Below are 144,179 nucleotides of genomic sequence, written 5' to 3'. Positions count from 1 at the left end.
TCTGAGGTGCAGTTAACTCTAATGAACTTATCCTCTGCAGCAGAGGTAACTCTGGGTCTTCCTTTCCTGTGGCGGTTCTCATGAGAGCCAGTTTCATCATAGTGCTTGATGATTTTTGCGACTGTACTTGAAGAAACGTTCAAAGTTCTTGAAATGTTCTGCATTGACTGACCTTCACGACTGAAAGTAATGATGGACTGTCGTTTCTCTTGGTTAGAGCGTTGGACTAGTAACCGAACGGTTGCAAGATCGAATCCCTGAGCTGACAAGGTAAAAATCTGTCGTTCTGTCCCTGAACAAGGCAGTTTACCCACTGTTCCTAGGCCGTCATTGAAAATAAGAATTTGTTCTTAACTGACTTGCCTAGTAAAATAAAAATGAATAAATAAAAAAGTTGAGCTGTTCTTGCCATAATATGGACTTAGTTGTTAACCTAATAGGGCTATCTTCTGTATACCACACCTACCTTGTCACAACACAACTGATTGGCTCAAACACATTATGTAGGAAAGAAATTCCACAAATGAACTTTTAACAAGGCACACCTGTTAACTTCTTTGGGATAGGGGGCAGTATTTTGAAATCTGGATGAAAAGCGTGCCCAAAGTTAACTGCCTGCTACTCAGGCCCAGAAGCTAGGATATGCATATAAGTTTCTAAAACTGTTAAAATAATGTCTGTGAGTATAACAGAACTGAAATGGCAGGCGAAACAGCGAGGACAAACCATCCCCAAAAAAAAGAAAATCATCCTACCACCAATTTCAATGACTGGCACTTTTATAATAGGGCGAAATCGTGCCCGATTGCAGTTCCTAGGGCTTCCACTAGATGTCAACAGTCTTTAGAAAGAGTTTCAGGCTGGTTTTTGGAAAAATGAGCCAGAAATTGTAGTTTTTCTAGGTGGCTCCCATTTTGGCTGTAGTGTTTCCAAGCGCGTGAATGAGAGCATGTTCTTTGGTATTTTTCTCCGGTAAAGACAATAACGATTCTCCGTCTTAAATTCGATCGTTTATTTGCGTATTAGGGTACCTAAGGTTTGATTATAAACATTGACTGACTTGTTTGGATAAGTTTATTGGCAACGTTTGGGATTCATTTTGTATGCATTTTGATGGAGGGAAACCGAGTGGATTATTGACTGAAGCACGCCAGCTAAACTGAGTTTTATGGATATAAAAAAGGACCATCGAACAAAAGGACCATTTGTAATGTAACTGGGACCTTTTGGAGTGCCAACAGAAGAATATCTTCAAAGGTAAGGCATATATTATATCGCTATTTCTGACTTTCGTGTCACAACTCCCTGGTTGAAAATGATTTGTTATGCATTTGTGTGCTGGGCGCTGTCCTCTGATAATCGCATGGTTTGCTTTCGCCGTAAAGCCTTTTTGAAATCTGACATGGCGGCTGGATTAACAACAAGTTAAGCTTTATTTTGATGTATTGCACTTGTGATTTCATGAAAGTTTAAAATTTATAGTAATTTAATTTGAATTTGGCGCTCTGCAATTTCATGTCGAAATTGGACACTAGCGTCCCACTGATCCGCAAGAAGTTAATTGAAATACATTCCAGGTGACCACCTCATGAAGCTGGTTGAGAGAATGCCAAGAGTGTGCAATAGCTGTCATCAAGGCAAAGGGTTGCTACTTTGAAGAATCTCAAATATAAAATATATTTTGATTTGTTTAACACTTTTTTGGTTACTACATGATTCCATATGTGTTATTTCATAGCTTTGATGTCTTCTCTATTATTCTACAATGTAGAAAATAGTAAAAATAAAGATAAACCCTTGAATGAGTAAGGTGTGTCCACACTTTTGACTGGTATTGTATGCAGCCCTAAAAGTTGTGCGAGGCTGATAGAATATTTTTCTAAATGATTCACAGCTGTAATTGCTGTCAAAGGTGCTTTCACCAAGCATTACCTCTGGGCTGTGAAGACATACACAATCAAAACATCTGTCACGTCCTGACCAGTAAAGGGGTTATTTGTTATTGTAGTTTGGTCAGGACGTGGCGGTGGTGTTTGTTTTATGTGGTTTGGGGTTTGTTGGGCTATGTACTTATGTAAGAGGGGTGTTTGTTTTATGTGTTCCGGGGTTTTTTGGTCTATGTTAGTGTATTTCTATGTTCAATCTAGTCTATCTATTTCTATGTTTAGTTCATTGGATTGACCTTCAATTGGAGGAAGCTGTTCCTCGTTGTCTCTGATTGAAGGTCCTCTGTACAGGGGTGTTTTTGTAATGGGATTTGTGGGTAGTTGTTTCCTGTTTTGTGTCTGTGCACCTGACAGGACTGTTTAGTGTCGTTCGTTGTTTTGTATATGTGATTTGTTTGTTTTTCCTTCTTTTGATTTAATAAAGAAGATGAGTATACACGTTCCTGCTGCACCTTGGTCCAATCCTTACGACGCCCGTTACAACATCTTCATTTATTTCTCTTTTGAAGATTTTCTGTAAATATTTCTTTCACTTTGAAAATGTAGAGTAGGTTGTGTTCATCGGTAGGAAAACAATCTTTTTTAAATAAAATTTTTAGGCAGCAAAATGTGGAGATTGTGCAAGGGGTGTGTGTAGACTTTCACTAGTGACTGTTAATTGTTTTTGATCTTATGCTACACAATGATATGTAATGTGCATTTTCTAAAATAATCTAACCTGTAAATGGTTGGATTTATTGTAACCGTTAGTGAGAAGGCTGTTCCAGTTAACATATTGTAGGTAGTCTAACAACAGTACTCTCCTCACTGCTCTGACAGGCATTCTGAATGTAAGTTGTGGGTAAAATGGTGTTGAGTTTGACTCCATAGGAGTTGAATTAACTATTGTGATTATATTGTGAGAGTAAACATTATTCCAAATAATTTGCTGTAGAATACTGAAAACTGCATCGAGTTAAAATAGTAACAGATATTGTTAATTAATACTGACAGAGTGAAACGCAATGACGCAGAGTTAAATATCAACACTAAATTGAGCATGTTCAACTGTGAAAAAAATAACTCTGTTGCCAGAGTACGTTTTACCCTTCTTAGACTGGCACCAAATGTTATCTGTGGCAGAGTAAAATATTCTTCAATTAGAGTCAAATGTACTCTGTCATTTTGACTCTGTAAAACCTGAAGCTCTATCTAAATATACCAGGACATCTATACCAGGCGGTGTCAGAGGAAGGCACTAAAAATTGTCAGACTCTAGGCACCAAAGTCATCGACTGTTCTCTCTGCTACTGCACGACAAGCTGTACCGATGCACCAAGTCTGGAACCAACAGGACCCTGAACAGCTTCTACCCCTAAGCCATAAGGCTGCTAAATAGTTAGTCCAGTAGCTATTTGGTAAACTATTTAACTATCTGCACTGACCCTTTTTGGACTAACTTTTTTGACTCATCACAAACGCTGCTGCTACTATTTGTTATCTGTCACTTTATTCATAGTTATATGTACATATCTACCTCAATTACCTCGTACCCCTGCACATTGACTCCGTACTGGTACCATGTGTATATAGCCAAGATATCCTCCATTACTCATTATGTATTTAGTATTATTATCACGTGTTTTACTTTTAATTTTTTCTCTACTTTCTTTCTCTCTGCATTGTTGGGAAGGACCCGTAAGTAAGCATTTCACTGATAGTCTACACCTGTTGTTTACGAAGCATGTGACAAATAAAATGTGATTTTATTTGATTTAAAGCTTGTGGCTCTCCAGGACCAGGAACAGGTCTAGAACTAAAGTAGCTCTAACTAAAGCGTTTTGCACTCCAAGACCAGGGGTTTAAACAGTAACGGGGAGAGTAGCACAACTGCTGCGGCCCCATCTAACCTTGTGTGTGTGTGTGTGTGTGTGTGTGTGTGTGTGTGTGTGTGTGTGTGTGTGTGTGTGTGTGTGTGTGTGTAGGGCAGCTCTCTAATCCCCTCTAAGATGCTGTTATTGTCTCTGGCTCTCCACTCCACAGTTAATTTACAGGGTATTAAGGCTGGGCCACAGGTAAAATGGAAGTGTGTGTGTGTGTGTGTGTGTGTGTGTGTGTGTGTGTGTGTGTGTGTGTGTGTGTGTGTGTGTGTGTGTGTGTATGGGTGTGTGTGACACACATTATGTCAGATTCTAAAGAGCATTAAGTCAAAACTGCAGGTGAAATGACAGAGCAGGCTATTGTGGTCTGACTCTGTGACTAATGGCATAAACACACACATACACACACATACACAGAGAGACAAACACACACACACACACACACAGAGAGATACACACAGACACAGAGACACACGCAGAGACAGACACACACAAACTGTGATTTCCACTGCAGTTATTCCCTCCATATTCAGCGGTGTTAGCTGCTGTGTTATTGCATAACACTTCATTATGTGTGTTGTTGGTCTGCTCTGGGAAATGTGTTGCTTTTACACTGTACATGTTATAATACACTGCCATTTGTTTCACTCAAAATGTGCTGTCTTCAACACTGTACATGTTATAACACATGCACACACACACACACACACATACACACATACACACACACACATGCACGCACGGAGGCACACACGCACAGAGTTACAGGATGTCTGGTATTGATCCTTTCTCAGGAGTAACCTGGGTACACAGCACGCCTGGAACACTCGGCGTCTACCAATCAGAGCCAGGCGTTATCTACACTGATAAGAGCAGAACCCATTTAAAATCACACGAGAGTGAGATACACACACACCGCGCACACACATACAAGTACACACAAACTCTCACACACACACAGAAACACACACTTGTTATTTTTCCTCATAAAAAGACCAACTATACAGATACATTTAATGGTTGTTTGGTTGGTTGATTTCCTGTCCTACCAAGGTCCATGAACTGAGGTGAGACAGACACAGCCACTCCTGGAGGACAATATGCTGGATAATAATTGAAAAGTATTCTGTGTCTCTGCCTTACAGCCTTTACCAGAGTTCTGCTGACAGACAAACCTGTCCTGATTCTTTATTTGATATCAAATTTAGCTACAATCATATAGGCCAGGGGTTCCCAAACTTTTTCACACAAGGCCCCCCTTCTAGCATTGAGGAACCTCCCCCTTCCCCGTGCATGTGAGCGCCACATCTATTTCTATGGGTACAAGCATGACTGTTCATGACACAAACTGTTCACATCCCTCTTGTTGGTGGAGAGAATTTTCCAGGTTTAAAGCTTCTTTCCTGCAATTCTACACATTTTGTCATGTAGGTGCAAAGGCAATTTTTCTGTTTTAAAGCACATTTTATTGAAATTCTATACATTTTACCATGTCTAATGTGTATTCATGTTATATTTGAGTGACAAAAAAAATACAACAATATCTATGGGCTAAAAAAAAACGAAATAAAAAATGTTAGCTGACATGGGCTAGTTGACCTGGACAGTTCTGAACAGTTATAAATAGCTCTCTCTAAGGTATACAATGACTAACATGACAAGAGGAACTGATGATGCACTTCCCAATTTTGAAAAGGCACCTTGTGCATTCTACTATTACAACTAGTAATACTAAGTTTAAAGCCAGACTGAGTTCCTTTTTTGACCCCCTGCCAACCCCTCGCCCTAGGGAACACGCCCCAGAGTTTTGGAACCACTGATATAGGCTACAATAGCTTAGGCCTTCTGTAGCCTGCCTAAATTCTCGTAGGCTAACTACACTGCATAAGGTTAAATTATAAACGTTTTAAATTCATTAAACTGACAACAATCGAGAACTAAACAGATCACACTGAACAAACATTTTGCTACACTCGCATTATCATCTGCTAACAATGTGTATGTGACCAATACAATTTGATTTTCAAACAATTACCAATGATTTTCAAACTGTCAAATGGCTTCACAACAGAAAGGAGAGAAAGGAGAAAGAGCCCCCCCTCCTCTCTCGCTGTGTCTCTCTCTCCCTCCCTCCCTCACACACACACACACACACACACACACACACACACACACACACACATACACACACACACACACACAGCCGGTAATTCATCTTCCTTAGCGTTTGGTCATCGGTAAACCAGATCGCTGCATGCGATTGACGAATATCCAAGTTTTACTGGAGTCAATAGGGTTCCCTCGCGCTGAAACATCTCTTTAACCCACACTGAATGATTAATTAACAGCATTTAAAAAAACACAATATTTCAAGACAACAACTAGAATACTGAATAAACGGTAACATAACTGTATTCCCTCACTTTCTCTCTCCCTCACTTTCTCTCTCCTTCAGTCTGTCTCCTACATATTTATGGAATTGTTTTTTTAAAAATACGCGTAAAAGCAGAGGGACAATATCGGAGCACCAGAGCTAGACAATAAACATATTGAAGAATGAAGTCAAATGTCTGAGTGAGAGTGAGAGTAAATTTACCTTATGTTTATCTCTAAATGCTCAGCCAGTCACCTGCTGTATGTAGCCACGCGGACAGAACAGATGCGCGATCTCTCGTGTGAGATGTGTTGGTGCGTCTCTCTGCCGCCTCTGGGCTGTTCTGTGTGGAGGGACTCACAGCGCGGAAACGCAGCTTTATAACGAGAGGGGCATGGGGAGAAGCAGGGAGGGGAGAGACAGTCGACGGCGCGTCTTATCGAGAGAGAGAGAGAGAGAGAGAGAGAGAGAGAGAGAGAGAGAGAGAGAGAGAAGAGAGAGAGAGACGGGGGGGGACGTCATTTGCGAAATAACCCACTGGTTGAATTGACATTGTTTCCACCAAAAAATGTAATGTGAAAACGTTGAATCTTTTTTGGGAAGAAAGTCATCAATGTAAGGGAATTTCGTTTTTTTTAAACCCAACTTTAAACATAAATCCATTGATTATGTGACATTTTTGTTGATTTCACGTTGAATTCAGTTAGATGACAACTAGAACATTTAACGTATATTTAACATTCAATGATGGCTTCCTGCCATGTATGTATCTAATAATCTCAGACATACAGACTGTAAAAAGACATGATGGCATGAGTCATCATATTTGTGCCCATTCTTCTCTTATCCAGAATAGACATCAAAAGAGGTTAACACAATAAGACGAGCCTTAAAGACATTTTCCAGAACTCTGGCAACTACACTGGGTGAAAAGGGTCATATCAGGGGATATCTTTATCTATATACAGTATTTCCGGATGTCTGACATTTTAGATATAAGGACTAGATATGCTCCAGATACGCATGTCCTTCATTTCATATACGGAGCTAGGATATTCTCCGTAATGGGATAGTTTCTTCATGGATTCAAACTGGACATCCGAAATCTCCCTGCTAACATGAGTCTGGGGTGATATCTGGGGCGAGATACGTTGAAGACACGCACTTGATATGCGTGAACCTGCTTAACGTTACATATTTGTAGAATATTCTAACTCCGGAAAGGGTATGTGCCAACATGCTGACATATCTAAGCCTTTATCTGTAGTCATTACATGATCATATATGTATCCGCATATAAAAATATGCATCATTTCAAAAGATATCCTTACATGACTTCATTGAATCATAGATATTTCAATGTCTCATCCTCTTATTTCCGATTGAAAATGGGCTAAATGTCCAATGTCCTAAAATGGGCTAAATGTCCAATGTCCAATGTTCCAAAGCACATCTCTGCTATTTCTGCTTTAAGGAAATGCAGCTTAGCTCCAATCACAACACATGTTTTCTGTAAAGAAGCAAACATATGCCAATCTTTGCGAAACATTTATTTAATTTATTTGACAGAAAATAAAAGTTGCACACCCTCAATCCTCCCGGCTGCCCTGTTTGTTATTATGGACGATGCGATGGGTGCAGATTGGGTCATCAGCGGCGGTCCCTCGCAGTCCAGACCCAATGTGGTGGTAGAGTGTTGGTCTGTGATCCACTCCAAAGCTGTCAATGCTTAAATCATTAATCCAAATTGGGTCGATATTGCAAGACAATATTGTAATTTCACATATTCATTCCACAAGGTAACTTCTCTAGATGCTTCTTTCATGATGAGAAAACAGACTGTAAAAAGCTAACGTTACAGTGCCTTGCGAAAGTCTTCGGCCCCCTTGAACTTTTCGACCTTTTGCCACATTTCAGGCTTCAAACATAAAGATATAAAACTGTAATTTTTTTGTGAAGAATCAACAACAAGTGGGACACAATTATGAAGTGGAACGAAATTTATTGGATATTTCAAACTTTTTTAACAAATAAAAAACTGAAAAATTGGCCGTGCAAAATTATTCAGGCCCTTTACTTTCAGTGCAGCAAACTCTCTCCAGAAGTTCAGTGAGGATCTCTGAATGATCCAATGATGACCTAAATGACTAATGATGATAAATAGAATCCACCTGTGTGTAATCAAGTCTTCGTATAAATGCACCTGCTCTGTGATAGTCTCAGAGGTCCGTTTAAAGCGCAGAGAGCATCATGAAGAACAAGGAACACACCAGGCAGGTCCGAGATACTGTTGTGGAGAAGTTTAAAGCCGGATATGGATACAAAAATATTTCCCAAGCTTTAAACATCCCAAGGAGCACTGTGCAAGCGATAATATTGAAATAGAAGGAGTATCAGACCACTGCAAATCTACGAAGACCCGGCCGTCCCTCTAAACTTTCAGCTCATACAAGGAGAAGATTGATCAGAGATGCAGCCAAGAGGCCCATGATCACTCTGGATGAACTGCAGAGATCTACAGCTGAGGTGGGAGACTCTGTCCATAGGACAACAATCAGTCGTATACTGCACAAATCTGGCCTTTATGGAAGAGTGGCAAGAAGAAAGCCATTTCTTAAAGATATCCATAAAAAGTGTCGTTTAAAGTTTGCCACTAGCCACCTGGGAGACACACCAAACATGTGGAAGAAGGTGCTCTGGTCAGATGAAACCAAAATCGAACTTTTTGGCAACAATGCAAAACGTTATGTTTGGCGTAAAAGCAACACAGCTCATCACCCTGAACACATCATCCCCACTGTCAAACATGGTGGTGGCAGCATCATGGTTTGGGCCTGCTTTTCTTCAGCAGGGGCAGGGAAGATGGTTAAAATTGATGGGAAGATGGATGGAGCCAAATACAGGACCATTCTGGAAGAAAACCTGATGGAGTCTGCAAAAGACCTGAGACTGGGACGGAGATTTGTCTTCCAACAAGACAATGATCCAAAACATGAAGCAAAATCTACAATGGAATGGTTCACAAATAAACTTATCCAGGTGTTAGAATGGCCAAGTCAAAGTCCAGACCTGAATCCAATCGAGAATCTGTGGAAAGAACTGAAAACTGCTGTTCACAAACGCTCTCCATCCAACCTCACTGAGCTCGAGCTGTTTTGCAAGGAGGAATGGGCAAAAATTTCAGTCTCTCGATGTGCAAAACTGATAGAGACATACCCCAAGCGACTTACAGCTGTAATCGCAGCAAAAGGTGGCGCTACAAAGTATTAACTTAAGTGGGCTGAATAATTTTGCACGCCCAATTTTTCAGTTTTTTATTTGTTAAAAAAGTTAGAAATATCCAATAAATTTCGTTCCACTTCATGATTGTGTCCCACTTGTTGTTGATTCTTCACAAAAAAATACAGTTTTATATCTTTATGTTTGAAGCCTGAAATGTGGCAAAAGGTTGAAAAGTTCAAGGGGGCCGAATACTTTCGCAAGGCACTGTAGCTAACCAAGTTGCTAGTTAGTTAGCTAGATAACTAGTTAGCTTAAATTAACCAGTAATAGGGGAGAACGGGGACAGAAGTAAGACATTTTGTTTTTTTCCAAATTTCTATGAGATCGATAGAGCTAGAGACGCCATAATATTGTATGCCAAACAATGTATATGTCCTCTACCATTAGCAATTGTATTTTAATATCTAGGGTAAATGGTTTAAATGAAATAGTCTAAGAACAGAACTACTGAAATGTTACTTTTGTACCTGCCCGGCGGGGCGGGATTAACACAGCCTAGGGACAGCTGGCAAGAAGTGCACAATATCTGTCTTACATCCATGTTTCTAGTTTGTAATGCTCATTACTTTCAACAAATGTACTATCAGCCATAATTTGATGTTTGTGTCTGATTGAATAATTAATGGTTCGCAATTTATGAAAATGAACCATGCGTCAACATTGCAATGTTGCGCAACCACAATATTTTGTTTTACAGTATTAATCAGACTACAATGGATGACATAATAGCTATATTAACCATAATCTTCTCATCTCACTTTAATGGGAATAGAGTAGATGTTTTTTCACAATTTTTTATGACTATTCATGCTTAGCCCTACCAATCAGGTGCGCTCCAGCTGTCATTGTAATGCTTGCTGCTCGTGAGTAGTTATTGTAGGGTGGTTTCTGTTAAACAATTTTTTACACTGTAAGGGTGTGTGCTGGTGGCAGGGAAGTCAGGCGCAGGATATCGAACTTGGTATAAAACGGAGCAGTTTAATAAGTGCTCAAAAACTCTGAAAACCAAAATATACAAAATAATACAAGTGGGTACAAAACCCGTCGCAAACCAGAACATATCTTGCACATAGCTTACAAACAAACAATCACCGACAAGGACAATAAGGGGGAACAGAGGGTTAAATACACAACATCTAATGAATGGGATTGGAACCAGTTGCGATACAAGACAAGACAAAACCAAAGGAAAATGAAAAGAGGTTCAGCGATGGCTAGAAGGTTGGCGACTTTGACCGCCGAACGCCGCCCGAACAAGGAGAGGGACCAACTTTGGCGGAAGTAGTGACAGTACCCCCACCCCCCGAGCCGCGCGTCGACACCGGTCTAAGGAATGACCCGGGGGGCGAGGCGCAGGGCGATCCGGACAAAGACGGTGGAACTCCTGCAGCATAGATGGGTCCAACACGTCCTCGACCGGAACCCAGCACCTCTCCTCCGGACCTTACCCCTCCCACTACACGAGATGCTGAAGGCCCCTCGCCCGGCACCTCCCGCACCTCAGACTCCTGGAGCGGGCCAGCCACCCCCGGCCTGAGGAGAGACACATGGAATGAGGGGTTAATACGGTAATCGAGTGGAAGCTGTAACCAAAAACAAACCTTGTTCACTCTCCTCAGGACTTTAAATCGCCCCACAAACCGCAGACCCAACTTCCAGCAGGGCAGGCGGCGGGGCAGGTTTCGGGTCGAGAGCCAAACTCGGTCCCCCGGTGCGAACACCGGGGTCTCACTGTGGTGGCGATCTGCATTAACCTTCTGGCGTGTCACGGCCTGCTGAAGGTGGACACGGACGGCTTCTCATGTCTCCTCCACGCGCCTGAACCAGTCGTCCACCGCAGGAACCTCGGTCTGACCCTGATGCCAAGGCGCCAGAACCGGCTGGTACCCCAGTACGCACTGGAAGGGAGAGATGTTAGTGGAGGAGTGGCGGAGCGAGTTCTGTGCCATCTTGGCCCAGGGCACGAACTCCGCCCACTCCCCCGGCCAGTCCTGGCAATAGGACCGCAGAAACCTGCCCACATCCTGGTTCACTCTCTCCACCTGCGCATTACTCTCGGGGTGAAACCTTGAAGTAAGGCTGATCGAAACTCCCAGACGTTCCATGAATGCCGTCCAGACCCTAGACATGAACTGGGGTCCCCGATCAGAGACTATGTCCTCAGGCACCCCGTAGTGCCGGAAGATGTGTGTAAACAAGGCCTCCGCAGTCTGTAGGGCTGTAGGGAGACCGGGCAGAGGGAGGAGACGACAGGACTTAGAGAAACGATCCACAACGACCAGGATCGTGGTGTTACCCTGTGAGAGTGGAAGATCAGTAAGAAAATCCACCGACGGTGCGACCAAGGCCGCTGTGGAACGGGTAAGGGTTGTAGCTTACCTCTGGGCAGGTGCCTAGGAGCCTTACACTGGGCCCACACCGAGCAGGAGGAAACATAAACCCTCACGTCCTTAGCCAAGGTAGGCCACCAGTACCTCCCGCTCAAACAGCACACTGTCCGACCAATCCCAGGATGACCAGAGGAGGGTGACATGTGGGCCAAATAGATCAACCGGTCACGGACAGCAGACGGGATGTACAGACACCCAGCGGGACACTGGACGGGAGCGGGCTCTGCACGTAACGCCTGCTCAATGTCCGTGTCCAGCTCCCACACTACCGGTGCCACCAGGCAGGAGGCAGGGAGTATGGGAGTGGGATCCATGGGCCGCTCCTCTGTGTCATACAGCCGGGACAATGCGTCTGCCTTTGCGATCTGGGAGCCTGGTCTGTAAGAAAGGGTAAAAACAAAACGGGGGAAAAACATGGCCCACCTTGCCTGGCGAGGGTTCAGTCTCCTCGCTGCCCGGATGTACTCCAGATTGTGGTGGTCAGTCCAGATGAGAAAAGGGTGTCTCTCAAGCCAATGTCCCCCCCTCAAGCCAATGTCTCCACACCTTCAAAGCCTTGACGACAGCCAACAACTCACGGTCCCCCACGTCATAGTTTCACTCCGCCGGGCTGAGCTTCTTCGAGAAGAAGGCACAGGGACGGAGCTTTGGTGGCGTTCCCGAGCACTGAGAGAGCACAGCTCCTATCCCAGCCTCGGACGCGTCCACCTCCACTATGAATACCAAAGAGGGATCTGGATGAGCCAGCACGGGAGCCAAGGTAAACAGAGCCCTCAGGTGACTAAAAGCCCTGTCTGCCTCAGCTGTCCACTGCAAGCGCACCGGGTAATGGGAGCCGCTACCTGACCAAAACCCAGGATAAACATCCGGTAGTAGTTGGCAAACCCTAAGAACCGCTGCACCTCCTTTACCGTGGTGGGAGTCGGCCAATTACGCACGGTTGCAATGCGGTCACTCTCCATCTCCACCCCTGAGGTGGAAATGCGATACCCTAGGAAGGAGATGGACTGTTGGAAGAACAGGCATTTCTAAGCCTTGACGTACTGGTCATGCTCAAACAGGCGACCAATTACTCTGCGCACCAGGGACACATGCTCGGCGCATGTAGCGGAGTATATCAAAATGTCATCAATATACACCACTACACCCTGCCCATGCAGGTCCCCGAAAATCTCGCCTACAAAGGCTTGGAAGACTGATGGCACATTCATCAACCCGTACGGCATGACGAGGTACTCATAGTGCCCAGAGGTGGTTCTGAAAGCCGTCTCCCTCTCGGATACGCACCAGGTTGTAAGCACTCCTGAGATCTAATTTGGTGAAGAAGCGCGCCCCATGCATTGACTCTATCGCTGTGGATATGAGCGGTAGCGGGTAACTATACCTCACAGTGATCTGATTCAGACTCTGATAGTCAATACATGGGCGCAGACCTCCCCCCTTCTTCACAAAAAAGAAACTCGAGGAGGCGGGTGAAGTGGAGGACTGAATGTACCCCTGACGCAAGGATTCGGAGACATATGTTTCCATAGCCTCCGTCTCCGCTTGTGAAAGAGGATACACGTGACTCCTGGGAAGTGCAGCGACTACCAGGAGATCTATCGCACAATCACCCCGTCGATAGGTGGTAATTGAGTCGCCTTCTTTTTGGAGAAGGCGAGAGCCAAATCGGCATATTCAGGGGTATGCGCACGGTGGAGACCTGGTCTGGACTCTCCACCGTAGTAGAATCAATGGAAACCCCTAAACACCTACCTGAGCACTCTCGTGACCATCCCGTGAAAGCCCTCTGTGGCCAAGAAACAGTGGGGTTATGACAAGCTAACCAGGGTAGGCCCAGCACCACGGGAAATGCAGGAGAGTCAATAAGGAAGAGACTAATTCTCTCCTTATGACCCCCCTGCATCACCATGCCCAAAGGAGTGGAGACCTCCCTAATCAACCCGGACCCTAATGGTCGACTAGCTAAGGCGTGAACGGGGAAAGGCACATCCACGGGAACGATGGGGATCCCTAAACTATGGGCTAAAGCGCTGTCAATAAAATTCCCAGCCCGCCTGAATCGACGAGTGCCTTATTCTGGGAATGCGGGGAAAACTCAGGGAAAATGACAAACACAAACATCTGTGCAACAGAGGGCGCCCTGCCTGCTGCCTCGATCCCCAGAGGAACCAACCCGACACCGACCTGCAGTGTGACCTCTGCGGCCACAGATGGTGCACGAGCGGGAACCCCCTCCGGTCTCCCTGCGCACCGCCCCTCCCAGCTCCATGGGTATCGGAGAGGGGGTGCGGGAGGATGGAACCACCAGACCCCGATCAGAACGTCCGCGGGTAACCAGCAGGTTGTCCAGCCGGATGGACAAGTCCACCAGCTGGTCGAACGTGAGGGTGGTGTCTCTGCAGGCCAACTCCCGACGGACGTCCTCACGCAGACTGCAGCGATAATGGTCGATCAGGGACCTGTCGCTCCATCCCGCGCCGGCAGCCAGGGTCCTAAACTCCAGGGCGAACTCCTGGGTGCTCCTCGTCTCCTGCCTCAGATGGAAGAGGTGCTCACCAGCCCCTCTACCCTCGGGCAGGTGGTTGAAGACTGCCTGGAAACGGCGGGTGAACTCCTCAAACTGGTCCAACGCCGCATGGAGCCGGGTGGACGGTGGAGCCGGGTGGACGGTGGCCAGGTATAGCTCCATGGAGCCGGGTGGACGGCTCCATGGAGACGGTGGCCAGGTATAGCTCCAGTTGAAGCAGGAACCCCTGGCAGTTCGCAGCCTCTCCGTGGTACTCCTGGGGCCGAGAGAGACGAATCCCACTGGAACCAGGTGGAAAAGGGGAGCTCAGAGAAGACCCCGGTTGGGCTGGTGGAGACGCTAGAAGAACTCCCTGTCTCTCCCAGTGGTCCATAGTCCGGACAACACGGTCCAAGGTGGTGCCAAGATGGTGAAGCATCCTCCACCCCTATAACCGGGGTACCTGCTCCTGCTGACTCCCTGCTCCTGCTGACTCTCCTGCTGACTCCGGTGATTCTGTAAGGGTGCATGTTGGTGGCAGGGAAGTCAGGCGCAGGAGATCGAACTTGGTATAAAACGGAGCAGTTTAATAAGTGCTCAAAAACTCTGAAAACCAAAATATACAAAATAATACAAGTGGGTACAAAACCCGTCGCAAACCAGAACATATCTTGCACATAGCTTACAAACAAACAATCACCGACAAGGACAATGAGGGGAAACAGAGGGTTAAATACACAACATCTAATGAATGGGATTGGAACTAAGTGTGATACAAGACAAGACAAAACCAAAGGAAAATGAAAAGAGGATCAGCGATGGCTAGAAGGTCGGAGACTTCGACGGCCGAACGCTGCCCAAACAAGGAGAGGGACCAACTTCGGCGGAAGTAGTGACATACACCTCGTTGATTTATGATTGGGACGGGACTTCTGCCTAGGATTTGAATATCACACCTATGTATGACTTCACACCAGGATGTAAATACTGTTTCACACCCATTGTTCTGATTTTATTTTATTTTTTACATTTTATTTCACCTTTATTTAACCAGGTAGGCCAGTTGAGAAAAGGTTCTCATTTACAACTGTGACCTGGCCAAGATAAAGCAATGCAGTGCGACAAAAACAACAACACGGAGTTACACATGGGATAAACAAACGTACAGTCAATAACACAATAGAAAAATCTGTATACAGTGTGTGCAAATGAAGTAAGGAGGTAAGGCAATAAATAGGCCATAGTGGCGAAGTAAGTATAATTTAGCAATTAACACTAGAGTGATAGATGTGCAGATGAGGATGTGCAAGTATAAATACTGGTGTGCAAAAGAGCAGAAAAACAAAACAAATATGGGATGAGGTAGGTAGTTGGTTGGATGGGCTATTTACAGATGGGCCGTGTACAGCTGCAGCGATCGGTAAGCTGCTCTGACAGCTGATGCTTAAAGTTAGTGAGGGAGATATAACACTCCAGCTTCAATGATTTTTGCAATTCGTTCCAGTCATTGGCAGCAGAGAACTGGAAGGAAAGGCGGCCAAAGGAGGTGTTGGCTTTTGGGGTGACCAGTGAAATATACCTGCTGGAGCGCGTGCTGGAGCGGGTGAGTGTTGCTATGGTGACCATTAAGCTGAGATAAGGAGGAGATATACCTAGCAAAGACTTATAGATGACCTGGAGCCAGTGGGTTTGGCGACAAATATGTAGCGAGGACCAGCTAACGAGAGCATACAGGTCGCAGTGGTGGGTAGTATATGGGGCTTTGGTGACTAAATGGATGGCACTGTGATAGCAAATTGGATGCAGTCTGAGTAGAGTGTTGGAGGCTAATTTGTAAATGATATCGCCGAAGTCAAGGATCAGTAGGATAGTCAGTTCTACGAGGGTATGTTTGGCAGCATGAGTGAGGGGGGCTTTGTTGCGAAATAGGCAGCCGATTCTAGATTTAATTTTGGATTGGAGATGCTTAATATGAGTCTGGAAGGAGAGTTTACAGTCTAGCCAGACACCTAGGTATTTATAGTTGTCCACATATTCTAAGTCAGAACCGTCCAGAGTAGTGATGCTAGTCGGGCGGGCGGGTGCGGGCAGTGATCGGTTGAAGAGCATGCATTTCGTTTTACTAGCATTTAAGAGCAGTTGGAGGCCACGGAAGGAGTGTTATATGGCATTGAAGCTCGTTTGAAGGTTTGTTAACCCTTTTACGCGTGAGTTCCAAATATCTCTAACGTTCGCCCCAGCGTGAGTTTTTTTATGCACGTGATGTGAGAACATTCTCTCCATTCCAGAATGTGATTGTTATGTAACAGTACATTTAATCCGCGCTGCCCTCAAACCAAAGCACGCAGACTGTTTTAATTTATCGTCTGTTTTCAACTTGTATATTTTAAATTATTTTCTAACAAGTTTTTTATTTTCTAATAACAGTTTGAATTGAGGTGTGTTCCGCCTCATTCATTCACATAAATGTAGTCATTTTTACTTTTGCCAACCAATTCATTATTTTGACATTTCTGACCCGGACAAAATTCCCCAAACACTTCCCAATTGTTTGTGCAGTTCAAGTCTGCAGACATTTGCTCATCTCCCGTCCTGCATACACGTGTTCACATTTTCTGTCTGTTGCCTGCATCGCAATCAAAGTTGTTTTCGTTACCAATAATAACTTTGGAAATGTGTGCGTTTCTATCAAAGTAAGTGCCTTATTACGTTATAATAGTTTCTGCATGTCGTGTTTTGTCATTTCTACTGTAGCATAATGTTTTTGTGTATATTCCTTATAACCGCGGACACACGATGTAACGTTACTCATTTCATAACCTTTATGGTGTTACACTCAATGCTTAGGTAGCTAGCTACATTCTTCTATTAGCTCTGGAAAACAATGCTAATTGCGTCAGAGAAGACTGAAGCATGGTGGTGGCAGCATCATGCTGTGGGGATGTTTTCCATCAGCAGGGACTGGGAAACTGGTCAGAATTGAAGGAATGATGGATGGCGCTAAATACAGGGAAATTCTTGAAGGAAACTTGTTTCAGTCTTCCAGAGATTTGAGACTGGGACGGAGGTTCACCTTCCAGCAGGACAATGACCCTAAGCATACTGTTAAAGCAACACTCAAGTGGTTTAAGGGGAAACATTTAAATGTCTTGGAATGGCCTAATCAAAGCCCAGACCTAAATCCAATTGAGAATCTGTGGTATGACTTAAAGATTTCTGTACACCAGCGGAACCCATCCAACTTGTTGGTGCTGGAGCAGTATTGCCTTGTAGAATGGGCAAAAATCTCAGTTTCTAGATGTGCCAAGCTTATAGAGACATACCCCAAGAGACTTGCAGCTGTAATTGCTGCAAAAGGTGGCTCTACAGAGTATTGACTTTGGGTGGTGAATAGTTATGCATGCTCAAGTTTTCAGTTTTGTCTTATTTCTTGTTTGTTTCACAATAAAAAATATTTTGAATCTTCAAAGTGGTAGGCATGTTGTGTAAATCAATTTTAATTCCAGGTTGTAAGGCAACAAAATAGGAAAAATGTCTAGGGGGGTGAATACTTTCACAAGCCACTGTATAGTTTGATAACTGCTGAACAAAAAAATTATATATTGTGTACCATTTATGTTTTCAACTTACATTTTAGTCATTCAGCAGATGCTCGAATCCAGAGTGATTTATAGAAGGAATTAGGTTTAAGTGCCATGCTCAAGTGATCCAAGTCATATATGGACGTGGCTGCACTACATTATAATTATCCATTTATAGTGTAATGTACAATGCGTTGCTGCAATATCTGGTTTATACAGTGCCTTCGGAAAATATTCAGACCTCTTGACTTAACATTTTGTTACGTTACAGCCTTATTGTAATATATATATATATATATATATATATATATATATATATTTCATTCTCAGCAATCTACACACAATACCCCATAATGACACTGTGAAAACAGGTTTTGAGAAAAAGAAAAAAAAACTGAAATACCTCATTGACATCAGGGTGTTATGTAGATATCTATTTTGTTTGTAGCATGTGTTACAGTTGCATTTTTTAAAGACTTGTTTTGAGCATGCTTTCATTTACAGTATACAGTACCAATCAAAAGTTTGGACGCACCTACTCATTCAAAGGTTTTTCTTTATTTTTACTATTTTCTACATTTAGAATAATAGTGAAGACATCTAAACTATGAAATAACACATACGGAATCACGTAGTAATCAAAAACGTGTTAAGCAAATCAAAACATTTTATATTTGAGATTCTTTAAATTAGCCACCCTTTGCCTTGATGACAACTTTGCACACTCTTGCCATTCTCTCAACCAGCTTCATAAGGTAGTCTCCGGGAATGCATTTCAATTAACAAGGTGTGACTTGTTAAAAGTAAATTTTTTGAATTTCTTTCCTTCTTAATGCGTTTGAGCCAGTCAGTTGTGTTGTGACAAGGTAAGGGTGGTATACAGAAGATAGCCCTATTTGGTAAACGACCAAGTCTATAGTATCGCAAGAACAACTCAAATAATCAAAAAGAAACCACTACTAAAGGACACCGATAAGAAGAAGAGACTTGCTTCGGGCCAAGAAACAAGAGCAATGGAAATTAGACCTGTAGAAATCTGTCCTTTGGTCTGATGAGTCCAAATTTGAGATTGTTGGTTCCAGCCGCAGTGTCTTTGTGAGACGCAGAGTCGGTGAACGGATGATCTCCGCATGTGTGGTTCCCACCGTGAAGCATGGAGGAGGTGGTGTGATGGTGTGGGGGTGCTTTGCTGGTGACAAGGTCAGTGTTTTATTTAGAATTCAAGACACACTTAACCAGCATGGCTACCACAGCATTCTGCAGCAATACGCCATCCCATCTGGTTTGCGCTTAGTGGGACTATCATTTGTTTTTCAACAGGAAAATCACCCAAAACAGCCTCTTGTTTGTGTAAGGACTATTTGACCAATAATGAGAGTGATGGAGAGCTGCATCAGATGACCTGGCCTCCACAATCACCCAACCTCAACCCAGTTGAAATGGTTTGGGATGAGTTGGACCACAGAGGGAAGGGAAAGCAGCAAGTGCTCAGCATATGTGGGAACTCCTTCAGGACTGTTGGAAAAGCATTCCTCAAGCTGGTTGAGAGAATGCCAAGAGTGTGCTGTTGTCAAGGTAAAGGGTGGCTACTTTGACTGCAATGGTGGAAGAGTCAGTGGAAGGGTCGGTGGGATATCTCTGTTTTTTGCTTAAATGTATTACTCATTTCGGCCACGGAGAACGAAAGCCCACAGTCCTCGGGAGCGGCCTGCATCGTCTTGTGTCTGAGCCGTTGAATTGAGACCCATTTTCCGGATTGACTGACCTTCATGTCTTAAAGTAATGATGGACTGTCATTTCTCTTTGCTTATTTGAGCTGTTCTTGCCATTAAATGGACTTGGTCTTTTACCAAATAGGCCTATCTTCTGTATACTACCCCTACCTTGTCACAACACAACTGATTGGCTCAAACGCATTAAGAAGGAAAGAAATTCCAAAAATGTACTTTTAACAAGGCACAACTGTTCATTGAAATGCATTCTTGGTAACTACCTCATGAATCAGGTTGAGAGAATGCCAAGAGTGTGCAAAGCTGTAATCAAGGTGAAGGGTGGCTACTTTGAAGAATCTCAAATATAAAATATATTTTGATTTGTTTAAAACTTTTTTGGCTACTACATAATTCCATATGTGTTATTTCAGAGTTTTGATGTTTTCACTATTATTCTACAATGTAGAAAATAGTACAAATAAAGAAAAACCCTGGAATGAGTAGGTGTGGTCAAACCTTTGACTAGTACTGTACCTAAAAAAAATGTTTTCACAGGTTGAATGTCTGTCTATAAGAAGTAATATAATTGTGTGGCATCTTGGGAATAATTTTGACCCACCCTTGGTTTTTGATGTACATGACTTGATAATTCATTGGCTATTTTAGCAGCCCCATTTCACATGTTAATACTCAGAAAATATGTTTTTACAGGAAACTGAAATATTGTTTAAATGTTAAACTGTTGTGAAAAAGACCCTATGGTGAAACAGGGAGACACTGACGTTTTATATTCTACACATATCCAGATAGCTTGTTCTGACAATAAACAAGTAGCTTTATACTTTTAAAGGATGTTACAATATATATTTTAATTGTCAAGATAACATACTACCACTGTACTACTATCCGAGGTGGTAACCCTTTACACTCGGGTCAAAAATGGCAGAGATTGGCACTGGTAAGCACCTAAACTGGAATGCAGTGGCTGTACAGTAGTATGATATAAATGACATCAGAGCTCAGGCTTGTCTTTGTGGGGGAAATGCTGTAAATTAAGAGGACTCAATGTATTTTGAAAGATATGACATTGAGGATTATAATAAATAACGCTTTGATGTCACACGATCAAGCCAAACACCCAAATGTGCACTTATGCCATATACAATGTCAACGTTTTTATCACGATGTTTGATGTACAGTTACAAGATCACGTGGTGTCATGCCCTGGGTTGTTCTGAACAGAATGACATATGTCTATTGTGAAGAAATTAGTCGCAGAACAAGCACCTGAATCATGAATGTTTTCTATGCGCACCAAAATTACAATTTGTTTCTCTGAATTTCCTTGTGAAAGCCTAACACTGTGTAACGGCGTTGGTAGTCGTGTTGTTAGGAATGAGGCGCAGGAAGCAACGAACACAGGGAGTGTTGTTTTTTAATAACACTTTGAAGGAAGAAAACAAAGTTCCCAAACACAGGGGAATAAATACAAGGTGCGACAATGCCAAGCCGACACGAACAAGACAGTCGATAACAACAATTAATCCCGCACGACAAGGAGCGGGCCAGCTAAACGAAATAGCCCCTCTAATGGCTAATTGACCACAGGTCTCTAAAATAAAAAAAGGTAAAAGCAAAAGGGAATCGGTGGCAGCTAATATGCCGGTGACGACGACCACCGAGCGCCACCCGAGCAGGAGGGGGCGCCACCGTCGGTGGGAATCGTGACACACTGTAAAATCACATTTCATAATTTCGCTAGTCATGTTGACAATAGAACAGGCTTTCAAATGGTGCCCATTTGACCCAGATTATAATTTATAACAGGCCATTTTTGGATTGCATAAACAACAACAGTAATTGTGTGATGGCGGGGATGCAGAGTTGTGTTCCAAACAAAACTACTACAAGGTTGTGTTCCTCAACAGCCCAGCTTGAAGAACTAAAAAAAACAACTTAAAGTTGAAGAATCTTCTTTGAGTCATAAAAGTGCATTGAATTTACTTAGGAACTGTGAGAGGTGTGTGGCCTCTCAATACCTTTGTCATTTTTTGTTTTATGTTGCACCTACTTTCCAGGAATATTATTATCATGTTACTAAATGTATCCAGAGTATTTTCAGATTTCGTTAGCAACAAATGCAGGAAAAATACAGTAAATGTAAAATGCACATAAAATGTGCAATGTTTGCATTCAGTGTAATGTCTGAATTCAGTCTTGTATCAGGTAAACTGTTGTGTCCTCAACTTTGGCCTAATAATTTTCCCATAATCGCTAAACTTCTCCCTTTCAATTGCTACAATGCTATGAAACACCAGGTTAAGCAGAGTGTAATGATATAATCTTTGTTATTTTTTTTATTATGTTTTGATAGTTTAATACATTTATAAAAAGTCTGTTAGCATAGAAGCAGACATCGGCTAAAGTTAGCTCCAGTCAAGCTAGCCTGTTGAAGACATGGCAACAGGACCAACGAATGTTAACACAGTGTAAACAGAGGGAAACATTCTTACTTGCTGTTTTTAGGGATATGTTGAGAATTACATGATGAATATGTATCTATGAGATAAAATGATAATGTGTACCTTTTTACACATAGTTTTTTAGTATGTTGACTATTTAGAATTGTACATGAGTAGCCAAGTCAGTTGAATGAAAGAGAGCCAACTGAAAACTGTGTTGAAGAGAGAAGCACCAGATAAACAATTTTAAATCTTCAAGGTTTTCAGACTCCCTTCATTCTTCTTACCCTAACCTATCCATTTCCCAAGGTTTAAAAGGGTACATTACACTACTAGACCATGTGTGTTGTGGTTTTTCACTATGAGCTAAAGGGGTTTAAGATAAGGTGACCAGATTTCTGAAATTAAAACCGGGGACATTTCCAGTTCGGAGGTCAATATATCATTAAAATATCCAATGTTATTATCTATGAAATAAAAAATGGGGATAATTCCGGTTTCATGTATTTAGTCTAACAGGCACACTGTGATAGAGAAAACAACTATATTACAGAAACACTACAGACAAGACAGAACTGTCCAATCTGAACAGCCATTCAGTGGTCCTGGTAGTCTGGGTAGAATAAGAGCAGAAGAGAACATGAGCAAAATTGAAAAACAGACAATAGTATATGTGAAATACTTAACAACATAATAAAGAAATAAGACGATGATGAGGTTGGTACCTACATCGTATACTTATACCAACCTAATCTGTATATTTCTCAGAAGAATGTATCTTCTTCAGGATTGCTCTGTCTTTGGCCAGCTTCTCCATGAACTCCTGGCAGGGGAGGTTGAAGTTTGTCTTCACAATAAGCATGGCCTTGATGGTAGGAACAGTGAACAATTACTTGCTGCTGTCCATAGATCATTCATTTGGGAGAACACTCTCTCGACTGGTGCATTACTTCCAGGTAAGCACATGACAACAGACGCTAATCTAGCCAGGTTAGTGTGTTGGATGTCGTTCTCTTTGAAGTGGGTAACCACCATGCTCCATCTCTGACTAAGCAGTGTCTCAGATGTTTTCCATTCTTCAAGCTATCCCCCCTTTAGGAACTCTTGCAGGCCAGTAACCTCGTCAAACAATGCATCCTCATTGATGGTCACATTGGGGCATTTTTCCTGCAGTGAGCCTGCTGCCTTCTGGATCTCTTCACGCTGAGGTTGCCTTTTTAAAAGGAGACAATGTAAATATTTTAGATTATCTTGTGCTTTCCCCATGCTTGCAAGTAGTTCACAGCCAGAGTGAAGAATGATTGTGATGTTTTGAGAAAGCCCTCTTTAGACATTGCTCCATTTTCCTCTAGCTCTCTCAGAAGTCCTCTGACCAAAACTGGAATGAAGTTGTCATTATGTCTTGCAGTCAATTTTGCCTCAGTGTTTCTCAGAATTGCAGCGGACTCCACAGCACAGCGGTCCTGGTCTTCAAGCATCTTGATCGTGTCACTGAATACGGTCAGGTTTCCATGGACAAAGGCCAGCCAAAGTTCAGTCAGTGGATCTTCGAACATTGTTCGCAGGACAACAGGGCATTTGTCTTCAGAAAGAAAAAAGGATTTCAACGGCACATACATTTTCAGCACTCTTTCTAGAGCAAGGAGCATGGACATCCAGCAAACATGGCTGTGTCCTAAAATGTTATGGTACTCTTGGCCAACAAAATCACAAAAGCTCTTGTCTTTCTACTCTGATGGTGAAAATATGAAAATATCCAAATATCTTCGTGAGCAGGTACTCAACATCAAGGGGAATCATATCCAAAGCTGTTCTGGCCGTGTTATGAATGATGTGGGCAGGACAACCTAAGCCAATCACCTCCCGCTGCAGAGCATTTTTAACTTTGGTATGGACATTGACCCTCCCCAGCCTATTCAATCCACCAAAGTTGGTATTTGTGTTGTCGGCAGAGAATGCCACGACTTTGTTTTCCAGGTTACATTTTTGGATGACCACCAGGGCCTCAGTTGCAATTTTCTCCTTTCAATTCAACAAAATCAAGCAGTTTTGTTTCCACAGATGTGCTGCCATCATATATCTTACAATATCTGACTACTATTGGCAGCAGCTTTACATGTCCATGATTGGACGCATCAATGGACAGGGACACAAATTCAACCTGGTCTAGGTCCTGTGTTACCAAAGTAGTTGCCCATGTTGCTAACACGTTACTCACTATGGCTTCACATTTTGTCCTAGCACATCTAAACTTCGGCTCATACAGCTTCCGTGTGAGTTGTGCTGTGCAGTCCATAGATCTGTAACTATGATTGTGTCGCATAGTGTGGTATACAAAGACACCCTCCTGCAGAGCTAAATCATATTCTTCTTGGGAAGGCTCTACCTTCTTGAAGAATGTGGTGACAGAGGGCATACCAACACGGGCAATCAGAGAGGCTTTATGCTTTTTCATCTGTTGATGTTCTACCACTGCCGTTCTTCCCCGCTGTCAATTGAAAAAGAGGAATTACAACGGGTGCAGTTAACCATTCTATCATCTTGACCTGAGCGTATAAATGGAAATTCTCTCATCATGTTGTCATTAAAATGGCATTTCCGTTTCTTGGAAAGAGCCATTGTACCTCCTCTGTCTGCTCTTCTTCACTCTCCTTGTGTCACTCTTCTTACTCTCTTAACTTTTTCTTCTCCTCCAATCTTTCTCCTCCTTTTTCTTCACTCATCTTCCTGCTCTTTCTTCCTTTCCTTCTCTTCACCTTTCCACCTCACTCTTCCACACTCTCATCGCTTCACTCTTTTTACTCCCTTAATTTTTCCTTCTCTTTCCTCTCCAATCTTTAATAATAAATAGTACACTATTAGATAAAATACTTTGGTTAACAGATTCCCATTGCTTGCCTCATTTTTGTATTTTATCTTAAAAACATTGTTTGGAATAACAAATTGGCAGGTTTTCACACTACTTATAATGCCAAACCATTACAATTGTAATCTACAAAGAAATATTCTCAGAATTGCGCATTAATTTAATATAATCATATTTCCAAAATAGCCCGTCCACTGCATGTTTACATGTGAACGTTTTTTAACCTAGCTACCATGGAAGTAGCTAGCTAACCTAGCTAGATAATGTTAACTTAGTTGACATAGGTTATGCTAGCTAACATTAGCTATTTAAAACCTTATAAAGCAGATCATCTATCTATATAATAAATTGTGACATAACATTATTAGCTAGTATCTTAAACAATTGTAACTTACCTGGCTTGAAAAGACATTTGTGGTGATGTTGTGGATTCACTTGACACTTGCTAGCTTCTAGTCGAAGCAGTTTTCTCTAAAACTAGCACGAGCAAGTAGTTAGTAGAAGAACTGTGAATGAAGCTGATATAGTGAGCAGCCCACCTCTGCTGGACAAAACAAGCACAACGCGATTGAGACGTCAACCGGTAAGCTCTGCTGCCCCGTCTTTCTTGCCACGTAAAATATTATTTCACTTTGCAGTCTGTTTTTAACGCACAGTTAAAAACGGGGACATTTCCGGGGACAGCTCCAGCCGGGGACAGGCCACCAAAAACGGGGACTGTCCCCGGAAAACGGGGACGTCTGGTCACCCTAGTTTAAGAGCGTACTAGGCAGTGGAGGCTCCTCAGAGGAGGAAGGGGAGGACCATCCTCCTAAGTGAATTTCATGAAAATAAAAATGGTAAAACATTGAAAAAGTTATCCTTTTTAGATAAATCTATACTAAATATATTCACGTCACCAAATAATTGATTAAAAGAAACTGTTTTGCAATGAAGGTCTACAGTAGCCTCAACAGCACTCTGTAGGGTAGAACCATGGTGTAGCCGGAGGACAGCTAGCTTCCGTCCTCCTCTTGGTACATTGACTTCAATACAAACCCTAGGAGGATCTTGGTTCTCACCCTCTTCCATAGACTTACACAGTAAATATGACAACTTCCGAAGGACATCCTCCAACCTATCAGAGCTCTTGCAGCATGAACTGACATGTTGTCCACTCAATCAAAGGATTGGAGAATGAATCTAGTACTGAAAGCTAAAACTACAGCTAGCTAGCACTGCAGTTCATAAAATGTGGTGAGTAGTTGACTCAAAGAGAGAGAAAGACAATAGTTGAACAGTTTTCAACAAATGAATTTCTTCAAAAATGAAGGAGAAGCGAGAGTGAGAGAGAAAGAGAGAGAGATTGTCATTTTTTTCCAGTTTCACTTACTTAGCTAGCAAATGCAGCTGTCTAGTTTAGTTACTCAAACACCTGGCTCAAACAGAGCTAGCTAGCTGGCTATGACTATCCAACACAACACTGGAACTCTTCCAAGTCAAGGTAAGCTTTTGGTTTTATTCATTTATTGCCAGCGGTGTAACTGCTTACTGACTATACACTGTAACGTTACTGCGTGATTGTAGCGGGTTTACTAATTTGTTAGTTCTATTAGCTATGTTGACTAGAACGTTACTTTAGCTAATATGGGGACAACTATGTGTTGGGGACAGACGATGTGTTGTTCATTTGAAGTCCACAAACGAAGGGAAAAGGTGAAAGGAGGAGAGTGCATAGAGGCTAGAATGAATACAACGTGGCTGCTATGTTCAGGGGTGTATTCATTCTGCCGATTCTGTTGAAAAACGTTTCTTAAACGGAAGCAAACGAAACGGGGATACAAATACCAGAATTTGTACAATAGAAACTTTTGTTTGCAACTGTTGGACTAATGATTACACCCTAGATAAGGTTGATGCAGGCAAGAGTGTGCAAGGTGCTATTGGATGTGTCAGTGTCTGTCATCTCAAATATTTCTCTCGACCTGTGCGCGCCTACGTTGTAAACTTTCATTCATAGGCTAGGTTGTAGGAACCTCATGATGGGTATTGGGAAAATTTGAGTATCATGTAATAGCCTAAACCTATCGATGTTACATTGAACTGGGTGAATGGAATATGAATGACAGTCATCCAACATGCTGTAATAGAAATAAGGCCATGCTCATGGAAGAAAAAAAATCGTCCTCCCTCATCTTAAACGGCACTGACCGCCACTGGTACTACTTTGCCATTGCAGAGAGAGTAGTCAATGTTGCATTATGTGAGTACCATAAATTGCAACGTTTTTGGTCACTTTACCCCCAAAATGGTGGGACACAGACCATCATAATACATTGTAAACAATGACCATGCTTTCATGTCTCACTGCATACTGCTAGTACAAAACCATGGTATTTTTTTGCACCATGGAAGCTAGTACTATTAAAATGGCAGGAAAAAAACATGGTACTGGTGCAAATACCATGGTATTGTCCTGCCATGGTAATACAATAAAAAAACGACCATGTATGTGCTGAGAAAATATACTATGTAGGCCTACTGTCAATATTTGTCAACATATAGAAAAAATAGGATGTCCACATAGGCCAATCTGAGGATATGTAATTAGTCCATGTCCGGCCATACCATGTATGATATCTCGAGGGACCTCAGCCAAGAAATATCTGCTCCTATTATAGCTTCCTATCGTGAATGTGCTGAGAAAACACAGATATGCTATGTATGCCGTTAGTATTTGTCAACATGAAGAGAGAAAAATAGGATGTCACATATCTCAGGATATCAAATGAGCAGTGGTGGAAAAAGTACCAATTGTCATACTTGAGTAAAAGTATAGATACCTTAACAGAAAGTCACCCAGTAAAATACTACTTGAGTAAAAGTCTAAAAGTATTCAGTTCTAAATAAACTTAAGTATCAAAAGTAAATGAAATTGCTAAAATATGCTTAAGTATCAAAAGCAAAAGTATAAATCATTATAATTCCTTATAATTAGCAAACAGATGCAAACAGATGGCACCATTTACTTGTTTATAAAATGTACGGATAGCCAGGGGTACACTCCAACACTCAGACATAATTTACAAATGATGCATTTGTATTGATGACAAAGTGTTCTCTTGATAAGTGCGTGAATTGGATGATGTACCCCAAAAAACGACTTAAGTAGTACTTTATAGTATTTTTACTAAAGTACTTTTCACCACTGCGAATGAATGAGTAAATATCTGGCCATAGGAAATGTCCATGTGTGTAATCCCAATATCATACAGTGCCTTCAGAAAGTATTCACACCCCTTGACTATTTCCACGTTTTGTTGTGTTACAGCCTGGATTTAAAATGTATTACATTTAGATTTTTTTGTCACTGGCCTACTCACAATACCCCATAATGCCAAAGTGGAAGTATGTTTTTAGAAATGTTTACAAATGAATAAAAAAATGAAAAGCTGAAAGGTCTTAAGTCAATAAGTATTCAACCTCTTTGTTGTGGCAAGCCTAAATAAGTTCACAAGTAAACATTTGCTTAACAAGTCATATTAATAAGTTGCATGGACTCACTCTGTGTGCTATAACATGTTGACCAGACCGGAAACGTCGTGTGCGTGAGCGTCGCAAAATAAATGTTGAAATCAATGTTATTCCATTATTGCTCGCGCGCCAACGAGCGTCTGTGTTGCCAAGGGCTAAAATAGAAATCCTTTCTATTTCTGACGCAGATCGCGCTGCAAGTCCTGCCTCTCCCATCTCCTCATTGGTTTATAGAAGCAGGTACCCATGTGCCATCTCCTCATTGGTTATACCCACGTGGGAGATTGAAAGACGAACTGTTTTGCCGGTCATGGTAGTAATACTATGAAAGTGTAGATGCCAATCACCATATAAGTTCAAAGATGAAAAAGCCTGGAAGGAGGAGAGATGACTAGAAACGATTCGGTTGGCAGTTTTATGTGTGGATTAATTGTCGGAGTAGAGGGCCTTGTGCATTTCAGGTAAAATAACAACACAATGTTTATATCCCAAGACAAATTAGCTAGCAACAGCAAGCTAGCTAAATAGGACAAATTAGCTAGCAAGCTAACTAGCTAAATTGCGTACATGTTTAATGCTTTTCGACCTGTCCCCAAATGAATGTCATTGGTTCAGAGTTTGTTTTGATATTTTAACCTGCGTGTCGTGATCGCATTTGGTGTAGGGGGACAAAATGCATTTATGCATGATAACGCACGATGGCGCACCCGCGCAGCCGGTTTGGGTTCTGTGTAATAGTGTTTAACATAAAAAAATGTATGACTACCTCATTTCTGTACGCCACACATACAATTATCTGTAAGGTCCTCAGTCGAGCAGTGAATTTTTAAACACCGATTCAACCACAAAGACCAGGAAGGTTTTCCAATGCCTTGCAAAGAAGGGCACCTATTGGTTGATGAGTAAAAAATAAAAAAAAGCAGACATTTAATATCCCTTTGAGCATGGTGAAGTTTTTAATTACACTTTGGATATTGTATCAATACACCCGGTAACTACAAAGATAAAGGTGTACTTCCTAACTCACTTGCCGGAGAGGAAATAAACCACTCAGGGATTTCACCATGAAGCCAATGGTGACTTTAAAACGGTTACAGAGTTTAATGGCTGTGATAGGAGAAAACTGAGGATGGATCCACAATATTGTTGTTACTCCATAATACTAACCTAATTGACAGAGCAAGAAGAAGGAACCCTGTGGCTCAGTTGGTAGAGCATGGTGCTTGCAACACCATGGTTGTGGGTTTGATTCCCATGGGGGACCTGTACTGGGGGGGGGTGAGTATGAAAATGAATGCAATCACTACTGTAAGTTGCTGTGGATAAGAGTGTTTGATAAATGACTAAAAGGTATTCTCTAGAGTATCAACCATGTGTGATGTAAAGCTATCCCCTGATATGGACCCTTTTTGCACAGTAACTTTGAATAAAGGATTGCAGCGGTCTAAGGCACTGCATCGCAGTGCTAGAGGTGTCACAACCGGATGTGATTGGGAGTCCCATAGGGCAGGGCACAATTGTCCCAGCGTCATCCGGGTTTGGCTGGGGTAGGCCGTCATTGTAAATAAGAATTTGTTCTTAACTGACTTGCCTAGTTAAATGAAGGTTAAAAATAAAAAATTAAATAAATACAGACCATTTCTAGTGTATATTTAGAGTTTGACCATTTCCAATCAATATCCTGACAATTTCTGAATTGAGATGTGTTTTTAGACATATACACTGGCTTCAGAAAGTATTCACACCCTTTGACTTATTCCATGTGTTGTTGTTACAGCCTGAATTCAAAATGGATTAAATTGATTTTTTTTCTCACCCATCTATCTACACACAATACCCCATAATGACAAAATGAAAACATGTTTTAATACATTTTTGCACATTTATTGAAAATGAAATACAGAAATATCTCAATTACATAAGTATTCACACCCCTGAGGCAATACTTTGTGTAAGCACCCTTGGCAGCGATTACATCTGTGAGTCTCTCTGGGTAAGTCTCTAAGAGCTGTCCACATCTGGATTGTCCAACATTTCCCCATTATTATTTTCTAAATCCTTCAAGGTCTGTCAAATTGGTTGTTGATCATTGCTTGACAACCATTTTCAAGTCTTGACATAGATTTTCAAGTAGATTTAATTCAAAACTGTAACTCTGCCTCTCAGGAACATTCACTGTCTTCTTGGTAAGCAACTCCAGTGTAGATTTGGGCTGGATGTGTCAATGTGTAGTTCGTACATTCATAATCTATAAGCAGAATTACTATCTTACCTCAATTAGCCAAGAAATGCCTAGTTTGAAAGCTACAGTTTTTCTGGAAGCTGTGCTGTGCCATTTTCCCTATATTTTCCCCTATGTGGGCCAGTCCACTAGCAATTTGTGTTCAACCAATGAGCTTCAGCCCCTCGCCATTTGAGTGACAGCTAGCAAGATGCACACACAGCAGAGTGGGAGAGAGAGTAATGACGGGGTGCACATATCTGCACATATGTGACCTACTACGATATTTTCTGGGATAACTTCTGTCTCTTGAGAAATACTGGCTAAAAAAAGTCAACAAAAGTACCAGATAATCTCTTTAAGGCTATTGCCATTGGATAACCTTAGAGTTGACAAATACAGGCCTAGAATCAGGGAAAATAGACAGTTTGGGGGGAAAAGTCCACACCGGAGAATGTCGTAAAATAGAATGGTATTTTTTTTCTGGTTGAATTCTTTGGTTTTAATCTGATAGGCTACCATATAGATAGTCTAAACCCTTGTTTATAGGGTAATGTGGGGTAACTAGCCCACTCTAAGAACAATGTCCAACTGCTGACACAAAAAAGCAACGTTTAAAAATGTGCTATGTGGATGATGGTTATGCTTAGGCAAACAAACTATGAAGGGAAATAAGTGGCTACAGTTTACACTTTTTTAGTTATTTAATAAAATTTTGTTTTTTAAAAAGGGGCATTTTTACCAAGTCCCGGGGTTACTTTGTCCTGGTCATGCACACATTCTGATTGTGCCCACATTTTCTATACTAAAATGTGCCACTTATCTGTCAACTGTGTCCGCATTGTGACCAGATTTCCTGGTCCGTCCCTGTATGTAAATTATTTGAAAGATATTCTTTCAAAATAATATCTATTTATTTATTTTAAGACACATATTGATGACATAAGTCAATGATTTTAGAAGGCAGGATAATGATGATTTAAATGGTTTCACTGTCCAGATCTGTACACACTTGTAAGATATCCAGACACAATGCGTGTCTGACTACCTCCGGAGGTGGGCAGGATGATCTGATCACAATGTCTCTTTTAATAATCTACACCTGTCTACAAATGTGGGCACAGTCAGAGCGAACAAGATTAGAACAGAAGATGCATGTTAGCACCAGGTAGAAACAGGGCTTAGAAAGAGTCCTGTCATTGCCTCCTTTCCTTCAACACTGCACTGATGTGAAATAACTATGCAGGTGAATCTAAATTTTAGGATGGGTGGAAGTCAATAACTTAGCATATTGCTTTCTCCTCTCCTATGTTTTTAGATCAGTGCTGAGGATCGACAAGAGAGGAAGGAAAGAAGACATGAAAATGAAGGAGTGGAGACGAGGAGAGGAGAAGACGAAGCCAGCCAAGACTATGGAGATGAAGAGGAGACAGGAGGTAGGAGAGGTAAAGGTAAATAAGATTAACCAATACTGTATGAGAGCATTAAGATCAAGGAGAGGAGATGAGGAGTTGAAGCCAAAATTAGATCATTGAGGTGCACCCCTCATGTTTCCTGTCAGCAGGTCAAAGGACCAGGTACTGTAAGTGTAAAAGGACAGGACATCTCTCTCCTCTCAGATCGATCACCTTCTGTGGGATGCATTCGATTGGTATCATGGCAACCTGATAGATAGCCACTCTCTCACCTAGTGTGTGTGTTTGTAGGCATGTGTGTGCGTGTGTTAGTGCACAACTAAACAGGCCTCCACTCCCTCTTTAAGATGTCTGTATTGACATGATGTCACCCGTCTCTATGATTTAGGGAAGAAAATAATTGCTAATGTTATTTAGAAGTTTCAGTGAAGTTGGATTCCCTGTGTAATCTGAGTTCACACATTGTTCAGAATCAGTACTGCCGAAGGTGACAAAAAGCCACTTTGGGAGAAATAAAACAAGCAGATTGCAGGCTGCCTTTATTCACAACTGAGTCACCGCAATTCACTTTGATAATGAGTTTCTGAATCTCGGAGATGGATTGTATACTCAGATAGAAATACAGAGAGATGGAGGGAGGAGGTATAAAGGGGAACAGGGAGGGAGAGAAAGATACAATGAGGAAGGGAGGACGAGAAGATCAAAAAGCGGGGAGAAAGTTATACAACGAGAATCGGAGAGGGAGAAAATACAGAGAGAGGGAACAGAGAGAGAACACACACAGCGCACCCTTATACCCTGTTATTTCCAGATTTATCTTGACTCTCTCTGTCTCTCTGTCTCTCTCTCTCTGTGTGTGTGTGTGTGTGTGTGTGAGAGAGCTGAATGAATAGTGTATGAGGAATTGGAGATTCATTTGTTTTTAATGTGCTGTGTCCATATTGGAGCAGAGCGAGGGGCCGTTACAGTAACAGCTGCTGTAAGACTTTGGATTACAGAGTAATAATACTACAATGTTTCTGGGCTAGCCTGACGTAGGGTCCTTTGGTTAATTATGTCACATGACCTGGATTTTAGGATTTTACCCTTCATATATATTTTGTTAATAATCAAACTGTCCCCTTTTCTTTTTTTTGACCAAGTTTTTATTTGTTTTGTCATTTTTTGTTGGGGGGTTTACAGGTACAATTTCAATTCATATATTTTGCGATATATTCATGTTGACAATAGATATTCTGCCGGTTAAAGCAGCTGAGATATTAGTCCATCTACTGAAGGCAGATTGAATTGATTTGAGCATTCTGTTAACATTTCTGGCAATGATTTTATCTAAGGAAAGAAATCTATCTTTTCCCAAATATTTAGAATTGGAAACAATTGGGATTACGTAAGTAGAGATGGAGTCCTCCATTGGGGGTTTGAGAGGCAGTAGGGCTGATTTGGTTATATTTATTTTATAACTGGAGATGGAACTGAAGGGATTGAGATACTTCATCTATATTCTAGACAATGTAAGATATCATTGGCTTATAATGAAATGACGTGATCTGTAGAATTAAGAGATATTGGTGTAATTTCTTTCGATTGTCGAATTGCCTGGGCCAGGGGCTCCATAGACAATAAGAATAGTAGAGATGAGATCGGCTCACCTTTCCTGCTACTTCTAGTTATTCTGAACTGAACAGAGCAGGTATTGCCTGTTATTACTATGGCTACTAGGGATGGAATATCATATTTTAATCATATTAATGAAATTGGAGTCAAGTCCCATATCTTCCAAAACAGACCAAAGACATGGCCATTCTAATCTATCAAAACCTTTTTCTATGTCTGTCACACCTTGATCTGTTCCACCTGTCTTGTGCTTGTCTCTACCCCGCTCCAGGTGTCGCCCATTTTCCTCTTTATCCCCTGTGCATTTATACCTGTGTTTTCTGTTTGTCTGTTGCCAGTTCATCTTGTCTCGTCAAGCCTACCAGCATGTTTTTTCCGTACTCCGGTTCTCTTTAGTCCCTGTTTTCTAGTGCTTCCTGTTTTGACAATTTCTGCCTGCCCTGACCCTGAGCCTGCCTGCCTGCCTGCCGTTTTGTACCTTTTGACACTGCCCTGGATTACTGACCTCTGTCTGCCCTGACCCTGAGCCTGTCTTCCGATCTGTACATTACGGACTCTGTCTTGGATTACTGACCTCTGCCTGCCCTGACCCTGAGCCTGTCTTCCGATATGTACGTTACGTACTCTGTCTTGGATTACCGACCTCTGTCTGCCCTTGACCTGTTGTTTGCCTGCCCCCTGTTTTGTAAATAAACTTCTGTGATTTGAACTGTCTCCATATGGGTCTGATAGCATCGAGAGCTGCCCAAGAAGCTTTGGATTCTGATGAAGCATGTAAGATATGTAATAGACAACAGAGGTTATATGAGGATAAAAAATGTTTTATAACAAACCCAGCTTTGGTCCGGATGTACCAAATAAGACGACATCATTTTTGAAAATAGTTTTATATCTGTTTATCAAAGATAGGGGGCGATAGAGAGAACACTCGGTGGCATCCTTATTTTTTTTTTTTATAAATCAGTGCTGTATTGACATCCCTTCCAAATGAACCTTTGTGAACGGCTGTTTTAATCATTTCAAGTAACAGTGGACCTAATTGGTTCCAACCAGGTGATTTGCCTTTATTTATGTTATGCCCGTTTGAGTTAATGGAGAGAGATTTGGGCTCCCAGCAAGCTGGCTTCCACAGTTGAGAGAAGAGGAATTATTTTATAATTTAAAAAGGACTCAGTCTGGCTTGGTGTGGGTTTACAATCAGAGGTGTACAATTATTTATAGAAACGGGATAATCTTTGGTTGATTAATTTAGGTTCTGATAGTTATTAACCTGATTCAGATTCAATAGCTGTAATATCCGCTATATTACTGTGAAGCTTGTTAGCCAGTAGACGACTGGGTCGATTGCCATGGAATTAATGGTAGAATCTAACTCGATGGGTGGCAAATTCTGCTCTCTGTCTTACCAATAAATGTAGTTCTATCTTGACTTTGGAGAAAGAAGTCGCTACCTGGTCTGAAAAAAGTGTATGTTGAGAACGCTCTAACGTCGTTAACAACTTTTCCAATTCTGATATCTTCTTTAATTGTGATTTATTCAAGTTTTAAGTTTTCTTGTTTTTCAATCAACCAACAAAACACATTCCACATTCACAGATGTGACAGACTTAAAAAATAATAATAACTAACAATAATAATAAAAATTTGAAAAAAACGAAGAAAAAAACCCTGATAATAACCAATAATTATAAAAAAAAGATATATATTATAACTTGCAACAGCACTATCAAGGTTCTTATTAGCTATTTCCAGCCTTAGCTGAGATAGTTCCATTGTTTTTAATAAAAGCTTTGATGGGGTCCCATAAAACCAGAGGATCATCGACTGAATTTTCGTTAATAATTTTGAATTCATTAAATTCAGTTTCAAAATGTTGATATAAAATAGGATTTTGTACTAAGGAAGCAATAAAGCGCCATCTTGTGGCTATATTACGAGATTCTGATGTTTGCTTTTTGGTCGTAAGCATGATGATCAGATAGGCTCAAATGTCGAATTTCAATTTTCTTGAATAAAGAAAATAGAGGAGTAGATAATAGTATGAGATCGATTCGGAAGAATGTTTTGTCTCTGTTTGAATAGAAAGTGTACTATTTTGCTTTAGGGTTATGAGCTCGCCAGGCATCAATGAGGTTGTAATCAGAGAGTGAGTATATGTTGCGGAGCCTTGGTTGCGTGTGGATTGTAGTTGGGCTTATTAGCTTTGTGCCGGATATCCAGAATTGCATTCATGTCAGTCCCAATAACCAATTGGAATTCAATTAATTCTAACAACATGCTGTTCAGAGAATCAAAACAACTTTGGATCATATGAATTTGAGGCATACACATCAAAACCTCTTAGATGTAAAGTCCCCTGTTTAGGGAAACTGTGGGGTTCTGGTACCAGTTCCGACAGACATTGTAGCTTATTAATTGATCTGTGGACACGATAGTATGTTTTCTGAGTTTGTGTGATGTAGGATCTGAAATCTGAAACCATTTCAAGCTGGGATATCCCTCCTACTATTTAATTTGCTCTTCCGACTGTCCATCAACTCCTGGCTGAACCCTATGTCACAGCAACGGACAAAGCACATGCCTGCAATCCTTACAGAGATTGCAGGCATAATGGTTTCATAACTGTAGCACACTGTAGCACATTCAGAGATCAATTTATATTAATCTACAATAATTGTGTGCCGCACTATTGGACTCCCAATCACGTCCGGTTGTGACACAGCCTGGAATCAAACCAGGGTCTGTTGTGACACCTCTAGCACTGAGATGCAGTGGTTTAGACCGCTGCACCACTCGGGAGCCCTTAGCCTACTGTTCTGACTTGGTGGTGCACATGTAGTCTATAGCCTGTTTTAGAGAAACGTTATCATTGAATATTGTAAGAGCTTTTATTGTCTGCTTATATGCCCCCTTTATTTATCCTACGGTTCTGACTTGGTGTACAGGGAGAATACTGTAAGAACGGCCTATGTTCTGAATTCTGTCACTTTGCATTTCAAAAGTGCTGAACAAATAGTTATATATTTCATTCTTTAGCAAGCACTCTTATCCAAAGTAGTTAGTATATACATTTTAAAAAAAAATTTCGTACTGGTCCCCTGTGGGAATCGAACCCACAACCCTGTCGCTGCAAGTGCCATGCACTACCAACTGATCAGTTGATTGGTAATATTGACTACGTCCGTCCTAGCTCGCTCATTGTCTTAATAGAAATTACAGATTGCATCTTATCCGCTCATTGTCCCCTTAAGCCGTAGTTTGTACATCTCAATTGTCAGTAGAAGCCACATTTGTTTAAGCAAGTTAGCCATATCAGCTATGTTTTTTTAAGGCATTAAATGAGCCTGAATGAACTGTTTCGCTGCCAGCCAAGGCTCCGCTGATAGCCAGGTATAGCTGTGCTAAGGTGTTGGGACTTCTGTTGGGACAGTTTTATGTAGGCCCTAACAGTTTTGTGGCACCGTTTGTCACTGTTATAGTGCAATTAATGTATTGTTTAGTGTTGTGTTGTGTGGTGGCTTTGCTGGCATGCATGAAAAAATTATAATTTAACTTGCCCCACCAAGATTTACATGCGAAAATGTAGAAAGCATGTAAGTCATTTCAAGCCTTATTCATCCAGTTTTGTTGAATAGGAAATACATCATATAAAATATTTCATATTCTCATGTTTGTATCATATTTGTACTGTGAACTTCAGCTTGTGTCCTGAAAACTGACCACACCTCAGCAATTTATAACTATTTTTCCCAGAAAGGTGAGATTTTAACCTCTCGTGGAGTATGCAGCATTACTGGCTATTGTTTATGGGGATTAAGCAGATTACATTTTCGATTACATTTAGTTACATTTAACTGGTTTAATAAAGGCAATTTTCTTTCCATTATGGATACATATAATTAATGAAAGTGATTCTGCCTTCTTGTTCTTCACCTTTAACAAGGATGGTGATTTTGAGTTTCTTATGTAACATTATGATTTTACCCTTAGTGGGTAATGAAGAAAAAATAATGAATATGAGAGAGAGCAGGTCCGGAGCGAGCAGTCGCACTTCGCTTCGCTCCACAGGTAATATTACACTTCTTTACATTACAACGGTTTGGTTTGTTTGATCTGAGCAATTTTTTCTTAGCTATCAAAGATAATTGTGTAGTTTAGAGTAATTAGAGTAATTATCGAGGCCAGCTATTTTTTCGTCCTCCTAACGTAGTCAACACTGCTAGCTGCTAGCTGCTAGCTGCTAGCTAGTCAACACCGCTAGCTAGCCAACCGTTACCGACTAGCAGCGCTGTAGATACTAATACATTACAACGGAACGATTTGACTAGTGCAGTGTTAGCTAGCTAGCTACATAGCTGTCTTTGTCATAGCTTGATAATTGTGTAGTTTAGTAATTATCGAGGTTAGCTAGGTTAGCTAGCCAGCTATTTCCGTCCCCCGCGACGCCATTGTTCCATACCTAGCCAACTATTACTGACGAGCAGCATTGTAGAAACTAAATACATTACAAAGGAACGTCTTGATTAGTGTTATGTTATGTTAGCTAGCTACAAAGTTGCTTTTGTATAATAGCCAACCTCTACCGACTAGCAGCACTGTAGAAACTATTACATTACAACGGAACGACTTGATTAGTGTAGTGTTGTGTTAGTTAGCTAGCATTTTCGTCATTTTAGTCAATAAGATTTTCGCAACGTAAGCTTAACTTTCTGAACATTCGAGATGTGTAGCCCTCTTGTCATTCCAATCTCCTTTGCATTAGCGTAGCCTCTTCTGTAGCTTGTCAACTATGTGTCTGTCTATCCCTGTTCTCTCCCCTCTGCACAGGCCATACAAACGCTTCACACCGCGTGGCCGCTGCCACTCTAACCTGGTGGTCCCAGCGCGCACGACCCACGTAGAGTTCCAGGTCTCCGGCAGCCTCTGGAACTGCCGGTCTGCGGCCAACAAGGCTGAGTTCATCTCAGCCTATGCTACCCTCCAGTCCCTAGACTTCCTGGCGCTGATGGAAACATGGATTACCACAGATAACACTGCTACTCCTACTGCTCTCTCCTCGTCTGCCTACGTGTTCTCGCATACCCCTAGAGCATCGAGCCAGCGGGGTGGTGGCACTGGAATCCTCATCTCTCCCAAGTGGACATTCTCTCTTTCTCCCCTGACCCATCTGTCTATCTCCTCATTTGAATTCCATGCTGTCACAGTTACCAGCCCTTTCAAGCTTAACATCCTTATCATTTATCGCCCTCCAGGTTCCCTTGGAGAGTTCATCAATGAGCTTGATGCCTTGATAAGTTCCTTTCCTGAGGATGGCTCACCTCTCACAGTTCTGGGTGACTTTAACCTCCCCACGTCTACCTTTGACTCATTCCTCTCTGCCTCCTTCTTTCCACTCCTCTCCTCTTTTGACCTCACCCTCTCACCTTCCCCCCTACTCACAAGGCAGGCAATACGCTTGACCTCATCTTTACTAGATGCTGTTCTTCCACGAATCTCATTGCAACTCCCCTCCAAGTCTCCGACCACTACCTTGTATCCTTTTCCCTCTCGCTCTCATCCAACACTTCTCACTCTGCCCCTACTCGGATGGTATTGCGCCGTCCCAACCTTCGCTCTCTCTCTCCCGCTACTCTCTCCTCTTCCATCCTATCATCTCTTCCCTCTGCTCAAACCTTCTCCAACCTATCTCCTGGTTCTGCCTCCTCAACCCTCCTCTCCTCCCTTTCTGCATCCTTTGATTTTCTCTGTCCCCTATCCTCCAGGCCGGCTCGGTCCTCCACTCCTGCGCCGTGGCTCGACGACTCACTGCGAGCTCACAGAACAGGGCTCCGGGCAGCCGAGCGGAAATGGAGGAAAACTCGCCTCCCTGCGGACCTGGCATCCTTTCACGCCCTCCTCTCTACATTTTCCTCTTCTGTCTCTGCTGCTAAAGCCACTTTCTACCACTCTAAATTCCAAGCATCTGCCTCTAACCCTAGGAAGCTCTTTGCTACCTTCTCCTCCCTCCTGAATCCTCCTCCCCCTCCCCCCTCCTCTCTCTCTGCGGATGACTTCGTCAACCATTTTGAAAAGAAGGCTGATGACATCCGATCCTCGTTTGCTAAGCCAAACGACACCGCTGGTCCTGCTCACACTGCCCTACCCTGTGCTTTGACCTCTTTCTCCCCTTTCTCCAGATGAAATCTCGCGTCTCGTGACGGCCGGCCGCCCAACAACCTGCCCACTTGATCCTATCCCCTCCTCTCTTCTCCAGACCATTTCCGGAGACCTTCTCCCCTACCTCACCTCGCTCATTAACTCATCCTTGACCGCTGGCTACGTCCCTTCCGTCTTCAAGAGAGCGAGAGTTGCACCCCTTCTGAAAAAACCTACACTCGATCCCTCCGATATCAACAACTACAGACCAGTATCCCTTCTTTCTTTTCTCTCCAAAACTCTTGAACGTGCCGTCCTTGGCCAGCTCTCCTGCTATCTCTCTCAGAATGACCTTCTTGATCCTAATCAGTCAGGTTTCAAGACTGGGCATTCAACTGAGACTGCTCTTCTCTGTGTCACGGAGGCTCTCCGCACTGCTAAAGCTAACTCTCTCTCCTCTGCTCTCATCCTTCTAGACCTATCTGCTGCCTTTGATACTGTGAACCATCAGATCCTCCTCTCCACCCTCTCCGAGCTGGGCATCTCCGGCGCGGCCCACGCTTGGATTGCGTCCTACCTGACAGGTCGCTTCTACCAGGTGGCGTGGCGAGAATCTGTCTCCGCACCACGTGCTCTCACCACTGGTGTCCCCCAGGGCTCTGTTCTAGGCCCTCTCCTATTCTCACTATACACCAAGTCACTTGGCTCGGTCATATCCTCACATGGTCTCTCCTATCATTGCTACGCAGACGACACACAATTAATCTTCTCCTTTCCCCCTTCTGATAACCAGGTGGCGAATCGCATCTCTGCATGTCTGGCAGACATATCAGTGTGGATGACGGCTCACCACCTCAAGCTGAACCTCGGCAAGACGGAGCTGCTCTTCCTCCCGGGGAAGGATTTCCCGTTCCATGATCTCACCATCACGGTTGACAACTCCCTTGTGTCCTCCTCCCAGAGTGCTAAGAACCTTGGCGTGACCCTGGACAACACCCTGTCGTTCTCCACTAACATCAAGGCGGTGACCCGATCCTGTAGGTTCATGCTCTACAACATTCGCAGAGTACGACCCTGCCTCACACAGGAAGCAGCGCAGGTCCTAGTCCAGGCACTTGTCATCTCCCGTCTGGATTACTGCAACTCGCTGTTGGCTGGGCTCCCTGCCTGTGCCATTAAACCCCTACAACTCATCCAGAACGCCGCAGCCCGTCTGGTGTTCAACCTTCCCAAGTTCTCTCACGTCACCCCGCTCCTCCGCTCTCTCCACTGGCTTCCAGTTGAAGCTCGCATCCGCTACAAGTCCATGGTGCTTGCCTACGGAGCTGTGAGGGGAACAGCACCTCCGTACCTTCAGGCTCTGATCAGGCCCTACACCCAAACAAGGGCACTGCGTTCATCCACCTCTGGCCTGCTCGCCTCCCTACCTCTGAGGAAGCACAGTTCCCGCTCAGCCCAGTCAAAACTGTTCGCTGCTCTGGCACCCCAATGGTGGAACAAGCTCCCTCACAACGCCAGGACAGCGGAGTCAATCACCACCTTCCGGAGACACCTGAAACCCCACCTCTTTAAGGAATACCTGGGATAGGATAAAGTAATCCTTCTAACCCCCCCCCCCCAAAAGATTTAGATGCACTATTGTAAAGTGGTTGTTCCACTGGATATCATAAGGTGAATGCACCAATTTGTAAGTCGCTCTGGATAAGAGCGTCTGCTAAATGACTTAAATGTAAATGTAAGATATGACAGAAATGTCAGCCAAGTGCCTAAGCAGTCAAAAATAGGATAGATGTAGGACCAATAGCCCTTAATCCATTATCTTCATTTGTTATTAGCAATATGCTTTAAATTACCTTAAACGTACATTTGCCCACCTTTAAATGCTCTATACTATGTAAAAAAAAACGTATGTTCAAAAGTCTGGACTCTAGATCAGGAGTATTCAACTCTTACCATACGAGGTCTGGAGCCTGCTGGTTTTCTGTTTCACCTGATAATGAATTACACACACCTAGTGTCCCAGGTCTAAATCAGTCCCTGATTAGAGGGGAACAATGACAAAAAGCAGTGGAACTGGCTTCGACATCCAGAGTTGACTTATAAGGCTCTAGATATTATATAATATTCAGGGGCAAGTCCTCCCTCTGAGATAAATTCTGTAGCCTAAACAGAGACGGATAGGAATCAACAGGAAGAAAAACAAGGAAAACCAAAAAAGCAATTGTGTAGTAGTAGCCCATCTCTCTTTACCAATAGCAAAAAATGAATACAAAATAAATAAATAAATAGTAGGGGGATAGCGACCAACTTATATTGCCATATTTAGCCCAGATAGATTCAGTGCTCTGTAGCCACACAAGAGAGCAGTCCCAGTATGTATATTGTCCATTGTTCATTAATTGCCATGGTGTCATCACTGTGTAAATATCCTGAACCATAGAGTTCAATGCTAAGCATTTTTGGTCTAATTCTCATTTCTGGAAAAGGCTTAAAATAAAGGTTAAAATCCAGGTCATGTGACATGATTAACAGTAACACAGGGCCCTAGTATATGGGATGGCTTGGTTCTATTACACCTGCTTAGGGGTTAGCTAGGCTTCTTAGAATGAGGTTTACAAGTGTGTGTGTGTGTGTGTGTGTGTGTGTGTGTGTGTGTGTGTGTGTGTGTGTGTGTGTGTGTGTGTGTGTGTGTGTGTGTGTGTGTGTGTGTGTGTGTGTGTGTCAGAGCTGGGATCAAATGTGCATTTGTTATTTAAAATCAAATCAAATTGTCACATGCGCCAATTACAACAGATGTAGACCTTACAGTGAAATGCTTACTTACAAGCCCTTAACCAACAATGCTTTAAGAAGTTAAGAAAAAAAAGAAAAAATAAGTGTTAAGTAAAAAATAGAAAATAAAGTAACAAATAATTAAACAGCAGCAGTAAAATACAAGCGAGGCAATATGCAGGGGGTACCGGTACAGATTCAATGTGTGGGGGCACCGGTTAGTTGAGGTAATATGTACATGTAGGTAGAGTTAAAGTGACTATTATAAACAGAGAGTAGCAGCAGCATAAAAGAGGGGTCTGGGTAGCCTTTTGATTAGCTGTTCAGGAGTCTTATGGCTTGGGGGTAGAAGATACATTTTGTTTGTTTATTTTTGTATTTTCAAATACACAGCCCAAAACAAGAACTTTTATTTGAGCATTTGAATGGTTATTTGTAAAAACCAAATAGTCTTCCTAATTGTATTTGAAAGTATTTTCCAATACTTATTTAAAATACTGTTGTAGGCTCGACCTTAATGTATGTGTCACGACTCCCGCCGAAGTCGACCCCTCTCCTTGTTCGGGCGGTGTTCGGCGGTCGACGTCACCGGCTTACTAGTTGCCACCGATCGATGTTTCACTGTTCGTTTGGTTTTGTCTTTATTGTGTACACCTGTTTTGATTTTCCCTAATTATGTTCATGATTTAAACCTTTGCATTTCCTGTTTGTCTTGTCGGTAATTGTTTCCTGTTGTGTGTGAACATAGGTGTTTTCTCCGCGATATGTATTGTCCTCGGAGAAGACATTGATTATTTAAGTAAACACGTTTGTTTACATTGATCCCTGTGTCCTGCGCCTGACTCCTCTACTTCTCCTAAATATAATCATGACAGTATGTGCTCTCTGTCACCTGGAGCTGCATGGCAAATGGTCCAGGAACACAAGGAAAGCACAAAGGACAACGCCCAAGGACCAGTCCCTGGTTTGAATCGAGTCCGTATCACATCTGGCTGTGATTGAGAATCCCATAAGACAGCGCACAATTGGCCCAGCGTCGTCTGGGTTTGGCTGGAGTAGGCCGTCATTGTAAATAAGAATTTGTTCTTAACTGACTTGCCTAGTTAAATAAAAAATAAACCATTCCCCCTCTGAGGGGCCAAAATGTATCTCTCTGTTACATTATCCAAAGGACTGACTACTGTGATAAAATAATGCTATAGTATCTATGTGAAACTTGTTCACTGAGGATAACTCTGATGCTCTCTATATGGATGTATGATCTCCGTAGTTACTTGTATCTGCACAGAGTAAACTCTGAATGACTCTATTACGTAAAGGGGTGTCTTCTCGTTAATTCTGTCTCGTTTACATTGGTCTCATCCCTCACACAAGCCTCTAAATGCTGTGACACCCTGTGGAGATTGGGTAGGTTAAAGTTACTGTAAACTTGGTATCAATTGATTGGTCAATGGTGGTTGGTTTTAGGTTGAAAGGTTACACCTTCAGATGTTATAAATGGAACTAAATGCCTTTGTTCTCTCTATTATCCTGTATCCAGTCCATGGAGGAATGTTGTGTGATCAATTCTAATTTCCTAGGCTACTAGCCCTCTGGCCTACTAGGCATCTCTTTGTGCGTTGTCTTCTAAATTAACCTTAGGTTCTACATGGCTAGACGTATGATTGGTAATGATTGTTAATGTTTGTAACTTAAGCTTCATGCCTTGTATGTGAATCCATTCATTGTACAATGTTAATTAAATATCTGCCTTTGATGTAGACAATTCTCAGACCAATTCTTGCTTGTCAACGTTAACTCATTGCCTAATGCTTGCTTGTATATTTTAAGTATCTTTATGGAGCCAGTTAAACATTTTAATAGGCAAATTGCTTAGTCTTATTACGAATCGCATGTGATGTATATATAATATACTGTATACATACATATCAAATATTAATGCCCACTACACTATTTTGAAATGCATGGTCGCTGCTGAGAAAGTCGCCCGGTACACCCCAATTGCTCCGTATATTGGAACTGCCCTGAAAGTGAGGAAAGTAAAGGTCTTTGGCTTTCCGCTGGGAGCTCGAGGCAAGTGGCCAGCCGGCAATAGCGGGCTGCTACGGGCCTTGGGGGTGAGTTGTAGCAGGGGGAAGCAGCTGGCCAAGCTGTTCAGCAGGAGGGCTCTTCTGTACTCCCTGGATGTCCTCAGGGATTTCTACAGAACAGGGGGGGAGATAGTGGACTCGGATGGTGAGAGCGAAGAGAGCCAACCGTAGGCCCGGAAGGCGACTATTGGGGGGTGCCTGCCGCAGGGGGAGGCACTTTTGCTGTCGCCCCCTAAGCATGCTCAGAATTATTTATTTTTTATCAATGAACCTACCAGGTACAACCCCAAATCCGTAAACACGTGCACCCTCATAGATGTCATCATAACTAACTCGTCCTCCAAATACACCTCTGCTGTCTTCAATCAAGATCTCACGATCACTGCCTTATTGCCTGCATCCGTAATGGGTCTGCGACCAAACGACCACCCCTCATCACTGTCAAACGCTTCCTAAAACACTTCTGCGAGCAGGCCTTTCTAATCGACCTGGCCGGGGTATCCTGGAATGACATTGACCTCATCCCGTCAGTAGATGATGCCTGGCTATTCTTTAAAAGTGCCTTCCTCACCATCTTAAATAAGCATGCCCCACTCAAAAAATGTTGAACTAGGAATAGATATAGTCCTTGGTTCACTCCAGACCTGTCTGCCCTTGACCAGCACAAAAACATCCTGTGGCGTTCTGCATTAGCATCGAATAGCCCCCGTGATATGCAACTTTTCAGGGAAGTTAGGAACAAATATACACAGGCAGTTAGAAAAGCTTTTTCAAACAGAAATTTGCATCCTGTAGTACTAACTCAAAAAGTTCTGGGACACTGTAAAGTCCATGGAGAATAAGAGCACCTCCTCCCAGCTGCCAACTGCTCTGAGGCTAGGAAACACTTATCACCGATAAATCCACTATAATTGAGAATTTCAATAAGCATTTCTCTACGGCTGGCCATGCTTTTCACCTGGCTACCCCTACCCCGGTCAACTGCTCGGCACCCTCCACAGCAACCCGCCAAAGCCCCCACCATTTCTCCTTCACCCAAATCCAGATAGCTGATGTTCTGAAAGAGTTGCAAAATCTGGACCCATACAAATCAGCCGGGCTAGACAATCTGGACCCTCTCTTTCTAAAATTATCTGCCGAAATTGTTGCAACCCCTATTACTAGCCTGTTCAACCTCTCTTTCGTATCGTCTGAGATTCCCAAAGATTGGAAAGCTGCCGCGGTCATCCCCCTCTTCAAAGGGGGTGACACTCTAGACCCAAACTGCTACAGACCTATATCTATCCTACCCTGTCTTTCTAAGGTCTTCGAAAGCCAAGTTAACAAACAGATTACCGACCATTTCGAATCCCACCGTACCTTCTCCGCTATGCAATCTGGTGTCAGAGCTGGTCATGGGTGCACCTCAGCCACGCTCAAGGTCCTAAACGACATCATAACCGCCATCGATAAGAGACATTACTGTGCAGCCGTATTCATCGACCTGGCCAAGGCTTTCGACTCTGTCAATCACCACATTCTTATTGGCAGACTCGACAGCCTTGGTTTCCCAAATGATTGCCTCGCCTGGTTTACCAACTACTTCTCTGATAGAGTTCAGTGTGTCAAATCGGAGGGCCTGCTGTCCGGACCTCTGGCAGTCTCTATGGGTGTGCCACAGGGTTCAATTCTCAGGCTGACTCTCTTCTCTGTATACATCAATGATGTTGCTCTTGCTGCTGGTGATTCTCTGATCCACCTCTATGCAGACGACACAATTCTGTATACTTCTGGCCCCTCTTTGGACACTGTGTTAACTAACCTCCAGACGAACTTCAATGCCATACAACTCTCCTTCCGTGGCCTCCAACTGCTCTTCAACGCAGGTAAAACTAAATGCATGCTATTCAATCGATCGCTGCCCGCTCCTGCTCGCCCGTCCAGCATCACTACTCTGGACGGCTCTGACTTAGAATACGTGGACAACTACAAATACCTGGGTGTCTGGTTAGACTGTAAACTCTCCTTCCAGACTCACATTAAGCATCTCCAATCCAAAATTAAATCTAGAATCGGCTTCGTATATCGCAACAAAGCATCCTTCACTCATGCTGCCAAACACACCCTCGTAAAACTGACCATCCTACCGATCCTCGACTTCGGTGATGTCATCTATAAAATATCCTCCAACACTCTACTCAACAAACTGGATGCAGTCTATCACAGTGCCATCCGTTTTGTCACCAAAGCCCCATACACTACCCACCATTGCGACCTGTACGCTCTCGTTGGTTGGCCCTCGCTTCATTCTCGTCACCAAACCCACTGGCTACAGTTTATCTACAAGTCTCTGCTAGGTAAAGCCCCGCCTTATCTCACCTCGCTGGTCACCATAGCAGCACCCACCTGTAGCACACACTCCAGCAGGTATATCTCACTGGTCACCCCCAAAGCCAATTCCTCCTTTGGCTGCCTTTCCTTCCAGTTCTTTGCTTTCAATGACTGGAACGAACTGCAAAAATCTCTGAAGCTGGAGACTCGTATCTCCCTCACTAGCTTTAAGCACCAGCTGTCAGAGCAGCTCACAGATCACTGCACCTGTACATAGCCCATCTATAAACAGCCCATCTATCTACCTACCTCATCCCCATACTGTATTTATTTATTTATCTTTCTCCTTTGCACCCCAGTATCTCTACTTGCACATTCATCTTCTGCACATCTACCGTTCCAGTGTTTAATTGCTATATTGTAATTACTATATTGTAATTACTTCGCCACCATGGCCTATTTATTGCCTTAACTTACCTCATTTGCACTCACTGTATATAGACTTTTTGTTTTCTTTTGTTCTACTGTATTATTGACTGTATGTTTTGTTTATTCCATGTGTAACTCTGTGTTGTTGTATGTGTCGAATTGCTACGCTTTATCTTGGCCAGGTCGCAGTTGCAAATGAGAACTTGTTTTCAACTAGCCTACCTGGTCAAATAAAGGTGAAATATATATATTTTTTAATTCACTACTCTCTTTCTCGCATTTAATGTTTAAAAAAGACTACAAATCTTTATTTTTTAATAATTGAACTAAACCGAACAGACCTAAAAAAAGCACTATTCACACAACCACACAACCACACACACAACCACACAGACCCACACAGGCACACACACCACCACACAGACCCACACAAGCACACACACAATCACACAGACTCACACACACACAACCACAGACCGACACAAGCACATACACAACCACACAGACCGACACAAGCACAAACACACACAAGCACACACAGAAACCCTCTCAAGCACACACACAATCACAAAGACCCACACAAGCGCACACACACACACAAGCACACACACAAACCCACTCAAGCACACACAATCACACAGACCCACACAAGCACACACACACAAACCCACACAAGCACACACACAATCAGACAGACCGACACAAGCACAAACACATCCTGATCTATGCTCATCAACCCTGCACTCACAGCAAACACACACACAATCTCCACTCTAACTATCTTATCTATCACTTACAATAAAAATACTTCAAAAAGTGATTCATTGTTTTTATTAGCTGCATCTTCACTGATCAGAAGTCTCTACCTTCTCCTCTCTCTCCCTTTCCCTCTCTCTACTTATCTCTATTTCTCTCCGTCTCTGTCTCATTAATCAGAGTACCAGAGTGGAGCTCCACACAAGCTGGTTGATGGGTATCTGAGCCCCAGTTGGAGACCTCTAGGATGGGAAATCATCTTAGCCCTTTCCCCTGGGAGCGACATTCTAACACAATATTACTGGGCGTATAAGAGGAGAGGAAAGGAGAGATGAGTTCAAGTAGGGGTGAGGAAAGTGGAAGAGGGGGAATAGGAGGATCAAATCTTATCACACCCTGCTATCCCTCTATCTGTTCTCTCTATTTGAATCACTCTCTCCCTCCATCATCATCACTCTCTCTACTACCCCTCTCTTTACCTCCATCTAACACATATGTCCTACCAATTACCTATACTTTAGGTTGTTATGATGTACAGTTGAAGTCGGAAGTTTACATACACCTTAGCCAAATACATTTAAACTCAGTTTTTCACAATTCCTGACATTTAATCCTAGTAAAAATTCCCTGTCTTAGGTCAGTTAGGATCACCACTTTATTTTAAGAATATGAAATGTCAGAATAATAATAGAGAGAATGCTTTTATTTCTTTCATCCCATTCCCAGTGGGTCAGAAGTTTACATACACTCAGTTAATATTTGGTAGCATTGCCTTTAAATTGATTAACTTGGGTCAAATGTTTCAGGTAGCCTTCCACAAGCTTCCCACAAAAAAGTTGGGTGAATTTTGGGCCATTTCTCCTGACAGAGCTGGTGTAACTGAGTCAAGTTTGTAGGCCTCCTTGCTCGCACACGCTTTTTCAGTTCTGCCCACACATTTTCTATGGGATTGAGGTCAGAGCTTTGTGATGGCCACTCCAATACCTTGACTTTGTTGTCCTTAAGCCATTTTGCAACAACTTTGGAAGTATGCTTAGGGTCATTGTCCATTGGGAAGACCCATTTGCGACCAAGCTTTAACTTCCTGACTGATGTCTTGAGATGTTGCTTCAATATATCCACATCATTTTCCTCCCTCATGATGCCATCTATTTTATGAAGTGCACCAGTCCCTCCTGCAACAAAGCACCCCCACAACATGATGCTGCCACCCTGTGCTTCACGGTTGGGATGATGTTCTTCGGCTTGCAAGCATCCCCCTTTTTCCTCCAAACATAACAATGGTCATTATGGCCAAACAGTTCTATTTTTGTTTCATCAGACCAGAGGACATTTCTCCAAAAAGTACGATCTTTGTCCCCATGTGCAGTTGCAAACCGTAGTCTGGCTTTTTAATGGCGGTTTTTGAGCAGTGGCTTCTTCCTTGTTGAGCGGCCTTTCAGGTTATGTCGATATAGGACTCGTTTTACTGTGGCTATAGATACTTTTGTACTTGTTTCCTCCAGCATCTTCACAAGGACCTTTGCTGTTGTTCTGGGATTGATTTGCACTTTTCGCACCAAAGTACGTTCATCTCTAGGAGACAGAATTTGTCTCCTTCCTGAGCGGTTTGACGGCTGCTTGGTTCCATGGTGTTTTTACTTGCATACTATTGTTTGTACAGATGAACGTGGAACCTTCAGGAGTTTGGAAATTGATTGAGGAAGAACCAGACTTGTGGAGGTCTACAATTATTTTTCTGAGATCTTGGCTGATTTCTTTTGATTTTCCCATGATGTCAAGCAAAGAGACACTGAGTTTGAAGGTAGGCTTTGAAATACACCCACTGGGAACGTGATGAAAGAAATAAAAGCTGAAATAAATCATTCTTGCTACTATCTGACATTTCACATTCTTCAAATAAAGTGGTGATCCTAACTGACCTAAGACAGGGAATTTTTACTAGGATTAAATGTCAGGAATTGTGAAACTGAGTTTAGGTGTATTTGGCTAAGGTGTATGTAAACTTCCGACTTCAACAGTATGTACACAAGTATTCAGACCACTTGACTTTTTCCATTTTGTTACGTTACAGGCTTATTCTAAAAATGATTGTTTATTTCCCCTCATCAATCTGCACACAATACCCCATAATGACAAAGCAAAAACAAATTAAATAATACATTTACATAAGTTTTCAGACCCTTTACTCAATACTTCGTTGAAGCACCTTTGGCAGCGATTACAGCCATGATTATTTTTGGATATGACGCTACAAGCTTGGCACACCTGTATTTGGGGAGTTTCTCATATTCTTCTCGGCATATCCTCTCAAGGTATGTACAGCTATTTTCAGGCATCTCCAGAGATGTTCTTTCGGGTTCAAGTACAGTCTCAAGGACATTCAGAGACTTTCAGAGTCTCGTAGCCACTCCTGCGTTGTCTTGGCTGTGTGCTTACGGTTGTTGTCCTGTTGAAAGGTGAACCTTTGCCCCAGTCTGAGGTCTTGAGCGCTCTGGAGCAGGTTTTCATCAAGGATCTCTCTGTACTTTGCTTTCCCTCGATCCTGACTAGTCTCCCAGTCCCTGCCGCTAATACCATTCTTCACCCTAGAGATAGTGCCACGTTTCCTCCAGTAGTGACACTTGGCATTCAGGCCAAAGAGTTCAATCTTGGTTTGATCATTTAACAAACTCCAAGCGGGCTGTCATGTGCCTTTTACTGAGGAGTGGCTTCAGTAAAGAGATGGTTGTCCTTCTGGAAAGTTCTGTCAGAGTGACCATCGGGTTCTTGGTCATCTCCCTGACCAAGGCTCTTGTCCCGATTGCTCAGTTTGGCCGGGAGGCCAGCTCTAGGAAGAGTCTTGGTGGTTCCAAACTTCTTCCATTTAAGAATGATGAAGGCCACTGTGTTCTTGGATCCTTCAATGCTGCAGAAATGTTTTGGTACCCTTCCCCAGATCTATGTGGCTTTCCAAATCATATGCAATCAATTGAATTTACCACAGGTGGACTCCAATCAAGTTGTAGATACATCTCAAGGATGATCAATAGAAACAGGATGCACCTGAGCTCAATTTCGAGTCTCATTGCTAAGGGTCTGAGTACTTATGTAAATAAATAAGTATTTAACCCATCATTGCACTGAGACTGCACTTGTGAAGGTGGTAAATTACCTTTTAATGGCATCAGACCGAGGCTCTGCATCTGTCCTCGTGCTCCTAGACCTTAGTGCTGCTTTTGATACCATCGATCACCACGTTCTTTTGGAGAGATTGGAAACCCAAATTGGTCAACACTGACAAGTTCTGGCCTGGTTTAGATCTTATCTGTCGGAAAGATATCAGTTTTTCTCTGTGTATGGTTTGTCTTCTGACAAATCAACTGTACATTTCAGTGTTCCTCAAGGTTCCTTTTTAGGTCCACTATTGTTTTCACTATATATTTTACTTCTTGGTGATGTCATTCGGAAACACAATGTCAACTATCACTGCTATCCAGGCGACACACAGCTGTACATTTCGATGAAACATGGTGAAGCCCCAAAATTGCTCTCCCTGGAAGCCTGTGTTTCAGACATAAGGAAGTGGATGGTGGCAAATGTTCTACTTTTAAACTCAGACAAAACAGAGATGCTAGTTCTAGGTCCTAAGAAACAAAGAGATCTTCTGTTGAATCTGACAATTCATCTTGATGGTTGTACAGTCGTCTCAAATAAAACTGTGAAGGACCTCAGTGTTACTTTGGACCCTGATCTCTCTTTTGACGAACATATCAAGACTGTGTCAAGGACAGCTTTTTTCCATCTATGTAACATCTCAAAAATCAGGAACTTTCTGTTCAAAAATGATACAGAAAAATTAATCCATGCTTTTGTCACTTCTAGATTAGACTACTGCAATGCTCTACTGTCCGGCTACCTGAATAAAGCACTAAATAAACTTCAGTTAGTGCTTAACACGGCTGCTAGAATCTTGACTAGAACCAAAAAATTTGATCATATTACTCCAGTGCTAGCTTCCCTACACTGGCTTCCTGTTAAGGCAAGGGCTGATTTCAAGGTTTTACTGCTAACCTACAAAGCATTACATGGGCTTGCTCCTACCTATCTTTCCGATTTGGTCCTGCCGTACATACCTACACGTACGCTACGGTCACAAGACGCAGGCCTCCTAATTGTCCCTAGAATTTCTAAGCAAACGGCAGGAGGAAGGGCTTTCTCCTATAGAGCTCCATTTTTATGGAATGGTCTGCCTACCCATGTGAGAGACGCAGACTCAGTCTCAACCTTTAAGTCTTTACTGAAGACTTATCTCTTCAGTAGGTCCTATGATTAAGTATAGTCTGGCCCAGGAGTGTGAAGGTGAACGGAAAGGCTGGAGCAACGAACCGCCCTTGCTGTCTCTGCCTTGTCGGTTCCCCTCTTCCCACTGGGATTCTCTGCCTCTAACCCTTTTACAGGGGCTGAGTCACTGACTTACTGGTGTTCTTCCATGCCGTCCATGGGAGGGGTGCGTCACTTGAGTAGGTTGAGCCACTGACGTGGTCTTCCTGTCTGGGTTGGCGCCCCCCCTTGGGTTGTGCCGTGGCAGACATCTTTGTGGGCTATACTCGGCCTTGTCTTCGGACGGTAAGTTGGTGGTTGTAGATATCCCTCTAGTGGTGTGGGGGCTGTGCTTTGGCAAAGTGGGTGGGGTTATATCCTGCCTGTTTGGCCCTGTCCGGGGGTATCATCGGATGGGGCCACAGTGTCTTCTGATCCCTCCTGTCTCAGCCTCCAGTATTTATGCTGCAGTAGTTTATGTGTCGGGGGGCTAGGGTCAGTCTGTTACATCTGGAGTATTCTCTTGTCTTATCCAGTGTCCTGTGTGAATGTAAATATGCTCTCTCTAATTCTCTCTTTCTTTCTTTCTTTCTTTCTCTCGGAGGACCTGAGCCCTAGGACTACCTGGCATGATGACTCCTTGCTGTCCCCAGTCCACCTGGCCATGCTGCTGCTCCAGTTTCAACTGTTCTGCCTGCGGCTACGGAACCCTGACCTGTTCACCGGACGTGCTTGTTGCACCCTCGACAATTACTATGATTATTATTATTTGACCATGCTGGTCATTTACGAACATTTTAACATCTTGACCATGTTCTGTTATAATATCCACCCGGCACAGCCAGAAGAGGACTGGCCACCCCTCATAGCCTGGTTCCTCTCTAGGTTTCTTCCTAGGTTTTTGGCCTTTCTCAGGAGTTTTTCCTAGGGAGTTTTTCCCAGCCACCGTGCTTCTTTCACATGCATTGCTTGCTGTTTGGGGTTTTAGGCTGGGTTTCTGTACAGCACTTTGAGATTTCAGCTGATGTACGAAGGGCTATATAAATAAATTTGATTTGATTTGATTTGATTTGGAGTATTTTTCCTGTCTTATCCGGTGTCCTGTGTGAATTTAAGTATGCTCTCTCTAATTCTCTCTCTTTCTCTCTTTCTCTCAGAGGACCTAGGCCCTAGGACCATGCCTCAGGACTACCTGGCCTGATGACTTCTTGCTGTCCCCAGTCCACCTGACCGTGCTCTTGCTCCAGTTTCAACTGTTCTGACTGCGGCTATGGAACCTTAACCTGTTCACTGGACGTGCTGCCTTGTCCCAGGCCTGCTGTTTTCAACTCTCTAGAGACAGCAGTTGCGGTAGAGATACTCTGAATGATCGGCTATGACAAGCCAACTGACATTTACTCCTGAGGTGCTGACCTGTTGCACCCTCTACAACCACTGTGATTATTATTATCTGACCCTGCTGGTCATCTCTGAACATTTGAACATCTTGGCCATGTCCTGTTATAATCTCCAACCGGCACAGCCAGAAGAGGACTGGCCACCCCTCATAGCCTGGTTCCTCTCTAGGTTTCTTCCTAGGTTTCGGCCTTTCTAAGGAGTTTTTTTCCCTAGCCACCGTGCTTCTACACCTGCATTGCTTACTGTTTGGGGTTTTAGGCTGGGTTTTTGTACAGCACTTTGTGACATCAGCTGATGTAAGAAGGGCTTTATAAATACATTTGATTGATTGATGTTTATTTATTTATTTTTATTTGCAAACATTTCTAAAAACCTGTTTTCACTTCATCATGATGGGGTAGTGTGTGCAGATTGATGAGGATTTAATTTTTTTTATCCATTTTAGAATAAGGCTGTAACGTAACAAAATGTGGAAAAAGTCATGGGATCTGAATACTTTCCAAATGCGCTGTATATAACAGTGGTTTCCAGTTGATCTAGTAGAACTGATCCCTGGCCCACATGGAGGAGTCCAAGCACTCCGCCATAGTGCAGGATTTCATTTCCAACTCAGCTTGATTTGGGTGGAGCCGCCAGCCATGTCAGAAAGTGCATTAAGGAGGGAGATGAAAATCAAGATTCAGTAATTTTTTCAAGGGTGCAGTTAGAGTGGAAAGTTAGTAGGTTGGAGAATTAGGGTGGCGAGTTGGTGAATAAAGTGCACAGTGTTATGGTGTTTAGGGTGCCGACTTAGCGCATAGTGAAAGTAGATTGAGTCTGAAGTTATCAGTGTTGGACCAAGCGATCATGGGACCTGGGGGTACCACTTTTTCCAGACCTGGGAGTTAGTTCTGAGGATAAATAGTTTGTTTTAGCTTGAACATGAGCATCTACAGATATACAAACTCTAAAAGGAGAATGGTGTAATAACACGCTGTTAAACACAACACACACTCCCCCGCCTCAACATTTGCTTGTTAGCAGACACACCCTCTCCACTGCAATTACAGGACTGTAGGGGCCCGGTTTCCATGACAACAATTATCACTTTGATCCTCCAATCAGGGGGTGGCCTCAACAGTAAATGTGCTTAATGAAGTAAGTGGTGGCACTGGCTCGTGATGACAGGCTGTGTGTTTTTGTGTAACGGACACCACGCTGCTTGCTTCCTGCAGAAGCGGTACTCAAACCCATAACCTCTGCCCTGCTAGCGCATGAATGCCCTCCTGAAGCGTCTGTCTACCTGTCGCGCCACATGAAGAGCTAACTTTTGGGACACTTCAAGCTGAGGAGTGTTTCACACATCCCCATGTGCTACAATCAAGTTATATTCTAGTGCTTGGCTAGGCAGACGGTTGTTCGCACACACGAGCGGTGTGGGTGAAATTATTAGATTTTTTTTGCAACTCTCGTGTACTGCAACATGGCAGGTGAGGTTTGGATGAAAGAGAGACAGAGGAAAAAAAGAGAGGTGGGGTGTGTGGGTGGGAGACTGACAGGCTAGAGATTACACCGATCTGCTCTATCTGTATGCAGACTATGCTGTCTGCCTTCACCGTAATAACCACCATGCTAATATTGACATTGTTGATAGAGGTTAATAATTGAAAGTGTTGACTATTTATCTCTCTCTGTGTGTGTAATCTTTCCATATTCAGGCAGCCTGCAGGCCAGTGCTTTTGTTCCCATCTCTCAGCTGCGTATCAAATAGAAAAATACACGTGTTAATGAGCCGGACGTGATGGGTGGCATGTGTGCATGTTGGCGTGTCAATAGGCTAATGAGCAACAGCTTGATACAACCTCATTGTGTATGTGTCTGGGAATAAGTTAAACAGACCATCAGCTATCCTTCACAATCAGTTACAGCCAGATGTCATTGAAGTGGCCAAGGCGTCGGGGGCCAACTTTAACTTTCCCAAAAGAGACACCGAAATACAGCGATGTACCCAGAGAACCTGTAGTGAGAGAACACACACACACACACACAAAAAGAAATACAGCCGGGTCAGGGAAAGGAAGGTCTGACTGACTCGGATGCATCGGGCTGACCTGACCCTAGTAGCCCGGGGCTGGAGCTGACAGGAGGCTCTTGCAGCAGACATGCCCATAGACATTAAGCCCTCCATGGGGTGGATGACAGGGTCAGACACCCTGGACCTCAAGGAGGGGAGACCAGGCCAGCAGCAGCCTGAAGGCAGGACAGTTTCCTCCACATCAGACCTCTGTGTCTCGGAAAGAAGGAGAGAAGAGAGAGACAGGAGTTGCATTGCAATAGAGTGAGAGTGAGCGAGAGAGAAAAAGGAATGAGAAGGAAAGAAGAGCAGTAAACAAGTAGCATCCTCTCTGCATCTTAAAGTCAGCACAGCTTACGTAATCCTCCTGGGTTCTCCTTCCTAAACCCATAGCCTTTCTCCCTCCTTTCTATATACCTCTTCACCTCACTATGCATTCACCCTCTCCCTTATCACTCATCATATCCCCCCTCTTTTTCTCTCTACACCCTCCCAACCTCTTTTCCTTCAGTATAAATCATTTCCCAGGTTGCCCTGCTCAAGTCTGGCATTTCTCAGACCTGTAGGACGTGACTGTCCTTCTCTCTTCCAACCCCTCCCTCCCCCTTCATCCTATCCACTCTTCCTCCTCTCAAACTCTCCCCTCTAAGTGAGAGTAAATTAGTAGTAATGTGTAGAGGAGAGGGCAGTAATGAAGGACCAGTAATGATTCCTAAATACGCAGAAAAAAGCATACATACACACACAATGATTAATTGGGCATCACTGTCCTTTCCTTTTGGTAACCATGGAAACTCAACTTCATAGGCCACAGGGGATTATAGCCCTGGGCAAATCTCCAATGACAACCTAAACCTAGGCTATTCCCTCTCCATTTAGTTGCCCTATATGGGGATCAGGGTGCCATTTAAATGTAGTGCACTCTATGGGGGATATGGTGTCATTTAAAAGGAGTGCACTATACAGAATGTGTCATTTGAGACACAGTTGGTGCCTTTGAAAGAATCCACATATTTCTGGCCACAATAGCATCATCAGCACTGTGGTAAGACTTGGGTCATCATCAACATACTATGAAAGAGAATGGAATAACACTAATGAGACTATGATTCAAGACTAAAAAACTGAGACATTTGTTGATGTTCTGTCTGATACAGGATGAATTGTGGCGAGAGCATGACAGAGATGTAGATGAGCTTGAAACAAACAGCTGTTCCTCTCTCCAAACTAACCAGCTCAATGACTCCCTTACAAAGTCTGAAGAACTAGCCAGATGAGATGTGGTTTTATAATGACACCAATCGGTCAGTGCCTGAATAACATCCGATGTCATTTTATAGGATGTCTATGGAACATCTGAAGAAAAACACAAAACTGGGATAATCTGGTGGTAAATATTACCCTCTGCTGGTGACTCCACAAGTTACAGAAGCAAGTCATATCGAATCAAATCAAATATGATGTCGCATGCACCGAATACAACATCGTGAAATGCTTACTTAGAAGCCCTTAACCATCAATGCAGTGAAGAAAATATTTACTAAATCACCTAAAGTAAAAAATTAAAAAGTAACAATAATGAGGCTATATACAGTGGGTACCAGTACCGAGTCAATGTGCGGGGATACAGGTTAGTTGAGGTAATTTGTACAGGTAGGGGTAAAGTGACTATGCATAGATAATAAACAGTGAGTAGCAGCAGTGTAAAAACAAAGGGGGGGGGGGTAAATACAAATTCTTCGGGTGGCCATTTGATTAGCGGCTCAGCAGTTTTATGGCTTGGGGATAGAAGCTGTTCAGGAGCCTTTTGCAAGTAGACTTGGCTCTCTGGCACCAATTACCTTGCAGAGTCTATGACCATTTTTTGGGCCTTCCTCTGATATCTCCTACTATATAGGCACTGGATGGCAGGAAGCTTGGACGTACTCACTACCCTCTGTTGCGCCTTATGGTCGGATGCAGAGTAGTTGCCATACCAGGGTTGATGCAACTGGTCAGGATGCTCTCGATGATGCAGATTTACAACTTTTTGAGGATCTGGGGACCCATGCCAAATCTTTTCAGTCTCCTGAGGGGGAAAAGGCATTGCCGTGCCCTCTTTACAACTGTCTTGGTGTGTTTGGACAATGATAGTTTGTTGGTAATGTGGACACTAAGGAACTTGAAACTCTCGACCCGCTCCACTACAGCCCCGTCGATGTGAATAGGGGTGTGTTCGGACCACACTGCCAGGTCTCTGACCTCCCTATAGGCTGTCTCATTGTTGTCGGTGATCAGGCTTATCACTGTTGTGCCGTCAGCTAACTTAATGATGGTGTAGGAGTTGTGCTTGGCCACGCAGTTGTGGGTGAACAGCGAGTACAGAAGGGGACTAAGCACTCACCCCTGAGGTGCCCCTGTGTTGAGGATCAGCGTGGCAGATGTGTTGTTGCCTACCATTACCACCTGGGTGCAACGCATCAGGAAGTCTAGGATTCAGTTGCAGAGGGAGGTGTTTAGTCCCAGGGTCCTTAGCTTAGTGATGACTCTTGTGGGCACTACGGTGTTTAACGCTGAGCTGTAGTCAATGAACAGCATTCTCACATAGGTGTTCCTTTTATCCCGGTGAGAAAGGGCAGTGTGGAGTGCAATTGAGATTGCATCATCTGTGGATTTGTTGGTCTGGTATGCGAATTGGAGTGGGTCTAGGGTTTCTGGGATGATGGTGTTGATGTGAGCCATGACCAGCCTTTTAAAGCACTTTATGGCTACCGACGTAAGTGCTACGGGGTGGTAGTCATTTAGGCAGGTTACCTTTGCTTTCTTGGGCACAGGGACTATGGTGGTCTGCTTGAAACGTACAGTTGAAGTCAGAAGTTTACATACACTTAGGTTGGAGTCATTAAAACTCATTTTTCAAGCACTCCACAAATTTCTTGTTAACAAACTATAGTTTTGGCAAGTTGGTTAGGACATCTACTTCGTGCGTGACACACGTAATGTTTACAACAATTGTTTACAGACAGATTATTTCACTTATAATTCACTGTATCATAATTCCAGTGGGTCAGAAGATTACATACACTAAGTTGACGGTGCCTTTAAACAGCTTGGAAAATTCCAGAAAATGTCATTCTGATTCTGATAGGCTAATTGACATCATTTAGTCAATTGGAGGTGTACCTGTGAATGTTTTTCAAGGTCTACCTTCAAACTCAGTGCCTCTTTGCTTGACATCATGTGAAAATTAAAAGAAATCAGCCAAGATCTCAGAAAAAAAATTGTAGACCTCCACAAGTCTGGTTCTTCCTTGGGAGCAATTTCCAAACGCATGAAGGTACCACATTCATCTGTACAAACAATAGTATGCAAATATAAACACCATGGGACCACGCAGCTGTCATACCACTCAAGAAGGAGACACATTCTGTCTCCTAGAGATGAATGTACTTTGGTGAGAAAAGTGCAAATCAATCCCAGAACAACAGCAAAGGACCTTGTGAAGATGCTGGAGGAAACAGGTACAAAGGTATCTATATCCACAGTAAAACAAGTCCTATATCGACATAACCTGAAAGGCCGCTCAGCAAGGAAGAAGCCACTGCTCCAAAACCACCATAAAAAAGCCTGACTACGGTTTGCAACTGCACATGGGGACAAAGATCATACTTTTTGGATACATTTCCTCTGGTCTGATGAAACAAAAATAGAATTGTTAGGCCATAATGACCATTGTAATGTTTGGAGGAAAAAGGGGGAGGCTTGCAAGTTGAAGAACACCATCCCAACTGTGAAGCACGGGGGTGGTAGCATCATGTTGTGGGGGTGCTTTGCTGCAGTAGGGACTGGTGCACTTCACAAAATAGATGGCATCATGAGGGAGGAAAATTATGTGGATATATTGACGCAACATCTATGTGATGAAAGAAATAAAAGCTGACATAAATAATTCTCTCTACTACTATTCAGACATTTCACATTCTTAAAATAAAGTGGTGATCCGATTTGGTCCTGCCGTACATACCTACACGTACGCTACGGTCACAAGACGCAGGCCTCCTAATTGTCCCTAGAATTTCTAAGCAAACGGCTGGAGGTAGGGCTTTCTCCTATAGAGCTCCATTTTTATGGAATGGTCTGCCTACCCATGTGAGAGACGCAGACTCAGTCTCAACCTTTAAGTCTTTACTGAAGACTTATCTCTTCAGTAGGTCCTATGATTAAGTATAGTCTGGCCCAGGAGTGTGAAGGTGAACGGAAAGGCTGGAGCAACGAACCGCCCTTGCTGTCTCTGCCTTGTCGGTTCCCCTCTTCCCACTGGGATTCTCTGCCTCTAACCCTTTTACAGGGGCTGAGTCACTGACTTACTGGTGTTCTTCCATGCCGTCCATGGGAGGGGTGCGTCACTTGAGTAGGTTGAGCCACTGACGTGGTCTTCCTGTCTGGGTTGGCGCCCCCCCCTTGGGTTGTGCCGTGGCGGACATCTTTGTGGGCTATACTCGGCCTTGTCTTCGGACGGTAAGTTGGTGGTTGTAGATATCCCTCTAGTGGTGTGGGGGCTGTGCTTTGGCAAAGTGGGTGGGGTTATATCCTGCCTGTTTGGCCCTGTCCGGGGGTATCATCGGATGGGGCCACAGTGTCTTCTGATCCCTCCTGTCTCAGCCTCCAGTATTTATGCTGCAGTAGTTTATGTGTCGGGGGGCTAGGGTCAGTCTGTTACATCTGGAGTATTCTCTTGTCTTATCCGGTGTCCTGTGTGAATGTAAATATGCTCTCTCTAATTCTCTCTTTCTTTCTTTCTTTCTTTCTTTCTCTCGGAGGACCTGAGCCCTAGGACTACCTGGCATGATGACTCCTTGCTGTCCCCAGTCCACCTGGCCATGCTGCTGCTCCAGTTTCAACTGTTCTGCCTGCGGCTACGGAACCCTGACCTGTTCACCGGACGTGCTTGTTGCACCCTCGACAATTACTATGATTATTATTATTTGACCATGCTGGTCATTTACGAACATTTTAACATCTTGACCATGTTCTGTTATAATATCCACCCGGCACAGCCAGAAGAGGACTGGCCACCCCTCATAGCCTGGTTCCTCTCTAGGTTTCTTCCTAGGTTTTTGGCCTTTCTCAGGAGTTTTTCCTAGGGAGTTTTTCCCAGCCACCGTGCTTCTTTCACATGCATTGCTTGCTGTTTGGGGTTTTAGGCTGGGTTTCTGTACAGCACTTTGAGATTTCAGCTGATGTACGAAGGGCTATATAAATACATTTGATTTGATTTTGATTTGATTTGATCCTAACTGACCTAAGACAGCAAATTTTTACTAGGATTAAATGTCAGGAATTGTGAAATACTGAGTTTAAATGTATTCGGCTATGGTGTATGTAAACTTCCGACTTCAAGTGTAGATATTACAGACTAGTTCAGGGAGAGGTTGAAAATGTCAGTGAAGACACTTGCCAGTTGGTCCGCGCATGCTCTGAGTACACGTCCTGGTAATCCGTCTGGCCCCATGACCTTGTGAATTTTGACCTGTTTAAAGGTCTTGCTCAAATCGGCTACGGAGAATGTGATCACACAGTCTTCCGGAAAAGTTGGTGCTCTCATGCATGCTTCAGTGTTGCTTGCCTTGAAGCAATAATAAAAAAGGCATTTAGACTGTCAGGTAGGCTCGCGTCACTGGGCAGCTCGCGGCTGGGTTTCCCTTTGTAGTCCGTAATAGTTTACAAGCCCCATCACATCCGACGAACGTCAGTGCCGGCGTAGTAGGATTCAATCTTAGTCCTGTATTGACACTTTGCTTATTGATGGTTCGTCTGAGGGCATAGCGGGATTTCTTATAAGCGTCCGGGTTAGTGTCCCACTCAGTGTCCCACTCCTTGAAAGCGGCAGCTCTAGCCTTTAGCTCAGTACGGATGTTGCCTGTAATCCATGGCTTCTGGTTGGGATATATACGTACGGTCACTGTGGGGACGACGTCGTCGATGCACTTATTGATGAAGCCGGTGACTGAGGTGGTATACTCCTCAATGACATTGGATGAATCCCAGAACATATTCCAGTCTGTGCTAGCAAAACAGTCATGTAGCGTAGCATCCGCGTCATCTGACCACTTCCGTATTGAGCGAGTCACTGGTACTTCCTGCTTTAGTTTTTGCTTGTAAACAGGAATCAGAATAGAATTATGGTCAGATTTGCCAAAAGGAGGCTGAGGGAGAACTTTGTACGCGTCTCTGTGTGTGGAGTATTGGTGGTCTAGAGTTTTTTTCCTCCTCTGGTTGCATGTAACATGCTGGTAGAGATGAGGTAAAACAGATTTGTCTGCCTGGATTAAAATCCCCATCCACTAGTAGCGCCGCTTCTGGATGAGCATTTTTCTTGTTTGCTTATGGCCTTATACAGTCTTGGTGCCAGCATCGGTTTTGTGATATACGGCTATGAAAAATATTGATAAACTCTCTTTGTAGATAGTGTGGTCTACGGCTTATCATGAGGTACTGTACCTCAGGCAAGCAATACCTCGAGACTTTCTTAATATTAGACATCGCGCACCAGCTGCTATTGACAAATAGACACACCCCCACCCCTTTTCTTCCTGGACGTAGCTGTTGTCCTGCCGATGCACGGAAAACCCAGCCAATTGCATATTATCCGTGTCGTCGTTCAGCCACGACTTGGTGACCCAAAAGATGTTACCGTTTTTAATGTCCTATTGGTAGGATAGTCTTGGACGGAGCTCACCCAGTTTATTCTCCAATTGTTGTACGTTGGCCAATAGAATAGATGGTAGAGGAGGGTTACCCACTCACCCACAAATTATCACATGGCACCCAGAACTGTCCCCCCTGGACCTGTCTTTTTTTCATGTGAATGACAGGGATTTGGGCCTGGTCTGGGAGAAACAATATATCCTTCGCATCAGACTCATTAAAGAAAACAATCTTCGTCCAGTTACAAGTGAGTAATCGCTGTTCTGATATCCATAAGCTCTTTTCTGTCATAAGAGACAGAAGCAACAACATTATGTACAAAAGAAGTTAATGTGAAAAAAAACACAATTGGTTAGGAGCCTGTAAAACGTAATTTATCCCCTCCGTGCCATTAGCTTGCTCTTACAAAAAGCAGGGTACTATACATTACACATGGCACCACAATGAAAACTGTCAAAATAAGTGTGACAACCATAGTCCTTGAATATATGCACCGGCTTCTCAGATCCAGATGACCTAAATAATCTTAATTTTTGCTCGAGGGCCACATTGTGATTTCGAAATTCAACAGAGTGCCACTGATTGTGTGGACAGATTTGCTGGTCAAAACCAATTTAAGTCCTAGAAAACTGGCACTCATTTCTAATTATATAGGTCTATTATCATTTCTACATACTTTCCATCCGGTTTTAGGGATTTAGTATATATTTTTTAAATTTTAACACAGGCTGTATTTTGCCCACCCCTGACCTAAACCATCACGCTATTCTACATCACCACCGAAACAGCAAGAGGAGTTAAGGGAGTAGACTTTATTCATTTGATAAGACCAAGTATACAGTACATACATCAACGTAAACTGCTGTTTAAATGGAATTGCTTTTAAAAATAACATTGCGTCCCACACCGTTAGGCCTAGGCCTTCGGTAAGTTTTAAACAATAACTGGTCCTTTGATCACAGACTGACATTGAGGATAGCAGGTTAGATAGATTTTCAAGTAGATGCTAGGATGAGAAAGAAATTGGACAGCGAACACATGATTAAAATAAACCAAAGGGTACACACAGAGGCCCAACATTCTAATTTAGAACACCTAACTCCCAGTGCAAATACACTTCCTGAAAGAACAGATTTGACATCACCATCTAACCCCCTTCATCCAAAAGAAGCTGGAATCTTTCAGTGAATGTAATGTCATGTAAAGGTACTAGGAGATCTGTGTATGTATATAAGAGGGTGTGTGTTGGTGTGTATTTTAGTGGGGCAGCTCATGGGGCACCAGTTTGTAGTGGGAGCCACATGAGGGACAGCGCTGAGCATCGCCCTGATGGAGCCAGAACCACACCACTGCAGTGTTATCCTCCTCACCTAGAGAGAGAGAGGATGGAGAAAGTGAGAGAGAAGGGGAGAAAGGGTGGGAGTAAGATAGGAGGGAGAGATCAGTTGAAGGAGACATTAGATATGAGCAGGAAGGACAACCCTCAGACAGCCATGATAAATCAGAGTGGTACAGCTTCTGGCCACAGAACTACCAGACAGCTGTAGAAAGACTAATATAAAGCTAGTCACATACAGACACAGCCCACAATCCTCTTGGTGGTGATGGAGGGCACCAGATGGGGGTCGGCCTTTGAGCCAGCATACTCTTTGGGCTTCAACATGCTGTAGGGGTCCTGGAAAGAAATCACACAAGACAGGTTCAGTATTAGACCTAGGTATGACTTGGTGACATGGAGAACAAAGCACACAGAAACCTTGTAAGGATCCTAAATGTGGCTAGATAAAGTTAGAGGCATGTTGGGCCAATGCTGAGAGAAAAGAATATGATTACTGCCAAACTAATACTTGACATGTTAAACTATCGGTGTTACGTAAATGTTGGCTATGGCAACACAGCAGACGCAAATAATATTAATTTCATACAAATGTAATCTCGACTCACCGCGCCCTGTTGCGCAGCCTTCATAACGATCTTCTCCAGACCAGTGGCCTGCTCCTCGTCGGTGGGGATGCCTGAAAACATGTCATCAGTGTTAGCTAGCAAGGTTAACTAGTTAGTTGGCTAATCACTTAGTTGGCATTAGCTAGTTTATTAGCTAGCAAAATGAGCAGTGGGCTACTTCCGCGCTAGGCACATTGAATGATAGTCGACACGGATAGCTCGCTAACGCGCTAGCTAGAACCCTAAACTAAGGTACCATCTTTGACTTTGACAAAGGTCGCTATAAAAGGCAAAATAGCTCAATATTGGACATGAAAACATCTGCTCAGCTAGCTACTTAGCGAGAACAAAATGTGGACAGATTGAAAATTGTATTTTGATAAAACGAATATTGTGACAACTTGGCTAGGATGCCTTGCGCCATTGCCTGGCAATGCATCGCCTGTCCTTGGCAAGACATCAATATGTGAAATACGATGCTTCTCCCCAAAACCTCCACATTACCGACTCACCTCCAACCGCCATGCCGCGGGTGAGAGCAGGGATCGGGGCGGCCCGGCAAGTTGTAGCGGCCCTGACGGCCGAGCGAAGCAATAACCTTGCAGCCATTTCTCTTTCTGGTCGAAATACAACTGGCAGCACACTGATGACGCTTAATATTTACGTGACAGTCGCATTATTCTTACGTCTGTGCTCTTGTATTTAAAAAATAGACGCGTTCAAGGCTCTGGTGGTTGACTAACGTTACCTGAAAAGGTAGGCTATGCATTTACTTTATCATGCAAACTGATTCAACCTTTCGTTCCCAAAAACAACTAAGGAAACATTGCAGTGCATTCAGTAGGCCTACATGACATCATCTGTCAATAATCTATTTTTTATTTAACCTTTATTAAACTAGGCAAGATTAGTCCAAATTAATACACCATCCCCATTTCATAGAAGAGGGATGAGCATAAATACTTTAGAACTCATGAGGCTTCAAATGGTAGAAAAGATTAAGCACATGGAAACAGTTGGACATGCATCTTTATTTATTGAAAAGTGGATCAAAAGCAGAAGTCAACTTCAAGACACATATAAAACCCCAAACATCCCCATAATCCCATAGAAGACTGCTAGTCTGAGACCTGACTAAAACCAGACAATCATAAAGACTAGAATACACTGACATTAGCTCTGTTGTACATTAAAATACAGTAATCAAGTGACAGTCACTTTCCCTGACATCCCCGATAAGCCCTGCACCCCCATTCTCTTCACTTTTCTACTTATAAACCTAATATCTGTGCAGAGAGGAAAACATCCCCCTTCCTACCCCTGTATTGTTCGCATGGGTCGCAGTCAGAATGATCCAACTGATGCTCTAATTGGTTGTACAGGCATGTGGGAGGGCTTTGGAACTACAGGAGCTCAACATAATTGGCCGGGAACATTCCGTAGTGTCCATCCGGTCCGTAGCCTCTCCACCAACCCTCATCCACCATGTCTATCCCTGTGATGATGTCATCAGGATCAAAGGTAATCTCAGAGTCGTCAGCTGAGGAGGAGAGGAGAGAAGGATGAAAGAAGATTAAATTCAATACAACTTTATGGATAGAGATGAGATGGGGATGAGTGGTGCCAGAAGAGATGAAAGAAGGGAAGGAATATGACGTGGGACATCAGAGAAAAGATGAGAAAAGCAAAGAAGGATCAGATGAAAGAAGATAAAATGAGAAAAAGAGAGGGACTTGATTTGAACCCAGAGCTGGGCAACACTCACTGGCTTGGTAGTCATACAGAGCCCTGGCACGCACATCCTGTCCACTGGCCTCCTCTCTCTGCTCCAGCACCTGAGAGAGATTGTTCAAGTGATAGGGAGTTAAATAAGATTTGAAGAGGAATAAAACAGTGGAGTCATAACACCACAGAGTTTTCCAACCTATTTGGAATAATATTTGATAACATGGCTAAGAGCAAAGTCATTATACTTCCTGTAGACTTACTTTGGGTGTGTCCTGGTAGATATCATCATAAATGTTATCCTCCTCATTTGTTTCTGCCAATGGCAGGAGCTCGTATACCTCATCTGGGCCAATGTGCTCCTCTCTACCCTGAACCAGGCCGGCAACTGTTGGCTCTGAGAGATTCAATATTTAAAGACCCTCACCAGCTGTAGTTTTTAAGTGGTAACAATGCGAGAGTGGAAATTAGTTTGCGTGTGTGTGTGTGTGTGTGTGTGTGTGTGTGTGTGTGTGTGTGAGGCGGAGGCGGAGGCCTACCATCCTCTGGTGCTGTGTCCTGTGTATCATCATCAAAATCATCCGACCAGTACTCCTCTTCAGTGAAGGAGGACTCTGTGACACACATACACCCACATATTATTTAGACAGCCTTATCACTACGACATAAATCAGCCTGTGGTGGAAAGAGTTCGCTGCATGGCTGTATGCATGCGTGTTTGGCTTGTGGGTTGGACATGTGAGTGTAGGGCAGCAGGTGCCTCAGGCTGTAGGAACACAGTAGCAGGGGTTTCTGGGAGTAGAGGAGCAGGGGGTTCTGGGAGCAGAGAAGTAAGGAGTTAAAGGCTTAGCTATGATACAGATGTGTGTGTGCATTCATGTGTGCATGCGTGTCTGACTTGTGGGTTGGACAGGTGAGAGAGGGGCAGCTGCTTCTGGGAGCAGTGGAGCAGGGTATTCTGGGACCAGTGGAGCAGGGGTTAAAGGGTTATCTATGATACAGGTGTGTGTGGGTGGGTGGGTGCATGTATTACCTGCGGGTTGGACAGGTGACAGTGGGGCTGCCTGTGCCCTGGGCTCTGAGAGCAGAGCAGGTATTTTTGGGAGCAGTGGAGCTGGGGCTTCTGGGTGAAGAAAAGCTGGGTATTGTGGGGAACGTGGTTCGATGGGTGTTTCTCTCTCAGTGGACTTCTGAGCCAGGAAGGGGCTCTGCAGCTTCCCTGAGGGAGGGGGAGAGGGGAATAATATGTGTTATATGTTATTGGGGCTAGGGGAATATGTGTAGAATATGTGTTATGGGGGGGGGGAGCAGAATGTGTTATTGATATGTCATAATGATTTATTGATAACTTTATTTAAGTTATTAAGTGTGTTTAGCTTTGACCAGTTTTCTATATCGATACCCACCTTGTTGCTTATCTATACAACACTATTACAACATTCTAGGTGATTTTACCAGGTCTGGAGCTGGGCGTGTTGTCCAGTGAAGCACTCTGCTCTCTCTTTTTAAACAGCTCTCTGGGGTTCAAGGACCTCTGGGAGATCAGACGTGCTGCCTCCTGACACACACACACACACACACACACACACACACACACACACACACACACACACACACACACACACACACACACACACACACACACACACACACACACACACAAAGTTCAGTAAATTATGACATATTGAACACACACACACACACACACACAGTGAGTGCGGACTCTCACGTTTGCTTTTTGTACAGATGCAGGTCTTATCCTCTGAGAGTTCTGACGCTCACTGTCCTGCTGCTCCTAAAAAGCAGACACACACACAAAAACACACACACAAATACGTTTGGAATACTGCAACTCACAAAAGCATTTTGTGCAACGCATAGAAATCACACATAGTACCACATAGAAGGCTCACCGGCTGATGTTGTTCCTGGTCTCTATACCCTGACTCCTGCTGCTTCTGGTAAGTCCTGTCACACACAAACACAGACACACAAACGGACACACACACAGACAGTATTATATTATTGAGCATGTGTTTGTGTGTGTGTGCGCGCATGTGTGTGTGCATCTGTGATGACTGACTTTGCCTGGTCGATTTGAGAGGCTCTCTCCTTTGCCCTCGTTTCTCTCTCTGCAGCCTCCTTTTCATCCCTCTCCTTTCGCTCTCTTTTCACCCTTTGGCTCTCCTCCTCCACTCTCTTGCTCTCCTCCTTCTGACGCACCTCCTCATCTCTCTGAAAGATTGAGAAAAAAAGAGTGAGAAATGTAACATTCTGTTGGAACCAAACTCCCAAAGAACCAGCAGCAGAGTAACTCAAAACAGGATTGCATACCACATTAGGAATAGGGAGATAACAATATAGTATTACTTTTGTCTGGAATTTTGTTATGTCTTAAGAGCAAGCACTTCAATGTAGCTTACTAGTTACATACGACAAATAAAATGTAGGCTTGGCTATCTGAGAAGGTCTACCTGAGATTGGGCCCAGAAGTTGTCCTTGTTGGTTTGCAGAATCTCATCCACAGCGTTAGTCTTCTGGTACACCGACCCCTGAAACACAACAATACATTCTCTGCTGCCAATGACTGGAACGAATTGCAAAAATCACTGAAGCTGGAGACTCATATCTCCCTCACTAACTTTAAGCATCAGCTGTCAGAGCAGCTCACAGATCATTGCACCTGTACATAGCCCATCTGTAAATAGCCCATGCAGCTACCTCATCCCATATTGTTATTTATTTAATTATTTTGCTCCTTTGTACCCCAGTATCTCTACTTGCACATTCATCTTCTGCACATCTATCACTCCAGTGTTTAATTGCTAAATTGTAATTATTTTGCCACTACGGCCTATTTATTGCCTTACCTCCCTAATCTTACCTCATTTGCACACACTGTATATAGATTTTAGTTCCTATTGTGTTATTGACTGTACGTTTGTTTATTTCATGTGTAACTCTGTGTTGTTGTTTGTGTCACACTGCTTTGCTTTATCTTGGCCAGGTCGCAGATGTAAATGAGAACTTGTTCTCAACTGGTCTACCTGGTTAAATAAAGGTGAAATAAAAAATAAAAAAATATTACAGCTGTTTGTGTGTGTGTGTGTCAAATCAAATCAAATTTTATTGGTCACATACACATGTTTAGCAGACGTCATTGCGGGTGTAGCGAAATGCTTGTGTTTCTAGCTCCGCCCGTGCAGTAATATCTAACAAGTAATACATAACAATTTCACAATATATGCCCAATATACATAAATCTAAGTGAAGGAATGGAATTAAGAATATATAAATATATGGACAAGCAATGTCAGAGCGGCATAGACTAAGATACAGTAGAATAAAATAGAATACAGAATATTCATATGAGATGAGTAATGCATAATATGTAAACATCATTAAAGTGACTATTGTTCAATTTCTTTAAGTGGCCAGTGATTTCAAGTCTATGTACAGTTGAAGTCGGAAGTTTACATACACCTTAGAAAAGTACATTTCAACTCAGTATTTCACAATTCCTGACATTTAATCCTAGTAAAAATTCCCTGTTTTAGGTCAGTTAGGATCACCACTTTATTTGAAGAATGTGAAATGTCAGAATAATAGTAGACAGAATGATTTATTTCAGCTTTTATTTCTTTCATCACATTCCCAGTGGGTCAGAAGTTTACATACACTCAATTAGTATTTGGTAGCATTGCCTTTAAATTGTTTAACTTGGGTCAAACGTTTTGGGTAGCCTTCCACAAGCTTCCCACAATAAGTTGGGTGAATTTTGGCCCATTCCTCCTGACAGAGCTGGTGTAAGTGAGTCAAGTTTGTAGGCCTCCTTGCTCGCACACGCTTTTTCAGTTCTGCCCACAAATGTTCTATAGGATTAAGGTCAGGGCTTTGTGATGGCCACTCCAATACCTTGACTTTGTTGTCCTTAAGCCATTTTGCAACAACTTTGGAAGTATGCTTGGGGTCATTGTCCATTTGGAAGACCCATTTGCGACCAAGCTTTAACTTCCTGACTGATGTCTTGAGATGTTGCTTCAATATATCCACATAATTTTCCTCCCTCATGATGCCATCTATTTTGTGAAGTGCACCAGTCCCTCCTTCAGCAAAGCACCCCACAAAATGATGCTGCCACCCCTTTGCTTCACGGTTGGGATGGTGTTCTTCGGCTTGCAAGCCTCCCCCTTTTTCCTCCAAATATAACGATGGTCATTATGGCCAAACAGTTCTATTTTTGTTTTATCAGTCCAGAGGACATTTCTCCAAAAAGTACGATCTTTGTCCCCATGTGCAGTTGCAAACCGTAGTCTTGCTTTTTTAATGGCGGTTTTGGAGCAGTGGCTTCTTCCTTGCTGAGCGGCCTTTCAGGTTATGTTGATATAGGACTCGTTTTACTGTGGATATAGATCATTTTATACCTGTTTCCTCCAGCATCTTCACAAGGTCCTTTGCTGTTGTCCTGGGATTGATTTGCACTTTTCGCACCAAAGTACATTCATCTCTAGGAGACAGAACACGTCTCCTTCCTGAGCGGTATGACGGCTGCGTGGTCCCATGGTGTTTATACTTGCATACTATTTTTTGTACAGATGAACATGGTATCTTCAGGCATTTGGAAATTGCTCCCAAGGAGGAACCAGACTTGTGGAGGTTTACAATTTTTTTCTGAGGTCTTGGCTGATTTCTTTTGATTTTCCCATGATGTCAAGCAAAGAGGCACTGAGTTTGAAGGTAGGCCTTGAAATACATTCACATGTACACCTCCAATTGACTCAAATGATGTCAATTAGCCTACTAGAAGCTTTTAAAGCCATGACATAATGTTGTGCAATGTTCCAAGCTGTTTAAAGGCACAGTCAACTTAGTGTGTGTAAACGTCTTACCCACTGGAATTGTGATACAGTGAATTATAAGTGAAATAATCTGTATGTAAACAATTGTTGGAAAAATGACTTGTGTCATGCACAAAGTAGATGTCCTAACTGACTTGCCAAAACTATAGTTTGTTCACAAGAATTTTGTGGAGTGGTTGTAAAACGAGTTTTAATGACTCCAACCTTAGTGTATGTAAACTTCCAACTTCAACTGTATATAGGCAGCAGCCTCTAATGTGCTAGTGATGGCTATTTAACAGTCTGATGGCCTTGCGATAAAAGCTGTTTGTCAGTCTTTCAGTCCCAGCTTTGATGCACCTGTACTGACCTCACATTCTGGATGATAGCGGGGTGAACAGGCAGTGGCTTGGGTGGTTGTTGTCCTTGATGAGCTTTATGGCCTTCCTGTGACATCAGGTGCTGTAGGTGTCCTGGAGGGCAGGTAGTTTGCCTCCGGTGATGCATTGGGCAGACCGCTCCACCCTCTGGAGAGGCCTGAGATTGTGCCTTGTGCAGGTGCCGTACCAGGCGGTGATACAGCCCGACAGGATGCTGTCAATTGTGCATCTGTAAACGTTTGTGAGGTTTTTAGGTGCCAAGCCAAATTTATTCAGCCTCCTGAGGTTAAAGAGGCGCTGTTGCGCCTTCTTCGCCATACTGTACGTGTGGTGGACCATTTCAGTTTGTCAGTGTTGTGTACGCCAAGGAACTTGAAGATTTCCGCCTTCTCCACTGCGGTCCCGTCGATGTAGATGGGGGATGCTCCCTCTGCTGTTTCCTGAAGTCCACGATCATCTCTGTTGTTTTGTTGACATTGAGTGAGAGGTTATTTTCCTGGCACCACACTCCCAGAGCGCTCACATCCTCCCTGTAGGCTGTCTCGTCATTGTTGGTAATCAAGCCTGCTACTGTTGTGTCATCTGCAAATTATGATTGAGTTGGAGGCGTGCTTGGCCACACAGTCATGGGTGAACAGGGCGTACAGGAGGGGGCTGAGCACGCACCCTTGTGGGGCTCCAGTTATGAGGATCAATGAAGTGGATGTGTTGTTTCCGACCTTCACCACCTGGGGGTGGCCCGTCAGGAAGTCCAGGACCCAGTTGCACAGGGTGGGGTTCAGACCCAGGGCCTCAAGCTTAATGATGAGCTTGGAGGGTACTATGGTGTTGAATGCTGAGCTATAATCAATGAACAGCATTCTTACATAGGTATTCCTCTTGTCCAGATGGGATAGGGCAGTGTGCAGTGTGATGGCGATTGCATCATCTGTGGATCTATTGGGGCAGTATGTAAACTGAAGTGGGTCTAAGGTGACAGGTAATGTAGAGGTGATATGATCCTTAACTAGCCTCTCAAAGCACTTCATGATGACAGAAGTGACAGCTAAGGGGCAATAGTCATTTAGTCCAGTTACCTTTGCTATCTTGGGTACAGGAACAATGGTGGCCATCTTGAAGCATGTGGGGACAGCAGACTGGGATGTGGAGAGATTGAACATGTCCATAAACACACCAGCCAGCTGGTCTGCGCATGCTCTGATGACGCAGCTAGGGATGCCGTCTGGGCCAGCAGCCTTGTGAGGGATAACATGCTTAAATGTCTTACTCGCGTCGGCCACGGAGAAGGAGAGCCCACAGTCCTTGGTAGCAGGCCGCGTCGGTGGCACTGTGTTATCCGCAAAGCGGGCGAAGAAGGTGATTAGCTTGTCCGGAAGCAAGAGGTTGGTGTCCGTGATGTGGCTGGTTTTCCTTTTGTAGTCCGTGATTGTCTGTAGACCCTGTCACATATCCTCTTACATCTAGACGTTCTGCTAGCGGAACACCTGCTCCAATATCCAATGATGGGCGTGGCGCGAAATACAAAGTCCTCGAAAATCCGAAAACCTCAATTTTTCAAACATATGACTATTTTACACCATTTTAAAGACAAGACTCTCGTTAATCTAACCACACTGTCCAATTTCAAAAAGGCTTTACAGCGAAAGCAAAACATTAGATTATGTCAGCAGAGTACCCAGCCAGAAATAATCAGACACCCATTTTTCAAGCTAGCATATAATGTCACATAAACCCAAACCACAGCTAAATGCAGCACTAACCTTTGATGATCTTCATCAGATGACACTCCTAGGACATTATGTTATACAATACATGCATGTTTTGTTCAATTAAGTTCATATTTATATCAAATAACAGCTTTTTACATTAGCATGTGACGTTCAGAACTAGCATACCCACCGAAACTTCCGGTGAATTTACTAAATTACTCACGATAAACGTTCACAAAAAACATAATAATTATTTGAAGAATTATAGATACAGAACTCCTTTATGCAATCGCTATGTCCGATTTTAAAATAGCTTTTCGGTGAAAGCACATTTTGCAATTTTCTGAGTAGATAGCTCGCCATCACGGGCTAGCTATTTAGACACCCACCAAGTTTAGCCCTCACCAAAGTCAGATTTACTATAAGAAAAATTGGATTACCTTTGCTGTTCTTCGTCAGAATGCACTCCTGGGACTTCTACTTCAATAACAAATGTTGGTTTGGTTCCAAATAATCCATAGTTATATCCAAATAGTGGCGTTTTGTTGTGCGTTCAAGACACTATCCGAAGGGTGAGGAAGGGTGACGCGCCCGACGCGTTTCGTGACAAAAAAATTCAAAATATTCCATAACCGTACTTCGAAGCATGTCAACCGCTGTTTAAAATCAATTTTTATGCGATTTTTCTCGTAAAAAGCGATAACATTCCGACCGGGAAACCCTGTTTTCGTTCAAAAACGAAAAAATAAAAACATGGTGTCGCCTCGTGCACTCGCCTCAGTCTCATTGTTCTCAGATCGACCACTATCCAAATGCGCTACTGTTTTTCAGCCAGGGCCTGCAAAGGCATCATTCAGCGTTTTGCCGCCTTCTGAGAGCCTATGGGAGCCGTAGGAAGTGTCACGTTACAGCAGAGATCCTCAGTTTTCAATAAAGAGAGTGTAGAAGGCCAAGAAATGGTCAGAGAGGGCACTTCCTGTAAGGAATCTTCTCAGGTTTTGGCCTGCCAAATGAGTTCTGTTATACTCACAGGCACCATTCAAACAGTTTTAGAAACTTTGGAGTGTTTTCTATCCAAAGCCAATAATTATATGCATATTCTAGTTTCTGGGCTGGAGTAATAATCAGATTAAATCGGGTACGTTTTTTATCCGGCCGTGAAAATACTGCCCCCTAGCCATAACAGGATATGTCTCGTGTCTGAGACGTTGAATTGCAACTCCACTTTGTCTCTAAACTGACGTTTTGCCTGTTTGATTGCCTTGAGGAGGGAATAACTACACTGTTTTGTGTGTGTGTGTGTGTGTGTGTGTGTGTGTGTGTGTGTGTGTGTGTGTGTGTGTGTGTGTGTGTGTGTGTGTGTGTGAGAGAGAGTGTGTTCTCACCACAGGTCCTCTGGGTATGTCATATTTCTGTGTCTCTTGGGTTTGCAGAATCTCATCCACAGCATTAGTCTTCTGGTACACCGACCCCTGAAACACAACAACACATTACTCTGCGTGTGTGTGTGTGTGTGTATGCTTGTGTGTGCGTGAGTGTGTGTGTGTTCTCACCACAGGTCCACTGGGTACATCACTGTATTTCTGTGTCTCTTTGCGAAAGTTAAAGTTGGCCCCCGACGCCTTGGCCACTTTACCCATGATACTTTCTGGCTCCACGTCATCCTCTCCCCGTGCATTGATGGTCACATGGGCACCCTGCAGGAAAGAGATTGGTCAGAGAGAGAGTCTACACAGCGCGATTTTAGAGAATTAACATTTTGGAGCATCTCTCTCTTTAAAGCAGGTAAAACTCACCCTTAGGAAGTTACCCATGGAAATGACATGGTTGGCGCACTGTCCTTTCCGAGAGTCCTTTACCCCTTCACCTGTCTAAAACACACACACACAAAGGTGAATAGCTGATTTGACAAAGGTCTCTAGTGATCGTTATGCTTCGAGGGTGGTGTGTGTGTGTGCTACTTACCCAGTTGATGAGGACATATTTACACAGGCAAGAGTTGGGGTCCTTGACGCAACAGAAGGCATACATCACCTTCCCACTGCTCAACTCCTCCACCATCTCCTCCAGACCGCCGTCTACATACAGATACATATACACAAACATACAGATACACATGCTACAATCACCTATCCGGACCCGTTTTACTGCCGATGCGGAGCCCCACCGGGCCTTCACGACTGGACTACTGACGTTATCTGCCCGAGGGAGTTATCCAACTGGCGCCTCCGTCGCGACGTAACCTGAGCGCCCATCTGCGGCCCGCTAATCGTTAGCTGTCTTATCGGCTACTATCTGAATAGGTCTATCGGACAATTTTCTTGGGCCACTATAACTATAACTATTTTGCCAATTGGATTGGTCCCCTCTACCACACGGAACCCCACTAATCTACCGACAGAAACGCATGAGGTGGCTAAAAACAGACCATCTTCTGCCAGCTTGCTACCCATGGCCCGGCTAGCTGTCTGAATCTCCGTGACCCCAACCAACCTCACTACTCACTGGACCCTTATGATCACTCGGCTAAGCATGCCTCTCCTTAATGTCAATATGCCTTGTTATTCTGGTTAGTGTTTATTGGCTTATTTCACTGTAGAGCCTCTAGCCCTGCTCATTATACCTTATACCTTATCCAACCTTTCAGTTCCACCACCCACACATGCGATGACATCACCTGGTTTCAATAATGTTTCTAGAGACAATATCTCTCTCATCATCACTCAATGCCTAGGTTTACCTCCACTGTATTCACATCCTACCATACCTTTGTCTGTACATTAAAGCTATTTTATCGCCCCCAGAAACCTGCTCCTTTTACTCTCTGTTCCGGACGTCCTAGACGACCAATTCTCATAGCTTTTAGCCGTACCCTTACCCTACTCCTCCTCTGTTCTTCTGGCGATGTAGAGGTAAATCCAGGCCCTGCAGTGCCTAGCTCCACTCCTATTGCCCAGGCACTCTCTTTTGATGACTTCTGTGACCGTAATAGCCTTGGTTTCATGCATGTTAACATTAGAAGCCTCCTCCCTATGTTTGTTTTATTCACTGCTTTAGCACACTCTGCCAACCCGGATGTCCTAACCATGTCGGAATCCTGGCTTAGGAAGACCACCAAAAACTCTGAAATCTCCATCCCTAGCTACAACATTTTCAGACACGATAGAACGGCCAAAGGGGGCGGTGTTGCAATCTACTGCAGAGATAGCCTGCAGAGTTCTGTCCTACTATCCAGGTCTGTACCGAAACAATTTGAACTTCTACTTTTAAAAATCCACCTCTCTAAAAACAAGTCTCTTACCGTTGCCGCCTGCTATAGACCACCCTATGCCCCCAGCTGTGCTCTGGACACCATATGTGAACTGATTGCCCCCCATCTATCTTCAGAGCTCATGCTGCTAGGTGACCTAAACTGGGACATGCTTAACACCCCAGCCATCCTACAATCTAAGCTTGATGCCCTCAATCTCACACAAATTATCAATGAACCTACCAGGTACCACCCCAAAGCCGTAAACACGGGCACCCTCATTGATATCATCCTAACCAACTTGCCCTCTAAATACACCTCTGCTGTTTTCAACCAAGATCTCAGGGATCACTGCCTCATTGCCTGCATCCGTAATGGGTCAGCGGTCAAACGACCTCCACTCATCACTGTCAAACGCTCCCTGAAACACTTCAGCGAGCAGGCCTTTCTAATCGACCTGACCCGGTTATCGTGGAAGGATATTGACCTCATCCCGTCAGTAGAGGATGCCTGGTTATTTAAAAAAAATGCCTTCCTCGCCATCTTAAATAAGCATGCCCCATTCAAGAAATGTAGAACCAGGAACAGATATAGCCCTTGGTTCTCTCCAGACCTGACTGCCCTTAACCAACGCAAAAACATCCTGTGGCGTTCTGCATTAGCATCGAACAGCCCCTGTGATATGCAACTTTTCAGGGAAGTTAGAAACCAATATACACAGGCAGTTAGAAAAGCCAAGGCTAGCTTTTTCAAGCATAAATATTCTTCCTGCAACACAAACTCAAAAAAGTTCTGGGACACTGTAAAATCCTTGGAGAATAAGAGCACCTCCTCCCAACTGCCCACTGCACTGAGGATAAGAAACTCTGTCACTACCGATAAATCCACTATAATTGAGAATTTCAATAAGCATTTTTCTACGTCTGGCCATGCTTTCCACCTGACTACCCCTACCCCGGTCAACAGCACTGCACCCCCCACAGCAACTCGCCCAAGCCTTTCCCATTTCTCCTTCTCCCAAATCCAATCAGCTGATGTTCTGAAAGAGCTGCAAAATCGGGACCTCTACAAATCAGCCGGGCTAGACAATCTGGACCCTTTCTTTCTAAAATTATCTGCCGAAATTGTTGCAACCCCGATTACTAGCCTGTTCAACCTCTCTTTCGTGTCGTCTGAGATTCCCAAAGATTGGAAAGCAGCTGCGGTCATCCCCCTCTTCAAAGGGGGGGACACTCTTGACCCAAACTGCCACAGACCTATATCTATCCTACCCTGCCTTTCTAAGGTCTTCGAAAGCCAAGTTAACAAACAGATTACCGACCATTTTGAATCCCACCGCACCTTCTCCGCTATGCAATCTGGTTTCAGAGCTGGTCATGGGTGCACCTCAGCCACGCTCAAGGTCCTAAACGATATCGTAACCGCCATCGATAAGAAACAATACTGTGCAGCCGTATTCATTGACCTGGCCAAGGCTTTCGACTCTGTCAATCACTACATCCTCATCGGCAGACTCAATAGTCTTGGTTTCTCAAATGATTGCCTCGCCTGGTTCACCAACTACTTCTCTGATAGAGTTCAGTGTGTCAAATCGGAGGGCCTGTTGTCCGGACCTCTGGCAGTCTCTATGGGGCTGCCACAGGGTTCAATTCTTGGGCCGACTCTCTTCTCTGTATACATCAATGATGTCGCTCTTGCTGCTGGTGAGTCTCTGATCCACCTCTACGCAGATGACACCATTCTGTATACTTCTGGCCCTTCTTTGGACACTGTGTTAACAACCCGCCAGACGAGCTTCAATGCCATACAACTCTCCTTCCGTGGCCTCCAACTGCTCTTAAATAGAAGAAAAACTAAATGCACGCTCTTCAACCGATCGCTGCCTGCACCTGCCCGCCCGTCCAGCATCACTACTCTGGACGGTTCTGACTTAGAATATGTGGACAACTACAAATACCTAGGTGTCTGGTTAGACTGTAAACTCTCCTTCCAGACTCACATAAAACATCTCCAATCCAAAGTTAAATCTAGAATTGACTTCCTGTTACGCAACAAAGCATCCTTCACTCTTGCTGCCAAACATACCCTCGTTAAACTGACCATCCTACCGATCCTCGACTTCGGCGATGTCATTTACAAAATAGCCTCCAATAACCTACTCAATAAATTGGATGCAGTCTATCACAGTGCCATCCGTTTTGTCACCAAAGCCCCATATACTACCCACCACTGCGACCTGTACTCTCTCGTTGGCTGGCCCTCGCTTCATACTCGTCGCCAAACCCACTGTCATCTACAAGACCATGCTAGGTAAAGTCCCCCCTTATCTCAGCTCGCTGGTCACCATAGCAGCACCCACCTGTAGCACGCACTCCAGCAGGTATATCTCACTGGTCACCCCCAAAGCCAATTTCTCCTTCGGCCGCCTCTGCTTCCAGTTCTCTGCTGCAATGACTGGAACGAACTACAAAAATCTCTGAAACTAGAAACACTTATCTCCCTCACTAGCTTTAAGCACCAGCTGTCAGAGCAGCTCACAGATTACTGCACCTGTACATAGCCCATCTATAATTTAGCCCATACAACTACCGCTTCCTCTACTGTATTAATTTATTTTGCTCCTTTGCACCCCATTATTTATATTTCTACTTTGAACTTTCTTCCACTGCAAATCTACCATTCCAGTGTTTTACTTGCTATATTGTATGTACTTCGCCACCATGGCCTTTTTTTTGCCTTTACCTCCCTTATCTCACCTCATTTGCTCACATTATATATAGACTTATTTTTCTACTGTATTATTGACTGTATGTTTGTTTTACTCCATGTGTAACTCTGTGTTGTTGTATGTGTCAAACTGCTTTGCTTTATCTTGGCCAGGTCGCAATTGTAAATGAGAACTTGTTCTCAACTTGCCTACCTGGTTAAATAAAGGTGATATATATATATATATATATATATATATATATATATATATATATATATATTTAAACATACACAAACACACAAATCGAACGTGGGCCGTCAACGTTACTGATGACCATGTCAGCCAGCTAGACTAAAGCCTACGTGGTATGGTGTATCTTCAGTTTTCAGTTATCATACAACAAGTTCCCCCCCCCCATTACACAGATGCACAAACAACTCATATTGCAGACCCACACTCACCTCCCTTCTCTGCCAGGCGGATGTCATTGGTGTTCCCCTCATAGGTGAACAGAGCCCTGTAGACAGACAGAAAAACAACTGGAAGATTCTCTCTCTCTTGTCATTGCTGAATCACAAACACACACATACAGATACAACTGTGATACCAAATCAACTGATCTAAACCTTCTGCTCACCAGTTGGTATCAGACTTCACATCCACCACTTCTTTATACGCGGCCGTGAGCGCTGCTCCGTTTTTACTTAGATTCACCGACATTCTCCTGTTTGTCTACCTGTGCTGTGGCATCCACTGCGTCAAAGAAAACGCAGCACCAAAACTTTATCCAGGAAATAAGAAATGGTCTCTTCAGTTGGAGTATCTGAGATACACTGAATGATGAAAGAGCACTCTAGTGGGTAAAGGCAGAACTTCCAATGACAAGCAAGTCTTGTACCCAGGGGATTCTTTCAGCTTTGTCAAAACTGGGATGGATCAGGACCAAATCGGCAAAAGAATAGTATTTTCTCTGTGTCAAAGTAAGACTCAAATATTCTACCTAGAGAAATCAAGGAAAGAGGACCACAACACACACAGGCTGTCCGAGCTGATTCAGTATGAAGGAACTACTACACACACACCTCTCTGAAACTTGTCAGGGCAGTGTGTGTGTGTGTGTGTGTGTGTGTGTGTGTGTGTGTGTGTGTGTGTGTGTGTGTGTGTGTGTGTGTGTCTGTGTGTGTGTGTGTGTGAGAGAGAGAGAGCGAGCGAGTGAAAGAAACCGGTCAGGGCAGAACCGGAAAAGTCAAATTTTTTAGATTGGTGCTGCAGAACCGCAAGTTCTTCAGTACAAGCAGGTTGGCAGACTAAATGCTTCCTGCTAACTATTCAAGTGGTGGAAGAGTCTACTGTAAAGTGACTGAAGGTGATTGCTGGTTAGACTACAGAAGGTTCACAAACATCAGCCTTGTTGATAAGTCGATCTTCACTCTTTCTCTATCCTATCACATACTCTCTTTCTATCTCATTATCTCTTTGCTGTTGGTGAGCAGTTCTCTCTCTCCCTCCTTTTCTATCCCTGCCATCCCTCTCTCGCTCTCTCTCTTGTGCACGCTCTCTCTCTCTCTGTGTGTAGATGAGCACCCTCCAGCTTCCTCTTTTACACATACACACGCACCCACACACACACATACTGAACATACACTAGCTTTCTCAGGAACAAAAGAGGAAATTCCTTTTCACCAATGTACACAGACAGACATAGAGGTGTAGACACACACACACACACACACACACACACACACACACACTATTTCAGATGCAATCTAATCCCTTGTCTCCTTTGCTCGTTGGTGGGTGGTTTTATTATGAGGGAGGGGGGCATGACACTCATCATTCCCAACACCCCCATCACACACACATGTTTGCACTACACACACATGCACAAACACACTATTGTGCAATAGTATTATGTTAGCTTGGAAATGCCTGTGGTTTGCTAGAGGGTTGAGTGTCAATTTTGTAGCAAGGACCTGCAGTCACATAAACATATATGGGGGGGGGGGGGGGGGGGGGGGGGTGTTAGAGCTGATAACAGACCAAGGGAGGGCTCGGGTTACAGTCCCACAGAAAAAAGTACACACACAAAGAATAAAGAAAGAAGGAGAGCGGGCATTATCAACACCATAATCTTCATTATAATCCTTAGCCTACCATTACATCCTTCAGTTCTCTCCTATGAATATGCACATGAAGCCAGCTGGAATCCAATATAATTCAGTGTGGTGAAACAACACTAAAACTGAACGATATTCAGTGGGGATGCAACCTGATTTGTATTTTTAATTGTGCGCCACCCTATGGGACTCCCAATCACAGCCTGATGTGATACAGCCTGGATTCGAACCAGGGACTGTAATGACGCCTCTTGCACTGAGATGCAGTGCCTTAGACCACTGTATCACGGGTGATCTGGCTGGGAATCCAGACATTGCAAAGATGTACTTTCCCCCTGACCAATATTTTTTTTCAGCTCAAGAAATCAGATGGGGAAAAACTCCTGGCGCCATTGACATACATCGTTGATAGCTGGACTGGAATTACTCTGCCCAAACGTTTTCCCTCCTCCCCAGTCTTCCCTCCTCGCCCACCCCACTTTCTTCCTCCACTCTCCCTTCTCCCCCACCCCCAGTCTCCCGGCGGCGGCCTAGCTTTTCCTTCCACTCCACCTCAGAAACACCAAGCGACTTGTATTATTTCCCACGCGACCATATACACGCTACACAACCAGCGACTAACTTTTTCTCAAACTCGCAAGGATTGCATTTTCTATTTTTGAGGGATAATGGACGACAAAATAATTAAGAAAGTAGGCTTGTGAGCTGACTTTTCTTCGGGCTGATTTTACTCGGGAGGGTAAGTAGGAGGAGAACGTATGTGCAGGAGGACAAACTTATGTGCGTGCGTGTTTTAAACTTCTGCGACGTACAACTTTCCATTGTTTTCGTTTTCAGTTTTAAGAGGTTGCTAGTTGTTTTTACACCAGTATACGATTATTCGTGAATTAAACTGTTTGGAATCGTCGATGTGGGTTGTAGCGTTAGCTAGTTTTTCTAGCCCAAAATAAAATACGCGACAAGAAACGAGTGGAACAACTCCAGGAATCAACTAGCTAGTTAACTAGTTAGCTTAGCATTGCTAACTAACGTTAGCTAGCTAACACACTGAACAGTCGTTGGATGCTTATTTTTGCAGAGTTTGCAACAACTCGTCTTGTACATGGCTAATCTCATTACTACCACTGGAAATCGTGGAATTCCAAATAATACAGTGTACTAGCTAGCTAACGTTAGCAGGGTGTTTTGAAACTCGGTGGGTACGACATCACTTCCACGGCAAGACAACAGTGAGTGTGTTTTTAGAAATTCAAGATGCCGCAGCTGGACGGAGGAGGAGGAGATGATTTGGGAGCCAACGACGAGTTGATCTCGTTTAAAGACGAGGGGGAGCAGGAGGAAAAGACTGCCGAGAATGTGTCCTCTGAGCGGGACCTGGACGACGTTAAGTCTTCACTGGTCAACGAGACGGAGAACAACAGCAGTTCGTCTGACTCCGAGGTAGCGAACTTTACTAGCTAGCCAGTTAGGGACAGATTGAATCACTATATAAACAACTACAGTACTAATCCCTTTCTTCTAGCTACCAATCTCCAGTGTTTTTTGGCAAACAACGTTTGTGTGTGTTTGTCAGCAGGCAGTCAGTCATAGACGTCCCCAGCATCACATACCGGATTGGGAGAGTTATGTCAGACAGAGAGAGTTCGTTGCAGAAGGTAAAACACCACAAACTCATAGTAAAACTATAACACTGTATACCTGTAACTCTCACTTTGATCCTTCATATGAGTGCCCCCTGCTCTCCCCCACTGTTCTCTATATTCCCCTCTTCATCCTCTCCTCCTTTCTTTCCCTCCAAGTCCATTCCTTTATTTCTCAATTAATTTAAAAAAGCTGTGTTGAGAGTTAGGTCATCTTACACCCCTTACAAGAAATACAGAACATATAGCAATAAATCAACAACCACGAGCAATCTTGCCTTGGCTGCAGCTCTGCAGGGTGGTCACTTGCTGGCACAGTCATACAATCTGATTTTAAACATAACCTTAAACACACTGCAAACCCGAATGCCTAAACTTAAATTAAGACCAAAAAGCTACTTTTTGTTTATATGAATTTTTGCGATATAGCCGATTTTGACTTTGCAGCTAGAACATCTAGTGGAAACCGCTCAGCTCTTCCTCCAGAATCATTCTCTCTCCAGCCTCCTTTTCCCCCCTATCTCCCACACCCTCCCTTTCTCTCTCAATTCAATGAGCCCTGTTGACAAGAGAAGTCACTGTCTTACATGCTAACAAAGCAACTAAACAGATTATAGTTGATTGACAACAACCCATCTCTAGTCTATCCTCCAGCTCTGAGGAGGCATGGTTGTTGAAGTTAACTCGGTCTCAATTTTTAATTCAATTTAGGGGCTCTATTGGCATGGGAAACATATGCTAACATTGCCAAAGCAAGTGAAGTAGATAATAAACAAAAGTGAAATAAATGAAAATGAACACTAAACATTACACTCTCAGAACTTCCAAAAGAATAAAGACATTTCAAATGTCATTATGTCTTTATACAGTGTCTCTCTCTCCCTCTCTCTCCCAGCTCTGAGGAGACAGCAACACGACAGTGGGTTGTTCAAGGCATCTCTGTACGCTGGCTATCCCTTACTGATGATCCCTGACCTGGGTAACCTAGCCAACCTGGGCCACTTGGGGAACCTTGGCAACCCCTACCTTTCTCCTGGAGTCCTCTCACCTGGCGCCAGGACGGTGAGTCAGTCACATGCACGCAGGAACATGCATCACAAACTGCCACTCTGTAATTGTTCTTATAATTTTTGCAAGTAAGGCTGCTGTACCAACATAGCTGTCTGTGTGGTGTATGGTCTGTGTGTGGTGGCTGGCGGTGTGTATCGACTGTGTGGGATGTCTGGTGTGTGTTATAAGGGACAGTGAATGATGAGTTGTGTGTGCGCTCTGACTCTGAGCAGTGTGATGTATCTCATAGCGATTAATGGTGTGTTAACACACTGGCACTACCGCAGCAGACAGGCCTCAACACAGCCCTGATAAAACACTGCTGGAATGTGTGTGACAGAGTGTGCGAGGGGGGAGAGAGAGGCTACAGTATTTCATCACCATCCATGTGTAACTATGCTACAGTTGTAGCTAACATTGTTTTGTTTTTTTTGCTTTCTGTGTTTTGGGATTGAGGCTAGAGGTCGACCGATTATGATTTTAACGCCGCTACCGATTATTGGAGGACCAAAAAAAGCTGATACCGAATAATCAGCCGTTTTTTATATATATTTGTAATAATGACAATTACAACAATACTCAATGAACCCTTTTATTTTAACTTAATATAATACATAAAATCTATTTAGTCTCAAATAAATAATGAAACGTTCAATTTGGTTTAAATAATGCAAAAACACTGTTGGAGAAGAAAGTAAAAGTGCAATATGTGCCATGTAAAAAAGCTAATGTTTAAGTTCCTTGCTCAGAACATGAGAACATATGAAAGCTGGTGGTTCAATATTCCCAGTTAAGAAGTTTTAGGTTGTAGTTATTATAGGAATTATGATGCCTTGACTATTTCTCTCTATACCATTTGTATTTCATACACCTTTGACTATTGGATGTTCTTATAGGCACTTTAGTATTGCCAGCCTAATCTCAGGAGTTGATAGGCTTGAAGTCATTAACAGCACTGTGCTTCATGCATTGCTAAGAGCTGCTGAAAAACGTAGTGAAGTGCTGTTTGAATGAATGTTTACGAGTCTGCCACTGCCTACCACCGCTCAGTCAGACTGCTCTATCAAATATCAAATCATAGACTTAATTATAATATAAAATCCGGAAACTATCATTTCGAAAACAAAACGTTTATTCTTTCAGTATTTTGTCGTATGGGTGGCAACCCCAAGTCTAAATATTGCTGTTACATTGCACAACCTTCAATGTTATGTCATAATTATGTACAATTCTGGCAAATTAATTGCGGTCTTCGTTAGGAAGAAACACAGTTCGCATCGAGACAGGCGGCCCAAACTGTTGCATATACCCTGACTCTGCGTGCAATGAACGCAAGAGATGTGACACAATTTCCCTAGTTAATATTGCCTGCCAACATGCATTTATTTTAACTAAATATGCAGGTTTAAAAATGTTTACTTCTGTGTGTTGATTTTAAGAAAGGATTTGATGTTTATGGTTAGGGACATTTGTGCAACTTATGTGCTTTTTTCGCGAATGCGCTTTTGTTAAATCGTCCCCTGTTTGGCGAAGTTGAAGTAGGCTGTGATTCAATGATAAATTAACAGGCACCGCATTGATTATATGCAACACAGGACAAGCTAGTTAACCTAGTATTATTATCAACCATGTGTGGTTAACTAGTGATTATGTGAAGATTGTTTTTTAATATGATAAGTTTAATGCTAGCTAGCAACTTATAATGGCTCCTTGCAGCCACAAGGTCATTTTGACGCTACACTGGCGTAACAGGTGGTCGCCTGCCAAGCAGTTTCCTCATGGATTGCAATGTAATCGGCCTTAATTGACATCCAAAAGGCAGATTACTGATTGTTCAAAACTTGAAATCGGCCCTAATTAATCAGCCATGCCGATTAATCGGTCAACCTCTAATTGATGCCCTCTTTGGGTATCTTCACTCTGAATCGTGTATGTGAAAGGAGACAAAAAGCTAACATTCCGATCTAAGGTTTTATAAGTCTGATGTGGAAATGTTTCCCCTCGACACAACTGGTAGTAGTTGCTCTTTTTCCGTATACATTAACTCCACACACACACCCTGTCTGCCTGCCTTTGCATTCCCCTCCCCAGGTATTAATGGGATATTGTTGCCATTAGGAGGAGAAGCTGAATGGACCTAATACTGTTCTCAACAGGAGATCATCCCCACACACAGTGGTTGATACTCCTTCCTCCTCCCCCAGCCTTCCTCCCCTATTAGATGGTGATAGAGATGCCAACTTCTCTGTCTGCGAGAAGATAAACATACTAATGTTAACCTCTTAAATGTTGGGATGCACCAATATTATATTTTTTGACCGATACTCGATAATACATTTTTTGGCGTCCTTTTTAGCATTCTAGTACAGTTATAGTTGAAACACACACACACACACGGACCAAACGTTATTTTGTTGCCATTTACGCATGTCCCCATTACCAGTAAAGCATAATAAAAACCAATTTCTTTCACTTACTTGCTGTGCTGTTTCGTTGTTCATTTGTTTAATCGTTTCATTCTCAACCAGGATTTCATCATACATGTCAAGCAGTGAAGTTTCAGCTCTGTCTGTCCGTGCCTCTTCTGTCGGGGGGCCTCTTCAGCGCGCACTGTCACTGTGTCCGTTTCCATCTTGTCCAGCTGTGTCATGTAAACCCTGTTTCTTGTCTGCATCGAAGTAGCGGTCCTTGTACCTAGCATCGAGCATGCTGACGACACAGTAAAGAGGCTCAGAGAGAATGACACAAGTCGCTTGTTCACAGCCTCTAGTAGAGTACTTTTGCAAGTTTTGTTGAGCAGGCATCAATGCCATGACAGAGGGTATCACGTCTGCTGCAGGCGCAGTTGATGAGCTTATTTCTCCAGTCTGTTCAAATGGAGCTAGGAGTGTGTTCATGTTTCTAACATGTTCTCAAATGCCATTGAAATGGCAGCAGCGGTATGAGAATCAGCACATTCTTGAGCATGCAATAAGGCTTTCCTCAGTACGAAATCCTTGTCGACCCACTGCTGTTAGACTCAGCATACTCATGGGGCTGATATCGCTGGTCCAAATGTCAGTTGTGAAGCTAATAGCAGTGATGCCCATAGCAAGTAGCTCATGAATGTGCGTTTCAACGATACTGTGTAACTCCGGTAGGGCAACATCTTAAAAATAGTGCCTGCTTGGTAGTGTGTACTGGGGCTTGAGGTGCCCAACCAGTCGGCGAAAGCCAACATCATCCACGACAGAGAACGGTTGATTGTCAAGGGCAATGAATTCCATTATCTTGGCGTTAATGGATTTTACCTTTGAGTTGTCTCGCTGAAATGTTCTTACTCTTTCAAATGACTGCTCAACTTAAACTTGTTCAGTTGTTGGAAGTGTGCACCTAGTTTTTTTTCTGCTTTTGTTCTAAGTAGTCGCTGAATGTCTGGGGGTGATACACTTTCAAATGAGTAATTAGGTTTGTGGTATTGAAAGATTTCACTTTCTCCCCTCAGGAAATAATAGCAGCACAAACGTTGCATATGGCCTTTTTGATATCTTCCTTTGAAACTTCAAAGTAGATCCACACAGCAGACATTGTGGGCTAGGTTAGGAATACTGTGTTGCGCGTGTAGCGTTATTTTTTTGTGGCGTCATTACGTCATCTACCTACGTTATATAGGTATGCATGTGAGCTTTGACATCGGTGTTAAACTAGACATTGGTCCGATGTTGGCATTTTTGGCTGATATCGTCCGATTCTGATATGCTTATCGATATATCATGCATCCCTACTTAAATGTAAAGTCCCCATATTTGGGGAGCCTATTAGATTTTTTTATTAAATTCAGTCTGGTATGAGAACGGTAGCCCCTAGCTGCAAAAGCAGGGTGTCTGCAGAAAGCTGAGTATCTTGATTATTGATCTCTGCCTTAAAATCTTTGGTGTGACCTCAGCCTGACTAACCGGTGTCTGTATGTAGCCTCGCTACTTTTATAGCCTCGCTACTGTATATAGCCTGCCTTTTTGCAGTTGTTTTATTTCTTTACTTACCTATTGTTCACCTAATACCTTTTTTACACTATTGGTTAGAGCCTGTAAGTAAGCATTTCACTGTAAAGTCTACACCTGTTGTATTCGGCGCACGTGACAAATAAACTTGGATTTGACTAACTACAATATATGGGCATACAAATGTATAAGGGCAGGCCAAGCCAATGACCTCATTTCAAGATAGTTGCTACCTACATTCCTGTTAGCGCTGTGGAGCATAAACAAAATAAACACAGGATACGTCGATTCACACCGAGAGCCGGGCCTCTGCAGATCATGATGATGTCTTATTTGTCTGCCTGTGACCAACTGTTATTGATCACCAGCCCCGAGATTGAAAATGTGTATTTTACACAATGTTTTTATCAAACAGCAAACATCTTACAAGGTAAGCTTCCATTTGGTCTGTGTTTGAGCTACATGGGGGTATGAAATTAATCCTTAGGTTGGTAGGAACAAATCTACCCTATTGCCAATGTTATCTGATGATCTATGACTTAATGGCAACATTGAATGTCCACCAAGTGACTCTTTGCTCATCAAAAATATGACGTCGCCTGCTTACACGCCGTAGGCATCCATTACACAGGGTATTGGCTGCTATGGCACCTTGACAGTCTTGTAGACAATGGGATAAGCTTTTCAGGGATATGCACTTGGCCTGGGTGGGACAAAGCAAGGCCTAGAACCTTTTATGCGTAATGCGAACTATTGCTACCTGGCTCAGAGACGAGACGCACCGAGCACGCTACATTACATTGTAAACAGATTTCCTCTCTATAATTTCATTGCTTTAGCATAAAATATCACTTCTCAAGGAAGAAAACAAAGGGGGGGGGCTAAGAATATCGAACAGGAAGCTAGAAAAAAGGCAGCTATGTATACCGATCAGGGGAGCGATTTGGGCAACAAATTATTATTTTGACTCAGCCGAGGAAGATTGCTTTCTAGAAGGATTGGATCCACTTTTAGCTCTGTAAGTAAATTATTTTCATGACTTTATATCATTAATTTTCTAAATGCATTTCATTTTTTATAAGTTGTCTGCTATTTGTGCTTTGGATTTAGTTTACAAAGGCCTATGTAACAAGTCATTTAAATGTTATATAATTCCAAAGTAGTTATTGTCTATGTTTCATATTAGTTCACTGTTCGAAGTTTCATCCTTGTAACTTTGGAGAGGCCACTAAACTCTCCTAGCCATTGTTTATTTGTGGTTCTCACTGTTTGCATTGTGTCCTTCACACCTATGAGTCACTGTATAGATACAATTTAGGCTTAGTGTGTTTACTTTACAGTAAAATTTTGTAAATTTAGTGAACTGTAATTCTGTGTCTTCAACAATATCCCTTTATTTAATTCACAACAGAGTGGAGGAATCAGGATTTGGATAATGACATTTGGGAGCCCTCCCCAGCAAGCTCCCCCGCTGGTCAACGTCTTCACCCACACTGCTATGTCAATCACCCCATCTGATGGTTCCACATCCACTTTTAATAGACCCCTTGAAAAAGAAAACGGGGTCTTGTGGCACCATTCATCCTAACAGAATCGGTTTCCCCAAGACCTAGGTAAACGACATGACAAAGAAAGCAGAGAGGGGGACCATACGGTCGATCAGGACTAACAAGCTGCTTTTTGTGAAATGGAAGATCACTAGGGAAGTAACCATACTCACCACACAGGCATTCAATACAACCATGTCTCAAGGAGGGTGAAAAAGGAAGAATATCCCAATTACTGTTTCTGTGAAGGACTACAATGCTGTCATGGGGGGCGTCGACCTATCTGATGCTCTGATAGGCTACTACCAGGTCCTCCACAAGACCAGGAAGTGGTAGAATTATTTTTTTATTTCACCTTTAATTAACCAGGTAAGCTAGTTGAGAACAAGTTCTCATTTACACCTGCGACCTGGCCAAGATAAAGCAAAGCAGTATGACAGAAACAACAACACAGTCAACACAATAGAAAAAAAGAACGTCTATACAGTGTGTGCAAATGGCATGAGGCGGTATGGCAATAAATAGGCCATAGTAGCAAAGTAATTACAATTTAGCAGATTAACACTGGAGTGATAGATGAGCTGATGGTGTGTAAGTAGTGGTACTGGTGTGCAAAAGAGCAGCAAAGTAAATTAAAAACAATATGGGGATGAGGTAGGTAGATTGGGTGGGCTATTTACAAATGGACTATGTACAGCTGCTCAGATAGCTGATGTTTAAAGTTAGTGAGGGAAATGTAAGTCTCCAGCTTCAGTGACTTTTGCAATTCGTTCCAGTCACTGGCAGCAGAGAACTGGAAGGAAAGGTGGCCAAAGTAGGTGTTGGCTTTGGGGTTGACCAGTGAGATATACCTGCTGGAGCGCGTGCTACGGGTGGGTGTTGTTATCGTGACCAGTGAGCTGAGATAAGGCGGAGCTATACCTAGCATAGACTTGTAGATGACCTGGAGCCAGCGGGTCTGGCGACGAATATGTAGCGAGGGCCAGCCGACTAGAGCATACAGGTCGCAGTGGTGGGTGGTATAATGCGCTTTGGTAACAAAACGGATGGCACTGGGATAGACTGCATCCAATTTGCTGAGTAGAGTATTGGAAGCTGTTTTGTAGATGACATCACCGAAGTCGAGGATTGGTAGGATAGTCAGTTTTACTAGGGTAAGTTTGGCGGCGTGAGTGAAGGAGGCTTTGTTGCGAAATAGAAAGCCGATTCTAGATTTGATTTTGGATTGGAGATGTTTGATATGAGTTTACAGTCTAGCCAGACACCTAGGTATTTGTAGTTGTCCACGTATTCTAGGTCAGAACCGTCCAGAGTAGTGATGCTAGACGGGCGGGCGAGTGTGCTCTGAAGCGCTCTGAAGTTTCTAAAACTGTTTGAATGATGTCTGTGAGTATAACGGAACTCATTAGCAGGCGAAAACCTGAGAAAAATCCAACCAGGAAGTGGGAAATCTGAGGTTTGTAGTTTTTCAAGTGATTGCCTATCCAATATACAGTGTATATGGGGTCATATTGCACTTCCTAAGGCTTCCACTAGATGTCAACAGTCTTTAGGACGTTGTTTCAGGCTTCTACTGTGAATGGGGAGAGAATAACAGCTGTTTGTATCAGGTGTCCAGCAGTAGGCCATGAGCTCAGTCGCGCGCAGCAGTGAGCACGAGCTCTGTTGTCTTTCCTTTCTGAAGACAGGAATTATCCGGTTGGAATATTATTGAAGATTTATGATAAAAACATCCTAAAGATTGATTCTATACATCGTTTGACATGTTTCTACAAACTGTAATTTAACTTTTTGGACTTTTCGTCTGGATTTAGTGCGCACGCCTTGTGCATTTGTAATAGTGAACCTAACGTGTGAACAAAATGGAGGTATTTGGACTTAAATATGGACTTTATCGAAACAAAACTAACATTTATTGTGGAACTGGGATTCCTGGGAGTGCATTCCGATGAAGATCATCAAAAGTAAGTGAATATTTATAATGCTATTTCTGACTTTTGTTGACTCCACAACATGGCTGGTATCCGTATGGCTTGTTTTGGTGTCTGAGCGCTGTACTCAGATTATTGCATGGTGTGCTTTTGCCGTGAAGCTTTTTTGAAATCTGACACAGCGGTTGCATTAAGGAGAAGTTTATCTTTAATTTTGTGCATAACACTTGTATATTTTATCAAAGTTTATGATAAGTATTTCTGTAAATTGATGTGACTCTGCAAATTCGCTGGAGTTTTGGAGGCAAAACATTACTGAGCATAACGCGCTAATGTAAACTGAGATTTATGGATACAAATATAAACTTTTTCGAACAAAACATACATGTGTTGTGTACATGAAGTCCTATGAGTGCCATCTGATGAAGATCATCAAAGGTTAGTGATTCATTTTATCTCTATTTCTGATTTTTGTGACTCATCTCTTTGGCTGGAAAATGGCTGTATGTTTTTTGTGACTAGGCGCTGACCTAACATAATCGTTTGGTGTGCTTTCGCTGTAAAGCCTTTTTGAAATCGGACATCTTTTTAAAATGGTGCATAATACTTGGTATGTTTGAGGAATTGTAATTATGAGATTTCTGTTTGAATTTGGCGCCCTGCACTTTCACTGGCTGTTGTCAAATCAATCCCGTTGACGGGATTTGATCCGTAAGAAGTTTTAAGGCCTGGAGAGTTTCCTGGCCATGGACCCAAAATATCAACGTTTTGTTCCTCGAGCCACTTAGTTATCGCTATTGCCTTATGGCAAGGTGTGCCATCATGCTGGAAAAGGCATTGTTCGTCACCAAACTGTTCCTGGATGATTGGGAGAAGTTGCTCTCGGAGGATGCATTGGTACCATTCTTTATTCATGGCTGTGTTCTTAGGCAAAGTTGTGAGTGAGCCCACTCCCTTGGCTGATAAGCAACCCCACACATGAATGGTCTCAGGATGCTTTACTGTTGGAATGACACAGGACTGATGGTAGCGCTCACCTTGTCTTCTCCGGACAAGCTTTTTTCCGGATGCCCAAAACAATCGGAAAGGGGATTTATCAGAGAAAATGACTACCCCTGTCCTCAGCAGTCCAATCCCTTTACCTTTTGCAGATTTTGCAGAATATCAGTCTGTCCCTGATGTTTTTCCTGGAGAGAAGTGGCTTCTTTGCTGCCCTTCTTGACACCAGGCCATCCTCCAAAAGTCTTCGCCTCACTGATTCCAGAGGCTGATCCAAAACATCGCCAGAGGAGAAGAGGTATTCAGAGTGGACTTCTCTGGAAGGATTTCCTTCCAATGAGACATCAGGAATTGTAACTAACTCTGTTTCAAGGAAACATTGCTCTCTCGGGATGTACTCTCTGAGTCCGTACAGCCATTTGGGTTCTCAGTTCATCGTGCAGACAGGAATAAATATCTCTCTGGGAAGGAGGAGGGCAGGGGTGTATGTTTCATGATGAACTACTCATGGTGTGATTGTGATCACATACAGGAACTCAAGACCTTTTGTTCACCCGACCTACAATATCTCACAATCAAATACCGACCGTGTTACCGCCGAAGATAATTATCTTCGGTTATAGTCACAGCCGTGTATATTCCCCCTCAAGCCGATACCACGACGGCCCTCAAAGACCTTCACTGGACTTTATGCAAACTGGAAACTAGCTGGTATAACTGAGTCAGGTTTGTAGGCCTCCTTGCTCGCACACGCTTTTTCAGTTCTGCCCACAAATGTTCTATAGGATTAAGGTCAGGGCTTTGTGATGGCCACTCCAATACCTTAAGCCATTTCGCCACAACTTTGGAAGTATGCTTGGGGTCATTGTCCATTTGGAAGACCCATTTGCGACCAAGCTTTAACCTCTCTTGGGCAGGCCCCACCCACGGGACACACTATTCAACAGCCAGTGAAAAATCAGAGCGCCAAATTCAAAACAACAAAATGTCATAATTCAAAGTTCTCAAACATACGACTATTTTACACCATTTTAAAGGTACACTTCTCCTTAATGTAACCACATGGTCAGATTTCAAAAAGGCTTTACGGCGAAAGCATAAGATTATGTTAGGACAGGTACAACACAAGAAAAACCACACAGCCATTTTCCAGGCAGGAGAGGGGTCACAAATACCAGAAATTCAGCTAAAATTCAGCACTAACCTTTGACGATCTTCATCAGATGACACTCCTAGGACTCAATGTTAGACAATACATGTATGTTTTGTTCGATAAAGTTAATATTTATATCCAAAAACAGCATTTTACATTGGCGCGTGATGTTCAGAAAATATTTTGCCTCCAATACTTTCGGTGAATCAGCACAATTTACAAAAATACTCATCATAAACGTTGATAAAATATTAAACTGTTATTCAAAGAATTATAGATAACCATCTCCTTTATGCAACAGCTGTGACAGATTTTTTTTTTTTTAGTTCCACGGTGAAAGCACATTTTGCAATCTGTGTACGGAGCTCAAAAACATACACTAGGCAATACAGATACCTGCCATTTTGGAGTCATCTAAAATCATAAATAGCATTATAAATATTCACTTACCTTTGATCTTCATCAGAAGGCACTTCCAGGAATCCCAGGTCCACAATAAATGTTGTTTTGTTAGATAAAGTCCATAATGTATGTCCAAATACCTCCTTGTTGTTTGCGCGTTCAGTAAGCTACTCCAAATGTAGGTAGCGCGCCCAAAATCTCATGACGAACAGTCAAAAAAAATTATATTTACGTTCGTTGAAACATGTCAAACGTTGTATAGCATCAATCTTTAGGGCCTTTTTAACATAAAACTTCAATAATATTCCAGCCGGATGTTTCCAATGTCTTGAAAAAAGATTTGGAACACAGCTACCTCTCACGTGAAGCGCGCCAATGAACTCATGTCCTTTCCTGAGTCACCAACTTCCCGGCCTTCTTGTTCGCTCTCTGTTCACTGCAAAAGCCTGAAACTAGGTTCCAAAGACTGTTGACATCTAGTGGAAGCCTTGGGAAGTACAAAATGAACCCTAAGTCACTGTGTGTTGGATAGGCTATGACTTGAAAAGACTACAAGCACCAGATTTCCCACTTCCTGGTTAGATGTTTCTCAGGTTTTTGCCTGCCATATGAGTTCTGTTATACTCGCAGACATCATTCAAACAGTTTTAGAAACGTCAGAGTGTTTTCTATCCAAATCTACTAATAATATGCATATTCTAGTTCCTGGGCCCGAAGTAGTAGGCCGTTTAATTTGGGTACGTTTTTCATCCGTGAAAATACTACCCCCCTACCCAAGAGAAGTTAACTTCCTGACTGATGTCTTGAGATGTTGCTTCAATATATCCACATAATTTTCCTCCCTCATGTGGCCATCTATTTTGTGAAGTGCACCAGTCCCTCCTGCAGCAAAGCACCCCCACAACATGATGCTGCCACCCCCGTGCTTCACGGTTGGGATGGTGTTCTTCGGCTTGCAAGCATCCACCTTTTTCCTCCAAATATAACAATGGTCATTATGGCCAAACAGTTCTATTTTTGTTTCATCAGACCAGAGGACATTTCTCCAAAAAGTACGATCTTTGTCCCCATGTGCAGTTGCAAACCGTGGTCTGGCTTTTTTTATGGCGGTTTTGGTGCAGTGGCTTCTTCCTTGCTGAGCGACCTTTCAGGTTATGTCGATATATGACTCGTTTTACTGTGGATATAGATACTTTTGTACCTTGTTTCCTCCAGCATGTTCACAATGTCCTTTGCTGTTGTTCTGGGATTGATTTGCACTTTTCACACCAAAATACGTTCATCTCTAGCAGACAGAACACGTCTCTTTCCTGACCGGTATGCCGGCTCTGTGGTCCCATGGTATTTATACTTGCGTACTATTGTTTGTACAGATGAACGTGGTACCTTCAGGCGTTTGGAAATTGCTCCCAAGGATGAACCAGACTTGTGGTCTACATTTTTTTGGGGGGGAGATCTTGGCTAATTTCTTTTGATTTTCCCATGATGTCAAGCAAAGAGGCACTGAGTTTGAAGGTAGGCCTGGAAATACATCCACAGGTACACCTCCAATTGACTCAGGCTAATTTACATCATTTATCAGAAGCCTCTAAAGCCGTGACACAATTTTCTGGAATTTTCCAAGCTGTTTAAAGACACTTAAGTCGACTGTGCATGTAAACTTCTGACCCACTGGAATTTGATACAGTGAATATATTATAAGTGAAATAATCTGTCTGTAAACAATTGTTGGAAAAATGACTTGTGTTGTGCACAAAGTATAGTTTGTTTGCAAGAAATTTGTGGAGTGGTTGAAAAACAAGTCTTTGACTCCAACCTAAGTGTATGTAAACTTCCGACTTCAACTGTGTATACTATTCTGTATCTTAGTCTATGCCGCTCCGACATTACTCGTCCAAATATTTATTTATTCTTAATTACTTTGGATTTGAGTGTATTGTTGTGAAGTTGTTAGATATTACTTGTTATATATTACTGTACTGTTGGAGCAAGAAACGCAAGCATTTCGCTACACCCGCAATAACATCGGCTAAACACGTGTGTGATCAATAACAACATTTTATTTGATTGAGCTGAACCATAGCACACCATCTATCCTCACCGAAATATGGACCAAAAACTCTAGGAGTGAAATCAGATTCAGTCACAAAAGGAGATATCTCCTCTCCAGGACTGGAAGTTAAAGATGCGCACTCAAACTTTTATATGATTTCAGCCAGTAATTTTGAAAATGGTGCACACGAGCCAAAATGGGTTCCATTTTATTTTTACATTTATAAATGTATTATTACGTCCTGCAATGATTATTATTTATAATAACATATCATACTGACAATTTTTTTATAGTGTACAAAATGTTGCAAATTTGTTTTGCTTAAGATCCCGGGCTGCATCTTTGTCTAGCTCTCCAGGACCAGGGAAACCCGAAAAGCTGTTTCCCACGGATACTGTAACCCCAGGGAGAGTTGTTCAGGAACCCTTTCCCCTTTTAACACGCACCCTTTTTTCCTTATTTTTTCTTCCCCTTTTTCTCCCCAATTTTGTGGTATCCAATTGGTAGTTAGTCTTGTCCCATCGCTGCAACTCCCGTACGGACTCGGGAGAGGCGAAGGTCGAGAGCCGTGCGTCCTCCGAAACACAACCCAGCCATGCCGCACTGCTTCTTGACACAATGCCCACTTAACCCGGAAGCCAGCTGCACCAATGTGTCAGAGGAAACACCATACGCCTGGTGATCGTGCATTGTGCCCGGCCCGCCACAGGAGTCGCTAGAGCACGATGGGACAAGAACATCCCTGCTGGCCAAACCCTCCCCTAACCCGGACGACGCTGGGCCAATGGGGTGTAAGACGCCCTATGGGCCTTCCGGTCGCGGCCAGCTGCGACAGAGCCTGGACTCGAACCAGGATCTCTAGTGGCACAGCTAGCACTGCGGTGCAGTACCTTACACCACTGCGCCACTCGGGAGGCACACACACACTTTTGAGTTTAAGGCTTCCACGTGCTTTGGTTCGGCAGGCACCGAACAAGTATGCTTGCATTCACTACATGACTGAAAGTATGTGGACACCTGCTCGTCGAACATCTCATTCCAAAATAATGGGCATTAATATGCAGTTGGTCCCCCTTTGCTGCTATAACAGCGTCCACTCTTCTGGGAAGGGTTCCCACTAGATGTTGGAACATTGCTGCGGGGACTTGCTTCCATTCAGCCACGAGAGCATTAGTGATTCATCACTCCAGTGAATGTGTTTCCACTGCTCCAGAGTCCAATGGCGGTGTGCTTTACACCACTCCAGCTGACGCTTGGCACTGAGCATGGTCTTATTAGACTTGTATGCGGCTGCTCGGCCACAGAAACACATTTCATGAAGCTCTTTACGAACAGTTATTGTGCTGATGTTGCTACCAGAGGCAGTTTGAAACTTGGCAGTCAGTGCTGCAACCAAGGACAGATGATAATTTTTTTTAAACCCTTTTTTCTCCCCAATTTCGTGGTATCCAATTGGCAGTAGTTAGTCGTCTCATTGCTGCAACTCCCGTACGGACTCGGGAGAGGTGAAGGTCGAGAGCCATGCGTCCTCCGAAACACAACCCAACCTAGCCGCACTGCTTCTTGACACAACGCACATCCAACCCGGAAGCCAGCCGCACCAATGTGTCGGAGGAAACACCGTACACCTGGCGACCTGGTCAGCGTGCACTGCGCCCAGCCCGCTACAGGAGTCGCTAGTGCGCGATGAGACAAGGATATCCCTGCCGGCCAAACCCTCCCTAACCCAGACAACGCAGGGCCAATTGTGCGTCGCCCCATGGACCTCCCGGTCGCGGCCGGCTGCGACAGAGCTTGGGCTCGAACCCAGAATCTCTGGTGGCACAGCTAGCACTGCGATGCAGTGCCTTAGACCACTGCGCCACCCGGGAGGCGACAGACGATTTTTACGCGCTTTGTCACTCGGTTGTCCCTTCCTATGAGCTTGTGTGGTCTACCACTCAGCCGTTATTGCTCTTAGACGTTTCCACTTCACAATAACAGCACTTACAGTTGACCGGGGCAGCTCTAGCAGGGCAGACATTTGGAATAAAAAAGCGGCAGTAGTACTGTTTGTCCGTCTTGAGACACCGTGGCCAGTATACACTTCCTCAAAATAGTTACTTAAACGACGAACTCGGAATCTGTCATTATTTGTGATGTTCTTGCTGAGGAGATCTTAGTCACTCAATGTTAGATTTAACTTGGGTGTTTGGTGTTGTGAAGTGAAGAAATGTGCATGAAAACGAGTCATGTCTTGTTGAATGACGACAAACACTTAATTGAGGAGTCCCTACTGTTGACCAATCACCAACGAAGGGGCGTAGACTTTGGCTTGCCTCGAGGGAAAAATTATTGCCGGAGGCCAAAACATCACAAAATGTCGTCATAATATATGCATAAACTGTTTCGAATGGGAAACTTGCAGAAGCCTTTAGCGTTAGACAGGAGATATGAAGAATGCGCCGAACATTGGTGACATAGGTGGGGATGAAGTGACGCGTAGGTAACAAACAAACAGCGAGTAGCAGCCGTGTACAAGAGGGGGGGTAAATGTAAATTGTCCGGTGGTGATTTTTATGAATTGCTCTTTTATGAATTGCCTTTTTGTCCGAGATTTGGCACTCCGGTACCGCATGCCGTGCGGTAGTAGAGAAAACAGTCTATAACTTAGGTGACTGGAGTCTTTGACAATTTTATGGGCTTTCCTCTGACACCGCCTATAATAAAGGTCCTGGATGGCAGGAAGCTTGGCCCCAGTGATGTACTGGGCCATTCGCACTACCTTCTGTAGGGCCTTACGGTCAGATGCCGAGCAGTTGCCATACCAGGCGGTGATGCAACCAGTCAGGATGCTCTCGATGGTGCAGGTGTAGAACCTTTTCAGTCTGCTGAGGAGGTAAAGGTTTTGTCGTGCCCTCTTCAAGACTGTCTTGATGTGTTTGGACCATGATAGTTCGTTGGTGATGTGGACACCAAGGAACTTGACACTCTCGACCCGCTCCACTACAGCCCCGTCGATGTTAATGGGGGCCTGTTCGGCCCGTCTTTTCCTGTAGTAGACGATCAGCTCCTTTGTCTTGCTCACATTGAGGGAGAGGTTGTTGTCCTGGCAACACACTGCCAGTTCTCTGAACTCCTCCCTATAGGCTGTCTCATCATTGTCGGTGATCAGGCCTAACACTGTTGTGTCGTCAGCAAACTTAATGATGGTGTTGGAGTCGTGCTTGGCCTCGCAGTCGTGGGTGAACAGGGAATACAGGAGGGAACTAAGTACACACCCCTGAGGGGCCCCAGTGTTAAGGATCAGCGTGGCAGATGTGGTGTTGCCTACTCTTACCACCTGGGGGCGACCCGTCAGGAAGACCAGGATCCAGTTGCAGAGGGAGGTGTTTAGTCCCAGGGTCCTTATCTTAGTGATGAGCTTTGAGGACACTATGGTGTTGAACGCTGAGCTGTAGTTGATGAACAGCATTCTCACATAGGTGTTCCTTTTGTCCAGGTGAGAAATGGCGGTGTGGAGTGCGATTGAGATTGCGTCATCTATATATCTGTTGGGGCGGTATGTGAATTGGAGTGGGTCTAGGGCGGGGGTCGGCAACCCGCGGCTCTTTAGCGCCGCCCTAGTGGCTCCCTGGAGCTTTTTCAAAAATATGAAAATGGAAAAAGATGGTGTGAATATATTTTTTGTTTTAATATAATTTATTATCCAATGCTGTAAAAATGTGTATAATAAATATTTAATTTCAACATTTCTGTCAACGAAGATTTACGTCATAGCTGCGACACACGTTTCTTTCAGCTCGGCGTAGTGCCAGACAGGTGGCTGTTGCAAACAAACCGGCGGGTGTGTCATGGGCCATGGATCCCAAAGGGAAAAAGAGAAAGATAGCTGAGGAGAACAGAGGATTCCACAGTTCTTGGACCGAATCATTTGCTTTCATTGCCAATGCGGAAGGAAATATGCATTTGGAGTATTATCCATCTTTGGATCAACATACCTGTGCAAGCAGATATTCTCAAACATGAACTACATAAAATCCAAATACCGCACCCGCCTCACAGATGAGAGCTTGCGGTCCTGCGTGAAGATTAAAGTTACATCTTACATGCCCGATGTTGAGAAGCTGTCCAGTGATGTCCGAAAACAGAAGTCACATTAAACGGGTAAGAACACAATCCTGTCATAGGCACATATTTAGTAACAAACTGGCTGTTTTTATAAAGTGATGTCTGATTTTGCTCAGGTCCGAGGATGGTTGCATTGTATTGTGCGTGTCAAAAGAGAAGAGGGTGCTGCTGCATATTTGCAGAAAACTAAAGAGAAGAGGATAATGCACAGAAATCGAACTTAAACTGTATTTTAATTTTATATACTTTACCTTTTCAAAAGGCTGCTGCTTTATTGCACTCTGTCTGTTGCCCAGATAAGGGGGAAAAGAGAAGAGGATTGTATCGTATTATTGAGGATTAAAAAGGACTGCATTTTATTTCCATGGGGAGGTCTGAAATTACAGGAGGCCTATTATGCACGTTGCACATTTTGTTGTTTTTTCTAATCCTAAAATTAAAAGGACATCAAAAATCTGTAGTTCTATAATTTAATCAATGCAACGAAACATAATACATTAATATTATAATGGAAGTTAAACTTAAAGCACCATCGTACAGCAGAGTAGTCACGTGGTGCGTCATTCTCTCCAGGATGCGCTGCAGGTACAATAAACTTATAATCATGAATGCTCTTTATGTATTTGTAGCCTACTTATCATTTTGATAGTAGGCTAATATAGACACTTACAGCATGTGTTGCCTTCATTATAAGGCTTATATAAGGCTTTTAATTTTTTGTGGCTCCAGACAGATTTGTTTTTAGTTTTTTTTGGTCCAATATGGCTCTTTCAACATTTTGGGTTGCCGACGAGAAGGCCAGCATCCCGGAGTCGCCTCTTCACTGTTGACGTTGAGACTGGTGTTTTGCGGGTACTATTTAATGAAGCTGCCAGTTGAGGACTTGTGAGGCGTCCGTTTCTCAAACTAGACACTAATGTACTTGTCCTCTTGCTCAGTTGTGCACCGGGGTCTCCCGCTCCTCCTCCTATTCTGGTTAGAGCCAGTTTGCGCTGTTCTGTGAAGGGAGTAGTACACAGCATTGTACGAGATCTTCAGTTTCTTGGCAATTTCTCGCCAGGAATAGCCTTCATTTCTCAGAACAAGAATAGACTGACGAGTTTCAAAAGAAAGTTATTTTGTTTCTGGCCATTTTGAGCCTGTAATCAAACCCACAAATGCTGATGCTCCAGATACTCAACTAGTCTAAAGAAGGTCAGTTTTATTGCTGCTTTAATCAGAACAACAGTTTTCAGCTGTGCTAACATAATTGCAAAAAGGTTTTCTAATGATCAATTAGCCGTTTTAAAATGATTCACTTGGATTAGCTAACAACGTGCCATTGGAACACAGAAGTGATGGTTGCTGATAATGGGTCTCTGTAGATATTCCATAAAAAATCAGCTGTTTCCAGCTACAATAGTCATTTACAACATTAACAATGTCTACACTGTATTTCTGATCAATTTGATGTTATTTTAATGGACATAAATGTGCTTTTCTTTCAAAAACAAGGACATTTCTAAGTGACCTCAAACTTTTGAACGGTAGTGTATATTTTTTTACCTACCTAGTTTGCAGAGAGAAACTGACGTGGACTTAAATTCCTTTGTTTCTCTCACCGAACTACAAAAATGATTCTGTTGTATTCTGCAATCAAATGTTTTTGAAACATACAAAGAAAGCTAAATGATGCTACCTACTGCTGTTTACAGCTTTTTATTTATGGTGAATAGTGTTTACAAAACTGCTTATGAAACCTATTATGCTAAATTAAGGAGGGTTGGGGGTTGTTGGTGTGTGTGGTTTGTGTCTTGGTGTTTTATAAGAAGCTGTATGTTTAGCCTCCAGCCGTGCAGTGACTTCATGATAGAGCAGCTAACTCCTTATTGTTCAGGGATAAAGAAAGGGAGAGTGTGTGTGTGTAGGCTTCATCAGTATGGTATTTCTAACAGCTGGTTTCAGTTAGAGCTCACAGCCAGAACTTCCTGGGGCCTTGGGATGTGTTTGTGTGTGGGTGAGAGAGAGAGAGGTAACAATCGAGAGTATGGAGGAAGAGCTGCTCAGCCTCTCACACACTTTCTCTCCTTGTGCAGTGAACACACACTCCCTGCACAGGCAAACACCTATGTTCTTGTGGTCCTCATTATTTAATTTTATTTGATCTGCTACACAATGGGACCCTTATTCATGATCTGTGTGCTACGTTAGTTTTTTCCTCAACTGTAGTCAGCGACTCAATGTAGCATGTTGGTCTGCTGTGAACAAAACTGGGACCCATTTTGTGATGGCGAATTCATCAGTGACCCCTCATAAATACAACACAAGGAGTTCTACTATGACTTTGGAAGTGCATGGCTGGACAAACCAAGTTTCGGGCCCTGGGAAGGAACAATTTAAAGGCCCATCTCTTGGAAATGGAGAGAACGTGAAGCAAATGTTCTGCAATTCTACACATTTTATCATGGGGCAGAGAGAGAACTTTAAATTACAGTACATTTATGCCTGTAACTTTTGGATACCAATATCCTAGTGAGCATCCCAGGCCCAGGTGGCCAAGGGTTACACAAACTGTAGATTAATAATATTTTATTACACTCTCAACTTATTCCACGGAGCCCTTGGCCAAAATTAGTTTAATCTGTTAGTAATAGTAATTTAAAAAATAATCTACTCCCTGCAGTACCTCTGCCGACCCCGTCCACTTTGAGAACCCCTGCATTATACCCGTCACACACATTCTCTCTCCCCCTCTATGGCACATCTTACTACTCCTCTCTCGACCTCTAGGTCAATGTCCACCTCAAGATTCTTGTCCCTACACAGATACTAGACCTCTCTACTCCTGCATATTGCCATGTCCATTTTTAGCCCCCTCTCGTATCCCTTCCTTCCTTCCTGTCTCACTTCCTTTGAGTGGAGACTGACCCCTGAGCTGTTGTGGTTTACGTCAGTGTTTCCCTTATATGCATTTAGCAGTGGTGCACTGCCGCTGCTAAATCGTGGCCGGGTTTTCGGGAAGGTAAAACATTTTCAGTGTAAGCTTAGACGTCCAAAACCAGATATAAAGTATGTAGAAAAGATTGAGAGCAATACATAAAAAAAAAAAAAGGATCATATTTGAGAACTAACAATCACCAAAATAAAAACTTCAGTCTGGGAGAATCTGAAATTCCAAAAATATCACGGCATGGGCCCCACATTGATTTGTTTCAGTAACTCAGATAGCATAAGAGCAAGGCATAAGCCATGACCATTGCAGGAGATTAGCTTTGAAACTGTAATTTGTCTCTTAGCCCCCATGACAAATGTATAAAATTGCAGGAAACAAGCTTCAAAAGTATAAAATATTCTATCTTCCTCATGGCAAAATGTGTGTAATTGCAGGAAATTGGCTTTAAAATAAAGGTGAAATAAAAAATAACATTTTATTTTAGTCCGTGGCCAAGAGGGCCTTTAAAACTGCACCATTGCCCATGCCCACTACCACGTCCCCCCCCTCCATTGCCCATGCCCACTACCACGTCCCCCCCCTCCATTGCCCATGCCCACTACCACGTCCCCCCCCTCCATTGCCCATGCCCACTACCACGTCCCCCCCCTCCATTGCCCATGCCCACTACCACGTCCCCCCCCTCCATTGCCCATGCCCACTACCAAGTCCCCCCCTCCATTGCCCATGCCCACTACCACGTCCCCCCCCTCCATTGCCCATGCCCACTACCACGTCCCCCCCCTCCATTGCCCATGCCCACTACCACGTCCCCCCCCCTCCATTGCCCATGCCCACTACCACGTCCCCCCCCTCCATTGCCCATGCCCACTACCACGTCCCCCCCCTCCATTGCCCATGCCCACTACCACGTCCCCCCCCTCCATTGCCCATGCCCACTACCACGTCCCCCCCTCCATTGCCCATGCCCACTACCACGTCCCCCCCTCCATTGCCCATGCCCACTACCACGTCCCCCCCTCCATTGCCCATGCCCACTACCACGTCCCCCCCCTCCATTGCCCATGCCCACTACCACGTCCCCCCCCTCCATTGCCCATGCCCACTACCACGTCCCCCCTTCCACCCCGCTAACTTTGCCACGGCTGCAGAAAAAAATCCTAAGGGAAACACTATGTTTAAGCGCTGGTTGTGTCCACTGCTTTTCTAAAAGCAAGCGTTCCCACACATAAACCCTAATGTAGAGAGACGTGCAGCTGGGGCCTGACTGATGCACTCACCAGATAGACACACACACACACACACACACCCTCTGTCTGCATACATTAATCTGACTCAGACCCATGTGGAGAGTCAACGGAATTCACTCTCTCAACCTCTCACACTGTAACACACACACACACACACCTATTGCACACACATCCTCCCTCGTACGTCCCTCCACAGACACCCCTCTTCATACCCGTTTCACGATATGTCATATTTGTCCATTAAATCTTTTTTAATATGTAGTGCATGCAAACAATTAATCAAAGTCGTATGTTTTAAAATCACTCTCGCTCGCTCTCTCTAGTATCTGCAGATGAAGTGGCCCATTCTGGATGTTCCTGGAACCTCTGCTTTAAAAGACCCTCGCTCTCCCTCCCCTGCTCACATGGTGAGTGTGTGCACTACAGTCTAGTGACTGTGCAGTAACATCACTTGCCCTGACACATAACATGCTACGTACAATTGTCCTTTTACAAGTAAGCTTCTAGCTACATACTTTACTGAAGTACCTTGTTTTTCTTACAAAACTTACCCTGGTTAGTTACCCTGCTCTGCTACTATCAGCCATTTAGCCTGTCTCCCGGAGTATCCACACACGGCACTCGGGTGACCTGAATCGTGTCCTCCCTCACCCTCTCCAGGTTCACACACACACACACACACACACACACTCCTGACCTCCCTCAAACCTGCTGCAGACAGATAGACGCTGGAATGTTAAAGCTGAATGGTGTTAATCCGTCCAGAGACAATGAGGACTTTAGCACCTCCGGGTGGTGTGTGTAGTGATAGCTGTGTGTGTTCTGATACAGAGACCAGGACCGTGAGTGTGTGTATGTAACGGAGTGCGTGTTAGGTATCTGAGGATATCCCTGAAGACCTGGTGGAGGACTGACCCCCTGTCACTGATACAGCCAGTCAGCCCAGAAACAACCCAAGGCCCTAGGGCTAAGGCTCATGTCGATTTGAAAGCATTGTATAGCTGTTCCAAATCTAATCCCTGCCTCTTCCCTCTCTATCTCCTTCTCTTTCTCTCTCTAGTCCAATAAGGTACCAGTGGTGCAGCATAGTCACCTGTCCCCCTTCTCCCCACTCCTGTCCTACAGTCCAGACCCCTTCCCCCCACGGACACCCCCTCCTCACCTCTCAGCTGACACGGGTATGAAAGTTCCTCTCCTCTCTCATGCCTCTTTCTGCTTTTGTCTGGAATACTCAGTATTAATGTTAAATCCTAGGTGATTCACATTTTCCGTTTATCTGTCAGATGACACATTTATATGTTGCGCTCCCCTCTCCAGGTCTTCCCCCCACCCCCCACCCAGCAGAGCTCTCTCCTTACTACCCTCTCTCTCCTGGAAGCATGGAACACATGACACACCCCCTGAGCTGGCTGTGAGTCACACACACGCCCATTCAAACTCTCATCATAAATACAATAATGGTTTAGTTTATTTTGCCAACAATTTTTAGCACAACATATGCTATTACAAAAGTGACACTGTTTCCCCTCCCTCGCTTTCTGTCTCCAGGCAGGGCCAGTCCATGTATGGTATTCCAGTGGGGGGGTTTAGACCATCCTACCCTGCAGCTCTCGCCTTGAACTCTTCCATGTCCAGGTACAGCTCACCTAATCATTCACACACATCCACGCATCACTCCTCTAGGTACAGCTCACCTAATCACTCATACACATCCACGTATCACTCCTCTGGAGACTACATACTGTGAAGACTGGACTTCTGTAAAGAATGCGAACATGTCATTTAATTGTTATTTATGTTTGTGGTATGGTGTGTGTTTGACAGCTTTGTGTCCAGTCGTTTCTCACCCCACATGGTCCCGCCTCCCCAGACGTCAGTCCCCCACCCTGCCATTGTTTCCACGGCGATCAAACAGGAACCGAGAGACAGCAACCAGCACGGGTACGCACACACACAGCTCTTTAAACCACACACCTTTCTTACACCCCTGTTGCTGACTCTGTAATTCTGTGGTGTGTAGGAGGTGTGCTGTGTCTATGGGGGACAGAGAGAAGGAGGAGAAGAAGCCTCATGTGAAGAAGCCTCTGAATGCCTTTATGCTGTACATGAAGGAGCAGAGACCCAAGGTGGTGGCTGAGTGCACCCTGAAGGAGAGCGCTGCCATCAACCAGATTCTGGGACGCAGGGTGAGTGGCAGTGTGTGTATGTGTGCTCACACACGGTCATTGTTTGTACGATGTGTGCGTTCATACTGAACGTTGTTGTCAATGACCTATGCTCCAGAAGGGAGTGTGTGTGTTAACCCTGTGTGTCTGTCTACAGTGGCACACTCTGTCTCGTGAGGAGCAGTCTAAGTACTATGATATGGCCCGCAAGGAGAGACAGCTACACTCCCAACTCTACCCTGGATGGTCAGCTAGAGACAACTACGTAAGTACTATAGTAATTATTTAGTAGTGATTTGATTGGTTGCTGTGTGGTGGTGGAGGACATGATGTGATTGGTTGTGTGTGCAGGGGAAGAGGAAGAAAAGGAAGAGAGATGGCAGGCCAGAGACTGCTCCAGAGGGACAGATGACACACCCCCAGTCAGCTGCTCCAGAGGGTAAGAACCACCTAATACATTCAAGATCAGAGCAATATGAAGACGTGAGAAGTGACCTAGTCTGTTTTACTTAATGACATAACTGGAAAGTAACAGCAAGACTGATCAGTTTGTTTTATTTTGTCTCTAGAGCACTTCTCCGCGCAGCTCAAAAAGTCGTGTGTGTCGTATGGAACTCAGGAGAGACCCAGTGTGTCTCACACACACCTGACACACACACACCTGTCCCAGGCTAGTCCCGCCTCCTCTCTGGACTCTCCATCCACGCCCACCACTGCTCTGGCCTCTCCTGCCGCTCCCGCACCCACACACACTGAACACTCACACTCCGAGCACACACATCCTGAGCAGGTCCAGCCCCTCTCCCTCACCACCAAACCCCCTCGTCTGCAGTCACACAGGGACACACACGGTCAGGCTTACACCCACATCCAGTCTCACACACATCCACATTTATTAACTCTCACACACCTCCCCCCTACCCCCAATACCTCTTCATCTTCATCCCCCTCCTCTCATCCCCCATTTTCTCTCCACATGAGCTCATCCAGCAAACAGACTCCACCTCTTCTGTCTCGACCAATCCCCTTTGCCTCTGGCTTAGCTCCTCCCACCTCTATCAACGAATCAACAATGAGCTCCCATCATGCCATGCTCCAGTCCCAGCCACTCTCCCTCGTCACTAGAAATAATAATTAAAACCCAAAGACGCTAACCACAGATCTATGATCAGATTCCTCTAAGGCCAGCCGTAACCTTAAGCATTACACTACCCGTAACCACAGATACCTCTAAACCCTGTCTAATCATGGGTGGGATGAAAGAATATCTGACCCCCTGTCAGTGTGTAGGACAGTCCACTCTACTCTGTGGGCAGGGGTGAACAACTCCTTGAGGGCTACATGATGCTCCAGCTTAGCAACACACACAATTGAAATAGTGTTTGAATAGAGGTTTAAATGAAGATCATTATTCATTGATTAGCGGAATCATGTTAGTGCTGGGCTGGGGAAAAGCCTGCAACACCCCCTGTTGCCTTAGGATTAGGGCCAATTTCTTCCTACTTTTTTTATTGCTTTTTTTGTCTGTAAATAAACTTTTTTAACCTTTTATAGATATTAGACCTGGTTTTATATTAGTATGAAAAGGAAACAATTATTGGTCAATATTTGACCACACCTCTTTTAACTTGTGTTCATGTAACTGCATTTTTTTGTCAAATGGTATTGCAACATCTTACCTTTTTTTGTATTAATTTGTCCAATTTGCTACCTGTATAAAATACAAAAAAGTAAAGGTTAATTTTAAGAAAAATAGATCAAAGTACGTTTCAGTCTTTGTTGTAGTAATGTGTGTAGATCTGTTTTCCCTCCCTCCCCTATTCTTTTATAACCCCCCGTATGACTGAGTCTTGATAATAAACATCTACTTATTTCTGAAAAGTGTCTGTTCCTGTGTTGTCTTTGCCTTTGGTAGCATAGTCTTTCAAATAAACACACTGCATCTTCAATGGATCTCATCATCGAAGGTAGGTGTTTCCTATGAACCTCAATGTTTGACCAGCACAAATAAAATGTGCGTGCTTAGTCCCCTCCTGTTCACCCATGACTGAGTGGCCAAGCATGACTCCAACACCAAGTTTGCTGGCGATAACGGTGGTAGGCCTGATCACCGACAATGATGAGACAGCCTATAGGGAGGAGATCAGAGACCTGGCAGTGTGGTGCCCAGACAACAACCTCTCCCTCAACGTGAGCAAGACATAGGAGATGATCGTGGACTACAGCAAAAGGAGGGCCGAACATGTCCTCATTAACATTGACGGGGCTGTAGTGGAGCAGGTAGAGTTTCAAGTTCCTTGGTGTCCACATCACCAACAAACAATCATGGTCCAAACACACCAAGACAGTCGTGAAGAGGGCACGACCGCGCCTTTTCCCCCTCAGGAGAATGAAAAGATTTGGCATGGGTCCCCAGATCCTTAAGTTCTACAGCTGTACCATCGAGAGCATCCTGACCGGTTGCATCACTGCCTGGAATGGCATCTGACCGTAAGGCGCTACAGAGGGTAGTGCGTTCAGCCCAGTACATCACTGGGGCCAAGCTTCCTGACATCCAGGACCTATATACTAGGCATTGTCAGAGGAAGGCCCAAAAAATTGTCAAAGACTCCAGTCACCCAAGTAATGCTGTTCTCTCTGCTACCGCATGGCAAGTGGTACCGGAGCGCCAAGTCTATGTCCCAAAAGGGTCCTTAACAGCTTCTACCCCCCAAGCCATAAGACTGCTGAACAACTAATCAAATGGCCATCCTGACTATTTACATTGACACCTCCACCCCCTTTGTTTTTACACTGCTGCTACTCACTGTTTATTTTATATGCATAGTCACTTTACCCCTACCTAAATGTACAAATTACCTCGACTAACCTGTACCTCCGCACATTGACTCGGTACCGGTACCCCCTGTATATAGCCTCGTTATTGTTATTTTTTATTGTTATATATTTTTTTAGTTTATTTAGTAAATATTTTCTTAACCAACAATGCAGTTCAAGAAATTAAGGGCTTGTAAGGTCTACACCGTTTGCTTTTGGCGCATGTGACAAGTAACATTTGATTTGGATTTGATTTTGATATCTGTTCAAGAACAAGTTTCCTCAACTCAACCTTTACTACTACAATAAAGTGCACAGTCACTGATCTAATCGTCTTACAATCGGAGCAAGGCTGAATTTGGGTATTTGGAACGCAGACGTGTGTGTGTCTGTACCAGCCCTGGGTAATCTCAGAGCAGGTATTCTAGAGGTTAAGAGCCAGTAACCGAATGGTTGCTGGTTCGAATACCCGACCAGGTATAAAATATGTTGATGTGCCCTTGAGCAAGGCACTTAACCCTAATTGCTCCTGTAAGTCCTGGATAAGAGCGTCGGCTCAATGGGTAAAATGTAAATGCATAGGTGTATGGTATCAGTTGCTCTACTAAATTTAATCAGCTGGTTGAAGGAACTCCCAGGTTAATGATTAAACATGTAACTCTTATGGTCATGACCTCAGAGTTCCTCAGCAGAGAGTCCGTCTTACTGTAAATGAGTCTTGAGAGCGAAAAGTGATAGTGCTGAGAAGTACATTTGTATCAGTAATGAATCAGATGTTGTGTGTAGGCGTTTATGAGGTGGTTTATCAGTGTGCTTTGTTTGTGGTAGGTAATTATGTGCCAGAGTGTATCAGGTGACAGGCGTTCATGTTATGTGTTCTTCTTTCCCTGTCTTGTCTGTCTGGGGAAAGGCCTATAGTCCTTCTCACAGCTCAGTATGTGGGTTCAAAGAGTAAATACGCATTCCAGCAATCTTTTTACTTTTCCTGTTGGAAAAACAATATCCCACGTATACAGTAATATTCACACACTTAAGGGTAAAGAATAACACGTTTTTAGCAACAACAAAAAATTACACAAGTTCAAACTTCTTGGAGTCAGCCATTCAAGGAGTTGGTCTGATGGACTCCCCCATGCTTGCGGGAACAATAGTTTAGAAATAGAGAACCCCACTTGTGCCATGTCATGAGGATACCTGGGCCACTTATTGAGATGTTCCTTTTGTTAAGTAAATGAGGTGAAAAGGAGACTGTAGCGTGACTTTAATCTTTTAGTCTACCTGGACTGGTGTTCCTCCTACAGCAGAGGTATTCAAATCTGAGCCTGCTGGTGCACTGGTCTGGCGTAAAGCTGTGTCTTCTTCAACTCACTCTCTGTCTCACTGTACCAGTCAGAGCGCTACATCTTAGGAATACAGTCATGTATTGTCTCAGTTAAAATACTAAAAACACCTTGAACATTATATTTATCAAAGCAATGAATGAAAACAATATATTGTCACACGCAAGTCGTTTTTAACACACTCAACATTGAGCATGCGTGTTCAACTTACATTTAGTGGTTTCAAATAAAAGCATAGAAGCAGAAGCTTAGCCATAGATTGCCATTTTAATTAAAGAAATATACTCAAATAACATAGTATACCGTTCATTATCTAGAATATTTTAAGATGCATCAGTTGTCTGTAAAGGAAGACGCCATAATCATCTACTCTGTGGTGAAACTATCAACACCTCCAGATCTGTTCCTTTATCCGCATATCTGATCTTCACAATGTCCTGTTTCTATTATGCACACGAACATGCACACAAGTAACAGAGTGGAAATTCTGTCCCAACCTTGGCACAAACTCACAACCCTCTGGCTAACAACACATCGAAAGTCATCCGTACTAATGTAGCTGACAGAGCAAGTCTACCCTGTCAATCTGTGAGCGACAAGTGTCTTTAGATCTCACAAAGGCTTCGGGTTTAGCTTATAGATGGTTTGCGAGGTCTGTTGTACTCTGGGTTGACCAATGTCGTTGCAGAAAGCCCATTGGCCCCGTCCTCCTTCCCGGGCTCGGCGAATGGGAACACCTCTCTGGTCAGTCGCGATACGAAGCAAGGCATTTCCTTCTTCCCCCCCAGCAGACGACCTTTGGCCTGGAAGCCAAAGGCTACACGGTGGGAGAGGCGTGTCAGGAGGCGTGTCAGCTCCAAGGTTCTGCCCCCTTCCTCCTCCAATAGGATGCAGAGTGTCTGGAGGAAGACAGCCCCCTGAGGGTGCATGAAGGCCCCGTAACCTGGCGTGGTGGCGTACATCACCGCTGTATCCATGGGGATGGACAGGTACTGAGACAGAGTGTCCTCAGTGACATCACTTCCTGCTGAATCCGTCTCCACTCTCACCCCATCATCCAGCTCACCCCCACGACACGCCTAGGGAGAGAGGGAGAGATGATTACTAATGATGATTGTCATATCACTGACTGATTTTTGTTGTTGTGGATGTGGTGATTGATGATAATGGTACTGACCTGGATAAAGAACAATTTGGTCTTTCCCTCCATGTGTGAGTTGTTGAAGCAGGAGAAGATGTGGGACAGTCTAACCGGTCTTCCGTCCGCCCCGAACACACAGCCCTCCTCCCCATGAGACGACAGCACTGCCAGGAAACACTCCTTCACCGGCCGCTCGCTCTCTGCAATCAATCAATGCATCAATCAATTAATGAAATTGTATTCATTTATAAATGTTTTGTCAGAAAGTGCTTTACTGGCCTAGACCCACTAAGAGCTAATAGCAGCACAGTGGCAAGGAAACAGTCCCTAAAAGGAAGAAACCTTTAGAAGAACCAGACTATGGGTCGGCCCATCCCTCCCTGACTGTACTGGTTAGAAGAAAAAACATTAATAGAACATTATCTCCCCTGTTGGGTCATGTGATGAGTGTGGTATGTGATTCCTCAGAACAGTTTGCTTTAGTGAAAGATTAGCTTATCCATCTGTCATCCTGTCTGCAGGTCACAGCACGGTGTGTGCATATTTCCGCAGGTATTTGCACAGTAGTTATTAAACAGGTGTGTATAGGACTGTGGCATCCTTTATTACTAGGACATTCTGTCTCGTGAGTGTGTGTGTTTGTGTGTGTCATCATTTCATTCTGTCTGCACGCCATACATACAGTATTTCAAATCTCCTATGATTTCTACTGTAAGTAACTGTAAATAACAATGAATGGCAAAGAATCTTTCCTCTGCCTCCCCCCTGAAGGGGATGAGACAGGTTAAAGAAGGATTTTTAAGCCTTGAGACAATTGAGACATGGATTGTGTGTGTGCCATTCAGAGGGTGAATGGGCAAGACAAGAGATATGATCTGTTAGGAAGGTGTCCTTAATGTTTTGTTTTGTACACTCTGTTTAAGTGCGTGTATACACTGAGTGTACCAAACATTAAGAACACCTTCCTAATATTGAGGTGTACTCCCCCTTTTGCCCTCAGAAGAGCATCAATTCGTCGGGGAATGGACTCCACAGGGATGCTGGCCCATGTAGACTCCAATTCTTCCCACAGTTTTGTCAAGGTGGGGTCTGGCACCTACTACCATACCCTGTTCAAAAGCACGTAAATCTTTTGTCTTGCCCATTCACCGTCTGAATGGTACATATATACAATCCATGTCTCAGGGCTTAAAATTCCTTCCTAACCTGTCTCCCGTTCATCTACAATGATTGAAGTTGATTTAACTAGGGACATCAATAAGGGGTCATAGCTTTCACCTGGATTCACCTGGTCAGTCTATGTCATGGAAAGAGCAGGTGTCCTTAATGTTTTGTACACTCAGTGTAGGTTTTCAATTGTTTTGTATTCAGGGCTGCAGTGGACTCTGTGACCGTCCCCTAATTGCTAACATTATGTAAGAACGCTGATACGTTTGATAAAATGGATAAAACCAGGATATAAAGTATTTATTATTGTTTTAGAGCTGATGTAGAGCAGGGGTGTGTGCGTATAAGGTATGTGTGTGTCTGTGTGTGTTACCTGTCTTGAAGAGTGTGTACATCTCATGAGAGGTTAGGTCAGTGTGTATGTCCACTCTGTATCCCAGTCTGGTCAGGGTACGGTGGAGTCTTTTGGCATCTTTCTCTGCCCCCGGCCTCCTGCACAGTGGTACACCGTGGTCAAAGTTTGACATTGTGACCAGGACAGCGCGGTTACACTCCTCATCGCCAGCCTTTGTCCGTCTCCACAGCGGCATTTCCAAAAATATAGAGACCATTGGCCCAGTTGGTCGCTGCAGTCTGGTTCCTCTCAAGGTTTCTACCAATCCCTTTGGAGTATCTACCTATCCCTTGCTTCTGTCGTCTCTGCTTGCTCTCTGGGGGTTTAGGTCGGATTCACTGTCTCTGACAAATGTACTAGTATATTGTGCACAAAGTCCAATGTGATAGAAAGAGTGTAGATCAGAGTGCCGAATGGAGTGACTTCTCTCTTGGGGTAAGGTTCAACAGGTAAGAGCCACCTGAATACACCACCAGCAAGTAACACCCACCTGAATACACCACCAGCAGGTAAATATCCACCTGAATACACCACCAGCAGGTAAATATCCACCTGAATACACCACCAGCAGGTAACACCCACCTGAATACACCACCAGCAGGTAAATATCCACCTGAATACACCACCAGCAGGTAACACCCACCTGAATACACCACCAGCAGGTAAATATCCACCTGAATACACCACCAGCAGGTAAATATCCACCTGAATACACCACCAGCAGGTAAATATCCACCTGAATACACCACCAGCAGGTAAAAGCCACCTGAATACACCACCAGCAGGTAAAAGCCACCTGAATACACCACCAGCAGGTAAAAGCCACCTGAATAGACCACCAGCAGGTAAAAGCCACCTGAATACACCACCAGCAGGTAAATATCCACCTAAGCTGTGTCTCAGCTTCTTCAGAATGTCAGTGTAAGGTCTGTGTGTTTATGAGTCAGGTTCAGGTGTGTATGTATTTATACTGCAGCTGAGCACTGTTCCAACTTGCAGACAGATGGGCTACTGCCAATAGCCCTGCCCTTTACCCTAACACACCTGGAAGGCCATAAGCGGAATGTCAGGATCACATCCTGTTGTGTCACAGTATTACCTAACTCTGTTCTTCCCTCATTTCCTCCTCCATTCATCTACTATGTTCTTTTCTGTCTGCTGGGAAAGCCATCTCAGTGAAACTGCTCATCTCTGGACTTATTTCACAACCTATACTATAGCAATGGATAACCAGCTCATCTCATTTGTAAAGGGCTTTCTGGGCAGACCGTCATCAATAGCTTCACTTTCACAAAGACAGACTCAAAGTCACATTGTACAAATAGGAGTAAGTGGTTCTGAGTAATCACATTACTCAGGGATTGCAAATTTCAGAAAATTTAACCAGCTATATTCACCTACATAACCAGAAAGAACAGACTACTGGAATGTTTTGTTTTTTAGTTGTTGTTAGGGATGGTCGTGAGTACACGAGTAATCAATTCAAGATTTGTATTTGATTAATAATAATCAAATGCAAGCACTTGAAATGTTCATTGAACAAAACTGTAAGCGCAACATGTAAAGTGTTGGTCCCATGTTTCATGAGCTGAAATAAAATATCGCAGAAAGCTTATTTCTCTCAAATCTTGTGCACACATTTTTTTACATCCCTATTAGTGAGCATTTCTCATTTGCCAAGATAATCGATCCACCTGACAGGTGAGGCATATCAAGAAGCTGATTAAACAGCATGATCATTACACAGGTGCACCTTATGCTGGTGACAATAAAAGGTCACTCTAAAATGTGCAGTCTTGTCACACAACACAATGCCAAGTTTTGAGGGAGCGTGCAATTGGCATGCTGACTGCAGGCATGTCCACCAGCACTGTTGCAAGAGAATTTAATCTTAATGTCTCTAAAATAATCCATATCCAACATCCTTTTAGAGAATTTGGCACTACGGCCAAACGGCCTCACAACTGCAGACCACGTATAACCATGCCAGCCCAGGACCTCCACATCCGGCTTCTTCACCTGCGGGATTGTCTGAGACTGTGGGTTTGCACAACCGAAGAATTTCTGCACAAACTGTCAGAAACTGTTACAGGGAAGATCATCTGCGTGCTCGTCGTCCTCACCATGTTCTTGACCTGACTGCAGTTTGGCGTCGTAACTGACTTCAGCGGGCAAATGCTCACCTTAAATGGCCACTGGCACTCTGGAGAATTGTGCTCTTTGCAGATGAATCCCGGTTTCAACTGTACCGGGCAGATGGCAGACAGCGTGTATGGAGTTGTGTGGGCGAGCGGTTTGCTGATGTCAACGTTGTGAACAGAGTATCCCATGGTGGCGGTGGAGTTATGGTATGAGCAGGCATAAGCTATGGACAACGAACAGAATTGTATTTTATCGATGGTAATTTGAATGCACAGAGATACCGTGATGCACATTGTCGTGCCATTGTCGTGTAATTTGAATGCACAGAGATCCTGAGGCACATTGTCGTGCCATTCATCCACAGCCATCACCTCATGTTTCAGCATGATAATGCACGGCCTCATGTTGCAAGGATCTGCACACAATTCCTGGAAGCTGAAAATCTCCCAGTTCTTCCATGGCCTGCATACTCACCAGACATGTCACCCATTAAGCATGTTTGTGGGGCTCTGGATCTGGATCTACGTTTTCCAGTTCCCGCCAATATCCAGCAACTTCACACAGCCATTGAAGAAGGGTGGGACAACATTCCACAGGCCACAATCAACAGCCTGATCAACTCTATGCATAGGAAATGTGTCGTGCTGCATGAGCAAATGGTGGTCACACGAGATACTGACTGGTTTTCTGATTCACACCCCTACTTTAAAAAAGGTATCTCCATCAAATGTATTTATAAAGCCCTTCTTAGATCAGCTGATGTCACAAAGTGCTGTACAGAAACACAGCCTAAAACCCCAAACAGCAAGCAATGCAGGTGTAGAAGCACGGTGGCTAGGGAAAAACTCCCTAGAAGGGCCAGAACCTAGGAAGAAACCTATGAGGGGTGGCCAGTCCTCTTCTGGCTGTGCCGGGTGGAGATTTTAACAGACCATGGCCAAAAGGTTCAAATGTTCAGAGATGACCAGCAGGGTCAGATAATAATAATCACAGTGTTTGTAGAGGGTGCAACAGGTCAATACCTGTCAGTTGGCTTTCATAGCCGATCATTCAGAGTATCTCTACCACACCGGCTGTCTCTAGAGAGTTGAAAACAGCAGGTCTGGGACAAGGTAGCACATCCGGTGAACAGGTCAGGGTTCCATAGCCAGAGTCAGAACAGTTGAAACTGGAGCAGCAGCACGACCAGGTGGACTGGGGACAGCAAGGGGTCATCAGGCCAGGTAGTCCCGAGGCATGGTCATAGGGCTCAGGTCCTCTGAGAGAGAGAGAGAGAAAAAAAAGAAAGGAAAAGAGAGAGAGAGAAAGACAGGACAAATACTCCAGATATAACAGACTGACCCTAGCCCCCCGACACATAAACTACTACAATATAAATACTGGAGGCTGAGACAGGAGGGTCGGCAGACACTGTGGACCCGTCCGACAATACCCCCGGACAGGGCACATCAGGCAGGCTCCGAGACAGGATTGTGTCGAGGCACAGATCTCGGTAATGGTACCGAAACTTTTCTGCAGCATTGAAGGTCCCCAAGAACACATTCGTAAATGCAAGAAGTTTCTGAATGTCCTTGAGGGGCCCAGCCAGAGCCCGGACTTGAACCCGATCGAACATCTCTGGAGAGACCTGAAAATAGCTGTCCAGCGATGCTCCCAAGGGTGTTTAGACACAGACTGCGTGGATATTGGTCTATCTGCTATGCTTGTACTGAAGTTTCAGTTGTCACATCTCTTTCTATGACACATCCAAACCAGTAGGGGGAACGAGAGACATTCTGGCCGTGAGATACTGCTTATGTCATCCACATGCGGCAGCAGAAACGTGGAAAGCCAATAAGGGAAATCTTTTACACTGGCCTGGGTTGAACCGGGCAATGGCTGTCACGTCATTGGGGGCGAAAGTGAGGAGGGAGGAGCGCCAGCGCAAAACAGGCGAGGTGAATCGAACCCCCTCATTCATGCGAAATAGTTTTTTGTTAAATAAATTGGGTTACTTTCTTTTCAGTTACAATAAAACATGAATTATGTTAAGAACTGTTTAGAAGAGTTTGTGAGTGTTTTTTGAATGAACCCGAATGAACCATAGCAACATGATTTGAGGAAGGAGGGTTGAAGGAAGTCGTTAAGATGGCGGACAAGGAAAAAAAGGAAGAAAGTAGAACACATTATGAATAAATATGGAGTGAGGGATTTACAACAGCCTTCTGGAAAGATCTGGTGAAGGAGAAGATGGCGGATAAGGGAAAAAGGAGAAAAGTGGAATATGTTTTAATGGAATATGGAATGGAGGATCACACAGAACTATTAGAAGAGCTCGAGGAAAGGGAATGTGATGAGAGTGAGGGTGAATTAATTGTTGTGACAGGTGCAGTGATGACTGCTGAGAAGGAGCTGAGTGTAAAGGGAAGCGGTGTGGTGAGGAGGGTTGGTATCAAGTGCAAAAAGGGGGATTCTTGCTCTAGTAGCTGAGAGATGGAACATGACGAGAGCATAGATGTAGTACCTGCGGTGAGGACTGCCGAGTTCAGGCCTCGTCCTGTGGATGAAAAGGATGCTTCTGGTCCAGTGGGCGTGAGGTTTGTGGGGAGAATGGATCCTTTTATTTTGGCTGATCCATATGTGGTGTCAGTTTGGGTGGAGAAGAGGTTGGGTCTGTTGAGTTGGTGAGAGTAACTCGGAGTGGATTAGTGATGATTTACATTTTAGTCATTTAGCAGACGCTCTTATCCAGAGCGACTTACAGTAGTGAATGCATACATTTCATTTCATGCATTCTTTTTTTTTGTACTGGCCCCCCGTGGGAATCGAACCCACAACCCTGGCGTTGCACACACCATGTTGGCGTTGCAAACACCATGCTCTACCAACAGTGTTTCTTCAGTCCAGAGGGAGCCGGCACTCTGGATCATGCAATTAGGGACAAGAAATGGGACTTGATTTCCTCTCCGGAGCAGGGCGTCGTTGAAAGGGGTGATAACGGGGTGCATTAAGTGTTGAAGATGATCAGTTGAAATTGAAGATTCACGAGGAGAAGACATTGTCTGTCCTGTTGAGTGTTGATGTAGAATCTTTGCCCGACAAGGTCAAGTTAGGAAGTGTAACTTTTCCCGTGAGAGCTTTTGTTCTGGAAATACTACCGTCTTTTAGTTGTCAAGTTTATGGGCATGTTGCAGCAGTGTTTAGAAGGGAGATTCCTAGATGTGAGAAGTGTGCAGGAGGGCATGAAACTAAGGAATGTGTAGTATCAGTGGAGAAGGTTGTGTGAGCAAGCGGTGGGTGTGCCCATGGGGTTGGAGATCGGAAGTGTCCGGTGAGAAAAAGCAGGTTGAGGTTGCCAGGGTTAGAGTAGTACAGAAAGTGTCCTATGCTGAAGCAGTGAAGAAAGTGGTAGAGGAAGATGGGTACAAGGTGAGGGATACTGAGATGATTCCTGTTGATAGGAAGAGACCAAGAGAGAGTGATGGGAAGAATATGTGCTTCAGTAAGGTGGGCTTTTTAGCATTCATAGTCATGGTTGTCAATTGTACTGCAGAAATGGATCGGAAGTTACAGAAAATAGAGGTTGTGGTATTTGTATTTGTATTTATTATGGATCCCCATTAACTGCTGCCAAGGCAGCAGCTACTCTTCCTGGGGTCCGGGCTAATAAAGGCAGTTATACCATTTTAAAAACATTACAATACATTCATAACAGATTTCACAATACACTAAGTGTGTGCCCTCAGGCCCCTACTCCACTACCACATATCTACAACACAAAATCCATGTGTACATGTGTGTATATTGCGTATGTTAACATGTGTGTGTATGCATGTGTCTGTGCCTATGTTTATGTTGCTTCATTAACGTACATATACATTTACGTCATTTAGCAGATGCTCTTATCCAGAGTGACTTACAAATTGGTGCATTCACCTTATGATATCCAGTGGAACAACCACTTTACAATAGTACATCTATATATTTTTTGGGGGAGAGGGTAGGGGGATGTTGGGTTAGAAGGATTACTTTATCCTATCCCAGGTATTCCTTAAAGAGGTGGGGTTTCAGGTGTCTCCGGAAGGTGGTGATTGACTCTGCTGTCCTGGCGTTGTGAGGGAGCTTGTTCCACCATTGGGGTGCCAGAGCAGCGAACAGTTTTGACTGGGCTGAGTGGGAACTGTGCTTCCGCAGAGGTAGGGGGGCCAGCAGGCCAGAGGTGGATGAACGCAGTGCCCTTGTTTGGGTGTAGGGACTGATCAGAGCCTGAAGGTATGGAGTTGCCGTTCCCCTCACAGCTCCGTAGGCAAGCACCATGGACTTGTAGCAGATGCGAGCTTCAACTGGAAGCCAGTGGAGTGCGCGGAGGAGCGGGGTGACGTGAGAGAACTTGGGAAGGTTGAACACCAGACGGGCTGCGGCGTTCTGGATGAGTTGTAGGGGTTTAATGGCACAGGCAGGGAGCCCCGCCAACAGCGAGTTGCAGTAATCCAGACGGGAGATGACAACTGCCTGGATTAGGACCTGCGCCGCTTCCTGTGTAAGGCAGGGTCGTACTCTGTGAATGTTGTAGAGCATGAACCTACAGGATTGGGTCACCACCTTGATGTTAGCGAAGACCAACAGGGTGTTGTCCAGGGTCACGCCAAGGCTCTTAGCACTCTGGGAGGAGGACACAAAGGAGTTGTCATGGAATCATGGATCATGGAACGGGCAGTCCTTCCCCGGGAGGAAGAGCAGCTCCGTCTTGCCGAGGTTCAGCTTGAGGTGGTGATCCGTCATCCACCCTGATATGTCTGCCAGACATGCAGAGATGCGATTCGCCACCTGGTTATCAGAAGGGGGAAAGGAGAAGATTAATTGTGTGTCATCTGAGACCATGTGAGGATATGACAGAGCCAAGTGACTTGGTGTATAGCGAGAATAGGAGAGGGCCTAGAACTGGGCCCTGGGGGACACCAGTGGTGAGAGCACGTGGTGCGGAGACGGATTCTCGCCATGCCACCTGGTAGGAGCGACCTGTCAGGTAGGACGCAATCCAAGAGTGAGCCCCGCCGGAGATGCCCAACTCGGAGAGGGTGGAGAGGAGGATCTGATGGTTCACAGTATCAAAGGCAGCAGATAGGTCTAGAAGGATGAGAGCAGAGGAGAGAGAGTTAGCTTTAGCAGTGCGGAGAGCCTCCGTGACACAGAGAAGAGCAGTCTCAGTTGAATGACCAGTCTTGAAACCTGACTGATTTGGATCAAGAAGGTCATTCTGAGAGAGATAGCAAGAGAGCTGGCCAAGGACGGCACGCTCAAGAGTTTTGGAGAGAAAAGAAAGAAGGGATACTGGTCTGTAGTTGTTGACATCGGAGGGATCGAGTGTAGGTTTTTTGAGAAGGGGTGCAACTCTCGCTCTCTTGAAGACAGACCCTGCTGTTCCATAAGGTGTATTTTTATCTGATCTACTATTTGCATCAGTTACCTGATGTGGAATATAGTTACATGTAGTCATAGCTCTATGTAGTACTGTTCTGGACTTGGGGACTGTGAAGAGACCTCTGGTGGCATGTCTTGTGGGGTATGCATAGGTGCCTGAGCTGTCTGCTAGTCTTTTAAACAGACGGCTCAGTGCTTTCAACATGTCAATCCCTCTCACAAATACAAGTAGTGATGAAGTCAATCTCTCCTCCACTTTGAGCCAGGAGAGATTGACATCCATATTATTCATGTTTGCTCTCTGTGTACATCCAAGGGCCAGCCTTGCTGCCCTGTTCTGAGCCAATAGCAATTTTCCTAAGTCCCTTTTTGTGGCACCTGAGCACACGACTGAATAGTAGTCCATATGTGACAAAACTAGAGCCTGTAGGACCTGCCTTGTTGATAGTGCTGTTAAGGTCTGGAGACTGGCTAGGCCACTCCAGGACCTTAATGTGCTTCTTCTTGAGCCACTCCTTTGTTGCCTTGGCCGTGTGTTTTTGGTCATGCTGGAATACCCATCCACGACCCATTTTCAATACCCTGGCTGAGGGAAGGAGGTTCTCACCCAAGATTTGACAGTTCATGGCCCCGTCCATCGTCCCTTTGATGCGGTGAAGTTGTCCTGTCCCCTTAGCAGAAAAACACCCCCAAAGCATAATGTTTCCACCTTCTTTTTTGACGGTGGGGATGGTGTTCTTGGGGTTATAGGCAGCATTCCTCCTCCTCCTAACACGGCGAGTTGAGTTGATGTCAAAGAGCTCCATTTTGGTCTCATCTGACCACAACACTTTCGCCAGTTGTCCTCTGAGTCATTCAGATGTTCATTGGCAGACTTCAGACGAGCCTGTATATGTATTCTTGAACAGGGGGACCTTGCGGGCGCTGCAGGATTTCAGTCCTTCACGGCGTAGTGTGTTACCAATTGTTTTCTTGGTGACTATGGTCCCAGCTGCATTGAGATCATTGACAAGATCCTCCCGTGTAGTTCTGGGCTGATTCCTCACCGTTCTCATGATCATTGCAACTCCATGAGGTGAGATCTTGCATGGAGCCCCAGGCCGAGGGATATTGACAGTTATTTTGTGTTTCTTCCATTTGCGAATAATCGCACCAAATGTTATCACCTTCTCACCAAGCTGCTTGGCGATGGTCTTGTAGCCCATTCCAGCCTTGTGTAGGTCTACAATCTTGTCCCTGACATCCTTGGAGAGCTTTTTTGTCTTGGCCATGGTGGAGAGTTTGGAATCTGATTGATTGATTGATTGCTTCTGTGGACAGGTGTCTTTTTTACAGGTAACAAGCTGCGGTTAGGAGCACTCCCTTTAAGAGTGTGCTCCTAATCTCAGCTCGTTACCTGTATAAAATACACCTGGGAGCCAGAAATCTTTCTGATTGAGAGGGGGTCATATACTTATTTCCCTCATTAAAATGCAAATCAATTTATAACATTTTTGACATGCGTTTTTTTTGTGTTTTTTTTTGTTATTCTGTCTCTCACTGTTCAAATAAACCTACCATTAAAATTATAGACTGATCCTTTCTTTGTCAGTGGGCAAACGTACAAAATCAGCAAGGGATCAAATGCCATCTGATTTGCGCTTAGTGGGACTATCATTTGTTTTTCAACAGGAAAACACAGGAAACACCTCCATGCTGTGTAAGGGCTATTTGACCAAGAAGGAGAGTGATGGAGTGCTGCATCAGATGACCTGGTCTCCACAGTCACTGACCTCAACCCAATTGAGATGGTTTGAGATGAATTGGACCGCTGACTGAAGGAAAAGCAGCAAACAAGTGCTCAGCATATGTGGGAACTCCGTCAAGACTGTTGGAAAGGGATTCCAGGTGAAGATGATTGAGAGAATGCAAAGCTATCAACAAGGCAAAGGGTGGTTACTTTGAAGAATATAAAATATGAAATATATTTTGATTTGTTTGACACTTTTTTGGTTACTACATGATTCCATATGTGTTATTTCATAGTGTTGATGTCTTCACTATCATTCTACAATGTAGAAAATTGTACAAATAAAGAAAATCCCTTGAATGAGTAGGTGTGTCCAAACCTTTGGCTGGTACTGTTGTGGTGGAAATTCTACCTTTAACTAATAACGAGGAGAGGCAAAGTCATGAATCAATCAAGGTATTACTTTTATTTTAACTTATTATAATAAGCATGCTGGTCGCACCACCCACACAGGTGAAATGGAGTGATAGCCTGCTGTACAAAGAGTACATGAGCATTTATATAGTCAAGATACCCCATGCAAGGATCTGCAAAAAAATGTGACCCTATGTATGTGTGTGTGAGGGGAGACAACTGGGTGAAAAGGTTGCCTCAGTCTGTCGCAACTGAGTGAGGATAATGGGGGCCAGAATGACAGGAAGTCACTCTGGACATACTTCCTCTAACAGTAGCTCAACGGTTACCCCAAGTTGGGCAAGCAAGCGCCTTTGACTGCTGGCCCAGATGATGTATGGTCACACACACAAAACATGAATCTTTCGCCCAGAAACAGGCTCCAAACATAACAATAGCTCTATCACTGGAGTGCAGAATATAACACTGCCCTGTCTCCACTTAAGCTAAGAGGAACCAGTTAGTTTCTGTCAGCTCTTGGCTGAGCTCCCAGATATCATGGGGTCATGCTACACACACAGAACAGTTAGAACAAGCCTCCTATTAATGCACACACATTTATCTATCTTATATGAGTTGGTTTCGTTAACAATCCCAAGCCCAATGCCTAGGCTTAAAGATGGATATTTTAGTACACAAGCATTAGTAAGGTTGAACAGAAAATGCCCTCACATTCCCCACTCAAGAAACTAAGTTTCTTCTAAACCTTCAGTTAAACCCTTAGTGTTAAAATAATCACAAAACAATAAAATGAAAATAATAAAAGAAAAAAGCTATTATTTTTTAAATATTTTTGAAAAATGTTACATTTTTTAAATACCTTCTGGTGCCCGGCACTGCCCTACATGGTAAATAACCTCTTTTGGGTTACTGAGTTTAATCCCTTTCTGCCATCAGCACAGTCTTCTCTACATCAAATAATATTCAGGATATGACCATTGACTCTGGGACCACATCTTCCCTTTAAACACCATCAGCAGTTGCCCCTCTTAAGACAACGTTGACAAACCAAATGGGCAATCAGATCAATTTGGGCCATGTGCTCAAGGTTTGGATCAATATCATCAAAAATGTAATTTGGTAATTGGATATAGGTCAAATAGATTAGGATCAGTTTCACTCTCAGGATGAGTTTACCCTCTCCATTCACCAGGGCATGCTGAGAATAGTGTCAACATTCAAAATTTGAATGGCAATGCTTCAGTGATTCCCATTAGTCCTAGTACTCAAAGTTGAAAACCCCTCAGTTTAGCACACATCGACACTGGCAGAATGTACATTTATATTAACATACAGTATGATTATCCATAACTACAGTATTCACTTTCTTATGATAATTATAACCACAGACCAGTATCCCAATGCATTCTTAATCCAAATTACTATACATTTAGCAGTGTGTAGACCGCTATAATCAACTTGATACCCCAAATTAAAGACCAGCCTAAATCAATTCTGGGCACAGTTGACCCCCCCTTCATGCACTCAATCTTCTGGCGTCTGTTCATAGTCTTCTTCAGATAGCTTCATTGTTCAAGTGGATGGCTCATTATAATGTCTCAACTTCAACGTCTCACCTGGGCCGCCCCCACCTTTACCACCCATTCGATCTTGACCATTTGCCAACCAGCATACCAGCAACATGAGAGAAGTTTTGAAATGGATCTCTCTTCATGCTTACTCCAGATGGACTCCTGTCACACTCCTGAGAGAAAAAGCAGTTGATAGCTTTGATTGGATGCTGTACACCGGTTGCTGGCTCGGACTCAGGTCTCTCAGTAGAAGTGGTGCGGACAGGGCCGTATTGAACGCCTTTGTTACTCTTCTTCAGCCGGTTAGAGGGGGTTTTGAGGTTCACATGTTCTAGTGGTCAAATGATTCCTTCCATGCATTAAGACACCGACCGTAGTCACCCTCACAATAACCTAGAGAGAGGACAGATCAGAACAACATTTTGGTTCAGTTAATTTCTGATTCAGGAAATCCAAACAAGCATCGACAATATGACAAATTATTACTTTTACCAATTATTCTTAATACAAATCTCTAAACATATGTCAAAGAGAATAACAACACATTCTGTTGAAGACAATTTTTTCAAATTGGCTTATACTCCCCATCACACTGTCAACTTCATCGCAGAGTCACAGGATCAGGAAGTCAGACCCCTAACCCATTGGGAGAAATCCCAACAATCCAACAAACCCAATCTGTTGAGATTTGTATCAAAACAGAACAGAACAAGCAACATAACAGCAGGGGGGTGGCAGGGTAGCCTAGTGGTTAGAGCATTGGACTAGTAAGCAAAAGGTTGCAAGTTCAAATCCCCGAGCTGACAAGGTACCAATCTGTCATTCTGCCCCTGAACAAGGCAGTTAACCCACTGTTCCTAGGCTGTCATTGAAAATGAGAATTTGTTCTTAACTGACTTGCCTAGGTAAATAAAGATAAAAAAGTATTTAGTCAGCCACCAATTGTGCAAGTTCTCCCACTTAAAAAGATGAGAGAGGCCTGTAATTTTCATCATAGGTACACGTCAACTATGACAGACAAAATGAGGAAAATAAATCCAGAAAATCACATTGTAGGATTTTTTATGAATTTATTTGCAAATTATGGTGGAAAATAAGTATTTGGTCAATAACAAAAGTTTCTCAATACTTTGTTATATACCCTTTGTTTGCAATGACACAGGTCAAACGTTTTCTGTAAGTCTTCACAAGGTTTTCACACACTGTTGCTGGTATTTTGGCCCATTCCGCCATGCAGATCTCCTCTAGAGCAGTGATGTTTTGGGGCTGTCGCTGGGCAACACGGACTTTCAACTCCCTCCAAAGATTTTCTATGGGGTTGAGATCTGGAGACTGGCTCGGCCACTCCAGGACCTTGAAATGCTTCTTACGAAGCCACTCCTTGCCCCACTGTATATCACTATTCCTCCATTTTGACACAAGACTCACAATGTGAGTAATGTGTAAAAAAACACAAAAAACACCACTACTGCTTAAAAATAAAACAAAACAATTTCAAATGACAAAATTGAATTAGAATCACTACACATAATAACTCCATAAAGAGAAATGTACCCATACAGTCATAGTAAAATAGACTTAAGACAGCCTGCCCTTATTCAAACCCATTGGTCCGAATCACAAATAGGGCTATGAACCATAAACTTCATCATAATTATCAGTATTACAAATGACCTTAAAATTCATCATCCAAATGGCTTTCCAGTGAGGGTGATCAATCGACACTGGAAAGTCACGACAGAGGTCATACAAACCCTTCAAAGAAGTGTTTCTTACTATATTAGACTAATTAATGAAAACAGTCAAACATTTCATACATTTCGTATCCCAGATTTACAGTAAGTTTACAGTACATTTCTTATCAAACGAATTTACATGTGTTCAATTAAAACTCAGAAAATAAAAACTTCAGAAAATTCCATGTGTGTGCCCATTTTAATAAGATACCTCGGCACTAACCCGTGAAAACCAACTAAAACCCACTAAATAGTCACTCAATAAGTCAAACACGGTATTAACACCACTAACAAATATTCATAACAAATGTGTTTTGAGTGGGTATTTGCAAAACATATGGCAAAAACAAACAAAAATGGCCAGGCCAGTTCCCTTTACAAATCAATTTCAGAATAAGATGACAAAACATTTCTCACGAGATTAAAACACCCAAGGTTCTCTGAGTTTGCAAGGAGTATTTTTAATTTATTACCCTTTAAACTCCATTGTCTTTAATTCTCGCAAGGATTGTCCAACCCAAAAATCGGCTCCATTTCCTCCCATGTCAAATTATCCTGGTGTCGTCACTGGACCAATGTCCAATGACATTGATCATAGCTGTATCGCCTTAGATTGTGCCCCTTTCCGGTAATGTCATCACTTCAACCCGTTGCATTGATTTAGTAAACATATAAACCTGTTGTTTAACAAATCTAGAACCTTCAAAAAGTCTGCTGTCCTATCAGCGTAATAGTAACAATAAAACATTTACTTGGATCTACTTTCATTTTAAGCACTGTTCCCCACAATGGAAATATATTATCATTTGAGAATACATTAACTTCTTGCTCAAATTCAATGGTGTTACCTAAACTATAAAACCCAGCAACACTAATCAGAAGCTATCAAAGAACGTTTCTGATTCAACTATTCAGACCTCTGCTGCAAATGTCCCACTGCGTCCCTTGTAGCCCAGTGAGCACGACTCGCTTTCACCAGCAGACTAAAACATGGCATTAGTAGTCTATCCAAAAACCACCAATAACTAATAACATATTTCCATTCAAATTATTAGAAGGCATTCCAGTCTACCCAAACAATATTACTCTATATTTTTAATACCAACCTCTGCTTCACACTTATTAAACGTCCATGGCTTTAAAATTAACATATAATGCACCAAATAAAATGCATCCGTCAATTCATAAGGAAAATGTTTATTTCGACGGGAGCTAATAATTCACATTGATAGAGCCTCTTTCTGTCCACAGCATCAATCAATTTCTGTTGTAGCCTTGTATTATCATGCAATAATTAATACTCATATATCCTCTCTGGGCAAGGTGGGACGCTTGCGTTCCACCCTAGTCAACAGCCAGTGGAATCGCGTTGCGCGAAATACAAAACCTCATAAATGCTATAACTTCAATTTCTGAAACATATGACTATTTTACACCATGTTATAGAAACACCATGACTGCCATATGAGTTCTGTTATACTCACAGACACCATTCAAACAGTTTTAGAAACTTTAGAGTGTTTTCTATCCAAATCTACTAATTATATGCATATTCTAGTTACTGGGCAGGAGTAGTAACCAGATTAAATCGGGTACGTTTTTTATCCGGCCGTGCAAATACTGCCCCCTATCCCCAACAGGATATAGTTATAAATTATGATCGTGGTCACAGATCTATCGCAATTGCCTATCCGCTATTATTTGAATTCATTCGATTTCGTAACTGTCCCTTCTGATTTGTCTACAGGTAATAAAACAAACACTTCCAATGTTTAACAAGCATATATTCAGATCATATCCATATCATTAATATTTGATTCAGTGATTTAAATTACGACATCATTCCTAGTAGCCTATTCTATCAGGCGATTAAAGAGTCTTTCAAAATCGAACTAAGCAAGCTGTAAAATCATCCAGTTTATATCTTACAACAAACACTGCTATAACTTTCTAAGAAAAAACATGGCAATAGTTGAAATTACAGTCAGTAACATAGACCCAATGCTATTGAAATAAGTCCTGCAAATTACCCAATTATAATGGTCTGTGGTCTTAACATCTGGCACATAATAACGACACAATTTTCCCCGAAAATAGCCTTAAAGTTCGATCAAGTGTTTCTCTGCATAGATTTTCACATGTGCAAAGGGGATTTACTGACAATCATAGCAGTCAAACAAATTAAATCGACATAAATTACTCAAAACCAGATCTGCGCCTTGTAATAAAAGCAGATTATCTTTTCTCATGCAACATATTTAAATTACTTTAGTACATCACATTAGCTCCGCAAAGATAATTTGTTTGATGGAAACCCTAATTTGGCTTTGTATGACGGTATAAGTTACGTCGAGATTCCATCTTAATTCGCTGTAAATGTATGGGAAAAGGATCTATTCAATAAATATAGCAACTCATCTCTTACTGCGGAAAATACATTTCCCAGGCCTTAAGGGCAGTTTTCTCTAAATGTATTACCTGGACAGAGAAAATCCCATAAGCATTTAGACAGTCATATAATGCTTTAACCTTATCTCTTATCAAATGATCCATAAAGGGGATTGTTGGTCAATTTCTTCAACAGATGATCAGGTCTATATAATTATCAAACATACATTAGTAATGGAAAGGCAACACATGCTTTGTTATAGTATTAAAATTCTCCTTTAGTAATACAATTGTAGGCAGAAGTTGTTACCGAGTACAGTATATGATAGCTCTCCCCAGGTTCTGAAAAATGTCTAAGACATCCTGTAACTCATATAGCCTCCCCAGTCCTCCTTGCTTGAGTTTCCCTGGCAACAACATTTTAATAAATCTAACCTCCCCCTGACAGCAGCAACCATCTTGTCAGCAATTAAAAGCTCAGAAGTGGGTTTGACCGAAACTTGACCTTTCGTCACAAGTATAAGATCATAACAAGGTGAACGAGTCTAAGCATCTTCTGACAGGTGGCTGTTTTCCTCAGGCCTGCGGCAGCCTTGTGTTCTCAGAAAACCAGTCATATTCTCAGAACCTCAGACAGCCAGGTGGGGCCCAGACAGGAGGAGTATGAAGGTAGGCGGTTTCCGCCTTCTGATAGTGTCTGAAGGGCACAACACTCAAAACAGGTGTCTCCTAGAAGAGGAGACCTTACAGTTTATCATAACACAATTTATGAACCTTTAAAATGTATGAGGCCTTGGTTTAAAAGGGTTGGGCGAATAACTTGAAAAATATTATCCATAAGCCTACTAATACATTAATGATTAAATAAAAAACATTCACATATTTAATATAAGTAACAGAGCAATTGAAAGAAAAGTTATTTCAAACTTGTAATAATAACTTTTCTTTCAATTTGCTCTTTATAATCTAAGTATCAACATAGTAAAACTAGGCCTATGATATTTCCTTTAAAAATGCCTGTAGCCTTCTCAAACGTCATACTTGGCTTTAGCAAGGTGCTGTTCAGATTCATTCATTTTCAGCTCATGAGGAGTGTTTTAGGATTCATTTTCAGCTCATGAGGAGTGTTTTAGGATTTATTTTCAGCTCATGAGGAGTGTTTTAGGATTCATTTTCAGCACATGAGGAGTGTTTTAGGATTCATTTTCAGCTCATGAGGAGTGTTTTAGGATTCATTTTCAGCTCATGAGGAGTGTTTTAGGATTCATTTTCAGCTCATGAGGAGTGTTTTAGGATTCATTTTCAGCTCATGAGGAGTGTTTTAGGATTCATTTTCAGCACATTATGATTCGTTTTTAAGGTGATGCTAATTATTTGAGATTCTACACCGCTGTTTGGCAGCAGCAGACTAAATCTTTCAGAATGGAGGAGTATTAGGCTATAGTGATCAGAACCAATAGCCTATGTAAAGTCTGTATCAATAGGCTACCAGTTGCATTTTTTTCAATATGAAAAGGAGACGGAAATATGACTGACCTGTACTGCACAGGTAAGAAAGTGTCCTGATGACTGTTAGCTTATTGACCAGTAGGCTAGGTGTGAGTGTTCTGTAAGAAACCCATCGACCCCTTACAAAAGTCTTGCTGAGTCTATGAGATGGTGCGCTATTAACGGCAGCCCCGTGAAAACAGTAGCATAGTCAGAAATTTGTTGATGGGTGGGCCTGCAGAAAATTGTGTGAGTCCAAAAAAATTACCATGGGGCAAAGAGAAAGATTTGCAGTTTTATAGAAAATCTCACGCTATTCTACACATTTTGCCATGAGGCTGAGAAAATGTAGCTGTTTTAAAGCTAATTGAAGCTAAAATATAGCCCACTTTGCACAGATGTCAGTTCAACATCTAGTTTTGATTTACATTTGGATGAGTTGTCAACTAACGTGAATTCAACGTGAAATTAACAAAACATTTCAACATGTTATTGGATTTAGGTTAAAAGTGGGATGAAAAAAAGACAAAATGCCCTTATGTCGATTACTTTTTACAAATCCAGTCAGTTTTCCCCATAGATTCAACATCACCAACATTTTTGTTGTTGTTGAAATTATGTGGAAACAACGTTAATTCAACCAGTTTCTGCCTAGTATGAGGTGTGTTGACTGTGATAAAGGCACTGGATTATGAGCGGTCTTTTTTGCTAAATGAACAAATGAGGTAGGCAGTGGCATGTTGTATATTGCACAGTGAAATATACCTCAATGCTGTCATATTCGTGGCTTATTGGGGGTATGGTTTTCAGTTAGTTATTTTTGGCCACTTATCCCATAAAAGTGCAGGTCATTGCAGTTCATTTGAATGTCATTCCAGGGCTCTGCTTGCTATGAATTCTAACTGATGCTGTTTAGGTAAAAAGACAAATAATATCCCATTTGGAACACTGACAAGTAGAGAGCATTTATTTTGGCTCATTCTAATTGGGTGGGCCTGGCACCCGAGTGGGTGGGCCCAGGCCCATCCAGACCCACCCATGCCTACGAGGCTGCGTAAAAAAAACATTTTCATGGGCACACAAATTCAAAATGATGTATGTGATTGCAAAATCAAATGCTTCTAACCAAAAGAGTCGCCTAACGCCAGGAAATATTTTTCTGAATGACAAGTGGCTGTTGTGATATAGCATGCCATGCAAAAACAGCCAAAGTGCGGGAAAACGGTGTTCGGAATGTCCCGAATATTTTCATGTCTCGTTTGTTGCGCCAGTGAAGACAGTTGTGGTCCACTTTGGATCCAATCTAATACCCCTACATATATGTTGATTATCTGCTATTGTCAGCTTGATTTACACAGCACAGTACCTTCCACAACAGGTTCTACTCGACACGTAAGCCATCTTAGTATTGATGTTAAGTGTGTATAACTTTCTCATCAGGTCTCAAAAACACACGTCTAACAACTCTGTGCCCTCTGTTAACTCTCATCTCCTGGTGCATGTGTGTGTGTGTGTGTGTGTGTGTGTGTGTGTGTGTGTGTGTGTGTGTGTGTGTGTGTGTGTTTGAGGGGACATCAGGTATTGATGCTAAGACCAGCTATGAGTTTACAGGAGACATCCTACACACACCTGTCTCTGAAGATATGCTGGGTAGGAATGTAATACTTTTTACACACATACAGTAACACACGTCCCTGAAGAATTTGTGTGTGTGTGTGTGTGTGTACATGTGTATTTCTGTTAGCAAGGCCTGTGTTTAATGGATCAGGCAAGCCCATGGATAAAGGCCCCACAGTAATGGCAGAAGACCACCAGGACATCATGGGTACACATCAACTGATATAGATTGAAAGAAATATATATAAAGATAGTGTTGTAAAGATAGTGTTGTTTCTACCCAGAGGAGATGATAATGTGTGTGTGTGTCCAGGCCAGCCTATCAACCCTCAATGTCGTATCTACCAGGAGGAGATGATCCAGACAGGGATTTCTGCTATAGACGGCATGAACAGCATCGCTAGGGGTCAGAAATACACATTTTCTCTGCTGCAGGACTGCCATAAAACGAGGTACACACACACATACACACACACACACACACATATACATACACAGCGTACCTCCCTCAACACCCATATTTAGCATTAAGAGCTGTGTGAATGTATTAAAGTAGCATATCCAAAGGGTCTAGTACTGATTAAACCCACTAATGAAATTGATTCATTCATTTCCTTTTAATTATTTCAGTTTGATTAAATGGGAAATGAGCTTTGAGCTTTTCATATCCTTCGCTGTGTGTATATTTTACTATCTCTCTCTCTCTTTCTCTTTCAATTCAAATGGACTTTATTGGCATGAGAAATGTGTTTACATTGCCAAAGCAAGTGAAATAAACAATAAACAAAAGTAAGAAGACCAAATAATATCAACTAAAAATGATTTGAAATGAACCTTAAACATTGCACTCACTAAGGTTTGAAAAAGATAAAGACAAGTGTTATATTGTCAGCTACAGTGCATTCAGAAAGTATTCAGAACCCTTGACTTTTCCCACATTTTGTTACGTTACAGCCTTATTCTAAAATCAAATCAAATCAAACGCCACATGTGCCAAATACAACATGTTCAGATCTTACCGTGAAATGCTTACTTACAAGCCCTTAACCAACAGCGCAGTTCAAGAAAGAGTTAAGAAAATATTTACCAAATAAACTCAAATAAAAAATAATAAAAAGAAAAAATAACACAATAAAAGAACTATAGCTAGGCTATATACAGGGGGTACCGGTACTGAGTCAATGTGCGGGGGTACAGGTTAGTCGCTGTAATTTGTACATGTAGGTAGGGGTGAAGTGACTATGCATAGATAATAAGCAGCGAGTAGCAGCAGTGTAAAATGCAAATAGAGGGGTGAGGGTGTCACTGTAAATAATCCGGTGGCCATTTGGTTAATTGTTCAACAGTTTTATGGCTTGGGGGTAGAAGCTTTAAAGGAGCTACAGCTTGCCATGCAGTAGCAGAGAAAACAGTCTATGACTTGGGTGACTAGAGTATTTGACAATTTTTTTTAGCTTTCCACTGACATCGCCTAGCACAGTTGAAGTCGGAAGTTTACATACAGCTTAACCAAATACATTTAAACTCAGTTTTTCACAATTCCTGACATTTAATCCTAGTAAAAATGTCAAGTCTTAGGTCAGTTAGAATCACCACTTTATTTGAAGAATGTGAAATGTCAGAATAATAGTAGAGAGAATGATTTATTTCAGCTTTTATTTCTTTCATCACATTCCAAGTGGGTCAGAAGTTTACATACACTCAATTAGTATTTGGTAGCATTGCCTTTAAATTGTTTAACTTGGCTCAAACGTTTCGGGTAGCCTTCCACAAGCTTCCCACAATAGGTTGGGTGAATTTTGGCCCATTCCTCCTGACAGAGCTAGTGTAACTGAGTCAGGTTTGTAGGCCTCCTTGCTCGCACAAGCTTTTTCAGTTCTGCCCACACATTTTCTATGGGATTCAGGTCAGGGCTATGTGATTGCCATTCCAATACCTTGACTTTGTTGTCCTTAAGCCATTTTGCCACAACTTTGGAAGTATGCTTGGGGTCATTGTCCATTTGGAAGACCCATTTGCGACCAAGCTTTAAGACAACATCCCAAGAGATCCTGACTGATGTCTTGGGATGTTGCTTCAATATATCTACATCATTTTCCTCCCTCATGATGCCATCTATTTTGTGAAGTGCACCTGTCCCTCCTGCAGCAAAGCACCCCCACAACATGATGATGCCACCCCCATGCTTCACGGTTGGGATGGTGTTCTTCGGCTTGCAAGCATCCCCCTTTTCCCTCCAAACATAACAATGGTCATTATGGCCAAACAGTTCTATTTTTGTTTCATCAGACCAGAGGACATTTCTCCAAAAAGTACGATCTTTGTCCCTTTGTGTAGTTGAAAACCGTAGTCTTGCTTTTTTAATGGCGGCTTTGGAGCAGTATCTTCTTCCTTGCTGAGTGGACTTTCAGGTTATGTCGATATAGGACTTGTTTAACTGTGGAAATGGATACTTTTGTACCTGTTTCCTCCAGCATCTTCACAAGGTCCTTTGCTGTTGTTTTGGGATTGATTTGCACTTTTCGCACCAAAGTACGTTAATCTCTAGGAGAAAGAATGCGTCTCCTTCCTGAGCGGTATGACGGCCATGGTGTTTATACTTGCGTACAATTGTTTGTACAGATACCTTCAGGTGTTTGGAAATTGCTCCCAAGGATGAACCAGACTTGTCGAGGACTACAATATTTTTTCTGAGGTCTTGGCTGATTTCTTTTGATTTTCCCATGATGTCAAGCAAAGAGGCACTGTGTTTGAAGGTAGGCCTTGAAATACATCCACAGGTACTCCTCCAATTGACTCAAATGATATCAATTAGCCTATCAGAAGCTTCTAAAGCCATTACATAATTTTCTGGAATTTTCCAAGCTGTTTAAAGGCACAGTCAACTTAGTGTATGTAAACTTCTGACCCACTGGAATTGTGATACAGTGAGTTATAAGTGAAATAATCTGTCTGTAAACAATTCTTGGAAAAATTACTTGTGTCATGCATAAAGTAGATATCCTAACCGACTTGCCACAATTATAGTTTGTTAACAAGAAATCGGTTGAAAGTGGTTGAAAAATGAGTTTTAAGGACTCCAACCTAAGTGTATGTAAACTTCCGACTTCAACTGTATATAGGTCCTGGATGGCAGGAAGCTTTGCCCCAGTGATGTACTGGGCCATACGCACTACCCTCTGTTGCGTGTTACGATCAGATGCTGAGCAGTTACTATACCAGGTGGTGATTCAACCGGTCAGGATGCTCTTGATGTTGCAGCTGTAGAACGTTTTGAGGATCTGGGGACCCATGCCAAATCTTTTCAGTTTCCTGAGGGGGAAAAGGTGTTGTTGTGCTCTCTTCACGACTTTCTTGGTGTGTTTGGACCATGATAGTTTGTTGGTGATGTGGACACCAAGGAACTTGAAACTCTTGACCCTCTCCACTACAGCCCCGTTGATGTTAATTCGGCCTGGCTTTCCCTTTAGTCCACGATCAGCTTCTTTGTCTTGCTCATATTGAGGGAGAGGTTGTTGTCCTGGCACCACACTGTAAGGTCTCTGACCTCCTCCCTATAGGCTGTCTCATCGTTGTTGGTAATCAGGCCTATCACTGTTGTGTCGTCAGCAAACTTAATGATGGTGTTAGAGTCGTGTTTGGCCACGCAATCGTGGGTGGAAGAGGGCAGTCTGGAGTGCGTTTGAAATTGTGTCATCTGTGGATCTGTTATGGCGGTATGCGAATTGGAGTGGGTCAAGGGTATCTGGGAGTATGCTGTTTATGTGAGCCATGACCAGCCTTTCAAAGCACTTCATGGCTACCAACGTGAGTTCTACAGGGCAGTAATCATTTAGGCAGGTTTCCTTTGCTTCCTTGGGTACAGGGACTATGGTGGTCTGCTTGAAACAAGTAGGTATTACAGACTCGGTTAGGGAGAGGTTGAAAATGTCAGTGGAGACACTTGCCAGTTGGTTTGCGCATGCTTTGAGTACACATCCTGGTAATCTGTCTGGCCCCAAGGCTTTGTGAATGTTGACCTGTTTACAGGTCTTGCTCACATTGGCTACTGAAAGTGTTATCACATAGTCGTCCAGAACAGCTGTTGCTCTCATGCATGCTTCAGTGTTGCTTGCCTCAAAGCGATCATAAAAGGTATTTCGCTCATCTGTTAGGCTTGCGTCACTGGGCGGCTCGCGTCTGGGGTTCCCTTTGTAGTCCATAATAGTTTTCGAGCCCTGCCACATCCGACGAGCGTCAGAGCCGGTGTAGTAGGATTCAATCTTAATCCTGTGTTGACGCTTTGCTTGTTTGATGGTTCAACTGAGGGCATAGCAGGATTAGTGTCCTGCTCCTTGAAAGCGGCAGCTCTAGCCTTTAGCTCGATGCGGATGTTGCCTGGAATCCATGGCTTCTGGTTGGGATATGTACGTACGGTCACTGTGGGGACAACATCGTCGATGCACTTATTGATGAAGCCGATGACTGAGGCGGTATACTCCTCAATGCCATTTGATGATTCCCGGAACATATTCCAGTTTGTGCTAGCAAAACAGTCCTGTAGCGTAGCATCCGCATCATCTGACCACCTCCGTATTGAGCGAGTCACTGGTACTTCCTGATTAAATTTTTGTTTGTAATCAGGAATCAGGAGGATAGAATTATGGTCAGATTTGCCAAATAGAGGGCGGGTAGAGATTTGTATGCATCTCTGTGTGTGGTGTATAGGTGGTCTTGATTTTTTTTCATCTAATTTCACGTGACATGCTGGAATAAATTAGGTAAAATGGATTTAAGTCTGCCTGCATTGAAGTCCCCGGCCACTAGGAGCGCCACTTCTGTATGAGCATTTTCTTCTTTGCTTATGGCCTTATACAGCTGGTCTTAGTGCCAGCATTGGTTTGTGGTGGTAAATAGACAGCTACAAATAATATAGATGAGATCTCTCTTGGTAGATAGTGTGGTCGATAGCTTATAATAAGGTACACTTCCTCAGGCGAGCAATACATCAAGACTTCTTTAATATTAGACATCGCGCACCAGCTGTTATTGACAAAGATACACACCCCCACCCCTCGTCTTACCAGACGTAGCTTCTCTGTCCTACGAATGACAGGGGATTTGGGCCCGTTACGTTTTTGTCTGCACTGGTTGCCCTTTTCTCATGACATCGGGCCACAAATAATGCTGCTGTGATTGCGGACTGCAATATTTTGCCTAACACATATGGGAGTTTATCAATGTTTGATTTGTTTTCAAATGATTTGTGGGTCCGTGTGATATGGTGGAACTATTTGTCTCTAAGGTGGTCATACATTTGGCAGGAGGTTAGGAGGTGCAGCTCAGTTTCCACTTCATTTTGTGGGCAGTTTTCACATAGCCTGTTTTCTCTCGAGAGCCAGGTCTGCCTATGACGGCCTCTCTCAATAGCAAGCTCACTGAGTCTGTACATATTTGTATTTATTATGGATCCCCATTAGCTGCTGCCATCTACTATTTCTTGGGTCCAGCAAAATTAAGGCAGTTATATACAATTAAAAACATTAAATTACATTTCACAACAGATTTCACAACACATTAAGTGTGTGTTCTCAGGCCACTACTCTACTCCCCCATATCTACAACACAAAATCCATGTGTACCTGTGTGTATAGTGCGTATTTTATCATGTGTCTGTATGCTTTTGTCTGTGCCTGTGTGTGGCTCTTCACAGTCCCCGCTGTTCCATAAGGTGTATTTTTATCAGTTTTTTAAAATCTGATTTTAATGCTTGCATGAGTTACTTGATGTGGAACAGAGTTCCATGTAATCATGGCTCTATGTAGTACTGTGCGCCTCCCATAGTATGTTCTGGACTTGGGGACTGTGAAGAGACCCTCTGGTGGCATGTTTTGTGGGGTATGCATGAGTGTCTGAGCTGTGTGCTTTTAGTTTTAACATGTCAAAACTTCTCACGAATACAAGTAATGATGAAGTCAATCTCACTTCTAATTTGATCCAGGAGAGATTGAAGTGCATGTTTTTTATGTTAGCTTTCCATGTACATTTAAGGGCCAACAGTCAAGGAATTTCTTAATCAGTCACCGTGGTCAGGTATTCTGCCACTGTTTACTCTCTGTTTAGGGCCAGATAGCATTCCAATTTCCTCAATTTTTTTGGTTGATTCTTTCCAGTGTGTCAAATACACTGAAAAAAAATAAGTTGCAATTCATATAAGGAAATCAGTCAATTTAAATAAATACATTAGGCCCTAATCTATGGATTTCACATGACTTAAAATGCTGATATGCATCTGTTGGTCACAGATACCTTAAAAAAAGGTAGGGGCGTGGATCCGAAAACCTGTCAGTATCTGGTGTGACCACCAACTGTGCAAAGTTGCTGGATATTGGCGGCAACTGGAATACGCTGTCGTACACGGCGATCCAGAGCAGCCCAACATGCTCAATGGGTGACATGTCTGGTGAGAATGCAAGCCATGGAAGAACTGGGACATTTTCAGCTTCCAGTTACTGGGTACAGATCCTTGCGACATGGGGCCATGCATTATCATATTGAAACATGAGGTGATGGCGGCGGATAAATGGCACGACAATGAGCTTCAGGATCTCGTCACAGTTTCTCTGTGCATTCAAATTGCCATCGATAAGATGCAATTGTGTTCGTTGTCCATAGCTTATGCCTGCCCATACCATACATGCTGTCTGCCATCTGCCGGGTATAGTTGAAACCAGGATTCATCCGTGAAGAGCACACAGGCGAGCAGGCCAGAGGTGGATGAACGCAGTGCCCTTGTTTGGGTGTAGGGCCTGATCAGAGCCTGAAGGTACGGAGGTGCCGTTCCCCTCACAGCTCTGTAGGCAAGCACCATGGACTTGTAGCGGATGCGAGCTTCAACTGGAAGCCAGTGGAGAGAGCGGGGGAGCGGGGTGACGTGAGAGAACTTGGGAAGGTTGAACACCAGATGGGCTGCGGCGTTCTGGATGAGTTGTAGGGGTTTAATGGCACAGGCAGGGAGCCCAGCCAACAGCGAGTTGCAGTAATCCAGACGGGAGATGACAAGTGCCTGGACTAGGACCTGCGCCGCTTCCTGTGTGAGGCAGGGTCGTACTCTGCGAATGTTGTAGAGCATGAACCTGCAGGATCGGGTCACCGCCTTGATGTTAGTGGAGAACGACAGGGTGTTGTCCAGGGTCACGCCAAGGTTCTTAGCACTCTGGGAGGAGGACACAAGGGAGTTGTCAACCGTGATGGTGAGATCATGGAACGGGCAGTCCTTCCCCGGGAGGAAGAGCAGCTCCGTCTTGCCGAGGTTCAGCTTGAGGTGGTGAGCCGTCATCCACACTGATATGTCTGCCAGACATGCAGAGATGCGATTCGCCACCTGGTTATCAGAAGGGGGAAAGGAGAAGATTAATTGTGTGTCGTCTGCGTAGCAATGATAGGAGAGACCATGTGAGGATATGACCGAGCCAAGTGACTTGGTGTATAGTGAGAATAGGAGAGGGCCTAGAACAGAGCCCTGGGGGACACCAGTGGTGAGAGCACGTGGTGCGGAGACAGATTCTCGCCACGCCACCTGGTAGGAGCGACCTGTCAGGTAGGACGCAATCCAAGCGTGGGCCGCGCCGGAGATGCCCAGCTCGGAGAGGGTGGAGAGGAGGATCTGATGGTTCACAGTATCAAAGGCAGCAGATAGGTCTAGAAGGATGAGAGCAGAGGAGAGAGAGTTAGCTTTAGCAGTGCGGAGAGCCTCCGTGACACAGAGAAGAGCAGTCTCAGTTGAATGCCCAGTCTTGAAACCTGACTGATTAGGATCAAGAAGGTCATTCTGAGAGAGATAGCAGGAGAGCTGGCCAAGGACGGCACGTTCAAGAGTTTTGGAGAGAAAAGAAAGAAGCGATACTGGTCTGTAGTTGTTGATATCGGAGGGATCGAGTGTAGGTTTTTTCAGAAGGGGTGCAACTCTCGCTCTCTTGAAGACGGAAGGGACGTAGCCAGCGGTCAAGGATGAGTTGATGAGCGAGGTGAGGTAGGGGAGAAGGTCTCCGGAAATGGTCTGGAGAAGAGAGGAGGGGATAGGGTCAAGTGGGCAGGTTGTTGGGCGGGCGGCCGTCACGAGACGCGAGATTTCATCTGGAGAGAGAGGGGAGAAAGAGGTCAAAGCACAGGGTAGGGCAGTGTGAGCAGGACCAGCGGTGTCGTTTGGCTTAGCAAACGAGGATCGGATGTCATGAGCCTTCTTTTCAAAATGGTTGACGAAGTCATCCGCAGAGAGAGAGGAGGGGGGGGAGGGGGAGGAGGATTCAGGAGGGAGGAGAAGGTAGCAAAGAGCTTCCTAGGTTTAGAGGCAGATGCTTGGAATTTAGAGTGGTAGAAAGTGGCTTTAGCAGCAGAGACAGAAGAGGAAAATGTAGAGAGGAGGGCGTGAAAGGATGCCAGGTCCGCAGGGAGGCGAGTTTTCCTCCATTTCCGCTCGGCTGCCCGGAGCCCTGTTCTGTGTGCTCGCAGTGAGTCGTCGAGCCACGGCGCAGGAGGGGAGGACCGAGCCGGCCTGGAGCATAGGGGACAGAGAAAATCAAAGGATGCAGAAAGGGAGGAGAGGAGGGTTGAGGAGGCAGAATCAGGAGATAGGTTGGAGAAGGTTTGAGCAGAGGGAAGAGATGATAGGATGGAAGAGGAGAGAGTAGTGGGAGAGAGAGAGCGAAGGTTGGGACGGCGCAATACCATCCGAGTAGGGGCAGAGTGAGAAGTGTTGGATGAGAGCGAGAGGAAAAAGGATACAAGGTAGTGGTCGGAGACTTGGAGGGGAGTTGCAATGAGATTAGTGGAAGAACAGCATCTAGTGAAGATGAGGTCAAGCGTATTGCCTGCCTTGTGAGTAGGGGGGGAAGGTGAGAGGGTGAGGTCAAAAGAGGAGAGGAGTGGAAAGAAGGAGGCAGAGAGGAATGAGTCAAAGGTAGACGTGGGGAGGTTAAAGTCACCCAGAACTGTGAGAGGTGAGCCATCCTCAGGAAAGGAACTTATCAAGGCATCAAGCTCATTGATGAACTCTCCAAGGGAACCTGGAGGGCGATAAATGATAAGGATGTTAAGCTTGAAAGGGCTGGTAACTGTGACAGCATGGAATTCAAATGAGGAGATAGACAGATGGGTCAGGGGAGAAAGAGAGAATGTCCACTTGGGAGAGATGAGGATTCCAGTGCCACCACCCCGCTGGCTCGTTGCTCTAGGGGTATGCGAGAACACGTAGGCAGATGAGGAGAGAGCAGTAGGAGTAGCAGTGTTATCTGTGGTAATCCATGTTTCCGTCAGCGCCAGGAAGTCTAGGGACTGGAGGGTAGCATAGGCTGAGATGAACTCATCCTTGTTGGCCGCAGACCGGCAGTTCCAGAGGCTGCCGGAGACCTGGAACTCCACGTGGGTCGTGCGCGCTGGGACCACCAGGTTAGAGTGGCAGCGGCCACGCGGTGTGAAGCGTTTGTATGGCCTGTGCAGAGGGGAGAGAACAGGGATAGACAGACACATAGTTGACAAGCTACAGAAGAGGCTACGCTAATGCAAAAGAGATTGGAATGACAAGTGGACTACACGTCTCGAATGTTCAGAAAGTTAAGCTTACGTTGCGAAAATCTTATTGACTAAAATGATGAAAATGCTAGCTAACTAACACAACACTACACTAATCAAGTCGTTCCGTTGTAATGTAATAGTTTCTACAGTGCTGCTAGTCGGTAGAGGTTGGCTATTATACAAAAGCAACTTTGTAGCTAGCTAACATAACATAACACTAATCAAGACGTTCCTTTGTAATGTATTTAGTTTCTACAATGCTGCTCGTCGGTAATAGTTGGCTAGGTATGGAACAATGGCGTCGCGGGGGACGGAAATAGCGGAAATAGCTGGCTAGCTAACCTAGCTAACCTAGCTAACCTCGCTAACCTCGATAATTACTAAACTACACAATTATCAAGCTTTAACAAAGACAGCTATGTAGCTAGCTAGCTAACACTGCACTAGTCAAATCGTTCCGTTGTAATGTATTAGTATCTACAGCGCTGCTAGTCGGTAACGGTTGGCTAGCTAGCAGTGTTGACTAGCTAGCAGCTAGCAGTGTTGACTACGTTAGGAGGACGAAAAAAATAGCTAGCCTCGATAATTACTCTAATTACTCTAAACTACACAATTATCTTTGATAGCTAAGAAAAATTGCTCAGATCAAACAAACCAAACCGTTGTAATGTAAAGAAGTGTAATATTACCTGTGGAACGAAGCGAAGTGCGACTGCTCGCTCCGGACCGGAAACATGTAAATACACATCTCCAGCGTGCCAGTTGCCATCGAAGGTGAAGTCAGTTACGACTCTGAACTGCAGTCAGGTCAAGACCCTGGTGAGGACGACGAGCACACAGATGAGCTTCTCTGAGACAGTTTGTGACAGTTTCTGCTGAAATTCTTTGGTTGTGCAAACCCACAGTTTCATCAGCTGTCCGGGTGGCTGGTCTCAGATGATCCTGCAGACGAAGAAGTCAGATGTGGAGGTCCTGGGCTGGCGTGGTTACACTTGGTCTGCGGTTGTGAGGCCGGTTGGACGTTCTGCCAAATTATCTAAAACAACGTTGGAGGCGGCTTAAAGTAGAGAAATTAACATTAAATTCTCTGGCAACAGCTCTGGTGGACATTCCTGCAGTCAGCATTCCAATTGCACACTACCTCAAAACAACGATACATCTGTGGCATTGTGTTGTGTGACAAAACTGCACATTTTAGAGTTCCATTTATTGTCCCCAGCACAAGGTGCACCTGTGTAATCATCATGCTGTTTAATCAGCTTCTTGATATGCCACACCTGTCAGGTGGATGGATTATCTTGGCAAAGGAGAAATGCTTCCTAACAGGGATGTAAATATATTTGTGGACAACATTTGAGAGAAATACAGTTTTTGTGTATATGGAAAATGTCTGGGATCTTTTATTTCAGCTCATGAAACATGGGACTAACACTTTACATGTTGCGGTTATATTTTTGTTTAGTATAGTTACCTTTTTTCTGTCTCATAATTTGGTTGGGTATAATTGTGTTGTTGTCCTGGGGCTCTGTGTGGTCTGTTTGTGTTTGAGAACGGAGCCCCAGAACCAGCTGGCTGAGGGAACGCTTCTCTAGGTGAATCTCTCTGTAGGTGGAATGTGTAAACATCACTTCCTTTTAGGTGTTTGTAGAATTTAACAGCTCTTTTCTGGATTTTGATAACTAGCAAGTTTGCAGTTTTATGTTGCATACAAAGGGTCTCAATTGGTTGTTTGTCCCATTTTGTGAATTGTTGGTTGGTGAGTGGACCTCAGAACTCACAACCATAGAAGGCAATGTGTTCTGCAATTGATTGAAGTATTTTTTGCCAGATCCAAATTTTGAGATTTATGTTCCTTTTGATGGCGTAGAAGGCCCTTCTTGCCTTGTCTCTCAGATCGTTCACAGTCTTGTGGAAATTACCTGTGGTGGTGGAATGTTGAATAGGGTGGGGCTCAAGCTGCATCCCTGTCTCACCCCACAGCCCTTAGGATAGAAATCTGTGTTTATTATTTAACTGGCTACTTTGAAGAATCTCAAAGATAGAATATATTTTGATTTGTTTAACCCTTTTTTGGTTACTACATGATTCCATATGTGTTATTTCAGAGGTTTGATGTCATCACTAGTATCCTACAGTGTAGAAAATAGTACAAATAAAGAAAAACCCTGAAATGAGTAGGTGTGTCCAAACTTTTGAATGGTACAGTATACTTCCAATACATTTTTTCAACTGGTACCAGGGGACCTTCAGATGGGTCTTGTGAGGCCTGTGGGCGACCTAGAGCAAAACAACCGACATGTACGTATTCATGAGAGTCACATATTAGTGTGTAGACTAAACTCTTCAAACAAAAAAAGTTGGCAGATCGGCTGTACCGACTTCAGACTAGTCCCAAGAAGCGTGTGGGGGTCGTAGAGGATAACTGAGAACACCATCGTGTTTGTGAGAGGCTCATCTTTCCACAGAGTGGTCATAATAATTGTAGCTTTTGGTCGCTAAAGACGATCCTTTCACTGCAGATGTGGAAGTGCTACATCGGTGGTGTATTGAGACGCATCCAATGTAAAAAGACAGATATCTGTAGCTTAAATTGACAGATTATTATTGGAATGTTTTTAAAATGCAATGGCTCTATCACCCAGATCCCTACACTCACTATGCCTAATGATGGTATGTTTATCACCCAGATCCCTATACCCACTATGCCTAATGATGGTATGTTTAT

The 144,179-nt window shown here is 43.5% G+C and overlaps 4 protein-coding genes and 1 long non-coding RNA gene across 7 annotated transcripts in view; 1 reads left to right on the top strand and 4 right to left on the bottom strand.

Annotated features, from left to right (window-relative positions):
* The window catches only part of LOC115159751 (uncharacterized), a 10,826-nt gene extending 4,308 nt beyond the window's left edge, over positions 1-6,518 (bottom strand). Inside the window, exon 1 of the long non-coding RNA XR_003868948.1 lies at positions 6,402-6,518. This is a non-coding gene — a long non-coding RNA (uncharacterized LOC115159751). The remainder of the gene's footprint in view (positions 1-6,401) is intronic.
* A 56,951-nt stretch (positions 6,519-63,469) lies between these two features.
* On the bottom strand, positions 63,470-65,281 carry LOC115159749 (cytochrome c oxidase subunit 5B, mitochondrial). The gene is made up of 4 exons (XM_029709778.1): positions 65,133-65,281; positions 64,621-64,691; positions 64,252-64,351; positions 63,470-64,046 (listed from the first exon to the last, which is right to left on the bottom strand). Exons 1-4 carry the CDS (start codon positions 65,227-65,229, stop codon positions 63,934-63,936), a joined length of 381 nt encoding a protein of 126 aa, XP_029565638.1. The 5' UTR covers positions 65,230-65,281; the 3' UTR covers positions 63,470-63,933.
* Positions 65,282-65,631: 350 nt separating this feature from the next.
* LOC115159748 (drebrin-like protein B) lies at positions 65,632-80,325 on the bottom strand. Its single transcript, XM_029709777.1, has 16 exons — positions 79,867-80,325; positions 79,691-79,746; positions 75,238-75,350; positions 75,069-75,143; positions 74,826-74,969; positions 74,658-74,744; positions 68,820-68,897; positions 68,429-68,580; positions 68,259-68,313; positions 68,075-68,140; positions 67,801-67,903; positions 67,379-67,564; positions 66,885-66,959; positions 66,609-66,742; positions 66,386-66,455; positions 65,632-66,160 (listed from the first exon to the last, which is right to left on the bottom strand). The coding sequence occupies exons 1-16, from the start codon at positions 79,947-79,949 to the stop codon at positions 66,024-66,026; spliced, it is 1,614 nt and encodes a 537-aa protein (XP_029565637.1). The 5' UTR covers positions 79,950-80,325; the 3' UTR covers positions 65,632-66,023.
* A 1,415-nt stretch (positions 80,326-81,740) lies between these two features.
* LOC115159747 (transcription factor 7-like 1-B) lies at positions 81,741-108,439 on the top strand. Of its 3 annotated transcripts, none has more exons than XM_029709774.1 (13): positions 81,741-82,085; positions 82,592-82,786; positions 82,923-83,001; positions 83,882-84,048; positions 104,717-104,800; positions 105,454-105,571; positions 105,711-105,804; positions 105,942-106,028; positions 106,218-106,334; positions 106,414-106,579; positions 106,716-106,823; positions 106,910-106,997; positions 107,128-108,439. In XM_029709774.1, exons 2-13 carry the CDS (start codon positions 82,601-82,603, stop codon positions 107,694-107,696), a joined length of 1,863 nt encoding a protein of 620 aa, XP_029565634.1. In that variant the 5' UTR covers positions 81,741-82,085; positions 82,592-82,600; the 3' UTR covers positions 107,697-108,439. The 3 variants fall into 3 exon arrangements, with proteins under 3 accessions (XP_029565634.1, XP_029565633.1, XP_029565635.1); XM_029709773.1 differs by having other exon boundaries at positions 82,920-83,001; XM_029709775.1 differs by lacking the exon at positions 104,717-104,800 and having other exon boundaries at positions 82,920-83,001.
* Positions 108,440-110,337: 1,898 nt separating this feature from the next.
* casp17 (caspase 17, apoptosis-related cysteine peptidase) lies at positions 110,338-114,357 on the bottom strand. The gene is made up of 3 exons (XM_029709772.1): positions 113,397-114,357; positions 111,893-112,056; positions 110,338-111,794 (listed from the first exon to the last, which is right to left on the bottom strand). Exons 1-3 carry the CDS (start codon positions 113,632-113,634, stop codon positions 111,345-111,347), a joined length of 852 nt encoding a protein of 283 aa, XP_029565632.1. The 5' UTR covers positions 113,635-114,357; the 3' UTR covers positions 110,338-111,344.
* Positions 114,358-144,179: the final 29,822 nt, after the last annotated feature.

Source organism: Salmo trutta, chromosome 23 (genome assembly GCF_901001165.1).
Source record: "Salmo trutta chromosome 23, fSalTru1.1, whole genome shotgun sequence".
Classification (NCBI taxonomy): Eukaryota; Metazoa; Chordata; class Actinopteri; order Salmoniformes; family Salmonidae; genus Salmo; species Salmo trutta.
The sequence above is the reverse complement of the archived record's forward strand: the minus strand, read 5'-3'. Positions and strand labels throughout refer to the sequence as shown.

What these genes read in the sequence shown, in the direction of transcription:
- LOC115159748 (XM_029709777.1), bottom strand. Translation starts at nt 79,949, where the DNA reads ATGTCGGTGAATCTAAGTAAAAACGGAGCAGCGCTCACGGCCGCGTAT. An exon ending in GTCACCTGTCCAACCCGCAG is followed by an intron (nt 66,960 to 67,378) that starts GTAATACATGCA and finishes TGTGTGTCACAG; the next exon opens with AGTCCTCCTTCACTGAAGAG. An exon ending in GGACACAGCACCAGAGGATG is followed by an intron (nt 66,743 to 66,884) that starts GTAGGCCTCCGC and finishes TGAATCTCTCAG; the next exon opens with AGCCAACAGTTGCCGGCCTG.
- casp17 (XM_029709772.1), bottom strand. Translation starts at nt 113,634, where the DNA reads ATGGTCTCTATATTTTTGGAAATGCCGCTGTGGAGACGGACAAAGGCT. An exon ending in GTACACACTCTTCAAGACAG is followed by an intron (nt 112,057 to 113,396) that starts GTAACACACACA and finishes GATTGATTGCAG; the next exon opens with AGAGCGAGCGGCCGGTGAAG. An exon ending in CCAAATTGTTCTTTATCCAG is followed by an intron (nt 111,795 to 111,892) that starts GTCAGTACCATT and finishes CTCTCTCCCTAG; the next exon opens with GCGTGTCGTGGGGGTGAGCT.
- LOC115159749 (XM_029709778.1), bottom strand. Translation starts at nt 65,229, where the DNA reads ATGGCTGCAAGGTTATTGCTTCGCTCGGCCGTCAGGGCCGCTACAACT. An exon ending in CCGCGGCATGGCGGTTGGAG is followed by an intron (nt 64,692 to 65,132) that starts GTGAGTCGGTAA and finishes ACATGTTTTCAG; the next exon opens with GCATCCCCACCGACGAGGAG. An exon ending in AGGCTGCGCAACAGGGCGCG is followed by an intron (nt 64,352 to 64,620) that starts GTGAGTCGAGAT and finishes ATTTCTTTCCAG; the next exon opens with GACCCCTACAGCATGTTGAA.
- LOC115159747 (XM_029709773.1), top strand. Translation starts at nt 82,601, where the DNA reads ATGCCGCAGCTGGACGGAGGAGGAGGAGATGATTTGGGAGCCAACGAC. An exon ending in CTCCCTCCCCTGCTCACATG is followed by an intron (nt 104,801 to 105,453) that starts GTGAGTGTGTGC and finishes TTCTCTCTCTAG; the next exon opens with TCCAATAAGGTACCAGTGGT. An exon ending in ACACACCCCCTGAGCTGGCT is followed by an intron (nt 105,805 to 105,941) that starts GTGAGTCACACA and finishes TTCTGTCTCCAG; the next exon opens with GCAGGGCCAGTCCATGTATG.